Source organism: Microcebus murinus, chromosome 9 (assembly GCF_040939455.1).
Source record: "Microcebus murinus isolate Inina chromosome 9, M.murinus_Inina_mat1.0, whole genome shotgun sequence".
NCBI lineage: Eukaryota > Metazoa > Chordata > Mammalia > Primates > Cheirogaleidae > Microcebus > Microcebus murinus.
The window spans coordinates 19562503-19682672 of record NC_134112.1 but is presented as its reverse complement, the minus strand read 5'-3'; the positions used below and the strand labels follow the sequence as shown (position 1 = coordinate 19682672).

Below are 120170 nucleotides of genomic sequence, written 5' to 3'. Positions count from 1 at the left end.
GTTCTGGTATTGAGGGTGTGAATAATTTAAAAAAGAAAATGCAATCTGGATTTGTGTCTAGTGAGATAGATACAGTTTTTTACTTCTCCCCTAGTAGAGGATCAGAAAGAAACAGAACTGAGAGACGCAAAATAAGACCTCAAGCCGAGAATAACAATGATTTTGTTATGTTGTCCACTCCAGACGCAATGCTGCCCATTCCAAGATCCATCCTGCTATTTTCATAACACTCTAAATGATTTCACATCTGCAAGTAATTAGTTGCAAAATGATCTATCCTGGGACCGTGGGCTAGAGAAGGGTTGGGCAATAGGAGTTGCAACTGTGGTCTAACAATGTGTAAATCATGGATTTCTTCTTTGTCCACCTATACAACTGTTAATACGCCACATGGATAGAGGCTGTCCCTAAACTGTGGACTTAGCCCTTGTTTTGAGAAGCTCATTATTTATGTTATCATCAATAACAGAACCACCAATAATAACTCCCCTTTATATATTACCTTACATTTTACAAAGCTCCCTCCCAACGTGTTCATAATTCTGTTTCACAACAACCCTGAGAGATAGGAAAGGGTGAGATTTCTATGTGATACGTGAGGAACTTGTGGCTGTTAAGCCACTCATCAGTAGGCAACATGATTTGTCTTGCTGGTTTTTTGCAAACTTTTTTATTAACCAGTTCGTTAACTGTAGTAACACACATACAGTGAAGTGCAGAGAATTGTAATGCTCGATGAATTATCATGTAATCAGTATCTAGGTCAAGAAACAACAATATCCGTGTTTCCACACACCTCCTTCCCTCTGATTCCTCAATAGGTGTCAGGATTATTTGGGTTAATCGTGTATGGCATGTGAACCAGGACCTTGCAATGCACGTCTACTTGATACATTTAGGAATACATCCTTACATGGTGAAATGCAACACACATGAGGAAACAATAAGGGAATGAAGATTATCCAACTCAAGGAAAGCTCATCTGAGCTGGGACTTAATAACTGGCTCCGATGTATGAAGGATGAATGTGTGTGTGTGTGTGTGTGTGTGTGGAATATTACAAGAAGTTTTATCCATTTCCATCAAGAACTGAAAAAAAAAAACCCAGTTTATATAGAAAAGAAAAATATGTGCTTTTCATTCTCAGAAGTTTGTGGACAAAGGGAAAGCCGTTTCCTTCTATGGGCATTGTAACATTTAGGCTATAGTGCTAATTCCAAGATGACTTTGGTTTGATCTTAACCAGAGGCAAGGAATGGACAGTGAGATTTTTCAAGAGTTTCTTTTTCTTCCCTATGTTTGGCTGAGAATTTCTATCAGTGAATTGTGTTCTTTTAAGGGAAATGATGTTTTGCTGGAACAGAAAGTCTGGTCTAATTTACTTCCCTCCCTTGAGGGTGAGTGTCCCCTAGATGAAGTCTTTGCTTGTGAATGTGCTGCACCTCCTTGGGCTGGGCAGAGCCAAGGACTGGCAGTCATCGCTCCAGCTGGTGTCCCTCATCAGAGGAATTTTGGAAGCCTGTGTCCTCATTGCTGTTCTCCTCTAATTTTTCTCCTCTTTCTGGAGAAATGGAAGCAGCCACTGACGTATTTGAAATGGCTGGGGCTCGGGTACGTGGAGGAATAGACTAAGACCACTGCCAGGGGCAGGGCTGCCTTCAAATTAAACCCTTCTGGGCTTTTTTTTTTTCTTTCCATTGTCCACTTTATTGTATATAAATTATACCTCAATAATTTTTAAAAAGAACGATGGAAGGTAGGAATTTTTTATTGTCCCTTAGTATGATCCTAATTCTTTTTAAAAAAATTTTTTTAATTTCAGCATATCATGGGGGTACAAATGTTAAGGTCACGTATATTGCCCTTGCCCCCCTCCCCCATCAAGTCAGAGCTCCACCCTGAATGCGCCCGATCTCGTCTAATCTCAGAAGCTAAGCAGGGTAAGGCCTGGTTAGTACTTGGGTGAGCTTTGTTGAATAAGGACAGTGGTCTCCACTAGAAAAGACCTTTCTCTTTGGAGTCTATGTGTGTCCTTCTGCTGCACCCCAGGCCCACTGATCTGGGAACAGAGGGACACTGACATGAAGAGAGACTGCCAAGGTTTTAAATTGCATCCATTAAGAGACAAATTATCCTCTTAGTTGGTTTTTTGTTTCATTCCTTAAATGATTAAAATGGTTTTAATTCAATGAAGTTTTGAAAAATAGGTAAGTTTATAATCTTACAAAAATGTGTTCAGGGAAGTAAGAAGAACACCCAGCGAACTCTCTAGAGAATATTAGGAATGGCCTACTGAGGTCTCTCATTTCTGTACTGCAAGGACACTGCCCAGCTTGGGTTCTCTAATCTGTTTTGGAAGCACTTGGACTATCTCCCCTCCACTCCACCCATTGCCTGTCAAATAGGTTAAGTCAGAGGGTAGGTGGAAATCTCCAAAAAAAAGCTGACATTTCTTCCCTTAAATAAAATTGTTGTCACTCTTCTCTAGACAGATGTACCTACTTAGAAAGACATACTATTTTCATTCACTTTCCCAGCATTATCCTGCAGATACATAAAAACAGGGATCACAAATAAAATCTGCTGTGTGCCATCACGAAGTCAGTTCTAAAATGAACAAATGTAAGAATAAGGACATATTTATTGCTCAGATTTATTATGCTATGTATTCTAAATGCTTTTGCTCAAGTGTGGGAGGGAGCACAGCTGGTCCTGACGCTGCTGCTAACCCAGTTGTGCCTTTGTCCCTAGATCCCTGGGTATGGCATGTCCATACCAATCTGAAAACATGGCGGAGGGCTTGTGGAGAAGCTTAGGCTCACATGCAATAGTCACTTAGGCCAAATATTCTAAACATTTTCTTAACAAACCATTGTTTGTTCACTGCAAAAATATGGTCACTTATCTCTAAAAGGAAATATTTAGAACACAAACCTTTCTTGTCACGAGGTAGACATGGAAATACGGTGAAGTTTGCAATAAAGAAGGGCCCAAATCAAGTGCCTGAATGACAGGAAATAGAAACTGGATAACTTGTTATGCCTTAGATCATTCACACTCTTCTACATCTCTGAAGAGGAAAAGGAAGATTTTAACTTTAAAAAATTTATTTATAACATTTGAATTTCAAAAGTAAATTATTTAACTGACATTTTGAAAAAAAATAGAGAAGGAAAATAATAAAATAATGAAATCTCCTTAACCTCATGACTCTTGCCTTAAACAAACAAAAAAGTACACTTTTAATTGAAGCATGACTTACATACAGAAAAGTTAAATCATATGCTTACAGCTCCCTGAGTTTGAATACCCCTGCGTAACCTGCGTCTAGACCAAGGAAGGAGAACTCACCGGCCCCCAGAAGTCCCCATAGGCCCCTTCCAGTCACGACTGGATAATCATTAGCTTGCTTTCTCTTCTAACATCTTTCAATAATTTTGTCTGTTTTTATTTTTCCATACTTTTTTTCAATTTTGAAAATTTTCAAACTTACAGGAAAACTGAAAGAATAATACACTCACATTTCCTTTACCCAGGCTCACTGTTTGCTAATATTTTGCCATATTTTCTTCTTTCTCTGAACAATTCTAAGTTGTAAACACATGTTTTACCCCAAAACACTTTATCAGGTGATCACCTAAAAACAAAGACATTCTCCTGTATAACCCCGGTACCACCACCGCCCTCATAAAATTCAACGTTGATGAAGTAGTGTAATTATAATCATGTTTAACTTTCTCCAATTGTTTCAATAATTTTATAGCTTTTTTTAACCCACAGTATGATCAATAATCATCTACTATGTTTTTTTTTTTTAACCTTTTTTAGTCTTTTAGTCTCTTTTAATCTGGTGTAGTCTTTCTGCTCTTTTCTAAAAAACATAATGTTGGCGTTTTTCGTGTCCAGGCTGGTTGTGTAAAATGGCCCTCAATTTGAATTTGTCTGACTGTTTCTGAATGATTCAATTCAGATTAAATATTTTTGGCAAAAATATCACATGAGTGATGTGGTGTGTTAAATTTCTGAGTCAGGGCGTTTCCCCCCATATCTCCAAATGCTTGTTATTTAATTACTGTTGGAGTGTTGACATTTTCTTATGCCTCGTTACCGTTTTGGGAGGAAGGCAATTCATCAGCTAAAAGGCTTTTTTATGTTCTGTTTTCTTCTTCTGGTCACTTTGCACGGACATTGTGCTGTTTACCCTTCGCTTTGAGGTGTTTTCTCCTCCTGGACAAGACCAGCAATGACGGTCACACGTAGAGAGCGGTGAGGAGGTGAGGGTTTGGGTGGCGTGTGAGGTTTCTTCATGGCAGGGCCTCCTCTTCTGTTTGTGAAGTACAGTTTCATTAAGAAATTGCCCCCTTATTGAGAGTGGCAATGTGTCTTCTGGTTTTGTAGTTGTCTTGTTTTGGCAGTATTTTCAATTTCTAGTTCTTTCTTATTTTTCATTACCACCAGATCTCTGAAGGCTGGCCTTTTCAAGTTACCCTTCTACAGAACTGGTGGCTCCCTGAGTTTCCCATCCCTACCCCTGCAGACTTTTGAGGTCCTTCCTTGTGACTTTTAGTAACCAGTGTAATCTGCCACGTCTCATACCTATGGTCAGTGTTTTTCCATTCGAGGTGGGACATTTTATTTCTGGAGGTTATTTTCTCTAATAGTTCACATTAACACTGCTTTCTTTTCTTCTTTTCTGCACCAGTTCTTCTGAATGTGGTCATTTGTTTTCCTGATTGGACATAATTTGAAGTTTGGATATCCTCTATCTCTTAGACATGCTAAAGGCTAGGGTTTTGGATGGTTTTACTTGCTTGCCTTGTTGATCTATCTGGTTTTCTGGAATATTTATGAAGAGATTCAGGATAAAGATTATTTCCTTTTGAGTTTTATTTCCTTTCCACTTTCTGTCTGTTATAATTTTATATAGTTGTCATCACGGGTCTGTTCAATTCTTTTCTTTTTAATGTAATATCATTTTAATTTTCCCAATTTCCTTTGTAATCCTATAGATGCTATCATTATTTGTCGATGGGCCCAGAATATTTTGCCAAGTGGATATGCCATGCTGTATTTTCTTCCTTTTCTATTGTTGTATATTTACATTGGAAAAGGATGATTACAAGTGTGTTTAGCATGAAGAGATTTAGCTCGGACCACTTTGAGGGGTGAGCACTTGGCCCAGAATGAGTATATAATAAATCTCTGTGGGATCAATGATTCAAAAGAAAAATAAAACTGGATAAGATTGCCCAAAAGCGAAGAGAGCTGAAGTGTCTTTAAAAATGTCTGGTTAAAACATATAAATCCTGTATTTTAAAGGAATTTCATTAACTGTTTAGGACTTCACTTGGGGCACACCAGAAATAAATGGTCTGGGATTGTCAGATTGAATAAACTTGATAATTAAGTCGAGTGTCTGGTGGTATCAAAATGCAGCCACTGTGTCTTAGAGTGAAGGTCACAGAAAAGAGCTTCAATCTGAGGGTAACTTTTATCCAGGGTGACTCCTGGGGATAAGTAATCATGTGACCTTGTCAGTTGGTTTTTCCCTCCGTTGCTTGGGTGGTGATGATTGAACCAGAGAATGAACGAGGCCTGCAGCTCTGGATGTGGTCAGTCTCCATAAATCATTTCTTCCATTGTCTGAATACATTTGGGCATCCACAGTAGTTTATTTCCAAAGTATATAAAGAAGCAGAGGCCAAGGGTGTAATCTTGGAGCTATTTAAATAGAGTGGTTCCAGTCAAGACATGCAGCTGTTCCCAATTATTAGTCCATATATTCTAGGTGCCAGGGAAAACCCACAAGGGTGTCACTAAATTGAATTTTAAAGTGACCTCCTGTTCAGATGAAAATCTCCTAGCTGTTGTTTTTTTCCCCCAAGGACTGGTCTTCTATTGAACAAGTTAGCAACACTCCTGTTACGAATGAATCACTGCTACTGCCTATAGAGGAAATCTGAATTATTCCATAGGGTTTTCAGGGAACATGGATTTACCTTCCAGGGAATTCTTTGTAAATGCTGTTAGGCTAAAAGCCTGAACACAAGGACAAGTTGGAAATCTGCAAAAAAGAGCAAACTCTAATGGTGGGGAGTGGTTTTAATATTTTAAACTTATGTGAGTTGTGTCAAAGCATGATTCCAAGGAGTGCCCTGATTCCTGGCACACCTTTTGACGGTTCCTGTGGGAACATGGGACTTGCGGCCCATTTGTACTTGGGGAAGCAAATCTGTCACTCTCTGAACCTTATCATAGATTACAAAAGGCACTTCTGCCAGAGCAGTCCCTAAAAAACACACGGGCCCTCAGAGAATGGCAAGGCACTCTTAACACAAACTCTGACCATGGAATGTCCTGGTATCCCTTCTACCTAATTCCATTGACGTTAATGTCACAGAGCACAAGCTCTGGAATCATGTCGCCTGGGATTTCATCTTGGCTTCGTCACTTATTATGTTATATTAACCTGTTTTTCGTCTCTATTTGTTGTATCTATAAAATAGAGATAATAAACTACTAACTTAAGAGGGTTGTTGTGAGAATTTAATGAGGTTATCCATTTGAAGTGCTTGCTAAATGTTCAAGGGCAGCTTCCTTCCGTTCCTGTCCATTATCATTGACCGCTGTCACCCCTCACAAAGGGTATGTGCGTGAAGTTCAAACACTTTTTTTTATTTATCTGACTCCCTTTATTGAAGTTATCCATTTGCTGACCATGGACTATTTAAATTATTCAAGGCAAACTATTTTCCTTTTCCTCCTTGCAGATGTGTAGAGATTACAGAGAGATGTCTGAGCAGCTGTTTCACAATCCACACAGAGAAGGGTATCCTTTGTCAGGCCAGTGGAAACATCTCCCGGGATCACTGGCCAAGCCAGAATGTCACCCCACACAGGTTTTGAAAATGACCTTGGGTCAATGAAAACTGCCTCATTGTACGTACTTTCCCTTGGTGATTTCAAGAATTGAAGCCTGGGACAAATGCATTTGTTGAATGTCAATATAAAACATAAAAGTGGTGTATATAATTCTATATGCCTCAGAGAAATGTATTGGTAGAATATTTATTTCACAACTATGAAAAAGTTCTATTTAATTAGTCGTCAGGGCTAGTGAGTTTATGTCTTCAAGCACATATGAAAGCTCTTTGAACAGCAGCACAGAGAGTTTATTTAGTTGTTCTGTTTTACTGTGGTGAGGTGCCAAGCTGACTCCAGAGAAATCTTGCCATGTGGTGCCTAGGAGTCTAAGTCCTAAATTGAATGCCTAGGCTGCTCTCTGTCCTTCCCTGTCAAGAGTAAGAAAGCAACTTCAAGAGAAGGGAGCCTTTTATTTCACACAAATGAATCCTTAATAGTTGATATTTATGATTGTTTTTACATACAGTTTTTATGACCTATTTTACATCTATACGTTTCCTTGATTATACGTCCCTGAGTTCAATTTTTCCCCTTTATTCCCTCAGAGCTAACTGCGTTTGATATGCTGCATTTGATATGCTATCTTTTATTATGCAGAAGCCCTTTGATCTCTACGGAGGAAAGGCGCCATATAAATGCAGAAATCTATTATAACCGCACAGAAGAGTGGCTTTATGGGTGAAGTCCAGCTTAGCAATGCTGTTGGGTGGAAGAGTGTACTAGGCTGTGGAATGCTAATGCCAAGTGTCTATTTAGATAGGTGGGCTTATTTAAGAAGTTTATTTTCAAATATGGTTTTTTACTGAAGTAAACATACGTACAAAAAATTGCATAAAGCGTATGTGTGCAGCTTGATGAATTTCAACCTACTGAATACACCCGTGTAACCAGCAGCACTCAGATCCAGAAACAGAGCGCTGCAGTATCCCTCAAACTCCTTCCCATTTGCTACACCCCTACGAGGTCACCACTGTTCTGATGTCTATCACCATAGACTGCTTTCACTGGACTTTGAACTTCATATAGGTCAAATCACACAGAATATATTCTTTTGGACCTGGCTTCTTGTTCTCAGCATAGCGCGAATGCAATTCCTCCACACAGCAATTCTTTGGGTCTATTTGCTGCATAGGGTTTTATTGTACAAATATACAATGATTTACTGTTTTATTTTCTTTGTTGCTGTTGTGAAAGGTATTGAGTCTTTGATATGATTCTCAGCTTGGCTGTTGATGTATAGGAATGCTGCTGATGTGTGTACGTTGATTTTGTAACCTAGGACTTTGCTGAATTTATTCATCAGTTCCAGGAGTCTCTTGGCAGAATCTTTGGGGTTTTCTAGATACAAGATCATATCATCACCAAAGAGCAACAGTTTGACCTCTTCTTCCCCCATTTGGATGCCCTTGATTTCCTTTTTTTGTCTGATTGGTCTGGCTAGGACTTCCCGCACTATGTTGAATAGAAGTGGTGACAGTGGGCACCCTTGTCTGGTTCCAGTTCTAAGCGGGAATGCTTTCAATTTTTTCCCCATTCAGTATGATGTTGGCTGTGGGTTTGTCATATATGGCTTTTGTAATTTTAAGGTATGTTCTATTTATGTCTATTATTTTAAAAGCTCTTATAAAAGGGAGCTGAATTTTGTCAAATGCTTTTTCTGCATCTATTGAGAGGATCATGTTGTCTTTGTTTTTGCTTCTATTTATGTGGTGAATCACATTTATAGATTTGCATGTTAAACCATCCTTGTATCTCTGGGATGAACCCCACTTGGTCGCGGTGAATTATTTTTTTTGATGTGCAGCAGAATTCGGTTTGCTAGTATTTTATTGAGAATTTTCGCATCTTTATTTTTAAGGTATATTGGTCTGTAGTTTTATTTTTTTTGTTGTATCCTTTTCTGGCTTTGGTGTCAAGGTGATATTGGCTTTGAAGAATGAGTTGGGGAGGATTCCTTCCTTCTCAATGTTATGAAATAATTTTTGCGGTATAGGTACCAGTGCTTCTTTATAGGTTTGGTAAAATTTGGCCATGAAACCCTCTGGTCTAGGACTTTTTTTGTTGTCAGAATTTTTTTATTGCTGCTTCAATTTTGTTGCTTGATGTTGGTCTGTTCAGGAGATCTATTTCTTCCTGATTGAGCCTAGGGAGGTTGTGTGTTTCCAAGAATTTGTCTATTTCCTCAATGTTTTCAAGTTTATGCGCCTAGAGATTTTTATAGTATTCAAAGATGATATTTTATATTTTTGTGATATCAGTTGTAATATCTTCTTTTTCATTTCTGATTGAGATTATTAGGGTCCTTCCTTTTTTGTTTCTGGTTAATCTAGCAAGAGGCCTGCCAATTTTGTTTATCTTTTCAAAGAACTAACTTTTTGTTTCATTAATCTTCTGTATAATTCTTTTTTTTTTTTTTTTTTTTTTTTTGAGACAGAGTCTCACTGTGTTGCCCAGGCTAGAGTGAGTGCCGTGGCGTCAGCCTAGCTCACAGCAACCTCAAACTCCTGGGCTCAAGCGATCCTGCTGCCTCAGCCTCCCGAGTAGCTGGGACTACAGGCATGCGCCACCCTGCCCGGCTAATTTTTTTTTTGTATATATATTAGTTGGCCAATTAATTTGTTTCTATTTATAGTAGAGACGGGGTCTCGCTCTTGCTCAGGTTGGTTTCGAACTCCTGAACTCAAAGGATCCGCCCGCCTCGGCCTCCCAGAGAGCTAGGATTACAGGTGTGAGCCACCGCGCCCGGCCCTTTTTTTTTTTTTTTTTTTTTTTTGATTTCATTTAGTTCTGCTCTGCCCTTAGTTATTTCTTTTCTTCTGCTAGGTTGGGATTGGTTTGCTCTTCCTTTTCCAATTTCTTGAGATGATTCCTTAGATTCTTGATTTGTGATCTTTCTGTCTTTTGGATGTAGGCATTTAAAGCTATGAATTTTCCTCTTAGAACTGATTTTGTTGAATCTCACAGATTTTGGTAATTTGTGCTACCTCTGTCATTTAGTTAGAAGAATCTTTTGATCCCCATCTTAATTTCTTCCTTGACCCAATAATTGTTCAGCGGTAGGTTGTTTAATTTCCATGACTTTGTGTAAAGTTGAATGTTTCTGTTGGAATCAATTTCTAATTTTATTCCACTGTGGTCTGAGAAGATGCATGGTATAATTTCTATTTTTTAAAAAATTTTCTGAGACATGTTTTGTGGCCTCGGATGTGATCAATCTTAAAGCATGGCCATGAGCTGATGAGAAGAATGTATATTCACTAGTTTTGGCATAGAATATTCTGTAAATGTCTCTTAGGCCCATTTGTTCTAGAGTCCCATTTAAGTCCTTTGTTTCTTTCTTTTTGTGTGTGTGTGTGTGTGTGTTTCTTTGTTTATTTTCTGCTTGGAGGATCTGTCTCTCAAGTTAGTGGGACATTGAAGTCCCCAGCTGTTTATTATTTTGTTTACATCAAGTATGGTTTGCTTTATGAATCTAGGCACACCTGTGTTAGGTGCATAAATATTTATGATTGTTATGTCTTCTTGTTGAATTGTTCCCTTCACCATTATATAATGACCATGTTTGTCTTTCTTTACTTTCATTGATTTGAAGCCTATGTTATCTGATGTGAGAGTGGATACACCAGCTTTCTTTTCGTTTCTATTTGCATGGAATATTGTTTTCCACCTCTTCACCTGGAGTCTGAATGAGTCCTTGTGGTTTAGATGTGTTTCCTGGAGACAGCAGATACTTATTCAGCGAGGCTATGTGTTTTGAGTGGGGAGTTCAAGCCATTCACATTTATTGAAAGAATTGTTAAGTGTGGCGGATTTCTGTTCATTATGTTGAGTAGAACTTTATTGCTTTGTTTTACCTCTTGAACCATCGTAGTATCTGGGCTCTGATCTTTAGATTTTTGGGTAATTTTATGCTGGTGGGTGTCGATTGTGCTGATCCATGTATAATGTAGTTCAGAGTACTTCCTGCAGGGCGTGTGTATACTCAAATTTGTATATATATTTTTTATCCTAAAGGAAAAATCATGCAATTCTTTTATGACTTGTTAAGAAATCTTTTCCTACAACTCATCATAGAGCTATTCTTCTATGTTTTCTTCCAGAAGAGCTATCATTTTATGTTTTATATTTACCAACCATTAGGACTTTTTTGTATGTAGATTGAGGTAGGGGTCAATATACACAATTTTTTTTTCTGTACAGATTTTTGATTGCTGCAACAATATTTATTGAAAAGATCACACTTTCTCCATTGAAATTCACTTTTGAAACAAGTTCAAGATGGAAGTTTATAGTAGGGAGATCAGCTTCTTCTCATGCATAGGTTTTCAGAGTGCTGTGCATAGGAGTCACCATGGAATGTGTTTAGAATATAGATACCTAGGCCACTCCCGGAGACTCTGATTCACTGCAGATGATTCTCCTGTCTGGGGCTGTGGCCCATACTCTGAGGCTGGGCATTTCTCTCAGGGACACCCTCAGCCAATCAGAGTCTGCATCTCCTGCCTCATTTATCTATGTATAGGCACTTTTGCCTCCTGTAGATCACTGGAGCAGCAGCGATCAGTTAACAAGTTAATTTTGGGGTATCCTGTTTATCCTATCAACTGCAATATTTTGTTTGATTAATATTCTCTCCCTCATTAGTTATTCATCAGTACCTATCAGTTATAATCATTGACTTGAATTTCACACGGGCATTCCACCACCTCCCTGTTCTGGTACTGAACAAAGCTCACTGCAAAGCAAATCCTTTGAGAAAAATTGCTTGTCTCCTAGTGGAGCTTAACCCAGTTGTCTTATTGTTCTTCTGTTAGGACCCGTCAGATTCAATTAGCCTTTATTGAATAACTATTAATACCATTTACCAAGGATTGTCCTAGAATTAACTTTTTATCCTCAAGGTTCTGAGAGTCCCTGGTGGGAATATAGGGACTGACCAACCTCCTGACAGATGAGTGCAAGGAACAGTGATATATGCCATAAATGTGAGGGGCATAAGGTTGGTCAGAGGAGGAAGTGATTGCCCTTCCCTGTGGGAAGTGTAAGAAGCCTCAGCATTGGTGGTTGAGTTGGGTCTTGAAGAGTGTGTAGGAGTTTGTCGGGGGATAAGTGAGAGAGAATATTTCAGGCAGAGTTAAAATACATGAGTAGCACTTTGGGAGGCCAAAGCTGGAGGATCTCTGGAGTTTGAGACCAGCCTGAGTAACATAGTAAGACCCTATCTCTACAAAAAAACAGAAAAATTAGCCAGGCATGGTGGCATACGCCTGTAGTCCCAGCTACTCGGGAGGCTGAGGCAGGATGATTGGTTGAGCCCAGGAATTTGAGGTTGCAGTGAGCTATGCTGATGCCGCTGCATTGTAGCTGGGCTAATAGAGCGAGATTCTGTTGCCAAAAAAAAAAAAAAAAAAAGGACATGAAACAGCTCAGCACAGTTGAGGAGTTGGAGATGATTCTGCATGTGTGCAACCCCTCACTAATCGAAAACCCATGTAAATTAGGTGGCAGGAACACTGTACCATTACCTTTCAAACAAAAGCCAACTCAAACTGCCAGGAGAAATTCCAATTTAAATTAGTGAAATTTTGGGTGAGGTGGTATGTGAGCCGCAGATGCCCGTGGTCCTGGAGGACAGAGTCCATTTCCCCTCAAGGGACACACATGTAGACCAACATGGAAGGGGTAGACCCTGGCAATCATTGCATTATTCAATTGCTCAGTGCTTGCTGCAGAATTTCCTTGCCTTACAGATGACACCAGCCAGCACTGAGGTGGGGTGGTGTCTGCCCCTTCCCCTTTGCTGAGGAAGTGCAGGTAGCGGGGAGAGAAGCCCCCTTACTGACCCTTGTTGGGGTGACGGATGGTGAAGGCTTCTGACAACAGCCCCCTTTCCCGATGAGCTCGTGAAGACCTCTGTGCTTCATGGCGGGGAAGGGTATGGCTGCTTTTGTACCAGAAATATAAAAAGGGGGGAAACCCTGCTAATTCAGTGTAAAAAAAAAATTAAAGTCATAAATATCCCCAACCGAAAGCAAATCCCAGAAAGGCTAGTTTTGAAATTGGAGGTAATTAATTCCTCATGCAATGTGCTGAAATTCAACCCAGACATCCCTTTTTTTTGTTTCTTTCAGACAGTTTACAGTCCAGTGGAAAGTAAAACCATGCAATCCCTTGGTGTGGTACAGTTTTACTGTGTGTCTCTTTTTATTATTTTGCTCATTTTGATCATTTTTTTTACGTGAACATGCATATAATGAATTCAGCTCCTCTTGCCCAGGAGATTTGTTTTACCCCAAGGATCTCTCTTCTCTCCGTCACTAGTGTGCCTGTGAATGCATTTCTAAATAAAAGGAAAAGATCTCTGGGCTGAAGCATCAAAGGTAAATGCTGACATTCATTTGAAATTTTGATTTTTTTTTTTTTTTGGTTCAGAAAAAAAGTTGCTGTTTAGCAAAATCAGGCTTAAATTTAAAGTCAGAAAAAGAAGATTTAAACTCCCTATCCAGGGAATTAGCAACTTTCATACTGCCCTGACCTTTGAGGGTCTTGTTCTTAAACTCTCTTCTATAGTCAAGTTGAAAATCTTTTTAATTTCCCAATGTGTTGCTCATATTCTCAATACCACACCTCTGTATTATTTATTCTCCAAGTCTGGGGTATTCACACTGCTATTCTCTTTTTGTCAGTGGGTGTGGCCGCTGCAACTCAGACGCCTGAGAGAAAATGAAGTTTCTTTTTCTATGACTATCTTGTGCTCTGTAGCAGCCTCTACCCTTCTAGGTAGTAGGAGAGAAGAAAATAACTAAATACAAATCCCACCTTAAATCTTAGCCCTAGCAATAATTTAAAGAGTCTCTCTAGATAAAACTGTCTCGGAGGATGACTGCTCAGCCTCTCTAATTTCCATCCCTGTCCCCTGCCTGTCTTTATTTTCTTTATTTATTGCTAGAGACAGGGTCTTTCTCTGTTACCGAGGCTGGAGTACAGTGGTGTGATCATAGCTCACTGCAGCCTGGAACTCCTGGGCTCACGTGCTTTTCCTGCCTCAGCTTCCCCAGAAGCTGGGACTATAGGCATGTGCCACCACGCCCCCACTACTTAAAAATTTTTTTTTGTAGAGACAGGGTTTCACTATGTTGCCTGGGTTGGTCTCGAACTTCTGGCCTCAAGTGGTTCTCCCATCTCAGCCTCTCAAAGTGCTGGGATTATAGGTATGAGACAGCAGGCCCGCCTATGTGCTTGTCTGGGTGTGTGGCATAAAGGCTCTCATGGGCTGGTCCTTGGATGGACATCAAGGTGGAGCCTGGATATATGGATGGACTCTGGTGATTCCCTGGCCTGAGCTGGACCGGGGCTGCTGGCATCTCCAGGCAGCCTTGCCCCCATGTGTTTCATTGACCTCTTTTTAACCAAAGTCTGCAGCTGATAAACACGTCCCCTCATCTTTCGTGGCTGGGTGGTTCCTCTTTGTTGATGCGACCTCCCCTTGGTCTTGCGACTGCCCCTGACTCGGACACTCTGCTTGGGTTTTGCGTGGAGGTCAGCCTGTGTCCTGCAAGATCCCAGGGCAGGCGAGCCGGCTCTCAGCTTGGCACAGAGGGAGTCTCAGGAGCAGGCGCCAGCCCTCCCACCTGACTGTGCCTCTGCCCCGTTCTCTCTGCCGGGTTGTCGCCCGTCTCGGTCTTTTCGGATTCCCCATTACCTGGCCAGGTGTCTGGCCTGTGCCCTGTAAGTTGCTTTTGGAATTGAACTGGATTATGAATTCCTTCTGGTACACTGGTTCATGCTTTATTTGGCAAACAGATGCCGAAGACCACTATTTTCTCAAAAATTTTATGAAGTTCATTACTGATACCGGTATACCCCAAAACAGGGGGGTCTCCTGATCCCTGACTTCTAGCTCTGAGTGTTATTCTAACCCTTTAATATCTCAAGTTTCTCTAGTAAAAACCACCATAGTCTTAAAAGCTAGAATTCATAGCTTCATAGAGTGCTGATACCCAAATTTTGAGGAATGCAAGCAAAAAGCCAAAAATAAAAAGTCCCCCAAAGGTTGATGGAGATTTTAGTTTGGTTTGAACTTATTTGGTGGGAGAGAGAAATGAGTTTGTTTGTGATTTACTTATGCTCTGATTTATTATTCTTAGTTATGGTTGAGTTAATCTGCTCACCTATAGAGAAAGTTCCTGAGAGCACTCCTGTGTGGTGACATACCCAGTTTGAAAGTCAAGCCAAGGAAGTATACAGATGATTTGAGCAGAAAGTTCCAGAGGTTATGGAGAAATGAAATTTCTCCTGTTAAGTTGCGATCCCCTTCCTTACCCATCATAAGGGGCATGGCCGACACGCCTATTACAAAAGACAGGTTAACAAGAAAGAAGCTGAACAAATTTATTCAATCAAAGTTCTGTGTGCTATAGAAGGCTCCAGAAATGAAGACCCAAAGACCCAGGGAAAACTGTATGTTTTCATGCTTAGGTTCGATGAAGAATGGACAGCTGCGTGGACACGTGACTGGACAAATGGGATGATCTAATGGTGACAGACTGAAACCCAGCAAGGCCCGTCTGTTCAGATTCTTCTTGGCCTCTCTGGGTAGCATTCCTTCCTCCCAGATATGGAGCAGGACCCATCTGGACGAGGGCCTGCAAGAAAGAGAGAAGGAAGAGAGTGACCTTTCTAGGTTTTGTGGCTTGCTTTACGGGCGGGGAGTTCTAGTTTCCATGATCTGCCTTGGGGAAGAGGAATTCTGGTTTCTATGACTCAAGTCATTGAGGAAGAAGAGGGGCGGGAGATAGGAGGGCTGGAGAAACCTTGCTTCTGAGGCCTTCCAATGTCGTCCAGTTTAAAGTACTTGGCACGCCAAGGTGCCATCCTTGGGGGTATCATGTTCTCAGCCCCAACAGTTGTAGAGCTGCAGATGTAAGGGTATTGGCTAATTCATTTATAAGTATTTCGTGAGTGTCCTGTCTGTTCCTGGCACTGTTTAGGAGGCAACTGGAAGAGTTATCTGCAGAGAGAATGGTTGTCCGAGATACCAAGGCTGCCTATGATGACAAAGGGAGGTTTTGATGGGGGAAGGATGGAAACAGCTCCCAAATGCTTGCTAGGAGGCCCACACTTGGAACTCAAACGACTCTCAAGGTATAATCTTGCGCCATAGAAGGCGAGAGACACAGTGCATTGGTAACGCCATGCGTGTATTAGCTAAATGCTTATTTTGACAGAGGTTTCCCTTAGAAGTTGTCTTTTCCAGGCTTCTTTGTCAAGAGTATGTGCTCTTTTCCTTTACTGCTTTCTTTGTGACTTCAAGCTGTGGATGGTTTGTTTTAGAGTTTTGAAGTTCGATCCTAGGTAGAAAACCAACATCGAAACTGAAAACTGATCTAGAGGGATTCTTTTGAATCAAATGTGCTCTGTCACTTTTAAATCGGTGTTAGTTTCTAGTAAAGGAGGTGAAGTGTGATTTATCATCATTGGGATTTCAAACCAGGCTTCGACATTCAAAATAATGTGCAAAATTAATGAAGTCCTCTCGTAACAACAACGTCTTCCTGACTCTGTTTATTTTAAGGGTATTTAATTTTTAAGAATGATATTTTTGTCCTGATTTTATAGCGGGTTAAGTGGCTTTAAACATGAACACTTTTATTCTTTTTCAGTGTAGCATTTCAAAGTTTATAGTAAGCTGAGTTTTTAAACTTCCAATTTTTGTATGCTTAAACTTTTATAACCATAGTGAAGCAGAAAAATATAGACATTTGTGTCCAATTTTCTTCCTGTGTATTATCATTTGTACAAATCCGCACATCATTTCCATTCAGAGTGGTAATTTTGATTAGAAGCTCACATATATATGTATATTTGTGTGTGCATGTGTGTGTGTGTGTGTGTGTGTGTGTGTGTGTGTGTGTTAGCACCTTTTGAGGAAGAAAATGAAAATAGGTAGGATGGTGGAAAGATGGGAACAAGATGATAGGATCTTTTTTATGGAGCAGGAATGTAGGTGGTCTAATTTGCTTCACTCTTGGTGCACTGATAAAAAGGAGTTGCTGTTCATGAAATAGTAGATCTTTTGTATCCATTTCATCTTTATTATTTCAATTATCTAAATGCACATGGTAAATGACACTGATTCATGGACTTTGTGTGGGCAGGAGTTCAAAGGCTTCATCAGCAAAAGATCCGGGAACTGAGAGGGAACAGCACCCCCACCCTCAACCCACCACATGCTGACTCTATAATAAATTAGCTTCATCAAGCAACTTCATAACTTTTATGGGGGGAAATTAGGACACTCAATTAACATCATTATCTTCCTCCTTTGGCGCTCACTTTAAAGCATGGCAAGCTCGGGGATGGGCTAGAAGCAATAGAATTTGGTGCTAACAGAGAGCTGCTGCTGAAGGCAAGAAGAGTTTCAAGGACAATCCAAACCCAAAGCATAGATCATAATCCCTTTAAGGGTTAAGGAGTAGAGTGGGTTTGTTTCAAGGTGGAGCGGTATGCCAAGCTGTGTGGAAGACTTAAGCTGCTACCAGAGACCCCTGAATCCCAATTCCAGCTCTTTGGTAGACTGCATGTCTGGTCATTCCCCTCTCTGGGCCTTGGGATGGGGCTTGGTTAGAAGCTGTATCCATTTCCAGCCCAGAAAGGCTGTCTTTCCCAGTAGACACTTTCCATGATGGTGTAGTAGTGTAACCAACTCAGCCTCGGATTTTATTTTCTCCCAATGTTGCCTAACCTCAGGGAACTTCATGGAGATCCTACTGTGAAGTGTTAGTTCCACTGACACTAAGGAGCAAAGTCATGCGCTGATTGCTGGTGGGCAGTCAGCCCTGGCCAGTGCCAGCCACTCCCCTAACTTGGACTCACTGTTCTTCAGGCCTATCACCAGTTCTGGAAAGGGTGCTGGGGTACAGAGTCCACTGGCCAGAGTCTAATCATCTCCCCTCGCTAAGAGCAGCACGAAACGGTTTAACTCTCTGCAGGCAGCATGTGCCTTGTGAGGAATAGCATGGCAGAGTATCAACGTGGAACTGGTACCGACACCATTCAAACAGATTTTAAGTTCTGCTGGAAGAATTTAAATTTGAATTTTAGCAGTTTCCTTCCAGACTCTTTTATTTTTGTGGATTTTTTTTTCTATTATTTTTAATCACAAAGCAATAAACCATCAGTCTGAGATTTTGCTAAAAATGTTTTGGCATCTTGAGCTTGCTTTTTTCAATAAAGTTATGAGACATTCTTTGCCAAAACAGACACTGAGGTTTGTTGTAAAAATCATTAAAATATAATTGAAACCTAGTACTATTTTGAGTCATTTGGAATTGTTTCCATTTTTTCCCTCGATGGTCTGGTTTCAAATTTAATTAACTTGGGAAACTAGGTTGCCATCACCTATATGATCTTGAAAAATACTTTTGAAAGAAGTAACATCCTATATATACTATACAAATAGACTACAAATTTGGGTTAGTAATTTGATGACTTAATAGGAAAATCATTGTATTTTAAGTAACAGTTAATTAACCAGTGTAAATACTCTGGTTGTCCATTGGTAAGTAGGGAGGAAGGAATATAAAGGCCCAAGCGGTAAGATATACCATGAACTTCAGGTATGGCCAAGGGCAGAAATCAAACATAGCATGCTTTCAGTCCTTTGAATGATCGTCTTATACTACCTCCTTTTAAAAGGTTCTTTGCACTAGATTCTTTAAAGAGTGGGAGAAAGCATATATTTATAGATGAGGATAAACATCCAAATAAAAATTTATAAAGGGCAAAAGCAAGAGGATAAAGGAATGTTGTATATTGATTCAGGTCTAACAAATACAAAACCAGTCATTGGTGAGGAAAGGATTTTGGCATGGTCTTTAGAATTCTTTTTAATATATGCGTCTATAAAGTTGGCTGTAGAAAACTTTTTCCTGTGGAATATGGTGTTAGAGGTGTACATTTTCAAAAGAGAAGGAAGGAAATGGTCCGACTATGTCATAAAAATCAGTATTGAGATTGAAGTGAATTTTATAAGTCACACATTTTAGGATATATATTATACTTTTCTGCCTAATAGCTCTAACAGCCAGATATATAGAAACGCAGACACTGCATGGAAAACGAAAATATTTTACAATCGATTACATCCTCTTGAGGCTAATTGCCTAATGTTTGATATGAAAGGGAATTTTGCTAAATTTAGTCTTTAAGATAAATAAATCGTCCCTCGTGGGGATTTCTAGTTTTTAGTTGCCTTTTGGTTCTAAGAGGATTCTTCTTGTACTCTGTGGGTGCTATGAAGGTGTGTCTTCATTAGTTATTAGGATCCACTGTTGCTTTCTTTTTAAGAGTCAACTCATTTCTATAATCTCACAGATTTCTGAACAATGGGTTTCCGTTTTGTAAGCGGGGGTCACTGCACAAAGAAAATGACTACTCATGTTCACTCATTCCCTCCTTCACTTTGAGGAAACAGGGGAAGTGTGGTAGAGTCTTACCTATTCAGCGAATATTTGTTGAGCATCTATAAGTGCCAAGCACTGTGCTAGGTGCTAGCACATGATCCTGGCACTCATAGAGACGTCTCGAAAATGTAGCCTCTCCCAGATGGCCTATAAGGCTAAAAATCTTCCTCCTCAGAAAACCAAAAATATACATCTTATAAGGCCTTATTAGGCCTTAAATGGCCTAATAGTATAACTAATGCCATATTACTAGTTGATCCTTAGCTATTTGTGTGGTGGGATGATACTGAACCAAATGTATTTATTTTGTCCTATTCATAACCTACCTAATATGTCATTCATATTTAAAAAGTAGGGGACAATTTAATGGAGCTGACTGGTTCATTGCTGATTGGATATATGCCCAGTCATGTCAGCTGCTGTGCTAAGAGTGTCTGTGGCCTGGGCTCTGTCCTGATACTAGAGTCACTGGCACACATAGACTCTACAGTTTGGTGGTAAAGGCTAACAGCAATCTCTTCTGTGATGTAGACTTTTGGGCGATTCCAAATTAAGTCTCAGAGTCTTTAATATGTTTCAGAGCAAGGTATATGATCCAACAAATTAGATTAATTATAAAAGGGAGAGTGGCATATCCCACTTATTAGATGGGTGTGAGTGTGACTTGGGAGGACATATACCCAGGGCCTGGAAGGGTAAGGGCTCAGGGGTAGGCCCAGGAGTGGGGAGGCCTGAAACTTATGAAATTTGTATGTGGGGGGGGTCTCATAAGAAAAAAAAATGCAAAATTATGAATTGAAAATATATTAGAGGAAAATCTCAACAAATTCAAAAAAGGTTAAAAGCCAACAATTGCCCCAAACACAACACTCAGAATAATGTAATATTCTTATTAGTTGACAATAAGAATTATTAATAATTATTAATAAGGATACCCAACCTCATTAATACTTTTCCCTATGTTTTTGAGCTACACACTCTGACTACTTCTTTATATAACAATTTGTGTTGTACTGTCTACGGAGAGAATTAAGAAAATAATTTTCTCCTTCCTCTCTCAGGGTTGATCAAACTAACTTTTTCTGTTGTTATTGATGATTTAAAAAAGTGTCTTTCAGCTTCACAGCTTGCTGTTAGCAATGTCTTGTCAGATGTTAGAAATATTGTCAAATTTAACAAAGCCAAATTGGTTTCAAGGTTCTTCAAGTATGCTTGCATATTAATGAATCCTGAATATTCTTTGAATAGACAGCATGCCTTACACAGTTTGTCATTGATGTTCTTGTTCCGGTACAGCATTTTAAGTTTTATGTTATCTTCATCCATAGCAGTAATCTCATGTCAATCAGCAAAAAGGGGGGTAAAAAGTGAAAAATCTTTTCTGTGTTCATATGATTCATTCTTCTCCTTGGATGGAGTATCAAGAAATCTAAAAATCTCCTTTTCAGCTTCGGCATGTGACTTGGTTCAGAGGAGTTAAGATGCTGATGAACTTAAGGTCTGGTGCTTCAAAGAATCTGTGAAGTTTTTCAAGTGGATAAGGAGTATTTGAATATGTGACCATTGATATATATGGAACAGAGATTTTTACTTTTCTTGTCCCTTTCAGGGTGATAGCAAGAGTGAGTTTTGAGATGGTCCCAATTATCTATAGGAATATTTATCTGAGAATTTTGTGCCTGTGTCCTGTAGCTGAGTTGACCCCATAGAGAATTTCTATGGGATTCAATTCCATTATTTAAAGTAGTTTTTCTGTCTACTAGTCCTGGCCTGAAACTTGATAGTATTAACACCAGAGACCAAGTCCTTAATCCTGGTTCACATACTCTACAAATATATTACTAAGTCTAGCTCTGCAAGTAGGTCAGTTTTAGAACACATTAATTCTAACGAGATGATCTTGTTTACAACCAAGACAACTTTATAAACTGTGCTTTAATTTACAAAGGTCATTTTTGAGTCCCATTCTTTTGCCTATTCTGAAGATATGTTTTACAGGGTACTCATAAATATTACTGTTGAGGCATATATATGGCAATGGTGGACTTCATTCTGCCTGAGATTAAAGTATCTCACTTTTAAAAACTTAAGAAAAGAAATCTAAAAGCCTGTTCATGACTTCTATTCAATACACATTTCTCCTTCTTAAGGAAGTACTGGTTTTTGCATGCTCTGAAAAATTTTGGTTACAATTTGCTTCTGTATATCAGAATAGTTTCTACTGGTTCCATACAAAATAAATGAAATGTCCTTATTTGGTGCATTTATAATTCATGTGCTGCATATTAGAACTTTCATTTTGATCAGCGCTGGTGAGAAATAAAACCCCTTCTTATACTTCTGATTGGAAGAACTTTCTGCAGAACGGTTTCTGGCTCCATACATTTTAAACCTTGTTTTTCCTCCACCACCCGCATACTTCGAGTGCCAAGTGCCACGGATTTGTTCATATCACACAAGACCCGTTTGGCTTTGCTCCCTCATGTTACGTGAGTGAATCAGCACAGAGAGCTGGGGAAGTTTTCCTGGAAACCATTCCCACCAACACAGCTGGCTCTGTAAGTGTGCATGGAAGTAACTGCGAACCGTATAACTATATCCCACTAAACCCAAACTAAATGCATCCTCAATGACCCCTCAGGTCACTGGTTTTTAACCACTGGGAATTTTGCCCCATAACCCCCTGAGATATTTTTGGAAGTGTCTGGAGACATTTTTGGTTGTCATGACTTGGTGGTGTTGGTACTACTGGAATGGAGTAGGCAGAGGCCAGGGATTCTGGGAAATATCCCACACTGCTCAGGGGAGCTCCAATACAAAGAAGTATCTAGCCCCAAATGTCAATAGTGCCGAGGCTGAGATACCCTGATTAGATGGGTCCCCCAAATGCCACAGGCACTCTAATGCCCCCCATGAGAGCAGAAGAGTGATGGAGGAAAGGCAAAGTGGAAGTGACTGCAGTCATAACTGGTTATGGTTAAAATCTTTTACTTTTGCAAGTTTGGGGAAATGGTGAGCACATAAACATGAGCACATTTCTAGGGAGCCCGTGTGCTGACTTCGGAAGGGGCTGGTGGAAGTGAGGCGCCCTGAAGCTCCAGCTTCGTTCGTTTTATGGTCAGTTTGCCTCTTTGGTGCTTTATGTCGGATTCTTCCTTCCTTCCCTGTGTCCTCCAAAGATAGAATGTGCGTGTTGCAGATAAGATGGGAAAAGCCCATTAAGCACTGAGCCAGGAGACGTTGCTATTTTTGCAACTGAATAATGATCTGCCGGAGACAGGAGGTACGAGCAGCTTGTCTTCACTTTTCAGTGAAGTCCTGACTGAGTCCTCAGTGATTTCTCACAGCCCCTGCTTCTGTGGCTGGTGTTAGCTCCTTCGCTGGGGTGCAGTGAGCCTTTTGTGCTTCCCCTCACCAGATGTTTGCCCAAATGTGTTGTCTTTATTGTATCTGGACCTGTAGTAGCTCTTTAAAATGATGTTTTTACCCTTATGATGATAAAAGAGTACAGAAAATATAAAGAAAATCAAAAACATTCTGTAAATTGCCACAATTACTATAACGGATCAACATTTTATTGTATGCATTTACTTCTAATCATTTTCTGAGATGTGTGTGTATGTGTGCACGGGCACACATACATTGTCCTTCTCTAGATCTTGTTTTATTTAATATATATCATACTTTCTCTGTCAGTAGTTTTGAAAAAATGTTATATGTGTATATATATATATAACCATATTATATTCTATCTTATGACTGTATCATAATTTACAGAAGCATTTTTTCTCGTTAGACATTATATTCACACCCCCAGTGTCCCTATATCAATAAATATTTCTGTAATGAACATCCCTGTGCATGAATCTTTGACTACATCTTGATTATTTTCTCATAATGGATTCCCAGAATCAAACTAACTGGGCCAAAAGTTGAACATTTAAGGTGATTGATCCAAATTACCAAATTACTTTCCAGGCCACTGCATAATTTAAATTTGACTCCTAATGTCATCATGATGGTTAAGAGGCAGAATCTAAACCCCTGATGTTCTAGTTTAATGAGAAAAATCAGATCTCAACTGAAAATAGCCATATTGTGTACAACGTATTAAAGTGTCCTGCCAGGGACATGTAATGTTTGACCTGAAGGTGACTTTAGACATGGCCTCATTTTATGTAGGCATGAACCGAAGCCTCCAGAGGTAAAGTTGCTCACCTGAAGTTGCATAGTAGATTGGTGCAAAGATGAAATGCGAACAGTGGTGCTAATGTCAGCATAATATTGCTTGCTAAAAATTAAAAATACCGATCACACCATATAATCTTGTGTGGTTTCCAACTCATTTATATAATTTGAACAGAGCAATACTATAAAATAGGCAAGGTAAGAGTTATGATGGTCATTTTCAATCTAGAAGACTAAGGCCCCAAGAAATTGAGAGCCTTGTCCATAGCTAGCTTGAATCCTCTGTTTCATGGTGCTGGTGTTCTCAGTCTTGGCTGTGCATGAAAGTCACTGAAAAAATACTGATGCCCCAACTCTACCCCATACCAGTTGATCACAATTTCTGGAAGTGAAAACTGAGCACAGGTTTGTGTGTGCGTGTGTGTGTGTGTGTGTGTGTGTGTGTGTGTTTGAAGCTCCCCAAATGATTCCAATGTGTAGCCAATGTGTAGCCAGGTACAGCACACTGCACTGCATCTAGGCTAGCACAAGGCTTCGTCTCTCCTGCCACCTCCGATTATTTGGTCATCTTGTCTGGAGCCTTCTTGTCATGTCTGCTGTGAAGTGGACTGAGGAGCCACATCACAAGTGCCCTTGCTATGTTGGCACTACACCATATTGCCACTCCACTCAGAGTTGCTAGACAGTATATTCTCAATAAAGACATATAAAGATAAGGGCACAAACAAAAGTTGGTGTGAGGAGGAAGTGACTGCCAACCAGTCATCGAGTTCTAAAGCAAATTGCTATGGCATGGTATTTCAAGAATATTTTTCTAGCAGTGGGTATCCTTTGGCATGTGAAAAGAAACATGAATCACGCATAGCATTGCGTGTTAAATTTTGAGATATCTCGCCACAGAATTCATGAGTTGACCTTTTATTTCTCTACACTTGGAATTGGTTCTGAAACCTTCCAAGGTATACTCTAAACAAAATGGGAAAGTAAAGGCAGACAGCTCTTGTGGCTCTTTGGGACTGGTATTAGTTTGCTAGGACAGCCTTAACAAAATACCACAGAGTAGGAACCTAAGTAACAGAAATTGATTTTCTCACAGTTCTGGAGGCTTCAAGTCCAAGACCAAGGTGCCAACGGGGTTGGTGCCTTCTGAGGCCCCTCTCCTTGGCTTGCAGATGTCTGTCTTCTCACTGTGTCCTCATATGGTCTTTCCTCTGTGTACTCATGTCCCTGGTGTCTCTTTGTGTGTCCAAATTTCCTCTTCTTATAGGGACACCAGTCAGATTGGATTAGGGCCTACCCTAACAGCCTAATTTTAACTTACCTCTTTAAAGGCTCCAGCTCTAAATACGATCCCATTCTGAGACACTGGGGGTTAGGGCTTCAATATACAAATTTGGGGGAATAATTCAGCCTATAACAGGGCTGATCTTTGCCAAATGTTGACAAATAATGCCCATCCTTGTTTATTAGGGGCTCATGCTTTGGGTCGGGACAGTCTCAACCAGGGGCAATTTTTCCTCCTAGGGGACATTTGGCAATGTCTGGAGACAGTTTTGGTTGTCATCATTAGGATGAGGAGTTGTTATTGGCATCGAGTGGGTAGAGACCAGGGATGCTGCTAAGGATTCTACGATGCCCGGGACAGCACCCGCCACGCAGTAACAAAGAATGGTCTGGTCTCAAATGTCGGTCAACATTGTACAGAGCGTGAGAAACCCTGGGTTAGAGAGACCTCAGTTTGCATCCCGTTGTGATCCCTAATAGATGTATGACCTTGGAACATTCTCAACCTTTGTGAACATCCTTATCTATAAAGTCCCAGCAGTGGGTTAAATGAGATAATCTATTACAGCTTTTAGCACATAGCCTGACTGCTTTGTAGGTTTCTCAGCCACCGACGCCCAAGCTGGAATGAGCACTGGGAGTATCTAGCATGAGGAGAGAGGAAGGGCCGAGCCAGGTGTAGGTAGGTAATTTTGGCCACGAGAAGGTGAAGGCCGTGACTTGCAGAAATATTTTGGATTCCATATTTTCTTTGGATGTTTTCCAGTTTCGAATATGCCTACTTCATTGGGCAAGACATGGCTCGGTTTAGGGACATCCCTTTCTCTGAATGTAAGAAGTTACATCATGCATTTCCAGTATCTGTGCAACTCGCTGCTGCTTCCTTGAAATCATTTAGAAGGAGACTTGTCAGGCGCTCAGACTCCTCGCTCACAGCCTCAGGCCCAGAAGGCCCCCGGGGGAGGAGGGAGAGACAGAGAAGTAGAAGACATCTGTTTGAGGGAGGACTATTTGACATGCACCAACATCCTCAGAGTTTTCTACTAATTAAAAAAGTTATTAGAACGCATTTCTGTATCAGACTCTGCACTGCGTACTTGCAGCAAGAAAGATATAAAGTGGTAACAGTTTTGTGCTCCCTTTCATTAACTACCCCCCACACGCACCAGGTGTGGTCCGTGCACCAGCAGCGTTTGCCTGACGGGCGGAGCTGCTCAGAGAGGCAGGATCTTGGGCTCCGCTCAGGGACCTGGTGAAGCAGAACCCGCATTTTAACAAGCCCCCAGGTGATGCCTACGCAGCATGAGAAACGCTGCTCTACACTGTGTGCTCTTTCTCCCTCCCCTTTTGGCTGGAATCTTACCTCTGTTGCCCTTGTTTAATGGATTTCTTCCTGGCTTCATGGATTTCTTGTACTCGTGTCTTTTATTGGGAGCCACCTCAAATCCTTTTTGGGTCTTGATGGGGTATAAACATTTAGTAAATCTAAAGTGCCAGCTGTCTTCCAAACCAGGGTTTGGAGTACAGGTGCTTTCATATGTTTTAGAGTAGATATTTTTATAATAGCTTTGTGAAGAAGCAAGAGGAGCAGTAAGTAGTTTCAACCCAATTCAGTGGTAATCAGTAGCTACCACGAATTGAGCGTCTACTGTGTGTTAGCACTGGAAATGCAAACGCACTTAATCCTCACACAATTCTATGAGCTAGGTGTTTTTATCTCCATTCTACAGGTCACAACAGGGACTCAGGAAGGTCATACGCCTCAAATGAGGAAGGAGGTGCTAAGCCGTGGCTTCTAGTGCTTCCCTAGCTCCTATCACCACCATCAAACTGCCCACTAAAGTTTAATCTAATAAGTAATAATACAGATGCAATAGTCTTGCATAAAATTGTGCATAACAAATAAAATCGTGCCTGCTGTACAAATGTGCTTCGAGATACTCCCTCCGTTTCCACTGCTTATTCTCCCACTACCCTTCCAAAGAGAACCGTTGGGGCGAAGCTGCCCCCAGTGCCACCTAACTCCACTGCAGTGCCTCCAGGTTTTCGGCTGGAAACTAAGGAAGAGAAAGCTCTAAGTTGCTTGCCAAGTGCTTTAAAATCAGGAAGGTTTGGGAAATTTTCTACAGCATCGTAACGGACCTTCCAAGGAGTCTCTCAACTGGCTGTTCTGTAGTCGCCTCCTCTCTGGTTCCTTCAAACAGAAGGAATGTGATTGACTATCCTGGGTCATGTTGTTCCCCTTCAAGGCTGTCCCACAATGTCACAGACAGAGAAACGAGGCACAATGGGTGGTGGGGGAAGATTTTGCCTTTGCATCGGCAATAGGACTGTAATTTTAAAAGCCAACGTGACAGCGGCCTACAGGCTTATTCTCTTTCCATGATGCTCTGAGCAGGGGGGAGGGGCCAGCACCAGTTTCTGCGACTAAAGAAGGGCTGCAAAGACCTGGGGTGGAATGAAATCAAGAGCGCCAGCTGTGCAGGTGCAGCAAGGGATGGCAAGGAAAGCTGGGGCTGGAGGGTCAATGGAGTTAGAATCCTGGCTTTGCAGCTTCCTGGAAGCTGGGTCTTGGGCAAGTTGTGTGTAGATAATTGAGTATCTCAGGCTTTTAGAAAAAAATTTAAATATTTAATGGATGAATAAAGATAGAACAAATTCAAGGTGTACAATGTGATGATTTGATACATCGTGTAATGATCACCAAGATCAAATTAATTAACGCATCCTTCACTATCTATGCTATACACCAGATCTACGGGGTTGTTCATCTTATAACTGAAGGTTGTACCCATTGACCAACATCTCCCCTTTCCCCACTCCCCAGCCTCTAGCAACCACCATTTCACTCTCTGCTTCTATGAGTTCCACTTTTTTAGATTCCACATTTAAGTGAGATAATGCAGTATTTGTTTTTCTGTGTCTGGCTTACTTCACTAAGCATAATGTCCCCCAGGTTCATCCACGTTGTCACAAATGGCAGGATTTCCTTCTTATTTATGGCTGAATATATATATAATCACCCACAACTTCTTTATCCATCAGCCACTCACAGACACGCAGGTTGTTTCTGTATCTTGGCTGCTGTGAATAATGCTACAATGAACACGGAAGTGGAGATGTCTCTTTGAAATACGGATTTCATTTCCTTTGGATATATATACATACCCAGTAGTGAGATTTGTGGGTCATATGATCATAGTTCTATCTGTGTTTTTTGAGAAGCCTCCGTAACGTTTTGCCTAACGGCTATACTAATTTACATTCCCGCCAACAGTGTGCATGGCTCCCTTCCTCTGCGTCCTTGCCAACACTTGTTATTTCTTGTCTTTTTGCTAATAGCCATACCAACAGGTGCAAAGCGATATCTCGTTGCGGTTTTGATTAGCATTTGCCCGATGAATGGTGATGTTGAGCATTTTTTCATACACCTGTTGGCCATTTGTATGTCTCCTTTGGGAAATATCTATTCAGATCCTTTGTCCGTTTTTTATTGGGTTATTTGGTTCTCAGCTTTTTTGTGTAGATGCGTAATAAAAGATCTGGCACACTGTACAGGCTTAGAAAATGGTGGTTCTGATTACACCGATGAAATGACGAGAACTTTAAAAATATCTGAAGGAGAAAATGATAAAGGCCTATGGTTGTTCATCCTGAAGGAGAGAAGTACCTTAGAAATAGTCTTCAAACAAGAATTTCCATGCAGAGCTGGGGCCCACTTTTTCTGTGTTCTGATACATCGAGTATGGAGACCCTGGCCTGGACCATTCAAATGTAGTGAGTAAGACAATGTGCCTAGAAGTTAGACAGCCTGGCTTCCATCTGGCTCAGCCTCATCCAAGCTCCATGGCTGATCAAATTGGCCAGTCTCTCTGAGTCTCAGTTTATTCATCTGTAAAATGGGGATAATAATATGATGGGATTCCAGTTTTTACAAAGACTGTGCTTAATACAGTGCCAGGCGCACAGTTCGTTTGCTGTGATTTACATTTTCCTTTAAATACAAGGCCAGCACCTCCAGTTCTGATCAGAATGCTGTGGAATGGCCTGTGGAAAGATTTTGCAGAATTCCTTTTGAGAAGACATTTAATGAGCAGGGAAGGTTGTCAGTGCGGAATGGTTCAGAGGGATTCCTTGTTGCACTGGAGATCCTGGGGTCTCAGACATGAGAAAGAGCGTACGTGGGTAGCCTAGTGCACCGTTGGAGACAGAGTGCCTCTCTCATGAGCCTCAACTGCAGGGTGTGTCAGCAGGACTGTCCCTAAGAAAACTGGTCATCTATTTTATAGCCTTCCCTGCTGCCATAGTGCCAGTCGGGTAATTTCTGTGTACAACATTTAAAAGTGGATACTTCCAAATTGGTCTCTACTTTGACAGTAGGTTGTTTTCCTGTGTTTTACCAACCTGTGTGATCATAGCTTCTTATTCAGGAAGCTTTAGGGTGGTTCTCGCAAAACAACCTCTACAAACACATGGGTATCATAGAAACAGTGTGATTCTTGTGCTGTCTGCTTTTCCGTTTGTGTCTAACACAGGAAAAGAAATAAGGCAGTCTTGATGATAGTTTAATATTTTTTCTCTTTGCTCCTGGGGCTTATTACCCACCTGAAGTTGTATTGGGGTGGGGGTTACTGTAATTTCCCCCAGTGCCTACATGATAAGGACTAAGCATTCTGATGCGGAGCTGAATGAGCGGAAATAAGTGAACTCTGAAGCAAGTAACAGCCTATTTTTTTCTGAAAATACTTGAGAAATAAGAAACAAACAAAAAAAGGAGAATGCATGAAATGTGATCTGCTATCTCAGATTGTTTCTAAAACAAATTCTTTCCAAAAGTAGAGATGAATTTTTTTTCCTATTCTGCAATTGTTCTGGCCTACATAAATCCAGTGGGCACTTTCAGCTGGGCTGGAATGTCAGAGAATTCCTGGTTTGTCTGGGTTACAAGATATTGTCCTCATTTCTGTTTTTTTTTTTTTTTTTTGCATAAAGGCCGTGATTCAGAACAGCTTCAGTCATTCATTCAGTAATATCTATTGAGCAGCTAATATGCAGAGATGAATGAATGGCGGGCCCTGCAAGAAGACATTCATGACGACTGGGACAGTTGCCACGTGCATTCACCGTTAGCAATGATGGACTGTGAGCACAGGTTTGTGAACACTGAGCAGGGAGCCCCACCTGGCTCAGGCTCTCAGGGGAACTTTCCAAGAGGTGAGAGTTGAGCTGACCCTTGAGGAATGATAAAGAATGATCAGGTAGGTCTCGGTGTAGTAAGTTAGAAAACAAAGGGATTTCAGGGAGAGGAATGAGCATGTGCAGAGAGACAGGTCAGAAAGTGTGGTGGGTTCATGGAGCAGAAATGGAAGGCAAAGCTATTCCAGAAGGCGGTGGGGTGTCATCCATCGAATGTCATTAATTAAATGCCGTTTAGTGCTACAAAAGAAAGAAAGAAACACAGTCTTATGATTCCTTAGTAGATCCATGTTTCCACTAAATTTCAAGACATGTTTTCATATGTGTTTAATCCCGGGTTGAGAAGGGTCTATTGTTCTCTGTTCTCCAGGAAATGCTCCATAGTCAAAACATCACTTGACATTCCATCCCCTCGCAACACCAGGACAGCTGAAGCTGTACTTTGTCTTGTAGTTATGATCCATGACAATTACATTACCAAGAATAACAGTCTTTAGAGCAAGATCGACAAATTTATCACTGGCGTTTAAATCAACGCCCAGTCGCTTAAATAAATATCCGCTTTGCTAAATTACTCTCTCTGTCAGCGTCAGTGAGGAAAGGAGTGCCTGAGAGCTTTGGTCTGACGTTAGAAATGAAAACCCGAGGGATGGGCCAAATGAAAGAGAAATTTCTTAAATAGTTAAAATAGCAATGCTATGGAGTAAGGTGGAGTATTTCTGAAGAACTGCGTGAAAGTATTTGGCTCCAGGGTGCGAACGTGTGTCCCAGTCACCTGGAGGTACGAACTAGGAAGAGAGAATGCGGAAAAAGCACAACCAAACCCATTTAGGCTCCGTGTGTTTGGAGCAGTTGGGAGTGTCGTGAATGCCTCGCAGGTGGCTCTGTAAGCTCTCCCTAATCTCGGATGCACCGTCTGCTTTCTTCTCTCACGACTGCGGCAGCTGTCAGTCCCCGCAGACTTGGCAGAGGGTCTTGCTGATAAGGGACGAGGCGTGAGGCTGAGAGGTCTCATGACTAGCAATTTTCTCTGTCTAATGGGCTGGTCTGCCCTTTAACAAAAGGAGTAGTTGACGTTATGTGATGGTGAACCAGGCACCCACCCTGTGAGATCGGTAGCCTCATCCCCATCTTTGGATGAAAACATTAGAAATTAGTTTAGAGGAGTTTAACTAACTTGCCAAGGTCTGCCCAAACCACGTTTTTACACCATAGCATACTATTTCCCTGTGCTATCTGGACTTGCTTAGGATGTGTGTCCCAACCTCTTAAATTCCTAGACTAGGTTTCTCAGAGCACACTGAAACAAGAGTTATCCAGAGAGAAAGAGAGGTAGGGAGAAAAATGGAAACCCTGTAAGATTTATGCTTAAGATGTCGTGGCTGCAACAGAAAGCTCCAGGAATCTTCCACTGTAAACAAGGTGGTTTTGAGCAAGTCCTTTGACCGCTCTGGTTCCGCATCTGGGTAATTAAGGAATGGGATCAGATGTTTTCTATGGTTTCCTTTGGTCTTCAGATCTATAAATCTAATTTTTTCAGCAAACCGAAAAAGAGGTGGCAGTGGTGGTGGGGAATGTGTAGAATGGGTGTCACAGGTCATTATCTCTTAAATAATTTAGTTTTGGGGTTCCTATTACTGGAATATGTTCACTGGAGCTCTTCAGGCTATAATTGTAAAAACCCAGACTCACCGAAGGAGCTTATATTCACACTGGAGAAGTTTACTGATTCATGATGGGGGCACATCATGAAGTCCAAAGACCAGGAGGCAGCTAAGCTTCAGAAAAGGATTCTGCTACTGGGACACTGAGAACCCCCAAATCTCCGCTCTCTTGGCCTCTCTTCTCCACCCCTCCTGGACACTTGTATTCTCTTTCTTGAAGAGTATTCTTCCCTGTTTACCTGGCCAGGTGGCAGAAAATGACTCTCTCTTAGATCTGATTGAAATTTTGTAGGGACTGATTCCCCCAGTTTGGGTCCCATTGGACCAATCAACTGCAGCAGGGAGAGTCCCGTTGTAGGGACAGGCAGCTGTCATGCACCTTTGAGGGGACAGTAGAGCCATAAACTGGATATCAAGCCAGGTTGAATCATTCCAGAAGGTGAAAACCATGGTTCCCATTTATCCAAGGTGATGGCTAAGAGGAAGAGATGTTGAAGGACTTACACACACTCCTATAGCTATAACAGAATGGATTCAGAATAGAACACAGATCTTGGCGTTTAGTTCTGTCTGTCTACTTGAATATATTGAATTATATCTCATTAGGGAATCTAATAACTTATTTGAGTAGACTCTGTGATCACTTCGAGAAGTAATTCTACATATTAGAAGAAGGAATGGAAATGAATTATTCCCCTTACTCTCCCCAAAAGCTATATCTTTTCTTATGCACATTTCATTGGTCCAAAGTATAATTAAATTGAAATTGTTGCCCTCCACAGTAAACTTTCATGCACATCCTAACTTTATAAAACTGTCAGAAAAGATTTTATCATACAATTTTAGAGGTGAGCAATAAATCGATCCCACATTTCTTACAAATCTTAAATCTCACACCTCCTAGTCCTCAGATGAGGCCTTCTTGAAGGGCCTCCCGTCCCTTCCAATAGGATGTGATCTTGTTTGAGGGACCCAGGCACTTGGAACTATGGAAGAATTTTCTTTGTGTGAAACTTAGCTTAAACATGCTCTGTCACGCTTGATGGAGTTGTTTATGGGCTACTTCCTTTCAGCCCCAACCAGCAGGCCCATGGCCACATTTCACAAGCTATTAAAAACATGAGTGCTCTCCCTTTTTGTGTGTGTGGCATCTAACCATTTATTTTGAATATTACATATTTGGAAAAGCATTCAAAACAGAAAATGACGGCTTTGGGGGGATTCTGACTGTGCCCTGAGTAAACGAGATCTATAATCTGAAACATATTCACATTATGCAGGAATGATGACCATGGCCTGTTCTGTTGCCACGGTTTTTACCAATATTTGAAAGCTTCATTTTTCTGTTTTTAGGGAATTATGTTTTGATTTCTGTTTTCCATAGACAGTAGCAGACACTCACCTCCCTTAATCATTCATGACCTTCTCTCACTGTTTTTATTTTGGCTCCAAAGAGTTTCTCTTCCTCCACAAATACCCTCCAGAGCATACAACATTTTTCTCAGTATCGCTTAAACCAATGCAATCTTTTGTGCATCAACTACATTCTTACCGTTTATGAAACACTCTCAGGAACAGTTTATCATTTGATCCTCTCCTAAACCCTGTGAAATAGTTATTGTTCTCCCCTCCATCCTACAGATGAGGAAACTGAACTTCAGAGAGTTCCTGAAGGTCACACAAGGTAGAATTAGTGCCCAGGGCCTCATCTATAGAGCCTGTGCTACTTAGTCATTCATTCATTCGGAAAGTAATAATTTAGCACCAATAATACGGCAAATATGTCCCTGCCTCTAGAGGCTCATGGGAATGCAATGGGATGCCTTAGGCCTTCTGGCAGGGTTAGTGCATTGGGTTTGCTCAAGGAGGCGACAGCCAACTGTGATTGTGCCCAAGAGCACATCTGACTAGGCTGTTTACACTGCCTCACACTCTCAGCCGTGCCTTGCACTAGGCATGTTGCTTTTCGAGTGAGGGCTAAAACCGATGTTTTGATGCAGTATTTTAAGAAACCAACATTAACGCAGAATTCCACGATGAACAAAATATCAAGATTTTAAATAAGGACCAGATGCTTACAGTGCCCAGAGAGACACGTGGAAGCATGAGGCCAAGGGAGCATCTCGTGCTCCTTAGCTAAAGTGTTGAATCCTATCTAGGATTTGCTCTTTATTTGGCCTTATCATTTCCCAGAGACCTCAAAACTCTCCTTATGCTTGTCCTCAGCAGGTCTCCCTGGGAAATCTCTTTTCTTACTTTAGGAGCATGCCTTACTGTTCATGACTATCCCCAGATTTGGAAAACCCAACGTTTGATTTCCAAGGAAACTGCAGAGTCTGGAAAATGTCTCTAAGGTTTTCCTACACTAAGTGGCCATTCTGGAGAGCTGGGAAGACAGAAACAGCTGTGGCTTCCTGGGCCTCATAAGCCTGCTAGAAATCTCATTACAGTTCTGGATGTGGCAAGAGGAAGCAGGTGTCTGGAGATCTCTGCTTTTATGAATTTTTGTTTGATCCCAGAGCCAGAATTCAAAAGTGTGCTTCATTCTCACTACTTATGTTTGACCTGTTTTGGATTAATGATAAAAAATGTTTAGTTTATTTATAACATCTTCTTTATAGATTTTGAAATGCATGACAGATATTAACTCTGGAAAAATAAAGTGAGGTGGGATATGAGGCTTCCCTGTTTGATGTTACTTGACTGACTCATAGGTTTGCTGAGGCCCCTTTTCAGTTAGTTGCTAATTAGATAAAAGAAGGGGGAGAATTGCAGGGCATCTGATGTTATGAAGCTTTCATGGGATGTTATGGCTGTCCATTTCTCAGCTGGGGGCCCCAGAGCAGGTGAACAAAAGCCTGCATGATATAACATATACAATTGAAGTGCCAGCTGTTTTCCTATAGATTCACATCTTTCTAGAAATCAACATCTTTCCATGAATAGCTCTTTTCAACCAGGCCCTCTTAACATTTGCCTTCTTGGGCAACCTATTGTCCCACAGCTGCTTCGAGACTGTCAGCTCACATTCCCTACAGAGTGACCATATTTTCTGAACCCCAAATTTGTTGAACCACAGTTTATGAAGTGTGATCTTGCATCGGAAGAGAGTACCTTACATCAGGAGTCTCTAGGAAATTCAGCAGGAATCTATGTATCTCTGATAAGTATGCAGATTCAAAAATTATTTATTGATTTTGTTACTGTATTAGTACTTCTATTGATTTGCTAAGTGACAGTGATAGATGGTTTTCTGGAAGACCAAGAATGATAAGGAAAAATAGATGATGCATACAAACATATGCATAATCCTGTTAATATATGATTCATTTTGGGGAAAAACAGAGTTGTTCTTTTGTCCTGGAATATCATATTCAGTACCTTCTTCTTGTTGAAATGAACTGTCCTGGAGTTATGTTTTCAGAGCTAAATCTGATTGATTTTACAAAAGGGACCAGCACATAAATGTGTACTTTTAATACTTCCAGGGGACTCTTTATTCTCTGAAATGTAACAGTACAGACCAAGCTGAGTGAATAAGATACTCCCCAAGGTTAGGAGGACGTGAAAGACTGGTCCAGGGACTGCCCTGGAGCTCTAGATGGGAGTCCCCGGAGAGTCACTTACCAGGGAGAGCAGCAAGGTCACTGGCAGAGGGAAAGGCTCCCTTGCCACCTTGGCCAGCTAAAAACAACGGAACAACAGCATAATAAGAACTCCCACCATCCAAACAAAAACAAAACCAGAAACCCAAAAAGACAAAAGGTAGCTCACAGTTTCTGCCATTCTTCATTGTACCCCTGTGACTTGAAAATAAAACCGGGGCTATCTTGTGAGATGCCACACCATGCCTGTCCCCTGTTTTTCCCGTCTGCCCTTTTATTCGACTGTATTTGTTAGAATAAATGTCCCCTTCGAGCTGTTCTGTGCTCTTCTTAAGGATGACTCCTACAAATTGCCCAAAGAGTAAACAAACAAACAAACAAAAATGACTTTTTCTTTGAGCCTATTTTTGGGCCCAGAGATATGAATTGATTGGTGTCCCATGACTGCCTGATTCGAAATGGACAGCAAACGAGGAGAAGGAAGCTGGAGGGCAGTTCCTAAGCGCAAGCCCCGGTCCCCTCAGCCCCGACGCACTGACCTTTTACCACTGAGGGTCAGGCATGGGCAAGGGGGGGCTGCCAGAATCAGGCAAAGGAAGAAAATGCACACGCAGGTACCATCTTCTGTCCTGTGGGCAGGAGAGTGATGCGTGGGAGGTGACCGTGTTGGTTTCCCATTTTGCAAGCCCATAGAGGAGAGCTGCAGCCGCCAATCAATAGTCCTGAGATGGATTCCAGTGGCAGTAAGTGGTCCTGGTTCCTGGGTTTCCTCCCACTTAGTGGGGTCATCTCAGAAAAAGACTGATGCATTTGCAAAGATAGCTGCCTTTGTAGAGAGGTAAGTGACCGTTAGTCTTCATTAACTGCTTTTAACCTGAGCTTCCTGTTGAGTTGATACTTTTTCTGAAACCTTAATAAGGTATTTGAGAATCTTTCCCTCCATTGGGAGGCAATACTTTGTGTTGGACAGAATGAGGGCTTTGAATAGACACACCTAGCCTCAAAGTTTGTTCAGACATTTACATCCGTGTGATCTTGAGTGAATTACTTCATTTCCCTGAGCCTCCATTTCCCCCAACCTATCTGTAAAATGGGTAGCATAATGCCCTCTTCACAAGATTGGTGTAAGGATTAAAGGAGATAATGCATATAATGTAAATGGCATTATATTAATGTCATTAATTTATTCTCACACCTCCCCTCCCCACCCTATTTTAAAGTTTTTAAGTGAAGATTTTTAAAAAGATGATCTGACTAACCAAATATTAGGGAATTTCCAAGTGAGGTTTGTGTATGAGCATTATAAACAAACTTAGATAGTTAATTTTTTAACACAGAGAAAAAAGAATGAAAGAAATTAAGTCACAAATCCAATTTACTTTGTTTAAAAATATTTCAGTTTTAATTTATCTATTTATATCTGGCTTTGTCTGTTTTAGTTAAGGGCTTCATCTCTCTGGCAAGCATTTGCTAGCAGACTGTGAATATACTGTGTATTGTATTCATATCCTTTAGATAGCTAAAACATTAGAGAAATGAACTGGTTCAGGTTAAAATACATTGTCTGTTTTTTAAAAAAAAAACCTTCTTTCTGATTTGATAAATCAAGAAGTGGTCCAAGACACTGGAAGCAGCCTAGAGATTTTTGGCAAAGAAGCCCCTATCCCAGTTTTGAACTGCGTACAAAAAAGACGCTTGTCCCAGATACCCCCTCTCTTTGTACCAGCTCTTTGCTGCAAAGAAAGGCATTGCTCAAATCTACTGTGCTTTTTGGGGGTCATATTTGCAGAATAGTCAAATTTTGATCATTCAGGATCAGGAATATGTGACATATATGTGAAATTCATCTGGAATCTCAAAGTCTTATTTTAACCACTGGTTTCCACTTCCCCTCATATCAAACAATTTTAAAATCTGCCAAGGGAGAATGAAATACATAGACATGAGAGTTCCCCTTTTACTTTCACCTGACAAGACCTTTGGAATCAGAGGATCAAGCAGTAAAAAACAAGAGGGTCAGGAGACAAAGCCTGGCTAGGGAGAGTCATGGCAGGGAGAGTCAGCAGGGCTGGAATTATATCCCTGTTCTGCCTCTTATGAGCTAGCTGTGTGATGTTTGGCAGGTTACTTAACCTCTCATCTTGTTTCCTCAATGGTAACATGATGAACATAAAAGCAACAGAAACAGATCATTTACTTGCAAATTAGTTTGTGAAAGTGACTAATTGGTTGAATATTGATATTTTCTGCCTCCAGCTGCTCATATTAATTATTTGCAACTTTTAATGCACCTTAAGAGCATTTTTTAAAAGAATATTCATTAAAAAAATTTTATTTGGGGACTTCTGGGATGATTTAGCAATTTTTCATGTACCTTCATGTTTTTCCTGTTTGCTTTTCAGACATTTTTATATTTCTAACTTATTTTTAGCGATTTATGATAATTAATGATGTTAAAAATAAAAGATAAAATCAAGCCCAAAGAACTGCAAAGATAAATCAGTAAAGGTGATGCTGTAATTCCTTCTTTTACTTCTTTTGCCATTATTTCCACACATTTTTATTGCATCATATTTTATTTTTTGTTTTTGTGCATAATTTTTGCACAAAAATTCCTGAGATAGTCACATTATTTTAACAAATGGAATGTGGGAAAAAATGTTTATAAGTATTTGTCTAGACAATTTTTTAGTATCTGGACATTCCAATGGTAATGTTGTACCTTTTACTTACGTTCATTAATAGGCATTTATTTAGCAGGTCCCTTTATTTCACTATTACTAATAAGGCAAATGGCACAACTGCTGGAAAATGTGTTTAAATTTTTTAAAAAGCAAAATACTTAGAAAATGATAAAATAAAGAAAAATTAAAATAATAAATTATAATTAAATATTGGAAAATCATCCTAGTATACATGGACATCATCAATATGTGAATTACTGAGCAGAAACAAGAAATTTTGGACCATTTTTCTTTCAGTTCACTTAAAGTTGGAGATAAAAATTTAAAACTCATAAAAAATATTGTCAGAATAGGCAGAATTGGCTAAAAGTAAATAAAATATGTAAAAACCAAAGATCTGGAAAATGGACAAAAATGCACATAAAACTTTGGGTTTCTCTCCAAATTAAAAAACCTGCAAAAATACATAAAAACTTGTAAAGAATACCAAAATTGCTGAATGCTATACCAAGACAACTAATACATTAAAAAAAAACCCAAAAAACCTATGTCTGGAAGTATTCATTTTTACCTAATTAATCATTTGACCAATTTGTTATTTCAACCAATTGGTTTTAAATTAATTCATGTATAGTCTTAATTTCATACTTTGAAGAGGGCAAATGAAGATGAAAATAGATGTTTGTAAAGTTACTGGCTCAAAATAGACACTTAATAAAGCGTAGCTCTCCATATTTTTTAGAGACTCAAAAAACTTGATAGCATTCCAAAATAAGTGTAACAAAAAAGTGTAACAAATTGAAATAACCCTTAGGACTGTTGAGGAATAGTTTCTACAAATCATCTTTTATTCAGCATGTCTGATGTTTGCATACTTAATGAAACTGTTGTCTTTGGCAGAAAGGGAAATACATCTATAGCTGATTCAATTCTAAAGCTCATTGATTTACTTGTCAATTTATGCGAAGACTGTTTAGTAAGCCTCGTTGGAGGAAATGTAAACGAAGGCTGTTCCCCATGTCCTCTCCCTGGTCACCCTGCTGTTGGCTTGTGGTGACCGGCACTCATACAGTGTTCTACGGACCCTAATATCATGTGCAATATTATCAGAATCTTGGTTAGATTTATATTCAGTGATACACACATACATTGGCTATACCAAGTAATGTATCATGACTCTTATTCCTGTTTTTTAAGAACTTTTTGCTTTTTTTTTTTTACAGTTAATAATGATTTCATTTCCTGCTCCAGAGAGGACTGTCATTCTCTGGGTCTGCTGCCAGGTGTCACCCTGGGAATTCCCTCTGCCAACTCCTGTCTGTTCTTGTATCATCTATTTTCCAGATTCCATTTCTCCTCTTTTAGGCTTTACTCTCTCATTTTGGTGAAATGTATTCTCTGGGAACATTTTGAGAAAAAAGTCCATGGGTAGAGCATTTTTTTTTTTTTTGAGATTTTGCATCTCAGAAAGGTCCCCAACCTTTTTGGCACCACGGACTGGTTTCGTGGAAGACAATTTTTCCACGGACAGGGGTGGGGGATGATTTCAGGATGATTCAAGCACATCACATGTACTGTGCACTTTATTTCTATTATTATTACATTTCACTTGCCACTTACTGATAGGGTTTTGATATAAGTCTGCAAGCAATTGATTTATTATGGGCTCTGTGCAGTCAAACTTCTCTGCGAATGATAATCTGTATTTGCAGTTGCTCCCCGGGGCTAGTATCACCGCCTCAGCTCTAGCTCCGATCATCAGCCACTAGATTCTCTTAAGGAACCGCAACCTGGGTCCCTCTTGTGCAGTTTACAAAGTACGGCTTGTGCTCCTATGAGACTCTAATGCCAGCACTGATCTGACAGGAGGTGAATGGAGCTCAGGCGGTGATGGGAGAGATGGGGAGCAGCTGTAAATATAGACGAGGCTTTGCTGGCTTGCCCATTTCTCACCTTCTGCTGTGCAGCCCGGTTCCTAACAGGCCACGGACTGGTACTGGTCCACGGCCCAGGGATTGGGGACCGCAATCTTAAACTAACTTAATTTTTTTCTTGCACTTGGTTTATGGTTTGCCAAGATATAAGCTTCTCGAGAGTTTTTTTTTTTCACTCAGCATTTTCTGACCTCTGATATTGATATAAAAAGTCTAATGTCATTCTGGTTTTTTGTATGTAACTTTTTTGTTCTCTGGAAGCTTTTGAGATCTTCTCTTGATTGTTAGGATCCTGGCAAATTCATGATAATATGCCTGAGTAGGGCATATGCCCTTTTTGTTTATAATATGCTTTTTTTGTTTATTGTACTGGGCACTCAGTGGGCCTGTCCAACCTGCAGCCTGGGGAAATTTTCTTATGTTATTTCTTTGATAATTTTCTTTTTGTCGCATTCTCTGTTCTCTCTTTCTGGAATTTCTTTTTCTGGGAATTGGACTTCCTGAATAAATTATCTCACCTTTTCTACATTATATCATTTTGAGATTTTTTATTCTACTCTTGGGGACGCTTTTTTGACTTGACATTTTAACTTTTTGTTGACTAACAATAGTTAGCTATTTTTAATATCCAAGAACTCTTTCTTCTTCTCTGATTATTCTCCTTACATAGCAACCTGCTCTTGCTTCATGGTTTCCTCGATATTTTCTCTGTTAGAGAATCTCTGACTTCCCTTTTGTTTATTTGTTTTGGTCTCTCTTGTTTTCCATGGAAGCCTTCCTAAAATGTCTAGTGACATCTTTTGCTGACTCTGCATGTGTAAAGCGTAGGTTACTAAAAAACTAATCGTCAGCGTACATGGGTGTTGATTCTCTGTCACGGGATCTAGCTGGTAACTCCTTTTCACTAGCGATGCAAATGTCAGTATCTACAGATTTTTTCAATAGGTTGGCAGGGCTGAGAAGAATGCTCCAGTTTGCTGCCTGAGGGTTTCAAGCTGGGCTGCTGGTGTTCAGAAGCGGGTAGGAAAGGGAAACGAAGGACACCACTGTTCAGCATTTAGTCTGATGTCCTCCGGAGCGTCTGTGTCTTTGTTTCAGGAGTCTCCAGAGTTCAGTTTCTCCAGAGACCATACTGCCTGTCTCCAGTGGGGGAAGGGCTGACAGTTAGTAAAGGAGGAACCTGGAGTTAAAAGTGACTCTAATCCAGACTTCAAATAGCACCCTGCTTTCAGCCTCACCTCCTCACCCCTGCCTTCTTGGTGTTCCCAGCGCCTGAGCAGGTTCAGAGCTTTTCCACAGGGTGACTTCACTGCTCTTCATCCACAGCGCCATCTAGAGGCACTTATTTTGACCCTCCTGCGCTCTGTTGGGTCCCTCCTCTTTCTGCATCCATGTTTCACAACATAAGGTTATAGATGTCTCCTAATGCTATTGAAGATAGAATTTGTGTTTCAGTTTCTCATCCTACTTACAGTTTAGGGTGATTTTTGAGAGGGCAAGGAGATAGAAATGTCGTTACCATCTTGAGACATGAAGACTCTGGTGCTAACTTTTACATCAGAATATAACAGGAATGAAAAGTTGCTCTCTGTGGCTACACAGATTCATACATTAAAGAAACCCAGAAAAACCCTCTTTCTTCTTTTTACAATAATTGGGTTTGGTGTTCACGGAATTTTGAACTTGTGCTGACAATTGACTCCTTTTATCTGCCTTAGACTATCAACATCAAACATTAGCCAAAGATACCAAGTGTTTCTGGGAGGAGAATTGGTGACAAGGGCAGCAGAGCCTCCTGGTCAAGGACCTTCCACTGTGTGGGTTTGTCTCGTGGCACTGACCTAGTGCCTCGTGCTGTTTGTGATCATTTACAAGAGTTAACTCTCATCATCTTTGCTTCTGTCTAATCTGGTGCAAAAAGAATTGGTTTTATGATTATTTTAGGCTGTGAACCCTAACTCCGTGTCTTATAAACTTTGTGAACTTGGGCAAGTTAGACAATTTTACAACCTCAGTTTCCTCTCCCATCAGCTGGGCAAAATAGTACCAGAGGTATTGGTGATATGAAATTGAACTAAAAAAATTCACATTTAGTGAACAAACATTTCTTGAACTCCTTTCAAGTGGTGCCAGGCATAATGCTTATTGATGCAAAGATGAGTAAACCAACAATCTCGGATAACAGTTACACAGAGGAGGAAGGACCAGGAGCAGATGATGAGGGGCTTAAGTAGAAAGTGCTGGGACAGGGGGACACATTATAGGATTGCAGGTCATGAGCACCGCATGCAGCCCTGGGGTGTGGAGGAATGTCAGGGTGCTCTCTCGAGGGTGCTGCCTGAGGCTTGAGCATCAGATCTTAAAAGAACAGCAGGAGTTACCCTGGTGAAGAGGAAGTAAGAGACTATTCCATGTCGTGGGGAAAGCATGAGCAAAGACCACATAGGCCAGAATCAGCACTGTTTGTACAGGAAGGTGAACGTGATTCAGTGCCAATGAATTGCCTAACAAAGATTTTGACACTCCAGGAATGGTAGTCACATCCCTCCCTTTAGCCCCTAAATGTGGTCTACTTAAAAGCTCAAGGGGTTCTCAACTCTTGGAGGCAAGATGTAGAGATATCAGTCATATGAGTCAGGTACAGCCACCGTGGGACGTGTGAGTGTGCGTGTGCACATGTGTATACACACACACCGATACATGGGTGTGTGTGTGTATGGATGTGCGTGTAGGTGAGCTCATGTTCTGTCATCTTTGGCTGATTTTACATTGGGTTTCATTAGGAAGCCAGTTTCTTCCTCTTTGCAGTTTCAGTTTGACCTCTGACATTAGTATATTAGATTAGGATATAATCTAATATGCGGGCACATATTATACACACAAAATATATACTAATGTGGTCTATTAGGTTACACTCTGTGGGACTTCTCTATGAACTTTCTGTATAATTCTCTATGAAAATGGCTGTCATGTTCTATGAAACTCCTCGTGCTCAGACTGATACCACAAAGGAGACTTTTTCTTAGCAGTGAGTTATGTTTGCCTGTTCCTGAATCCCTCGAGTAGGTATTCCTGCCAAGGGCTGTGATGGAATTGAGACATAGCCCCTTCATTTGAGGCATACAGGGAATTCTAGTTCAATATTATAATAAAACTCTGCTGCTGAGGTTAACACAGATTTTCTTAATTCTATTGTTCACAAAAGCAGATGAATTAATCACCTATGAGTTCTCAGTCTCCTCTATTAGAATCACAGATGAGTGACGTGGACATCACAAGAGTTGCTCCATTCGTGGTTGTGGCTCTGCTTATATTTTCCATGAAGAGTGCAATGTGGATTGGTCATGCTGGGCTGGGCTTATTTCAGAATAATGGCAAACATTTTCTTGAAGTATATCTACAAAATGATGACAAAAATCATAAAGATTAATATGGCCCACTTCATGGTTATTCCCTTGGGAAGGTGGAATCTGGTGGCAAGGCTGCCTTTAGATCCCGAAGCATGGTCTGTTGGGTATTCTCAATTCATTTTATCCTCTAAAGGTCAAATTCCACTGTGGAAACCTCCCAGTCATGTCTTATGAATGACACATGGAATATCATCTTAACTTACCCATGAGGTGTCACTAAGAGGTAATGAGAAGCATTTTCTTGGATGCCTTGCAAAAATAGCTCTAAAGGTAGTTTAGAAAGTAGTTTCAGAAATATTTTTTAGAATTAAATCACTTTTTAGTTTATTCATTTATTCATCAGATATTTATCAAGGGCCAATTATTATTATTCTGATACCATCTTAGGTGCTGGGAATAAAAAAAAGGTGAGTGAGACATAGCTCTGTTCTTTGATGAACACTCAATTCATTTCAGGTGTGGGGGGGACATGGAGAGACGTAGAAGAAATCCATGAAGCACAGTCTGAGAAGTGCCATGTGTTAGGTATATTATTACGCCATGTGTATTGTATTCTACTCAACAGTGACCAGTTCCTGGGTTGTTAGGGTGGACTGCACAGAGAAAATAAGGATTTCCTCCCAAGCTGACTCTCCTGAAGAACTGGACTCTGTTGGGAATATCTAAATTATGCCTTTTTAAAAAAGACAGTATCATAACTTTACAGATGTATTTACAGTGACATAATTTGTACTGGATATTTTAAGTGGTGTACTGATAGAAAGAAAGATTTCTGGACAAATTAAGAAAGTCATTTGTTCCCTTTCTTTTAGTAATAGTAAATTCTATGATTATTTTCCTAGGATAAAACTGGACATAAAAATCCTTTTTGGATTGTTCAAGTAAGAGTTGTAATTGCTATTATTTTTAACTGTACCCGTTAATGCTTCAAATCTGCTATGAAACACAGGTTATCAAAAGGACTAAGTGGTCCTTGAAGCCATTTTTTTTTCTTGTAGCAGATAATTCACCAGTTCAGACTAAACAAAAGAAATAGCAATAAAAATGACCAAAAAGCATAGTTAATTGCATTTTTTTAGAGAAATGCTATTTTATGACTTTGGGGCAAAATGGAGAAGCAGCTACCCATTTGCCAAGTGAAAATGATTTAAACATAGTTATAAATTTAGTTATTTATAACTAGTTATAAATAGTTATAAATTTTGTTATTTACTTCTGTTGGTCTTGTTTCCATTGTTTCATTTCTTTCTATACAACTTTCTTGTTTGGAGATAAATGTCATTCTAACCTAAGATAAATATAATAAAATGAATAATTTGTTCACCAATCAAAATATTTTGGAGGTGAAATCTTGCCTCCTGGCCAACACCAGAATTGGTTGTAGCCAGTGCCAGGCTCTCCAGGGATTAAAAAAAGATGCACAAAACCTAAATCCTTCCTTAAAGAACTTCCCATCTAGCTAGAGAGGCAAGAATTAATGGCAATCTCAACAATTTAATGATACTGCCAGATTCATGTTAAAAGCTTGTGGTATTCCTGTGGCTGTCTCATGCATAAGCTCCTAGAATATTGAAACCCCGAGAAACCTTTCAAGGCTGACTTAAGTTAGTATAATGTATTCGTTTAACTAAAAAGCACAGCCCTAACCTTCGCCAGACACTGAGTTAAGCCTTTGCCCTCACGGAACTCATGTGCTGGCAGATGCAGGGAATGAGCATATGAGGCCTGGTTTAAGCTTCTTGTCTTAGCATTAAAATTCAGTTTCATAAAAAGTGATTTTTAGGGCAGAGTTGCAGGAGAAGTAAGCATAAAGACCCTGAAGTTCTAAAACTAGACCCAATTCATTATGAATTTTTTTTTTTTTAGAGGACACATATTAAATGAGGCAGTGACAGTGGCATTGTTACAACTGGGCATCCCTCGGGCCAGCCTGGTCCCATGCTAAAGAAGCACCCTTGCATGTACTTTTTTTTTCTTTTTTTTGAGACAGAGTCTCTCTCTGTTGCTCGGGCTAGAGTGCCGTGGAATCAGCCTAGCTCACAGCAACCTCAAACTCCTGGGCTCAAGCGATCCTCCTGCCTTAGCCTCCTGAGTAGCTATGATTACAGGCTTGCACCACCATGCCTGGCTAATTTTTCTATTTTTAGTAGAGACGGAAGTCTCATGCTTGCTCAGGCTGGTCTCGAACTACTGACCTCAAGCGATCCTCCCACTTTGGCCTCCCAGAGTGCTAGGATTTCAGGCGTGAGCCACTGCACCTGGCCTGTACTCTTTTATAAGGTACTGGCTGGGTTCTTCCAACCGTGCTGTGGACTCATAGAAAGATCTTCATGGGATTCTGTTTAAAGACTTTGTCACCCAGAGGGGCAGGTGGGGAAGAGATGTTGGGTAGGTTATAAAAAGGGCCCAACCCTTTGTCTCGCAAATGTCATTGTGCTTTTTCCTATGGACACAGTGATTTATAAGTGGAATACTGTGAGGTTGATTATACAAGAGATTTGGGAATGGCCAATATTCATATGACAGAAATGGTGTGGATGTGGAAATCTCCCAGGATGGGACAGCTGAGTTTACATGCCACAGACGTCTGTGACTATAGCTCTGAAGTACCACCTGACGTATTATGGAGTTTTAGGCCCCCACTGAAAAAAAATGAGTGTTTATAATCACGTTTTCACATATGTTTTCCTGACTGCTGTATTGTTTAGACACATGCTGTATGGGGAAAAAAATATGCTTGACGAAAAAATCTACTAAAAGATTTTTTTGTTAAAAATGACCAACAGACTCAGAGCCTGAAATCTAGTGAGAGATGTGGGTCGTGAGAGGTTAACCAAGCTAGTCTTCAACATTAAGGAAAAAAATTTCCTCGGATGTGTTCTTAGGTCTATATGCTAGATTTTTCGACAAACCCACCCCATGCAGCACAAACCTAACATTCTTGGCAAACCTTGAACAATAGCTACTCTAAGAAGATTACACCTCGTTGCATGTTTTTGCTCAGGAGAAGGCATATTTGTGAATGGCCTGGCCTGCAGCAGTTTTCTGCCAGTTTAGTGCTGTGATTGACATGTACAAATAGTTCCTCTAGTGGCAGCACAATTAGGTATCAGAGCTGCGGTGTGTGGCACGCACGGCCCAGAGCCCGAACGAGGTACTCAGGAGGCCGGCAATGGGCGAGGCTGATTTTGCAAGGGTTTCCTCTTTTTGTTCCCATTAAACCTCTTTCTTACAGTCTGTCGGAAAGACAAGCTTTATATTGAGAAGATTACACTGAATCCCACTCAGTAAGCAATGAGGCAGTAACTTAACACTCTTGCGACGTGCTTTGGGCTTAGCTTGCCGATTCCTCTTTGAGTGATGTTTGGTGCATCTCTAGAGACCAGAAGAAGTCCAGAATACTCCAAAGTCAGCCTGTAACTGAACGCTGCTTGTAGCAAATCTAGACGAAAGATCCCAAGTGGTTAAATTGTTTTTCTCTTGCCAAACACTCCTAAGACATTAAAGGTAGAAAACTAGAAACAGGAGCGTGGGCCCAAAAGCTCCCCGGGGTTCTGGAAGGCTTACTGAGCAGGTACCAGGGCCATGCCAGGGAGGTGCTTAAAAGGATTTTGGTGCAATTCCCCACTATTGTTTTATTTTCCTCTAAGAGAAGACCCAAAAGTTGAATCCCTTCTTAGTCACATAAGTCACCTGCTCTGTCTCATCTGGAATCTTCTCTCATGCTCACAGATTAAAATGGGAGAGGAGGTGGCTTTGCTTTAGAGTTTGTCTTTGCTTTCTGCATGTTTGGCCTCTGACATAATTACCTTTTCTAATGTAATAAACATATGGAATTACTTTTTCTGAGCACGACTGCAGGGTCAGAGTTTATGTTTCCTTTAATAAGATTACAAAACTTCTTAAAGTTGAGAGAGAATTTCCCTCATGTGATAAAAAAAATTCCTGAGAGGCGATTGGCTTTTTTTTTTTTTTTGGATGCAAAGACTTGAGCGCAATGTTTTCATTCTTATTAAAATACCTGTGTATAATTTTAACTGTTGTTTGTTGGACAGTTTACATCCATAGGAAATGTTACAGTGTGTCCTTGTCCCTGTTCCCCATTTTAAAGATGGGAAACTTTATTAGCAAATATTCAAATATTCTGGCAGCTGTTTTCAGATTTTATTTTTACCCCAAACACCCAACTATAATTACATATTTTAAAATATATTTAAAAATGCAATATGAAAGCAGCTCTTCAAATTCATTTTATTAGAATGGCATATACATTCCAAATACATGTATAGAAATCTAAGCTTGTAATAACAGCTGATTTGGAGGTGATTTTCTTTTTGTGGTATAATAGAATTCTTCGCCTTATAAAATAACTTTCCACAGAGTTGATTTTTGTAGCATTCCCACCCAGTGTGTTTAACAGAGGATTATGAATACAAAAAATTCCTCAGCACTTTGATGTGCATTTAACGTCTTAAGAACATTTCTACTGAGTGAAGTAAGGCATTTCTATATTTGTATTTCATTCAATGGATATTTTTAAGGTACTTTCTGTGTACTGAGTCCTGGAGTCAATGCTAAGTGTGCTATTATGACATACCCTTGTCTTCGAGTCCTGTGGGGAGGCTGACATGTAAGCTGGATTTACTGTTTAGCAGGATACGGGTTGTGGTAAATTAGGCCCAGGGTGGTAGAGCACAAAGGGAGGCATCTAAATCAGTCCAGAGGAGAAAAGTGGGCCTCTTAAAAGTGGTGATATTTGAGCTTGGTCTTGAAGGATGAGAAGGAGTTAACCAGTTGAGAAGGGAGAAAGAACATTCTATCATAGGGAACAGCATGTAGGAAGACCCTTTAAAATATGATACATCATGACACTGTCTGAGACCTTCATGTGTGATCAAGAAGGTGAACTTGGGAGAGTGATAGAAGATAATAATAATCTCTCTTTGTTTTATTCCTATTCACTGGTTACTCTTTCTCCTTCTCTTTGGCTGGTTCCTATTTTTCTCCCTAAGTTCTTAACTTCAGAGATTCCAGGGGCTCAATCCTTGGTCCTCTCCTCTAGCTACACTCACATCTTAGTGGTTCCATTTAGTCTCACGGCCCTTCTGCCACGTGAAGGCCTGGCATTCCTCCCCTCCGGAGGATACAGCAACAAGGTGGAAGCAGAGAGTAGCCCTCATCAGAAAACCAAACCTGCAGGCACCTTGATCCTGGACTTCCCAGCCTCCAGAACTGTGAGAAAATAAATTTCTGTTATGAATTACCCAGTCTCAGGTGTTTGGTTGTAGCAGCACAAAAATAGACTAAGACAGAAATTGGACTAAGACAGAGCTATGCCAACAGCTCTCAAATGTGGATATTCTAGCCTAAACACTCTTCCACGCTCAAAACTCGCATACCATGGTATCTTTTCAACACTCTATCTGGGTACCTAATAGAGCCTTCGGGTGTCTAACTATGTCTAATTCCTATTTCTTAGTCTTTTTATGTACCAGGGACTCTCATTTAATCCTCACTCATAGTGCTACAAGATAGATGATCATTTCTCCCACTTCTAGATGAGAAAACAAAACGTAGTTCAAATAACTTGTCCAAGATTTCATAGCTCATAAAAACTCAGAGCTGCTGGGCTCTGAATCTGTGCTCTTAATAGCAACTTTGAACTACTAGAGAAGTAGGCAGGGTTCTTGAAGGGCATTGTGTGTTCTTGAACTTTCTCTGGAAGTACAAGGACAGAGTTGGAAAATTTTTCAGCAGAGGTGTGATGGAATAAACTTATGTTTTCCGTGGAGTATGGGCTCAATAACGTTGCCCACCCCGAAGTGATCACATCCGAACCCCAAGAACCTGTGAAAGTGTCACTTAGCCTGGTCAAAGAGTTTTGCAGATGTGATTAAATCAAGGATTCTAAGCTGAGGAGAGTGTCCTGGATTATCTAGGGGGGCCCAGTGTAACCCTAAGAGGAAGGCAGGAGGATCATAGCCAGAGGGAGAAGACGTGAGAATGGAGGCAGAGGCAGGAGCAACATGCTTTGAAGGTGGAGGAGGGGGCCATAAGCCCAGGAATGTGAGCAGCTGCTAGAAGCTGGAAAAGGCAGGGAAACTCCTGTAGAAGCCTCCAGAAAGAATGCAGCCCTGCTGACACCTTGATTTAGCCCCATTAAACTGATTCTGGACTTCTAATCTCCAAAACTGGAGGATAAATTGAGTTGTTTTAAGCCACTAAATGTGTGGGAATCTGTTGTAGCAGCAATAGGAAACTATTACATGGACCCCTCCCTGTTTCTGGAAATTAATAGACAGTTGATAAAGATCAGGTTTATCTTTAAACCAAGGATTAAAGCACCTATTATTTGCAACCACACACACACACACACACACACACACACACACATATATATATATATATCTTCATTCAGTCGAGTCTCTGTGCATATTTATCAAGTTCACAGATGAGCGGGCAGAGCCTGGCTCCTCACACTGCCCCTCACCTGTGGATTCTCTGGCCCCCACCCGGGAGGTCCAGGAGCCCCAGGAGAACTGATAACACCCCTTACTGACACTCCACAAAATTGAATTAGACCCAGTGCATCTTCGGCTGCTCATACAAGCTTGGAAAGGTTATGAAAGACAGAAAAGCCCACCAGGGAAGAACTTATTTGGGAGAGATTTCAGGCCGGTGTTACCTTATTGGAAGGGGAAGGAGTTAGAGGAGGAAACCTACGAACACACTCAACGCAGCTGGCTTCAGACACGACGTTTCCAGTGAACCGTGAGCGATTGTGAAACAGTCTCGGGGCCCGACATCTAATGCTACAGAAAAGGGAGGAAAGTGTCTTTCGGTATGAGCAAGGTTTAAAAAAGGAATAAAGCATAGAGTTTGAGGAGGTGGCTCTGACAAGACTGTGGCACATAATTTAGCAGGTCTTCAAAGGCAGGGATGGAAAGGGTTAGCTTGAGGGTGATGACCTGCAGAACGGAGGGAAAGCAGGAGTGGGGTGAGGAAGGAGAAAACCTGACAGCCCAAAGCTTACAGGGCTGGGGTGGTGTAGGAGTGAGAAGGCTGAGGGTGTGATGGATGGGACTCCAGGACGCTGAAAAATAGGGTGAGGCTTAAATATCCCAAAGGGCAGGGACAGCCACTGGAAGATTCTGCAGTTTTTATCCATTACGTTGCATTTGGCTTAATGCATCCACAACTTGATCCCACGTGCCGGCTACTCAGAGTCATGAGGGAAATTCTTTTCATCCATCTCTGGATTTCAATGTGTAAGGGAGGATGAGTCATCTTCCTTGTGGCCCAGGGAGGAGGCACGTTCTGCACTGCATTCTCACCACTGTATACTTCCCCCTCCAACAAGAGAACAGCTCATCTCCTCCCTGGACAGACAGCCTGGCTCAGTGAGAGTGACTCGTGGGGCTCACGACAGTGTTACTAAAGGTTAGGCTAGGCCACTAGAGTTTGCTGGGAGGGTGGGGAAGGTTGAGGGTGTGGAGGGGCTCATGTTCCGTTATTTGGTTGTACATCTACTCTTGACACCCTTCTCCATGGCACAAGAGGGGGTTTATCTGTACTGCAATGGACTCATGTGTTAAATAAGGAAATAGCTGCTTTTACTTTGCCAAAGGTGAAAGCCAGAGAGCGTAGCCCCAGAACAAGGCACATATAGAACCAAGTAGATGAGAGGTGAAAGGAATGTTTTTATCTCTTAAGTCCTTGGAGTTTTTCTGATAAAGATGCCATCAAATAAGAAAGTAATTTATCTTTTCTTTTGCAGTCTGAAGAATGTCATTAATCTAGGGCTAACGTGAACTCTTTAGACAGATCACATCATCCTGGGATTCTAGGACACCTCCCTGAACTTCTTCCCATGGAGCGCTTGAATTTGAATGCAGAGGTGGCTCTAGAAGACACTTGAAGACAGCACTTTGGAAGGCCGCTAAATCTGGGCTGCCAAAAGTTTGGCCACATGCTGAGCTAGCTTAGAGATAGGAACCCAACTAATGTCAACTTTTCTCCTCTTGGCATCCTTTATAGTTGATAAGGAGTTAAATTAAGTTTGTTTGTTACCTCCCAGCCCAGTCCCAGCTTGTGAGAGAATTTAGTTTCACAAAAGCAAATTGAGAGAAAACAGAATTGCATTAATAAAATAACAGTCCCTTTAGTCTTGGGTCATCTTGAAGATTCAATTTCAGAATGTTTGAGTGTAAACACATTTCTAAGATTTCCCAATGCCAGCCAATATAGTCCTTTTGGGAGAAACCAAATGTGCCCAAATGAAATAGCAGTAAATGCCACAGAGAAATTCTCATAGAAGATAAACTATTGCAAAAAGATGTATACTATGTATGTTTTTACTATCAGTTTTGTCCGGAGATTCAGCAAAAATAGTTCAAAATAAAGTGAGACAAAATTCAGACCATTGCACTTTTGATTAAAAGAGGCTCAAAATCATATATAATAATTTTTCCATCTTCACGAGGGAGTCAACTCTGGTTTGTGCTTTTCAGTATGTCCCTTGTGCATGTCCCAGCAAAGGACTGGCATAATAGCCAGAACCAGGCACATGGCGAGTGGCATTCTCAGTGTGGCTTGAAATCCCTGCTGCTTGTTCCCTCTGTGGTTTCTTCAGAAAAAAGTGGGGTATGGCTGTTCCCCTCTATTTGATAGGTACAGTCAGGTGTTCGCAAACTCTTGAGTTAAGATCGTCCATTTTTATCCAATCTTAATTCAGCTAACGCTTACTGAACTCTTTCTCTTCAACAAATGTTTACTCTTGTTTCTGTGGTTATAGTGATTCAGTGTGGTCTCTTTCCTCAAGGATTTCACAGTGTCTTGGAGGAAACACATCAGTAACCCAACGATAGCCATGGTAAAGGAACCCGGGTGTTGGGGAGGCCAGCGGAAGGCAGACCATTCATCTTGGTGGCGGGGAGCAGAGGAAGGGTTCCTGGAAAAGCATCCAGAGGAGGCCACACCAGAGCCGAATCAAATATTCTGAGTTGTGAATGAATAAGATAGAATAAGCCTAAACCTTAGTTCCCAGTGGGAAACATTTGTCTGTCTTACTGAGTGAAGGATTGTGACTCAAAAAGAGAAATGTATCTGAACATTGCTTTATTGGTTTCCCATCTCCAATCTTGCTTCTTCCGTCTTTTAGTCCAGGGAGTTAGATGCCCACTAAGAACAAGTTGGTCATCTGAAGTGTCAGGATGTTGTTTTGTAACTCATGACTGCACTGGTTTGAGAGTCTGTTTGCATAGAGGAAATTATTTGCACAGAGATATAGAGACAACATTACCTGCATCTGTATAATACTCTTAGAAACTACGTTAATGGGAATGATATTATTAGGCTAATACTCACCTCATCCTTTCAGTGGCTAGGGCCAACCTTTTCCAGGCAAAACCTCAGAGCTGTAGCCACTGTTAGGGGTTGAGTCCTTACCCTAAAATGTGACTTTGTTTGGAAATACGGTCATTGCAGATGTAATTAGTGGAGGTCATACTGGAGCAGGGTGGGCTCCTGATCCAATATGACCACAATCCTTATAAAAGGGTGAAATTTGGACACAGACACTCATAGAGGAACGGCAATGTGAAGAGACACAGGGAGAGGATGACCACCTACCAGCCAAGGAGAGAGGCTGGAACAGACCCTTCCCTCAGTCTTTAGAAGGAGTCAACCATGCTGACACCTAGATTTGTGACTCCTAGCCCGCAGGACTGTGAGGCAGCACATTTCTGTTGTTTGGCCCCCCAGTCTGTGATACTGTGTTACAGCAGGCCTAACAAACCAAACCCATCCTGGCTTCCAGCAGATGGGATGGGTCTATCGAAGGCCTGCTCCATTCTATCCGGACGGCTGGCTTTCCTCTGTGTGCCAGGAAGGGACTCAAGACTGTTTCCCAGACATGCGACATGGGCTGTGAAGTCAGTATGGCCTGACATGGGGACCTTTTGTCTTTTAAAAAAAAAATAGCACTGGGGGAGGATAAGAACTCGCAGATTAGCTTTCTTTTATTTTGTGGAATGTTGGACAGGGAAGAAAAAGAGAAAGAAACAGCCCTCAGGGCACTTTAATAATACTTACTTTTAACCAACAATGAAAAGAATTCATAAGTTATTGATGAGTTATTTTTAAGGAGAGAAAGTATTTTTGTGTATTTCCTTTTCAAATGACCAAAAAACCCAAACACTTTTACTTTATTTTTTTTAAGATTTAACAGCACACTCTGATTTTCATCTCAACTCCCCCTCTTTATTTTTTAGTTTTTCTCTGAATTTCAACCCTTAATGATCAATATTCTTTAATTCCATGGTTGTTTCTGGTTACCCGAGAGTTATATAACTTACTTTCCCTTATTGGCAAAAGCATGTATATTTGTCTAGGGGACAGATTATACCTATGATTCCGCTTTTTATTCTGTAATGTGATAAACTGTTATTAGTATTAATAAAGACTATGCATTATGTAATTTGAATTTTGACTATGACATAGTGGGAAGCAAGCTGAAAAGAAATATGGTGTCTAGAATGAGTATTGGACTTAAGAAAATCAAGCTCGAGTGCAAGCTCTAATACTTTCTATCTCTGAAACAGTGAATTAATCACATAATAACTTTGAACATTGCTCAAAGCTACAAGATGGTGATCTCCATATGTTTATTCTGAGAATTAAAATTAGATAATATACATTAAATTATCTGGCATGATACCCACACATGGGTATATCCAAAAAAACATCTATTGGGAATTTGTTAAATTGAAAGCTCTGTTAGAGTAATAAATGGATGTTATTTGTGCTCTACTTGTTCTGTTTTTAAACAGCATGTTCTCCTCAAACTTGAACGCTACTTAAAGTTAAGTAAAAAAGACTTAACCCATAATCTATTTTCCAAGGCACTTAGTTTTAGGAAGTCATTTAATATTTATTGAGGGCTTACTGTGTACCAGAGAGTTTATTATCTATTATGTCATTTGGTCCTTATCAAAACCCATAGAGAGAGACACTATCATTAGTCCCAAGATGAAACTTCAGCTTCCAGAATAAATCTAAGTGCACAGTTCCCAGCCAGAAAGGGGAGAACTGGCTAGGAATAGAATTCAAACCAAGGTGGTGTGACACTTAGACCAAGCTTTTAACCTCTGCACTAGGCTGCCTCCCGATAGCAGAAAAATTATCCAAACCACCGCCACCCCCTCACTATCTAGAGGACAGCCTGTGGACGAAGTGTTTTCTTACTGACAGCGATAACCAGCGAAAGGGTTTAGATTTATTATTCCTGTAGCATAAAGAATGAAGAACTCTCAGAGATCACGGCTGTCTTTAATCTCTCCTTGAAAGAAAAATCTTGGAAAAGGATAAATGAAAGTGAACGATGCCCAGCCTTGGGAGAGAAATGGTTTCCCACATCTGAGATGACTCATGTCTTAACCTTTTTGTTCCAATGTCTCTCTTCGTGCATATCCTAGGATCCACTCTCTGGAAGATGGCTCTGTCATAGATACCGGGCCAACACACACAGACATTATCCATTTTAGAATACTAAAATGTACTCTGCTTTTAAGTGGTCACTTTCCCCAAAGCTTCCCATATTTCTTTCCCCCTGGGAATACACTGTCTACCATGAAGTAGGTCAGGAAGCAGAACTGTTTTACACAGTAAAAATGGCAGGTTGGTTCTGTGCAGTTTTGCCACATTGACTAAAGTCAGTTGATCCTAGGCACTGGGGACTCCTATAACGTCCTCCTGGGACTGTGGCAGTCCTCAAGTGATGCTGGCTTTGCCATGTGGCACTCGCAGGGCTGATCACTGCCTGGTCATCGGGGGCTCGCTCCCTTAATTTTGTCTCGTCGATCTGCTTCATTTTGCCTCAGACACATTTTTCTCTCTAAGATCATCTCTGCAAACCCCAGTGCTGAGAAGAATGAGTCCCAATAAAGCCCAATAAATCTGACAGAAAAATGTGGAGCTGGAGATCCACGCAGACCATGAGGACTGTCGCGTTAAAGGCTCCTGGGGATTTTTTTTATGACTTTTTCTCCCCCCCCCCCCAATGCTGGGTCTCTTGCTTCCATAAATTGTGCAGGCTGGCTTTTCATTAACTCGGAGAGCTGAAATAATTCTTTGTGAAGAATTCTTTAGTCACACATGATTCAAAAGTTCACCAAGATCAAAGCCAGCCTGCTTTGTGGCGGGCCTAACACCGTATATTTCATGTAAACGGTGTGGCTTGCTGCATTCGGGGCTGGAGCTGCTCCAATTTCACACCCCTCTGCAGATAATGGGACCCTCTGATACTGTCCCCAGCACAAGGGGCTGTTCTATGCTGTTCCCATCTCCCTTAGGAGCCTGTACAGATGCTCTCTGTACGGGCCAGTGAAGTCATCCTGACATCCCCTCAACATTATCTGGAATTTTATGAAGCATGGGAGACATTCTTGGCCCTCGGGGTTCTGGCGTGGTGGGTCGGGGGCTGGGGAATGGAGCAGAGAAATGCCTCATTGTTCAAGCCTTCTCTGTCTCCCTTATTTTCCCTTCAGGAGGGTGGGATGGATTAAAGAGGCCCAAAGGTGAGATTAACGTAAACCAAGAACAACAAGAACAGACAGTCTTCCTTCTTGGGGATATTGCTCTCTTGTTCTTAGGCTGTCTTATGTCCTTACATTTTTCATTTAAAATATACGGGCACAGGAGGAAATGATGTGTGAGAGACATGGGAGAAAGAGCTTGACAGTCTGGCTGTAACAATAACAGCTCCGGGATAATAGAGGGCCTTTCAAGGGGCTGGCCACTTCCAAGCGTCCCCCCCACCGTGGGCAGAGGCACAGGGCCATTAAGAGAAGCGCCACACACACAGACGGAAGCAGGGATAGAAAAACATGAAGGAGAGTAAATTCTTCATGATGCAGAAGAGGGAAAAGGGTGTCTGGCAGGTGATCCCTGGGGGCCCATGGTGACTGTTTACCATGTGTCTGTTGGTCGCTGCATTGGTTGATTGATGGCTATCTAAGTCAGTTTCAAGGAGAGGCCATGGAATTTGTGAATATTTGGTCTCATAGGTGGTTAGCAGTGGCTGTGATATCTAAGAGAACACTTCCAGGGGTCTGGAGGAGGCCTGTAGGTAAGGACAAAGACAGGAAATGATGGAGAGGGGGCAGTCCAGGAAGAGAAGTGGCGAGTCACCAGTTGTCTGCAGGTGACAAGGGTGTCCCCACCTTGCACGTTGTGGTGTGTTGAATGGGACTGGCAGTTCTGGTTCTGTTTCTCAAGGATTTCAGCAGTCCAGGTAACAAGACCTTTCCATTCCACTACAAAATTCAAACCCTAAACAGAAAAGTTGGGTTCTGGGTCATCCCTACCTCTGTCTTGCATGATGCGAAGTTGACTGCATACAATCTTCTTGCTTTGGTTTTTCATATTTCCACTATGTGGATCATATTAGTTGTCTTAGCTTATTTTATCGGGATAGTAATGAATACAGTAATACAGGGAGTAATTCAAACTTGGAGAAAAATGCACTGTTTGCCAACATGGTGGAAATGCTGACAGTGAATTTCGAAAAACGAAAACTGGTTTTCTATTACTTTCGGCATTAGCTCATATATCACAGAAGTTGCAAGTCAGCCTCCCCTCCCTCGTCCGTAAGGAGCGAAATATATTTTCAAAAATGGAAGCATCTGGTTAAATATTAAATAGGAGAGTCATTCTTCTGAGGTCTCGCATTGCCAGCACTTAGGTAGCAGTTAAGTAAGATGGCGGTTGACTTTGACGGCCGTGCATTTATGGTGCTGTATAAATAACAACTGACAGCAACTCCGTGGCAATCTTTCCACCAGTCTTGCCCCTCTTTGCACTTTCCTCAGCGGTTTATGCACACACACACTTTGCCTGACCATCATAATAGCTATTGTCTTCTCCCCGCCCCATTTCTTTTAACAGATGTGTCCATTTTTAGTTAATGCAAAGGAAATGGCAGCTTTTAAAGGTAGTCTTTCTCGCAGTGGGAAAGAGCTGCATTAACTGTAAAAACCTTTTAGTTGCACAATTTTTATATTCAGACTCCCCTCCCCAGACATTGCTTGCCCGTGTCTGCATTTCCCTTTAAGCTTACTAGCTATTAGAAGGCATCGCTTTGGGGGCTGCAAAGGAACAGTTCACAGCCGCAGCAACAACGGCGGAGAAACTTTACCTCTGGGTTCCTTGGCCAGGGAATAGCGGCATTAAAAGCCTTTGACAAAGTAATATTTGTGTGTTCAAAAAAAAAAAAAAGGTTTTTATGGAAAAGTTTGTTGTGCCAACCTGTGCTCAAAAATGCTAATGGTATTTGCCTAGGCCGCCAGCCAAATAAAAACAGATTCACATATATGAAGTAGAAAGACACTTGAAATAATAACTTATACTTTCAGATTGTCTCAAAACGTGATCAGCATGTGAGCTCGAGAGATGGTGAGATCCACGGGGCCACTGTGAGGAGAAGCTTCTGCCATAAACTGACCTCAGATGAGTCCATCCAAGAGGAAAACTTGCATGTTTGCAGTGTGGGAAAATCTGCGAGAGTTTTCAACTGGTGTCGCTCTGGGAGAATCCACACGGGGCGATGATTCTCAGGTGTTTGGAATGTGGAGTGGAAAAAACTTCCCAGGCAATGGAGAATGCCAGCTCAGGTGCCAACTCATGACTACAACAGAAGACCCAAGGACGTAGTTCATGTGGGAAAGATTCTGCAAGGTGATCGATCACCCTGAACCCACCTGGCATCTAAGGCCTCACACTTTGGCCAGGAAATGCAACCTACAGGACTCATTCAACATAATATCTCACCAGAAAGACAAGCCTCCCTCCCTGACCCCTGCTCTGATGCCCAAGTATTGAGAATGCACAGAAAAATTTGAAGATTCTAAAGCACACTCCAGAAATTTGCAAATGTGGGAAAACCAGCCATTAGCCCAAGTTGTAGAGCCATCAGTTCCCTCTTATCTGAAAGATTGTCACCCACTAGAAAGAAACCCTAGGCCGGGCGCGGTGGCTCACGCCTGTAATCCTAGCACTCTGGGAGGCCGAGGCGGGCGGATTGCTTGAGGTCAGGAGTTCAAAACCAGCCTGAGCAAGAGTGAGACCCCATCTCTACTATAAATAGAAATAAATTAATTGGCCAACTAATATATATAGAAAAAATTAGCCGGGCATAGTGGCGCATGCCTGTAGTCCCAGCTACTCGGGAGGCTGAGGCAGAAGGATCGCTTGAGCCCAGGAGATTGAGGTTGCTGTGAGCTAGGCTGACGCCATGGCACTCACTCTAGCCTGGGCAACAAAGTGAGACTCTGTCCCAAAAAAAAAAAAAAAAAAAAAAATAGAAAGAAACCCTCTACAAGGTTTCACCCTTATGTTGTTCTCCATACTTTGGACTAAGGAAAAGTCTTGTGATAGACTTTCCACTCTACCTAGCTCCCCATCGCTGAGCAAAACCTTCCCTGTGCTCCTAAAGTGCTCCCCGTGTAGGTGAGTGGAAAGCCTGTCCCCATTGTGAAGCTCACACTCTTACATTAGGGAACTCGGCCCTGTTTCCATACCCCTCTAACTGGAAGTGAGAATCACTGAGAAAGACAAGATCATTCATTAAACATTTTGAGCGCCAACTATGTGCCATATATTCTAAGTTGTGGGGGATATGATAGTTTTCAAGATAGATAATGTTTTCATCTTTCTCTGATGAGCAAACCATATCAACAATGAAGATAAACTCCATCAGAACAACCTACCAACACGTGAGTTTTTGTTCTTGAGTATTTTCTATGAGATCTATTGGCAGATGAAATCTTCCTCCAACTAGTCAAAGTTTCCTCTCCCCTCATGTCTAGACCGGTGGTTCCCAAACTTGGTTTTCACTGGAATCACCTGTGGAGGTTTAAGGCACATTGATGCTCACCTTCCTGAAGATCTGTCATAATTGGTCTGAGGTATGACCTATGAATGGTGACTTTCAAAAGCTCCCCAGTGAATACAATGAGCAGCCAACGTTAAGCACCACTGCTAGACTCACGTCATTTTCCCATGGCTTTTTCCAAATACCAGGCTGTGCCCAATCTAGCCCCTGGGAATGCCTTCTCCATTCTTACCTGTCTGGTGTCTCCTCTCTCCCAGCCTATGGCCAGCATTGGGCACTCCACACATTTGCCAAGTATTGAGTGTGCCAACTGGACTGAAACAAGACAGTCTGATACTAAGAATGTTTCTCCAGAAAGCTGAAGAAAAACACTGTGGGTGGTTGTATTAGGTTTCTATTGCCACCATAATGAATTACCCCCAATTTAGCAGCTTGAGATAGCACTCAGTTTATTAGCTCATAGCTCTGCAGGTGAGGTGTCTGTTACAGGGCTCTCCGGGCTAACATCAAGGCGTGGACAGGGCTGCCCAAGGAGGCAGGGAGGCTCTCGGGAGCATTTGCTTCCAGACTCATTCAGGTTATAGGCAGGATTCGGTTCTGTGTGGTTGTAGGACTGAGGTCTCCATTTCATTCCTGGTTGTCCACCAGTCCCCCTGGCTTCCAGAGGCTACCCACAATCTGACTCTTTGCACCTTCCTCTTTCTTGAGAGCCAGCAATATGGGTTTGCGTCCTTCTCATGCTTCAAATCTCTCTGACCTCTCTGTTAGTGCATCTGTCCTCTGTCTTCTCGTCCACCGTCTCTCTCTGACTCACTTGGTTGCCTCCCTCTACTGCTTCTTGGAGCCCAGCTGGTTCCATGAGGGCCCAGACCCTGTGGCCGATAGAGCAAATCTGGGGAGAATAGACTCGTGTTTATCCTGGGCTTTACAGTTTACAAGGAGTTTCTCTAAAATTGGCTTAGATGTTTGACTCCTCGGCTCGGTGCAGAGGGCGGGCAGGGGATCCCAGAGGTGCCTCAGGGACTGCTGAGAGGTGGGGAGGGTTTGAGCACCAGACGGTTAAACAGGCAGGCTTGCCCCTCTTCCTCCGCCCTCAATCGGCTTTGATATGTTTTGGATAATGGATTCGAGTACAATCGACTTCTGAAGACACATGAGAAAATCAACCTTTTTGCACGAATGCAATCTCATTGTGACTCTCAAATACTGTGCTCCAGCTCAAGTATTTTTTAAAAGACATCAGACATGGCACTCACAATCTTGGACAAATCATAGTATGTCACCATGAAGGATAGTCAAAATGATGTGCCTATGCTGAATGCAATTGCAAAAGAATTTCACACATCAATAACTGTGTGTGTGTGTGTATGTGTGTGTGTGTGTGTGTGTGTTTGGGGGAGGGGTGGGAGATGTGGAATAAGTCTATGTCCCATACAGGAGTTTACTTTGAAGAGGACAAGACACATTTGGATGGATATACTTTTCTAGCGTATTTGATATTTGTTAGGAAAAAAAAAGGCACCTAATTTTTACCATCACAACTCATATTTAGGTTTTGATAGATTCAATAAAGGCCTTGGAAATCACTGGAAAGAGGACGAAGAGGAAATGGAAAATACTCCGAGTCCATGGCATGTTATCAACCAAAATATTAAAGCTGTGCATTGCTAAGCTTTCAGACTTTTCTCTTGCTTTTGGAAAGGGATGGGTTTTCCTTCTGACTGCAGAATCCACAGTATTATTATTGAGGCTAGCTGTTATTTCAGAAAGAACTCGGCTGTCTATAAGAAAAGCATTAGCAGTGAGACGTTAGCGAAGTGCTTGATTTGGGGGTATTTCCTAGAGAGAAAATAACACTCCTCTGTCTTTTTTTCCCTTGAAGTGTCCTTGGTGTGGTCTTCCTGGGGGGGAGGGGGGAGGGGGCTGGGGGAGGGGGAGGGGGGCTTGGCTGGGGGGTGGGGCGGTCAGGCCAGGGAAATGTATGGGCAAGAGCGAACTCAGGATGCTGCCCAGCCCCCTCCCCTTGCCGCAGGCAGACACGTGCACATTAGCGGTCAGTTTCGCTGCAATATTCGCGGCACATTTGCTGGGGCTCAATTGATTGCTGCAAGCAAGAGGTAGAGTCAGCAAGGATGCGGTGGGGAGAGGCCTGCTGCTGGGGGGCTGCTGCTCTCACACATCATCAAGCCGCATTTTGAAATGGTTTGAATTAATGACACTTATTCAGACAGACAAAGTAGGTAAATGGAAATATTAGACAAGGCTTTTCACCTACTTTGCTCAACATTTCCCGTTACCTTGAGTGCTGGAAACTCTCCACAGCCTTGCTCAGCCTGCCCCGCGAGCTGCCTGGAATCTGGACGTGCGTCTGCCCATGTAGGGAGATCACGCTAGCCGAGGTCACGCTGTCAGGGGCCCCGGGGCCCTGGCATGCAGACCCTGCTCAGGGACCTGAGTCCCTGTCCTCCAGTATCACAGCTTCTCCCCTCCATTCCTTTCATAGAGTTTTAAAATTATGATGCTAATTGTCTGGCGGTTGGCAATACAGTGTCTTGAGTAAAATTCGCGCCAAGTGGCTTTAGAAGCTGCCAGGCATCACCGAATGACAAAGCAAGGGCTTTGGAGTCAGAGCCCAGCTCAAATCCTTGCTTTGCCATTCACGACCTGTGTGCCTTTGATCAAGCCCCTTACGTGCTCTGAGCTTTAGTTGCATCAGCCGCAATCATAGATGTCATGTGGGGCTTCACCGAGGTGAGCTGGGTAAAGTGCTCGGCACGTGCTCACAAATCCTCAGGCCTTCGTCCTCCTGGCCCACCTTCTGCTTCCTTACAAGGTGAGCTAGAGCCACGGGTCATGGGACCCTACAGGGAAGCTAAGGCGTGAGAGCCACTTCACCTGGCAGAACACACTCATTTGCAGAGCTTGCATTTGACATTGACAGCCTGCAGAGCTACCCTTAGCTGGGCCCAGGAATTTGTTCCCAGGGAAGCAGCCAGCTTCCTGTCCCATAGCACCCTCCTTCAGGTGAGGGGAGGGACCCCACTGTAGGCAGGCCCCAGGGTCTGGCAGTGTGAAACAAGTGGATGCAGCGTCCCTTTATTTCATGGCCTGCTGTGTGAGGGGGAGGCAAAGGCCTGCCGATGAGTAGAAGAATCTTGCCCTGTCTGCCCCTAGGACTTGCTTTGGGAAACTGCCCTGGGTTCCTGTCTGATTCCCGTCTCTTGCCTATTTAGTGTACATTTGGCAGCAGGATAGAGAATGAATCAGACTGTCCAGATTCCAATCCAGGCTTCTTATACTGCCTGGCTGTGTGACATTGGGCAAGTTACTCAACCACGCTGTGCTTCCATTTCCACATCTACTGAAGAGAAGTAGTCCCAAAATTCCTACCTCCCAGGGTGTCTGCAGAGATTACATGAGAAGTATTTAGCTTAGTGAGTATTTAATATGTGTTGACATTTTTTATTTGCCATTTATCTATGATATCATGTCATCTTCTTAGATTCTTATTTATGTGATTTTTTAAATGCATGTAGTGGGTTTTCCATGGAAATGGATGATTTTATGATATCAATAGGTTATGTCATTCAGCATTCCTGCACCCATTGTTGAGACAGTGGACAAACCAGCGTGTTTGTGCAGCCTGGATTCCCCAAGACCCAAACCCGGCTCTGTTCACATGTCCATTGAAACTTTGGCTGACTTTTCTGAGGCTAAGCCATAAAACTCCTTTTACAGATTGAAAGATTTTTATTGTGAAAATATTATTTTCACTTTCCTTTCCAAAGGGGGGTTTACTCTTGTCTAATGGGACAATCAGAGTTTTCTTTCCTAGTCCATGTTTTTAGCGCAAATGTTCTAAGTGGGGGGGAGTCTACGGTTAGATGAAAGAGTACAGTCGGAGCTCTGTGTGTGTGTGTGTGTGTGTGTGTTAGTGGAAGTCTTCAAATGCAAATAATTGATAAAAATATGTGGGTTTGTTTATTTATGTATATCTATATATTAGCAACGTTAACTTGAACTGAACCATTTAACATGCTTAATCCGAGGCAGATGGAGCGGCCAGTGAATTATTTTTGTAAGCCACTTCTGTTGGCATTCAGAGCTTCCTTTTGTATTGATTCCATTCCGGCCGACCACTCGAGGTTTCACCAAAACTAGCTAGTGCCAGACTCCACTTCAATGACATATGTGTTTGTTCCCCCGAAACACAACACAATCGCAAATTTCTCCAGCCCGCAGAGCCACTTTTGCAGCTAATTAGACCAGACAGGGTGCTGTGGAGAAACCACGGACACAGCACTGCATCCTGATGGATATTCATACAGGCCTGTCCTGTAACAAAGTGAACAATTGCCCAAATAATTATTTCCTGCTGTGGACTCCTTTTTCTTTTTTTAAAACGCTTTGTTTGTTAAATCCTATTTTCCTTCCTACTTTCCTGTTGACTGCAGCTAAATTGAATTTGGTTCAACCCATCTCACACTGGGTCAGCAAAAAACCGCTTCACTCTGTGGGGGAAAGGGTTTAACCCTTTGAACGCTGCCCTTCCCATCAGCTCAGGAGCCCACATCTGGTTATCTTTTATTGCAATAGCAGAGCAAGAGGAGAGGAAGGAAGGGCTGCACTGATGTGGGGGGGAAATGAGGAATGAGATAGAAACAGAACATGTTATATTAGGATCATGGCTATTTTTCGGTAAAGAAAGTTTGCCACTTTTCAGGTTACCACTCACAATACAGAAGGATGAGAAGGTAGAGAAGGAAAAATGCACGGGTTAGCCAAGTATCTTCAGGAAGGAGGGTACCTTTGACCAAAGGCCCTTCTCCGGAAATGTGGCATAAATTTGATGTGAAGGGCAGGTTGTCAACAAAATTTAGAAAAACTAGGGTAATCGCCTTTGGGGTAACCAAATTAATAGAGTGGCCCGAATTAAAAAGGGGGAGGAGAGGGAGGCTTTAATTCATATCACATCTTAAAGCAATTAGTGGTGGGAGTACACTTCTCATTTGTGGTTTTTCACTGCTTGAAGACTTGGAGGTGTTGTGTTGCTGAGATCATATGGCTGGGTCTGTTCAGCACAGAATCCCTTGTTGTCAAACCCAGGAAGGAGAAACAGCTGTGAGAAATATCCTGGCCAATATCAGCAAGTGTGATTTTGTTGGGTATGTTGTGGCTCCTGTCCTCCATTGTGTGAAAACTGTCCCCATCCGGGGAAGGTTTATGGGACTTGCTGTAAGTGGAGCTGGTGTCAGAGGCTGCACTTGGCTGTCGGTCCCAGCTGGCCCAGAAATGTGGCTTATGTTTCTGCAGGTGGAATGTCTGGGTCAAAGCATTTGCCTTTTCCATCGATAGTCTCAAATTTCTCTCCTTAGATATTATACAAAATTTTACTTCCACCTGCAATAGATGAGACTACCTGTTTCCCCTAGCCCGCCCCACAAAGAGCACATGACTAAACTTCAACTGTTTTGCCAATATGTGTTTAGAAAACAGTCTCTTGGTTTTGTTTTAATGTGAATTTCTCCTATGAGTGAGTGAGCATCTGTTCATATGTTTCTGAACCATATGTGATTTTTTTTTTCTGAACTATATAATCATATGCTTTCCTAACTCTTCTACTGGATTAGTTTTTCCCTATTGATTTACAAAAACTCTTTTAATATATCTCATACATATGTAAGTATATTAGCCCTTGATTTATTATGTAAGTTGCAAATATTTTCCCAATCAGTTGTCAAACTTTAGCTTTTGCTTACAGCATTTTTGGGTATGCAAAAGTTTTTTTAAAAAATTGTATGTATTTTGTAATTCTTTTTTATGGCTTCTGGATGTTAAATCATAGTTAGAAAAGCTTTCATTTTCAACTTTGAAGTTAAATAAAAGAATTTTTCTATTTTTTTCTACAAAAATGTGAAATGATAAAGGAAGATAAGAGAAATGAGGAAATTTTAAAAATCATAACATCTATTTTGTTCAACTATATGCAAATAAAATTTGATATTTAGATGAAATGAATAGTTTTCCAGGAAAATATAACTTTCCAAAACTGACCCAGAAGAGAAAGAAAATTCAAACCAATATATTTCCATAGAAGGAATAAAGAAAGTTGTCAAACAGTAGTCCCATATAAAAGTATCAGGCCCAGATGGTTTTACAGGGGAATTTTACCACATTTTTAAATAAAAAATAATTCCATAGCATAGAAAAAACATAGAACATACAAAAAGAAGAAAAACTTTCAATTTTTTTTTTTTTTTTATTTTGGCATATTATGGGGGTACAGATTTTAAGGTTTCAATAAATGCCCATTTCCCCCCCTCCCCCCAAAAGTCTGAGTCTCAATCATGACCATCCCCCAGATGGTGCACATCTCACTCGTTATGTTTGTATATACCCGCCCCCCTCCCCCCTCCCACCTCCCCAATACCCTATTACTGTAGCACCTATGTGTCCACTTAGGTGCTACTCAGTTAATACCAGTTTGCTGGAGAATATATCTGGTGCTTGTTTTTCCATTCTTGGGATACTTCACTTAGTAGTATGGGTTCCAGCTCTAACCAGGAAAATATAAGATGTGCTATATCACCATTGTTTCTTAGAGCTGAATAGTACTCCATGCTATACATATACCACATTTTATTAATCCATTCTTGGATTGATGGGCACTTGGGCTGTTTCCACAGCCTTGCAATTATGAATTGTGCTGCTATAAACATTCGAGTGCAGGTGTCTTTTTTGTAGAGTGTCACTGGATCATTTGGGTAGATGCCCAGCAATGGGATTGCTGGATCAAATGGTAGATTCACTTGTATCGCTTTAAGGTATCTCCATATTGCTTTCCACAGAGGTTGAACTAGTTTGCAGTCCCACCAGCAGTGTAGGAGTGTTCCTCTCTCTCCGCAACCACACCAGCATTTATTGCTTGGAGATTTTTTGATAAAGGCCATTCTCACTGGGGTTAAGTGATATCTCATTGTGGTTTTGATTTGCATTTCCCTGATGATTAGAGATGTTGAGCATTTCTTCATATGTTTGTTGGCCATTCTTCTGTCTTCTTTAGAAAAATTTCTGTTCAAGTCCTTTGCCCACTTTTTAATGGGGTTATTTGATTTTTTCTTCCTGATTTTCGTGAGTTCTAAGTATATTCTAGTTATCAGTCCCTTATCGGATGCATAGGATGCAAAAATTTTCTCCCATTCTGTAGGTTGTCTGTTTACTTTCATGACTATTTCTTTGGCTGTGCAGAAGCTTTGTAGTTTGATCATGTCCCATTTATTTATTTTTGTTGCTGCTGTGATTGCCTTTGGGGACTTCTTCATAAACTCTTTGCCCAGGCCGATGTCTAGGAGAGTGTTTCCAACTTTTTCCTCTAGGGTTCTAATAGTTTCATATCTTAGGTTTAAGTCTGTTATCCAGCGTGAGTTGGTTTTTGTGAGAGGTGAAAGGTGTGGGTCCTGTTTTAGCCTTCTACAGGTGGCTATCCAGTTTTCTCAGCACCATTTATTGAAGAGAGATTCTTTTCCCCAGCGTATGTTTTTGTCTGGTTTGTCAAAGATGAGATGGCTATATGAGGATGGTTTTATATCAGGATTCTCACATCTGTTCCACTGGTCAATATTCCTGTTTTTGTGCCAATACCATATTGTTTTAATTACTACAGCTTTGTAGTATAGTTTGATATCTGGCATATTAATGCCTCCCATTTTGTTTTTGTTGCCTAGAATTGCTCTTGATATTCGGGGTCTTCTTTGGTTCCATACGAAGCGTAAAAGTATTTTTTCTATATCTGTGAAGAATGCTGATGGGATTTTAATAGGTATTGCATTGAATCTGTAGATCAGTTTGGGTAGTATAGACATTTTGATGATATTGAGTCTGCCGATCCACGAGCATGGTATGGATTTCCATCTGTTTACATCCTCTGCTATTTCCTTCCTCAGTGTTTCATAGTTCTCCCTGTAGAGGTCTTTTACCTCTTTGGTTAAATATATTCCTAGGTACTTTAATTTCTTTGTTGCTATTGTGAAGGGAATTGAGTCTTTGATTTGGTTCTCAATGAGATTGTTGTTGGTGTATATGAATGCCTCTGATTTCTGTGTATTGATTTTGTATCCTGAGACTTTACTAAATTCATTGATCAGTTCCAGGAGTTTCTTGGTTGAATCCTTGGGGTTTTCTAGATACAATATCATATCATCAGCAAACAGTGAAAGTTTGATCTCTTCTGCCCCTATTTGGATACCTTTGATTCCATTTTCCTGTCTGATTGCTGTAGCCAAGACTTCCAGCACTATGTTGAACAGAAGTGGAGATAGTGGGCAGCCTTGTCTGGTTCCAGTTCTAAGTGGGAATGATTTCAATCTTTCCCCATTCAGTATGATGTTGGCTATGGGTCTGTCATATATGGCTTGTATCATTTTTAGGTATGTCCCTTCTATGCCTATTTTCTTAAGTGTTCATATCATGAAAGGGTGTTGAATTTTGTCAAAAGCTTTTTCTGCATCTATTGAAAGAATCATGTGGTCTTTGTTTTTGCTTCTGTTTATGTGGTGAATTGCATTTATAGATTTACGTATGTTGAACCATCCCTGCATCCCTGGGATGAAGCCCACTTGGTCGTGGTGGATTATTTTTTTGATAAGTGTCTGGATTCGGTTAGCTAAGATTTTGTTGAAAATTTTTGCATCTATATTCATTAGGGATATTGGTCTGTAGTTTTCTTTTTTTTGTTGCATCCTTTCCTGGTTTTGGTATCAGAGTAATATTCGCTTCATAAAAGGTGTCGGGGAGGTTTCCGTTCTTCTCGATGTTGTGGAATAGTTTCTGCAAGATAGGTACTAGTTCTTCTTTGTAAGTATGGTAAAATTCAGGTGTGAAGCCATCTGGACTGGGACTTTTATTTTTAGGGAGATTTTTAATTGCTGTTTCTATTTCAGCTGTTGAGATTGGTCTGTTCAGGGAATCTATTTCTTCCTGGTTGAGCCTAGGGAGGCTGTGTGTTTCTAGAAATTTGTCCATTTCCTCCACATTTTCCAGTTTGTGTGCATAAAGATTTTTGTAGTATTCATAAATTGTATCTTGTATCTCTTTGGGATCAGTTGTGATATCTCCTTTTTTATTCCTGATGGAGCTTATTAGAGATTTCTCTTTTCTGCTTTTCGTTAGCTTAGCCAGTGGTGTGTCAATTTTGTTTATTTTTTCAAAGAACCAACTTTTTGTTTTATTAATCTCCTGAATAGCTTTCCTGTTTTCAATTTCATTTAGTTCTGATTTGATCTTGTTGATTTCACTTCTTCTGCTGGGTTTGGGGTTGGTCTGTTCTTCTTTTTCCAGCTCTTTGAGTCATTTCATTAGATTGTCTATTTGTGATCTTCTTGTCTTTTGGTTATAGGCATTTATGGAGATAAACTTTCCTCTCAGAACTGCTTTAGCTGTGTCCCAGAGGAGTTGATAACTTGTCTCTCCATTGTCATTTTCTTCATAGAAGTTTTTTATTTCCGTCTTGATTTCTTCATTTACGAAGTAATCATTTAGTAGGAGGTTGTTTAATTTCCACGTTTTTGTGTAGAAATGTGAGTTTCTGTTAGGGTTGATTTCTACTTTTATTCCACTGTGATCTGAGAAGGTACATGGTATGATTTCTATTTTTTTAAATTTCTTGAGATTTTCTTTGTGTCCTAGGATATGGTCAATCTTAGAGAATGTCCCGTGAGCTGATGAGAAGAACGTATATTCAGTGGATTTTGGGTAGAATGTTCTGTAAATGTCAGTCAGTCCCAATTGTTCTAGAGTTTTGTTTAAGTCCATTATTTCTTTATTAATTTTCTGTTTGGAGGATCTGTCTCGTGCCGTCAATGGGGTGTTGAAATCTCCGGCGATTATGGAGTTGCTATTAATCCATTTGCTTAGCTCCAGTAAGGTTTGCTTTATGAATCTGGGTGCACCTAAGTTGGGTGCATATATATTTAAAATTGTTATCTCTTCTTGTTGGACTGTGCCCTTCACCATGATATAATGACCCTCTTTGTCTTTCACTACTTTTGTTGGTTTAAAAACTAAATCGTCTGAAATTAGAACTGCCACACCAGCCTTCTTTTGGCTTCTATTTGCTTGGAATATTGATCTCCACCCTTTTATTTTTAGTCTATATGCATCCTTGCAGGTTAGATGTGTTTCCTGAAGACAGCATATACTTGGCCTGTATTTTCTTATCCATTCAGCCAGCCTATGTCTCTTGAGTGGAGAGTTTAAGCCATTCACATTTATTGAGAGAACTGATAGGTAAGGTAGATTACTGATCATTCTGTTGGGTTGGATGTTGTTGCTATGATTTCTGCCTTGAGCCATTGTAATATCTGGCCTTTAATATCTTTGGGTTTTGGTTGTTTTTATATTCGTGGGTTATTATTATGATGTTCCGTGCATAACGCTGTTTTAAGTACTTCTTGTACGGCTGGTCTTGTCTTGGTGACTTCTCTGAGCCTTTGCTTGTCTGAGAATGTTTTTATTTCTCCTTCATATACGAAGCTTAGTTTTGCAGGGAATAATATTCTAGGCTGGGCATTGTTTTGTTTCAAAAGAGTGAGAATGGGGCCCCAGTCCCTCCTTGCTTGTAAAGTCTCATTAGAGAAGTCTGATGTTATTCGAATTGGCTTTCCCTTGTATGTTACTTGCTTCTTTTGTCTTACAGCTCTTAGAAGGGCCTCTTTAGTTGATACTTTGGTCAGTCTGATGACTGCATGTCGTGACGTCTTCCTGTTTGCGTTGAATCTCCCAGGGGTCCTCTGAGCTTCTTGAACTTGTATATCAAGATTTTGAGCAAGGCCTGGGAAATTTTCCTCTACTATATCTTCAAACAGCTTGTCCAACCCTTGAGTGTTGTCTTCTTCCCCTTCTTGTAACCCTATGACCCTCACATTAGGTTTCTTCACATAATCCCACAGCTCTTGTAGGCTTTGCTCTTTTCTCTTGTTTCTCTGCTCTATTTCTGTGACTGATTTATTTAATTGGAGGGTGTTATCTTCAAGCTCTGAGATTCTTTCTTCTGTTTCATCTACCCTGTTCTTGAGACTTTCCACTGTATTTTGTAGTTCCTTGAATTGATTCTTCATTTCCAGGAGTTCGGCTACACTTTTCTTCAATGTGTCTATTTCTTTTCTCATATCCTGGAGATTTTTTGTGGTTTCTTGGTGTTGGTTATTGAGTTGTTGTTGCAGCTGGGTGAGTGTTCTTATGTTCCACATACGAAATTCCTCTTCTGTCATATTGGTTGCCTGATTTTGGTCGGTGTCTGTTTCTAGGGGGCTGGTGCTCCTCTTTGGGGGTGTGTTTTCCGTTTGGTTCTTCATATTTCCTGAGTTCTTTCGCTGATTTCTTCCCATGTCGATCAGTTGTTGTTTCTTTCCTTAGGTTATTGTTTGGGTATTCACACACCTTGTTTAGTTTCTGAGGCGTTATGTGGTGCCTGTGGTGAAGTTGGACCACTCCCTGTATATTGAGTCAGTGGGTGCCGTGGAAAGGCTGTGCAAGATGCCGTCCCTGTCAGTAGGTGGTGTTTGCTTGGAGGAACAGGCTATGATGTTGATTTTGAGTCCTGTTATCAGCTCTCGTTCTGGGCGGAGCTGGGTTGGGTAAGCCTGCCCTCAGGCTGTTAGCAGGGGTCAAAGTTCTGTTCTCTGCTTCCAGGGAGAGCTGTCAGGGCGGGGCTGGAATGATCCTGCTCAGCCAGAAAGTCTGGGTGTGGGGATGGGGCTGTCTGAGACCCGCAGTCTCCAGCAGGCCTCGCTTCTTTCCACCCTCCCCAACTCCGCAGTTACTCCTGGGCCTCTGCCAGCAGGCCAGACCACAAGCCACCAGGCCTCCCCGGACTGTGATGCCGGCGGGGAGATTCCCTGCACAGGAACGCCACCTGGGTTGGGCGCACAGCCTCCTCCTGGGAGGAGGGTTGCCCTCTAGGACGCTGATCCGCCCCTGGAGGCACACAGACCTCAGTAGGCTGTTCACATATAACCCTTCTGTGCCCTGGGCAATGCTAGCCCTTGGTGCAGGGGATCTGGTCTGCAGGTCCGACCTCTGGGTCCCAGAGTTCAAACTGTATTCCCACCAGGGAGAGGATTTCCGGTCCTAATTCACCCACAGGGAGCCCAAGCTGGGTCTATGTCTCTCAGCCTCTGAGTCGGCACCGTTTTCCTGGGAACACGGTGCCAGCAGCACCTGGGAGGGCGGGCGGGGTCCCAAACGGGAAGGTCCCGTTCCCTGGAGGTGCCTACGGCTGGTGACTGTATTGTCTCTCTGGGCAGCCGCGGGTAGGGTCGGCGGAGGGGAGGAGGAGGCAATATGGCGCCTGCCGCGCGGCTCGGGTCTGTGCACACGGAGGTGCCCGGAGGAAGTTGGGAACCTGGTGCCACGTCTGCTACAGGCTCACCGTTGGCAGGCAGCAGCAGTCTCTGGACTGGTGTCCACAGGTCTCCTCACCCGCTTGGGAGCCCACCAGCAGTCCCGAATGCAGGGGAGGGGAAATGGCAAATCCACCTACCCTTGCCGCTGGTCTCCGGGCTGCTCCGGTGGTCTCAGCCTCCAGTTCTCCTCCGCAGCCTCCTCCTGTGGAGTCTCCCGGGGTCTCAGGTACCCCTCCTTCTGGCCCTCGTCCGCTGTATGCTCGTCTTCTTGCTTCTTTCCTCTAGTTTCTGCTAGAATCTGTCTTTTCTTCAGAGACCCTCTGTCTGGCGGTGTTATTCGTCCGCCATCTTGCTCCGCCCCCCAACTTTCAATTTTTTAAAAAACAAATTGCTTTACATTGATATCAAAAGCCCCCAAAGATCACAAAATAGAGTTATTTTTCTTATATCTATTTTCAAATCCAAAATTAAATATTAGAAAATGTGATTCAACAGCACATTGAAACAATACTGTATCATTTGTTAAGTAAGTATTCTAGGAATGCAAGATTTACCATATAAATCTGAGAAAAATTATTTATTTTCATAGTTGCTGAAAGATCATTTGACAAATCCCATGTCTATTTTTGACAAAATACTCAATACATTAATAACAGATACTTCATTGACATCTATTTCAAATCCAGTATGAACCAAACCTGGTGCTAACAGCATTCCCACCAAAGTCAGGAATATTAAATAGATACCACTATTTTTTGTCATTTTACTAGAGATACAAACTGATAGAATCAGACAAGAGAAAAAAATTAGAGCCACAAAAATGGAAAACGAGATATAGCTATCATTGTTTGTAGAAGATACTATTATATCTCTGTAAAACCTAAAAGTATCACCTGAAAAAACAGTTAAAATGAGAAAATCAGTAATATATCAGAGTGCAAATTAATAAAAAGAAAAAATAGCTTTCATATGTAAAACAACAATTAGAAAGTATAATGAGAAAAATCTCATGTTTAATAGTAGCAAAAGAGATACAATTCTTAGGAATAAGCTTCATAAATCAGATACTACATACCAGGTGCCTTATGTGCATTGTCTCATTTAATCCAACCTTTTTTTAAAAAAAAAGATACAAAATATAGAATCAGTCAAAGCCCCATTCGTATTCCTTTCCAATCTCATCTGTCTCCCTCAAACTCAATTTTGAAGTCAACAAGGCTCTTTTATGGTCATTTTTTCATGCCTTTATTACATATCTATGAATAATATGTAGTGGAAAAAATACTGTGTTTCCCCGAAAATAAGACCTACCTATAAAATAAACCCTAGCAGGATTTCTAAGCATTTGGGCAATAGAAAGCCTACCCCAAAAATAAGACCTAGTGATGGGCGTGGCTATGCAGCGTATCTGCACAACCCATGCATTTCGTCACGGAGTGGTAAAGAAGATGAGCAGCCCTTCTCATCTGCCCTGTGAGAGCTCTATTGCTTGTCATGAGAGATTGGGGCCAATGGTTCCAAAGGAAATAGAGTTGCAAGAAATTCAGGATGGCATTCGGGGTTTGGAGAGTTATGATGATGTTCCAGAAGAAGATGACTAAACTATATGTGAATCAGTGTAGATCGTTGTACCATACTTAAAAAAAATAGCACATCCCCTGAAAATAAGCCCTAGGGTGTCTTCTTGAGGAAAAATAAATATAAGACCCTGTCTTATTTTCAGGGAAACACGGTAATACTGTTTTCTGTGTTTTAAAAATGTACACAAATGCTATTATACTGTACATTTTCTTCTCTAACCTACCTTTTGAAATCAACAGTGTATTTTAGATATTTATTCATGTAGATCTAGTTCATTCATTTTAACGATGGTATAATATTCCCATAGATAAAAACACTCCTATTTATCCATTCTTCTATTAATGGACAATTAGCTTGTTTCCAAATTTACACTCTTATAAGCAATTCCTCAATGACTATTCTTGTTTAGTCTCCCTGTTTCCTAATTGTTATTTTTAAAGACAAATCCCTAATTGATGAACTATTTAAGATTTTTGTTATTTACTATTGAATTTAACTCTGTCTCCACCACTTCATTTATGGTCCCACTAGCAGGGTATGAGAATACCCATTTCTCCACATCATCAGTAGCATTATATATTGTGATTTATTTTAATTTTTGCTGATCTGATAGATAAAAACAAAACAGAAACAAAAAGTCAGCATCTCATTGTTTTAATTTTCATGTCATTGCTAAGCAGTGGGACTGAATATCTTTCCATATACTTATTGGCCATTTGTTGTTTTGTGTGTTGCTTATTCACTTCTAGCCTATTGTCTTTGCCTTCCATATATATTTTACAAATATGTTGCCCAAATTGCCATTAATTTTTTGGCTTTGTGGTCATTTTTATTCTACCAAACCATTAAATTTTCATATAGTCAAATGGTCAAATCTGTCAATATTTTCAACTAGAACTTTTTATTTATTTATTGTTTTTAGTCATTGAGTTATGTTCAGTTAAACTCTACAATTATGCGTGCTATGTGAATGACACCAAGGGTTACAAATAAAAGTCAATTACGGCCTCGGTTTGTTGTGGGACAAGATATTCCAATAAAACTATAGTCAATAATACAAGCTGTCTATGATGAGTGTCATAATACTTGGCACAAAATATAGATGATTTCACTTCAGCTGCCAGGAAACTGAGAGTAAAGAACACAAGCGAATGCTGAATCACAGTGACTAGCTTAGTATAGGTGACTCATGGAAATGCAGAATATTAAGGCTAGAATAGTCTTGAGACCCATCTGATCCAATCCCTCCATTTAAAATAAAAAATCTTTATCTGCAGAGTTGACTTCCCCCATACCCAGCAGCAGCACCGGCCCCCACAAAGTGCTCTCCTAAGTGCCCCCCATGGTGCCCAAGTCCATCCCTTCCCTAGCCTCTCTGCTATGGCCCCAGCTCGGGGGTGGCTGCCACTTGAGCCACCATGGCCCCTGAAGATCCACCAACACCTGCACTAGAGCTGCCTGGCCCTGGCAGCTGCCTGGCTCTGGGCCCTACAAACCACAGAGGATATTGTAGAAACCAAAAGGCAAAGGACCTGCCCCACCCCGAGGCATCCCCTGCCCTCGAGCCCCTTTCTCCACTGCATGGGGCTGACAGGTCTTGTGTTGGTGGAGTAAGTTTTCCATGCAGAACTTTCTGTTAGATCTGAAAACCCAGTATTCATGTGGACCACGATTTCTTCCTTCTTTATTTCTTCCAGTTATAAAGCAACTGCTTCCTACTCACATGGTTTCCTTGTTATTGTCAGGTTATTTGCCTACCATGCAGGCCTCCAAAGCCCAGGGCCTCAGAACACCCCTCTGTAAGGGTAACAGCAGGGCTTGGTGAAGCAGTGGGTCAGCTTGGCAGTTCCAAATGTGCCCCCACTGCCTCTTCTTCCTTCTCCTCCTACACCTCCTCTTCCTCTTTCCCCTTTGCCTTCATCTTCTTTCTTTTTCTTTTGAAATAACTATAGATCACAATAAATTGTAACAATAATGCAGAGAGGCCCCATGTACCCATCACCCCACTGTCCCAATGATGATGCCCTCTTATATTATGAACCAAGGACATTGATTGGCTCAAAACCATCAAGTGGATTACACCTCTTACTCATATTTCAGCAGTTCTTACATGGACTCAGTTTTTGTGTTCAATTCTATGATATGTTATCATATGTATAGATTAGTATAACTACCACCATATCAAGTTCCAGAAGTATTCCATCACCATAAGGGAATCACCTTGTATTCCCCAGTGTAGTCACACCGCTCCTTCCCTTTTTTTATCCACTGGCTACCACTTTCCTGTCCTCTGTCTCTACAGTGGTGTCATTTTGAAAATGTTACATCAATGGAATCATACAGTGTGCAACCTTGTGACCTTTTGAGAAGGGCTTTTCTTAGCATAAAGTCCTTGAAATCCCTCTGAGTTGCTGCATGTGTCAACAGTTTGTTGTTCCTTTTCGTGGCTGAGTAGTATTCCACAGTATGGATTCACCACATTTTGTCTTACCATTCATCTGTTGAAATTTGGGTTGGTTCCAGGCTTTAGATATTATAAATAAAGCTGCTCAAGTCAGGTAACTGGTTGAATAAATTTAAATGCATCACAGTCATACAGATATTTTAGCAATAAGCTCTCTTAATCTTTGTCAATAGAAAAATATATGCATTTCTAGAGGAGTTCTTTCCTACCTCCATGCTTCAGAGGCTTCTTAAAGGGGTGTCCAAACAAATGTCCATTCCCAGGCCACTCTTCTGATATTTTCCAATGATTTTCAGACCTATATTTGGGAAGACAAAGACTGGTCCTTTTCTGTTATAAGTCACCTTTCTGAAAATTCTAGCTATAGAGAGGTGGCATCTGCCAAACTCATTTTCACTTTAGGGCCATTGTACATCTTCACCTTGTTTCATTGCCTCCAACCCTTACTACTCTCTGACATCATGATCCTTCTTGATTTGTTCCTTTGTGTGCTGGCTGCCCCTTCAGAGCTCTGTAAAAGCCGGAGTCTGCCTTGTTCTCTGATCTTCCCTAGTTCAAAGCTTGAAGGCCAGGCGTAGAACAGGTGTCTAATAAATATTCACAAATAAATGTGTGAATGAATTACATCTTCAACACATAAAAGGGACTTTAAAAAACTCTCCCTCAAAAGACTGGATTTAAGTAAATATAAATAAAGCTCACCAAATAAGTATAGAGTGAAGGAAGCCATTCCAGGGCTTGTATTTAGAAAACCTGAATCAGAACCTCAGCTCTGTCTTTTACTGTGTCAGAATCTGTAGCCAGCTGATCGAATTTCTTTCTCTGCCAGAGTCAATTCATTTGCAACACCACCTTCTTCACAGGATAACTGTGAGGCTTAAGTAACTCAGTTTGTTTGAATGCACTTGGTAAGACACCAACATGCTGTGTAAACCTGATCTCCGTGGCTGTCACCTCCTCTCCCTTCTCCTCTCCTTCCTTTTTCCCTCCTCTCCCACCATCACCACCATCCCCTCGAAGGGATAAAAAGCATTTGGGCAACTGCAAATACAAAATTATGGCGTTCCAACCAGTAGAGGGCAACAGTTCCTGCCTGCTAAGTCCAATGTCTTTAAACATCAAGTTGAAATACACATGGCAACTTACAATGTTTTATATTTATTTATTTATTAAAGGAAACACACGCATCCACCCTCATCATCCTTCCATTCAGCAATCCCCTTTAGTATTCTCACTTAGTACCTTGTCTTGTAGCCCAAGCCTCTTTTGGAAATGTCTGGCCACTGTGAATTATTTAATTAATTAATTAATTTATTTATTTTTAAAATAGGATTTGCATTCTCGTCCTCCCTTCCTGGTTGGCTGAGATGCAGTGCAAAATTTGGCTTAGGAATGGTGCCACAGGCATGCTTCTCTTTTGAATATTTACATCCTTGGCACTTGCACTAGAAGATAGGGCAATTGCTTGGGCTTGATTAGGTTATCTGAGAATTCTCCCACTCCTTAAGGGGATACCTCTCTTCTCTGCTTGCTAGACTGTCACTGGGTATTCACACTAGGTTTGGTGGACAGAGTTCTTCAGCTGACCTCCAGTGAGCAGGAGGTAAGAGTCTAGCCGGTAAGGTAGCTGGGAACGGTGTTATCCACAGCCAGGTCATTGGTGCAGGGACAGACAGGCTGGGAGGTTGCTGAGGGGCTTTACTCCAGATAGTTAGGGCAGCTGTCTTTCCCCTCAACTCCCCCATCCCACCCCCGTCTGTCTCTGTCTCTAGTGTTTGAATCAGGATGGGTTTTTGATACATGCCTTTAACCTACTGCCAGAAGAGCCACTAGATTAAGGCAGAATGGCCACTTCTGGATAAGCAGAGAGAGAGAAAGATACAAAAGGTGGCCCAGTTCTTTCCATTTAACAAGAACTAGTTGAAGATAACCAAAGCTTAGAAAGTGCTTGCTCACTGTGGAGGGGACCCCGCTTGTTCCATCCTAGGCTGGAGAGGGGTGCCCGGGCAGTCCTAAGACACCTCTTCTCTTGTTTTCATGGAACTCTATTAACCTTAACCTTATGCCAATCTCTTTCATTAAGGAGAGCACCAAGATATTTAAACAAGACTGTTTATACATTTGAGTCATTCTTTCATTCAATTGTCTAATGTCTATAGAAGGCCTACTATACGCCAGGAGTTAGAGATGCAAAAAGAGATAAAACCAAGACCCTTCCTTTGAGTAATTCCAAATCTCAGGGGGAGTCCAGTGTAAATCATGAATGTTTATAGAGGAGTAAGTGCTGTAACCAAGCTAAGGGCACAGGATCATGAGAGCCCAGTGGAAATGGCAATTAGCTCTGTTTGCCAGAGGCTTCTAAGGAGGTGTCATTAGAGATGTGTCTATGTGGTGTGGGGCATGTTTCAGGGGGTGAATTTTCATCTTGTTTTACTCCCTGAGCAAATCTGGTTTCATGTCTTTAGGATCGCTGGATGGGAAGGACACAGTTAATTTTGATTGTTATCACGCCTCCCCCACCCCCCCTTCCAAGTCTCACCAGCCTGTCCTGGTGTAAGTAGCGATTAGATTTGACAGTAGTGAATTGGTGACCACCTTCCTGAGGGTTAAGGACAGGAGGCAAAATGTATAGTGTAGGGTACCTTTGGGGAAACACTACCAGCTTGGTCAAGGAGAGAAATGAATGTAACTTGTTTGGCTTCCTTTGGTAGGGACTACACTCACTTGTCCCCAAGAAGGGGCATGCCTCTCAATATTCTGCCATGATTGTTTTTGGGCCACTTGGGGAAGGACACTACCGAGCTTTAGATGGAAGGGGAGCTAACTCAGGAGGAACAGCCAACTTTTCCACTGAAACCTTACATGTCGTGGGGTGCTTATTCTTACTGCTTTAGAACCATGCCACTCTGTATATTAACTTGGTCATTTTGCAAAGCATTGCCCTATCCATGTTGGATCCCTAAGATATCTTTAAGGTATTCTTGAGGGCAAAGGCCCAGGCCTTCTTGTACCTTGTATACTCTGTAGCTCTGAGCCCAGGCTCTGGAGTAGAGGGTGTTGAGTTGCTGCTTCTTGGTGGAGCAGGCAAACAGAGCTGACGCACCAGCAGGGTGACCCAAGCTGTACACCCTCCAAGATGTGATCCAGCCTGGGGCAGAGCCCAGCCCCAGGGATTGCACGGCCCACACTCCTGGGCTAGGAACATTTCAGACTCATGCTGGCTTGGCGCTGGAGCTGGCTGTAGCCAGCTGGGGCACTGAACCATTTGCTTGTTCTGTCGGCAGCCCTGAAGAACTGGAGCCCTTCCCCTGTGGGTAAAGTCTAAATTTAGCCCCGAAGAAGCTGCCTTCCCATTTTGCTGGAGAAAAGCTCTTTTCACTGGAATGGGCCTCTGCTTTGATTAAGTGGGAGGACCCACATCTGGGAATACATAAACTTTATTGTCCTTGGATGACAAAACGGTTTCCTTGCCTACTGGTTTTCCGCCTTTTTAGCCTGGGGTGTGATCTTCTGTGCTTATGAGTGCGTTGGCCAGAACAAGCCATTTTGCTGTGGCCTGGGCTCCCAAGGTTGAGCCTAAGCTGGAGTCAACACCTGGGGATGTTGTCTTGTCCCCACTTCACCTCCTGAGGACAGCTCTGTGAGTGAAGAATGGCATGGAGAGCAGGAGTCTGTGTCCCTCTGAATGATAATGGGAGGACATGAGGCCCAGGCTTGTACCCCCTTGGACCAGATCCCAGGATGCCTGGACCATCCCAGGGCTTCCCTGTAAGGCTTCAGGGTCCAAGGTCCCAGTGCACGCCCTGAGCCCATGCTGGAGCAAACACAAGACTCCCACCTTGGAAAGACACCAGCCCTAGGAGGTTCACTGAGAAAGCCTTCTAGGACCCCTACTGGCCCAGAGTCGACCCCTTAGGTGATCTCTACCCTAGAGCCCCTCTGTGTGAATAGTTTAGGGCATTGTTGAATGAATATTCCCTTAAGAGACAGCTCCTCTAGTGCATTTTAGGTCCCTTTTGATCAATATTTCCTTTGTTAGCCAATGATACAGCTCTGGTTAACTCTTACATAGGTAAGAACTTCTGCAATGTAGGGCAAAGAACTCTGGATTTAAATTCAGAACAGCTGGGGTGCTGGGTGGTCTATTTTTATTGCTTATTAGCTGTATGACCCTGGGGAAGGCAGCTTCTCCAAGCTTCTGTTTCCTTGTTGGAAAATGGCAGTAATAAGAGCATACTCCAGCAACAAGTAAGAAGATGTTACATATTTTCAAATGTTATTTGTAAAGGTTGATTGCATTCTCTATTAAGTGATCTTGGCTGGTAGCAAATGTTTGCTTGGATTTGATTGGTTTCTTCTGCCTCGTGGAAATCTCTTTTCTCTCAAAGAGCCCCCCAAAGGGTACAGGGAGCTTCATAGATCAAGGGAACTCCTGCTTTATTGGACCTTTCTGTCTCCACCTTCGTTTGATCTCATGCATCTCACTTTTTTCCCTGCAGGGTGACGGTGAGGAGGTCTGAGAGCAAGGCGACATGCCCCCTTTGGATCAATTCAGCAGCTATTAGGTATTAGCTGAATACCCATAAGCGTATTATATCCAGTCTGTCTTTATCTCAGTGTCTTGATCTGTAGAATGGATATGAAGGTACCAATACACAGGCCTTGAGAAATGACTTAGTGGGAACTCAGAGAGACAAACTCTAATAATTTCAATGCTCATTATCCAACTCTGGCATATTTTCTGATCTGAATCTAGAGTTTGGTCATTTTTCCATGCACTTCTGCCTAGCATTTGACATTAGTGCTGGAACAAGACTTCCTTCCCATTTAACAACAATTCATGGAATAGAAAGAAATTAGACTAAGTCCAAAAGAAATTAGGCTCTGGATAAGGAAGAACTGGAAAGACACCCTCTTGCTGTAATTTTCCAGGATGCCCTGGACGGCCCCCAGAAGTTGTCAGTATGGAAAGAGCTCAGGAACATTTTATAAGCTAGTAAAGCCTTGTCTGAGGGGTGATAGATTCTTTGGAATTTATCTGCATGGCTGACGTCACCTTCTCAGCACAGGGAGCCAAACTGTCTCGATGTCTGTGGCCCCTTGCTGAAATTATTTCTTAGTAGTTAATCCCAAGTGACCCTTCAGGCCACTTCCTTGTCAGAAATTGTTGGTTTGAAGGAGAAGTTGGTTTGCAATGGAGCTCCTCCTTCAAGCTAAAATAGAAGGGAAATTGAAGGCTTCTGTGGACAGAAGACCCATGTCTGGACTGTCCAAGTCTCATAGTCTAAATCCCTTTGTCACCACAGGTTGTAGTGACTGCCACCCTCACAAGCTTTATGCCCTCCAAGTGGGGCCAGCAAAAAGGTGCTGTCTGTGAACGAGAAAGCAGGCCCTCACCAGACACAGAATCTGCCAGTGCTTTGCTCTTGGATTTCCCAGGTTCCAGAACTGTGAGAGATACATTTCTCTGGGTTTATGTAAGCCACCCAGTTTATGGCATTTTGATATAGCAGCCTGAATGGACTAAGGCATATGGCTTTTTTGGATTCTCTTGGGGATTGGCTTCTCAATGGAGGTGATGTCATCTTGTGCTGGGAAGATCAGAACAGTGATTCCAATGTCACAGTAACGGGGACCCACTGAGACCCTATTGATAGGTCCAGCCCCATCAAGAGGCCAACGAGAAGCAACCCAATAGCACGATCGGGTTTTCTAGGGAAACCATTCTTCCCCTTAACCCTGTTGCCCCAAACATTGCCATTCTTCACCTCTGTGACAGGGTGACCCTTCACAGATCAGAAGCTCCCAGAAGCCCCTACAGATCCCCAGTGCTGGGTGTCAGCAGTGTTCCAAAATCTTTCTGCTGCCCAGACCAGCCTTGGGAAACAGGCCTGGCTCTCCAGCTGGCCGGGACCCTGGCGGTGACTCATCTGGGCCCTGGAGCCTGGGCACCAGCACGCCTTCCTGCCTGTTGCACCTCTGTGACTGCAGCTGCCAAAAGGGTGGCAGAGGCTGGTTCCTGCCCTGGGCTGCTGCTGGCAGCCCGACCCTGACAGGGAGCATTCTGGAGCATTCAGCGAGCTCAGCTGGCACGTCCCCCCATTCCACAAGCCCCCCTGCCCACCTTGCCTGCAGCTCAATCCCCACGACTAAGGGTGTGGAAGATGATGCCTTTTTCCAGAAGCCCCGTGACTGAGCTACGACAGGAGGGATCTGCAGTCCCCTTCACTCAGAGACAGCAAAGATTTTTATCCCCCAGAGACTGGAGTCCCCCCGGTGTGAGGTGGTAAGCCGGGGAGTGGCTGCCACACGGGCTGTCCTTAGGAGAGGTCTGCCACTCTCTGACCTGGCTTTGACCTTAACTCCGGGGACAGCCACTCCCCTGCCATTTGCTCCTGCAGACAGAGTGGGACAGATGACGCCATGGCACTTTTTTTGGAGTGCTGAAGTGAAGTTTTGACAAATTCCAAGGAACATCAAAGTGCAGAACAACAGCCAATACATCACAGCCTGTCACCAGGGCCCCACCCCCGATTATCACGTTAAATCGGCCGATGGGCACATTTCAGCTGGGACTCAACAGACGCCTACTGGAACTCCCAGTCTCTCCTTCCAGAGTTTGACAAATATGGCAATGGTTACATTTTAAATCTGGGTTCTCTAGTCTACATTCAGCAGCTGAGCCCTTCATTTCTCTCTCTCTCTCTCTCTCTCTCTCTCTCTCTCTCTCTCTCTCTCTCTCTCTCTCTCTCTCTCTCTCTCTCTCTCTCTCTCTCTCTCTCTCCAGCATGCTGCTAAAAAATGCCAGGTAATTAGGATTACCTAGCCCCGGAGAATAGAAGGCAAAGTCAGATTCCAATCCCAGCTCTACCACTTAATAGTTTGTTATCTTCGGGCCTCAATTTTCTCAGAGTAAGATAAGGACAATAACATTTCTATTTCCCAAATTGTGAGCCTTGGTTGGTTGGAGTGGATTGACATTAGTTCTCACCTGGTAACCATGCACAATGTTTGCTAGTCATTTATTTCTCGATGTGTTTATTGTGAGTTCCTGTTCCCGTTTGGATATAAGAAAGATAAAGCATTCCTGTCTCCTCGAGGCTTGCCAAGAAGTGCATGTGGGTGAAGTGAGGCTCGGCTGCTCGGGCTTGACTTGCAGGTCATGGAGGAGATATTTACCGGGTTGGTATTTCCCTGGGTCAGTTCGCACTGGGGGTGGGAGCGGAAAGTCATTTCGGAAAGAGCTTGTGCTGATCTTTAGAACGGTTTCTCCCAAACTCTAGAGCATCCAAAGAAAGCAGAGTTATCTGCCAGAATGTCCCAGAGAGATAGCAGGCATGTGACTTCTATACTACATGACAGGGCATAAGAAATGTCACATTTCTTTTATTACTTTAAATGAAAGCTGATATGTTACTGCAGCCAAACTGCCAGGGTGATGGGAAATTCACTCTCAGACTTTCCTGGAACTCCTCCTTCCCCCCAGTTCCTATGAACATTCATCCGGAACATTCAGGTAGGGCCCTCTGGTGTTTGGTCCACATAGGTGACCACAGATGTGCTCATTTGCTAAGTCCTCATGGTCATTGAGGCTGGTGGCTCCACCATGTCTTGACAAAGCTGTGCCATGGCTGTGATTTCTTCCTGAGGCCCTGCCACCTCCCCAGGGTTGCCAGGGAGGTAGAACCTTCTCACCTGGAATCACAAGTCTCGGTTCCCATCCAGTCCTGGAGGAGGCACTAGAATCCTTAGCAGGCTCCCTTCTCTAACAGGACTGTCCCCTTCTCCATCTTTTGGAAATGATAACCAGTAATCTCCCTTCATAAGAGCCTGTAGAAACACAATGATCCTCTCTCCTTCCTGGGAGTGGGGAAAAGATAAGTTATCTAGGTTAACTAGGATAAACTAATTTTGTTACTGAGATGGGTGATGAGATGGGATTGGAGAATTTGGGAACTGAGTGAAAGACATGCAGGAAAGATTTCGAGAATGATACGTAAAACTGGACACAATTCTGATCATCACTCTGAAATACCTGTCACTTTCCTTCCTCCCTCTTACTTCTACCTTTACAGGTAACTGGAGCAAGGAAAGAGGACCTGGGAGGCAGCAGAGGATGGAACTGCTTTGTTGAGCACTAGAACCAGCAGCAGACACGCCAATCACACAGCATTCCTCTCTCGGTAAATTCAGAAGGTGCTGCTCAGCGATGGTCTGGTTTGACCATCACAGCCACCCTGCCAGGTAGTGGGGCAGTTTTTGTCCCCGCTCTCCAGATAAGGAAGTTGAGGGGCAGAGCAGCAGGATGTAGCGTCCAGATCTCCTGATTTTTTTCTTCAAGACCCTGCAGCTTCACTGGGTGTTGAGATTAGGTTGTGGCTCCATCCATCAGTGCTTTGTGATGTTTGCCTTTTGCCAAAGAGGAGGACGGATTAACCGCCAGTGCCCTGGACATTCTGGAAACTTGCTAATAGAGTTTGTCTGACTCTTGCTCGTATGCTATTCTTTGCTACTTTCAGGAAGAGAAACTAGAATACATTTCTTATGACAGAATATGCTCTGGATTTTGATTAATATCTGGTGAGTCCCCAAAGACCAGGTTACTGCAAGTTTAGGACCACATTGCTAATTCCACATGCATTCAATAGCACTATCTTAGTGAGGGGAGCAATTTTATAGAATTATTAATTCAAATCTCAAAGAATAATTGCAGGAAACGTATTTCTGACTATTTAGAAGTGACTCACTATGGGAGCATTTGAAAACTATATATTATTTTTATCAGTAAATAGAATTGCCCATAGTCAATGTTATCTCCTCACATCCAGGGATTCTAAGACCCGATTATTCATTTCCCTCAAAACAACTGACAGCAAAGCTCGGGAAAGAAAACCCACCAAACTCTCTGCAAGGTTGCCACCTCCCCTAAACCCACTGCAAACTGATAACACCACACCCTCCTCTGCAAAAGAACAGAGGGGAAGATAAGATGGAAACTTTCATTCCAGTTCCCAATAGTTTCCACAGCCAGTGAGACATCAGAATCAGAAGAGGTTCTACAACCAGAAAATCTTGGCTAGCATTCCACTGTCTGGAATAAAACCGGAAAACTGAGAGCCTTAGATAGCTCTTCTCAGGGGTCTTTGCCAGGATAAGGTGCTTTGGAATATTTAAATCAAAACAAAGGGCGGCAAAGAATTCATACTCTTTGGTCATTTCCCAGTGAAATATCAGACTGTATAAAATATTTTTTCCAGAAAGTACATAATGCACTTTTCATTAGCTGGTGTTTGGCCTCACCAAGGTGAAGCAAGAAAATGAAACTCTACCTGCGTCAGCAAGATTCTCCTAGACACAGGTGTTCACTGCCCAAGGCACTGCCGTCCCTACATTTTCGAGCATATTAGACTCTAGTGAGTGCCCTGAGATGGCCACGACAGAGCAGTGGTCTCAGCCTGGCTGCTTTCTGAGGCTTGCTCCATTCAGAAGGAGGTGGCCCAGATCTGTCTTCTCTTCCCAACAATCCCTGGCGTTGACACTTCCCGAGAAAGCAGGGCTTGTTCTCTTGTGTGCCACCACTGTGGAATGCAGCTCTTCCTGTCAGGAAGACGGTGGTTTTACGGGAAGGCTAGGACTTGCTGGAGGTAAGATTTGAACAGGCAAACAGGGTGTTGCCTTGCTGCCCAGGGAAATGGCAGGCAGAGAAAGCCTGGGGTGGGGGTGGGTGCCCGGCAGCACAGGCTGCCTGCGGCAGGCTGGTCACTAATTTTGCCTGGAGCACAGCACAGGTGGGGAGGAGATACAGGAGGGAAGAGAGGTAGCCAATGCAAAGGCAGCCCAGAGTTTTCAACACCAGCTTTGGGAATCTGGGACCGATCTATTGGCCTCTGCCACTCAAAGTGTGGTGCAAGGACCAAGGCATCCGTGTACTGAGAGCTTGTTGGAAATGCAGAAGCCCAGGCCCCCACCTAGGCCTGTTGAATGGAATCACAATGTGCATCTGAACAGGACGCCCAGGAGATTTACTAGGCTAAGAGGAAGCAAGAATGATTTAGGAGCTGGGGATGAGAGGGGTGGTCAGGTGATGGAAAAAGTGTTTGGGATTGAGCTCGCTGAAAGGGCTGGAAAACGCGCATTTAGCACCCCCTCCCCCATTCCTGGCTACAGTCCAGGTGTGAGCAATGGCAGGAGGGAGGGCCAGGTAAAACAGGTCTTTGCCCCCAAGCCAGGACGCCTGAGACACGCCCCTACCCCACCTGCACCTCAGGTGGCAGGAACCTTGCTGGTGATCAGCCCAGACGCTGCGTGCTGGGGAGGTGGACATCCCCCGCTCGCTCTGTGTTTTGGAAGTCAGATTTCCCTGCTGTGGTTTATGCACCCGACCCCCCCAAAGTTCTTGCTCCCGCTGCCACAGGGAGCTGGGGGAGCGAGGCGTGCCGCTGCCGGTGCCCTGCAGCCACGCAAACGCGCCTGCTCCTGGCGGAGCCCGAGCTTCTGGGAAAGACATTTCGGAAGTTTCCTGGGGCTGCAACAAACTGTTTGGGTCTGCACCGCAGCACTTCTGTGACCCGCCTCGCTCCATCTCAGGGCAGCCCGCTCCCCAAACTGGAAGCTGCCCAGCACTGCCCTCTCCCTGGCCCCCCGCAGGCTTTGCTTCCCGGGGTGCCCAGATGCCCGGCCTCTGTCCCCACCGGCAGCCCAGCAGAGCGGCTGGGGCTGGGGCAGACTGAGCTGCTGGGCTGTCCTGCCCCAGGCCGGAGGTGGAGCTTCCTTCCCCGGTGGTGGCGAGAACGTGGGAGGCAGTGATCTGCTCTGGGGTCTGGGGAGATCTGCATCAGCAGTCAGGAAGAAAGGCTGGGGACATGGAGGGAACTCTCACCTGAAGATTCTAGGGTCCTCAATTTTGAAATGTTACATGATATACTAGAAAGGGCATGGAGTTAGTTGACAATGAATTCCTGCCTTTTCCGATCAGTGCTGTGTGACCCTGGTAAGTTAATGCTCAGTCTCTCTCTCTCTCTCTCTCTCTCTCTCTCTCTCTCTCTCTCTCTCTCTCTCTCTCTCTCTCTCTCTCTCTCTCTCTCATGAGATGATAATTGCTTCTTGAAGGTTGTGAGACCCTGAACATAAAGACCTGGACACAGATGGTTTAGCAATATTAATAGTTCCCCTACCCTTCCCTTCTCCGGAGTTGCTACTTCTTTCCCGCTGGGGTGTTGCAAATAAACCTCCAAATTAAATAGTTCCTGTCCGGTAATTCAGATCAACCAGAGGGAAGACAAGTCCTGAATATGACATTTTGTATTTGAAGGCTACATTTAAAAATAAATGTAACCATTTGCCAAAACCAAACCACTTCCTAGAATGGAGTCTTTTGTGGGCCCTGCTTCAATGAACAGAGCAGAGTGTAATTAGCACGTGAGTTATTTGATAGCAAATGGGTTCTCTTACGACATAAATATAATTAAAAGCAGTTTGTTCTAGTGTCTACAGTTTACATGTTGCCCGCTACATTCTTGTTTCTACTCTTAGTTTGCCAAGTAAACCTGTACTTTGTTAGTCCAAACACTAACCTCTGATCAGTCCCATTTATTCTAAATATATTCTCACAAAGTGGGTTCCGTAACTCAAGGTGTTTTCTATTTGCTCCCTGGAGACTGAGACGTCATCAGTGCTGTGGAGAGCCTCCATAAAGTTTTGCTCTAAGACAGACGTCAGGACCACAGAAGCCTCCTTCAATGGTCAGACTTACCTTTTCCCAGGACCGTAAGAAAATATATATTTTTGTTTCCTACCCCAAACACAGTGTAACTCACTTCCCATCTTTCCTAGGAGACTGTGGTGCTATGTAGAAGCCTGGGGGGTCTCCTGGATAAAGCAGCTTGTAAAACAACCGTGGGGGGATTCCAAATCGGACTTAATCAACGTGTCTCAAGACCCATAGGCCAATAAAACTGTTTGCTTTCTTACCACAGTTCCTCCGGCTGATTTATTTCTCTCACTCTGCTGAAGCTGTCGCTGCTCAAAGCAGTTCATTTGTCAGGCCGAGAGAATTACAATTCACAGGACCTCTCACTAGTGCTATCTCAGTTTATAAATTTCACGAATTGCAATTTATTGCGGTGCACCCCACAGAGTCTCATATTAATAAATTGTGGCTCATCTGCAAATGCACGTGTATATCGCTCCCTTGGACATAAGCTTACGGTCCTGGAGCTGCTGCACGGGCTGCATGTGGCCGGCACACAAATGTAGCTCTTCCGGTTTCTGCTGCCTCTGTCTCATTCTCCCTTTACTCGCGAAGACTGTTTGCTTTCCTTGATTTCTTGGTTTTACCTCTATAAGGATGCCATGTAAAAGGAGACCAGACGCCATCTGTGTGTGTTTGTGTTGTGGTGGGAAGGACTGGGCTCGAGGAAGAACTTAATTCCTTCCAAAATGCACAGACTTTTCCCTTATAGATTTAATCGTCCCGTGGGTTCGAAGAGAGTTGCACTAATAATGCAAACCTTTCTTTGCCGACTCTTCTCCTTCCTAGCTACTTAGCACCTCAGCTCAAGGTTTCTGGAAGTCCTTGGGGTTTTGCACGTGCTCCCAGAAGCTCGTCCAGTTGCCCATTTGCTCAGGTCGGCTCTCACCAGGCATCTTCTACTTGCAGCCTTTCATCCTGCTCTGGTGTCTTCTGGTCGTGGCTGCTGGCTCTTGGCCAGCCTGTGCCACCTCTCCCTGGTACCCGTGAGTTCACTGGGCACCTTTGTTTCTTACTGAACACCTGCTGGTCATGTCTGATTCCCACTGGGCATGCTGGGACTTCCACTATCTCTCAGTCTGCCCCTGACACCCCAAGTCTCCATTATGGGCCAAATTGTGTCCTGCCCCCCCAAATTCATGCACGAAGCCCTAACCTCCAGTACCTCAGAATGTGACTGTATTTGGAGTGAGGGTCTTTAAAGTGGTATAATTAAGATAGAAGGAGGTTGTTAGTGTGGGCCCTAATCCGACATGACAGGTGTCCCTATAAGGAGAGGAGATTGGGACACCGAGGGAAAGAGCGTGGGGAGACGCAGGGAGAAGATGCTCATCTGCAAACCGAGGAGAGAGGCCTCGAAAGAAACCAGCACGCTGATGGCAGACATCTAGTCCCCCGAACCGTGAGAACACAAGTTTCTGTTGTTTAAGTTACGCAGTCTCGTACTTTGTTACGGCAGCCCCAGAACGCTAATGCAATCTCCTACCAAGAAATGTCTGGAGCCTTCGTGGTGACCAGCGAAGTACCAGTGAACGTCAAGTAAAGGGTGACAGCTTGTGGCTTCCGTAAATGTTGTGCAGTTAGAGGAACCCCGAGACCCACTGCTTGTGCGTGGTGTTGGCAGTGTTTGTGGAACAGCCCATCTCTGTCTGGTGTCAGGCTTGCACCCCCCCTCCCTCCCATATGCCCTGTGCTCTGGTCACACTGGAGCCATTATTCCCAGAAGCTCTCATGACTTCTAGTTGCAGCAGGGGGCTGGGATCACCCAGGGGACCCTGGAATCACTGTGATCCTATTTGAGGGGAGCCAGAGCCAGGGGGGAGACGGAAACACCCTGGCTTCTCCCTTCCTGCCGCCTCAGTCTCCTGGCGGTGCTCCCATTGGCCGAGCCCAGCTGGAAACCCCAAGGCAGGAAGCACAGCCTGCAGGGCTCAGCCCCTGCCACAGGGAACAGAGTAGGAGAAGGCTGAGGAACTGAGCTGACACAAACAGCCCAGGACTCGCGTTCCTTTCATGGCTCTACATTAGTTTCCTGTGGCTGCCACAGCAAATTACGACAAACTTGGTGGCCTAAAACAATAAAAATTGATTCTCTCACAGCCAGAAGTTCAAAATCAAGGTGTTGGCAGGGCCACACTCCCTTTCCAGGCTCTGGGGAGAGTGCTCCTGTGCCTCTTTCAGGTTCTGGGCGCTCCAGGCGTTCCTTGGCTTGTGGCCACATCCCTCTGACCTCAGCCTCCTTCTTCATGTAGCCTCTCCTCTTCCTGTGGGTCTCTCCTGTGTGTGACACGTGTCTCTTCTCTGTGTGCCATTGGATTCAGGGTCCACCTGGATTGTCCAAGTTGATCTCGTCTTGAGATCCTTAACTCAAAGACATCTGCGAAGACCCTTTTTTCAAGTAAGGCCACGGTCACAGATTCCGGGGGTTAGGAGGTGGGTATATCTTTCTGGCCACCATTTCACCCATGACAGTCTCCTTCATTTTGCTCAAGCTATTCTTTCACCTGGAGTGCCCCCAACTCTTCTCTATCTAGAAAAGTCCTTCGAGTCCCCTCTCAGGTGTCACCTTCAGTGTGAAACCCTGCCTGAACGATGCTGTCAGATGGGCTTACAACCCCTCCTGGGCCACATAGGTCCTTGTTCACACAAAGGGGACTTATCTTCCTGATAGTCTGTTCCCGTTGGACCAGGAGCTCCTCAAGGGCAGAGCAGGGCCTGTGTCCTCTGCTCCGAGGGCCAGCGTCACCTCTAGCCCCTCTCTTCATCAGGACCAAGGCTGTTCAGTCTGGGTTCCTGTCCTCTCCTCCTGTTTTGGGTCGAAAGAGCTTCCTTACACCCTCCTGAGCGTCATGTGGTTCTGCCCCGCACCTGACAGACACTCGCCAAGCACCCCAGAAGTCTGGAATGTGCCTGCCATTTGCCTGAACCCCTCCTGCCTGGACCCGAGTCACACACGGCTTCCCAGGACAGCCCTCGTGTGAGAGACGCTGCCGTCAAAGGAGTGTTGTCACAAACAGACGCAGCCGGGACCTAAAGTGGAGAAAAGAACCATTTGGCTGTCGCAGCATTTCTGGAAGAGGAATTTAATCTGGATTTGGGGATAAGGGATGAATCATTTAAAGCTGATAGGGAGGTGCTTTTCTATAGTGAGTGATTATTTTAGTTTAAGAAGTATTTTTAAAAGCCTCCTAAAGTCCTATAGAGGAAAAACCCTGGTTACCTGGAAGACTTGAAGAATGGGGAGCTCTGGTCTTTTAATTTTGCAGGACCCCAAACTCCTTTTGTTTTTTTAATTCTTGGTGCAATTTCACCTCACTACACAATATCTTCCCTATGTTAGAAGGCGAAGGGCAGCAAATGGGTGCACGGTTTCGGCTCATGTCTTAGAGGACTGGAGACATAGGTTTGTAATGTTGAGTTACAACCTTAACAAGTCCCTTTTATCAACTTGCTTTTTCTTTCTTTCTTTCTTTATTTCTTTTTTTTTTAGATTTTCTTCTTTTCTCCAAAAAGTGGAGAGCAGAACATAGTTAGGAGTGAAAGTTTCTTTTGCCGACCTCTGATTAATTTGGCTCTCCTTCTGACGTGCTAAGGACATTTTCTAAGCAGTAATTGATTGCATCTCTGTAGCGGGTAGAGACTATTATAAATATTGTCACAGAAAAAAGTTTTGACCGCTTTTCTGTTTCTTCCTACAGTTTGCCTGTTTTCTCATCTAAAACGGGAGTAGCTGTTATCTTGACTTATGGGCTTGTTATGGGAATGCAATCAAATGTTTTGAAAATGCTTCATGAATAAAACACTGCACAGACTTCCTATGGCATCACTACGACACCCAGTTCTGGGAAGAAGTGGCCAGGGCTTTTATAAAGCATTACTCATGGTTGTGAGTCTTGCTGACATTTTACGTACCTCCCTGATTCTGCTTTTGTCACACCTGGGCTCACTGTGCACAGGCCAGGTCAGGGCCCGATCTCCAGCCTTGATCCTCCCCCTCTCCTGCCTTTTCTTTCGCCAACCGCTGGTGCCCTGCCGGCCCGCTCCACCCTGGTGCACAGCCATTTGCCATGTTCCCGGGAGGAGCTCCCTTGTGTCAAAAAATAAAAAAAAAAAAAATAAATAAATAAAAGAGGATTAGACGCCAGCGAGACACTATATATAGTTTTTCTTTGACTGCTGGAAAAGATAAGTGCCCGACGAGAGACGGGAATTGTTTGGCTAGAAACTGAGTGCCAGCAGGTTTATCACTGGCCGCCGTAGATCATGTCAGAGGAGTAATCGGGAGGAAGAACGGGAGGCTACAATAACACTGTGATAGCGACTGTTTGGACTCCACAATCAAACCCTCCTTGACTTCTGTGCCCTGGGTGGAAAGTGCTTATGTTACAAAACAACACGAGGTCCCGGCCCCAAGATACTTATGTGTCTCGCAGGCAGCGAGGCGGTCCATTGCCAGTTAGATTGGTATGCTCCTTGGCTGGGTCCCATGTCACCTGAGAGGACTGGGTGGGACGGCGGGGATGGCAGGGCTTCCTCCCACAGGGCACGGTGCCGGCCCAGAGCCGGAATCCAGACGGCTGCTGGGGACAGTAAATGCCCGGTGCAGAATAATATTTGGGCAGCGTGTTCCTCGAACCATGGGAGGCTCGTAGTTGTCTAGGCCTCCCTCCCCCTGCAATCCGGGAAGCTGCAGGTGATTAATAGTCTCTTCAGTCCCAGTGGCGCCCAGTGTCTTCATGGAGCACCCCGGTTGGCCCCTGGATGAGGCCACTACAGGGGCTGCAGGTCACATCGCGACAACTTCTGCGGGCGCCTAAGCCTTTCTGCTTGGTGGGTGCTATTCTCGTGGCGCCGTGGTCTGAAAGGCGAGGGTCCTCTTCCAAGCAGCCCTGTGCGATGGAGGGAAAGCAAGACAGCGGTCAGGAAACGCATGACGCTAATGTTCTGCCTGCAAGCGTAAATCAAGCCAGGGAGATTTCTCCTCCCTTATCTTGGCACAGGGCTTGCTTTCTTAATAAATCACCCTCATGTGCAAATGGATCTGGCCCAGATTAAGTGTCTCTTGATCATGTAATTTACTCACAATGTGTCTCATTGGTGACTCCGGGGGGCTCACAGAAGTGACAGATTGGAGAGTCTGCATTCCCTGGGTGAGCCTGCCCTGTGAGTGCCCTTAGTATCTTAAGACAAGACTTGGGGTCGCAAAGAGGAGCCCATGGTAGGTGCCTCTTCCAAAAGCCTAAGAATCGAATGCGATGCCTGCGAATGTCCTAGGTGCTCCTCACTGTTTTCAAAACGAAGCCCTAACCTCCCCCTCTGGGGAGGCATCAAGGCCTCAGCCTATCTTGCCAGCCTCCTCTCTTGCCACTCCCTGCCTGTGTACCCTGGCCTTTGGCAGCACCAAATCCTTTCAATTCCTCAAACAGCTTGTGTATCCTGCTCCTGGGCATTGCTCATGCTAACTCCCTTGGCTCACATGCCTTTCTCTCTGGTGGGCTTCTATTCATCCTTCAAAACCTAACTCAAGGCTGCCCTTCTTATAACTTGGGGGCCATCCCATCCTCCTTACTGACTCTCCGAAATAGACTGAAATATCTCCCTCTCTGTGCTCTTCAGGGCCGGGGGTTTGAAGGGTAGGGCTTATCATCTGGCATGATAAGCATTTGTCTAAGGTCTTTCTTCCTTACTCAATACTAGATTCCTCAAGGGCTGAGATCTTGCTTATTCATCTTTAAATACCCAGTAACCAGGGCATGTGTTAGATCCTCAGTTTCTTCTGAATTAAAATAATATACCTGTAATGTATGTGGCAAAACCAAGTGCCGAATACGTCTTACTCAGTGAGCCATTATGAGGGTAGAATGAGATAACATGATCATCTTTAATGACTACCTCATGGCACATTATGAAGGAGAGTCAGAAGCAATGACCGTATGGTGGATGGAGATTTCTTCTGCAAAGATCTACATGTGCCCCAAAAGTTATCTATTCCCTCTTTGTGGCAGGCACAGCTATTTGCCGAATTTACATTCCCTCACCTCTTCTTGCTCATTTTCTGTGTTAGTTGTCCATCGCTGCGTAACAGATTACCCCCAGCCTTAAGCAAAGCATCAACAATCAAATTAGGATCTCACTCTGTTTCTGAGGATTAGGACTTGCTATGATTGAAATGTCAGTGTCCCACCAAATTCCTACATTGAAATCCCAATGCCCATGTGATGGTATCAGGAGGTGGGGCCTTTGGGGTTGATTAGGTCATGAGGGTGGAGTGCTAATATTTGGGATTCGTGCCCTTATCAAAGAGGCCCCAGGGTGATCCCTTGCCCCTTCTGCTATGTGAGAACACAGCAAAAAGATAGCTGTCTATGAACCAGGAAGAAGGCCCTCGCCGGACACCGAACCTGCTGGCATCTTGATCTTGGACTTCCCAGCCTCTAGAACTGTGAGAAACAAATCTCTGCTGTTTTTAAGCCCCAGTACTTTTGTCAGGGCAGCCAAAATGGAATAAGGCAGAAATTCAGGAGGGGCATAGCTGGACGGGTTACAGCCGAGGCCACAGTCATCTGAAAGCTTGTCAGACTGGAGGGTCTGCGTCCCCAGTGGCTCATTCACAGGGTGGCGTGTCAGCGCTGGTTGCTGGCTGGATGCCTCAGTGCCTCACACATGGACCTCCACAGAGCAAAGGGAGAGTCCTCACCACATGGTGGCTGGCTTGTCCCAGATCTTTTTTTCTTACTGATCTCAAATTTTGTTCGGCGTAGCATATGCCTATCTTGCAAAGCTGGATTCCCAGGTGGACTTGCACTTAACCTGGCCTGTGACACAGTTGTAGCCAGTGAGATGTAAGTGGACATCTGCTGTGTGGTGCTTCCAGGACAGCTGTTATTTTCCTGGTTAGACGACTCAGTCTCACTTGGCATGTGCCTTTTGACTTTCATAGTGACCTGTTTTGCTTTCCTTTTTTTTTTTTTTTTGAGGTAGGGTCTCACTCTGTTGCCCTTGCCTGGGCTTAGAGTGCATAGCTCACTGCAACCTCAAACTCCTGGGCTCAAGCCAATCCTCCTACCTCAGACTCCCAAGTGGCTGGGACTACAGGTGTGCACCCCCAGGCTTGGCTATATTTTGTATTTTTTGTTGCTCAGGCTGGTCTCAAACTCCTGGCCTCAAGAAATCCTCCCACCTTGGCCTCCCAAAGTGCTGGGATTATAGGCATGAGCCACCGCACCTGGCCTGTTACCTGTTTTTCATGTCCAGAACTCATATTTGGTATCTGCATGTGCAAGCAGTCATCATATAGGCATGACGATGAAAGACACAAATGAGAAGCCATAGAGAGGAATCGATAAAAAGGAGCTTGGTGCCTGATGGCTTCATGGAGCTTCTGTACCTGCCCTACACTGCCTGGTTCCACACTGCTTGTTATTTGAGAAAAACAACCCCTATTTGCTTATGTCACTGTTGTCACTTTCTTGTCACAGGCACCTGGACACAATCCCAACCCCAGTACACTCCTTTGTCATCTTCTGATTTCTGTTACTACACATGTCACACTGAATGTTCATCCCTTACTTACATGGATTTCTCCTCAATTCTCCAGTGAGCTACTTAAGGACAAACGTCAGGTGAGACTCAGCCTTGTGTAGTACATTTTTATTTAACTGATGAGCTTATATTTAAAAGCAACCTTTAATGAATTCCTCGAGCTTTGACTTCAGAGAATAAGCTCAATCATTCCACTGGTGATCAGCGAATCTGCTCTCATCCCGACTTTCTCTTCCACTAGTGCCAGGACCTGGGTCAGAGACGAGAGACATCAAAGGCAGCAGGAGACCTGTTTGATGTGAAAATAGAGGGAGGGGTCCTTCCTGGGTGACTACAAAGAAGCACTTCTTCTGCTAATGTGGCTGCTGGCTCTCCAGGTCATTATTCTTGCCATTCACCGTACATGGGTCAGAGGACTTGCAGATAGATTCCTGTAGCCAGAGAGTCTAAGCTCGTTGCAAACGTGACTCCAACCTTTCACTGCCCGCCGCCCCTCTTTTAAGGCCTCTGCCTCAAAGGACAAGGACAGAAGAGTCAGAGTTGATTCCAGGGTGATGAGGTGACTAGGAGGATGGCTTGTCGTTAAGAGAAATAGGTGGTCAGGGCTGGGGGGCAGAGAACACAGTGAGCTTTCTTCCGACGTTGCGATGGAGGAGGAGCAGGCCAGCGGGGATTTCACTGGGACGGTCGTCAGGGTGGAAGTGGGCATGGGAGTGGCCCCCCAAGGAGGAGAAGCAGGGCAGGGTCAGAACTCTGGGGAAGTTCTAAACTTGGGTGAAAAAGGAGAAACAAAAACAGGATTTTCAGCGCAGTGGAACTATTCTGTATGATTCCGAGTGGTGGATACAAGTCATTATACATTTGTGAAAACCAACAGAATGTATAGCCCAAAGAGTGCTCTCCAGTGTAAACTTTGGGCTTTAGTTAATAACACTGTATCAGCATTAGCTCGCCAGTTGTAACAAATGGACCATGCTAATGCAAAGTATTAATAATGGGGGAAGCTGGGGGAGGGGGAGTTATATGGGAATTCTCTATACTTTCTGCTCAGTTTTTATGCAAGCCTAAAGCTGCTCTAAAAAGTCAAGTCTATTAATTTAAAAAGCCCCACAAAAATAGAGAAAGAAAAATGGGTAAGAGGAAAACAGAAAGATGGTGTCTTGGATATCAACGGAGAAGAAGAGTGGGGGAGGAAAGGGAAGGGATATTCAGGATTAATGAGACTGACACCAGAGCAGGAATCAGAATAACCTGTATCCAACCATTTACTACATGTGCCCTTGAGAAATCCACATAGTACGTCTGTTATGCCTGGTAGTCATTATTCATTGTCCTCATCTGTGTGATGAGTATATAAAATAATAGAGTGTTTTCCCAAAACTTGGTAATCATATTACTGGGTAGTTTTGGAGATACTGGAATGTGATCTTTGATAGTATTGAATCACATAGTAAGAAAGTTATCTGTTTTCCAGTTTAATTTCTGTCCTAATTTGTATCAAACAGAAAGTCTGACTTTGGTGTTAGTATGACTTTAATGTCTTTCTGATAAGTAATTATTGATCTCATTTTTTCATTGTGATAAAATACATATAAGATTTACTGTTTTAACCATTTTAATTATACAGTTCAGTGGCATTAAGTACATTCAATTTGTTGTGTAATTATCACCACTATATCTCCAGAACTTTACAATTAATTCTAATTGAAACTCCATATTCATTAAAATAATGACTCCTCATTCCCTCTGACCCCCACCTCCCTGGACCCCTAGCGATCTACTTTCTGTCTCTATTAATGTGACTTCTCTAGGTAGCTTATGTAAATGGGATAATACAATACTTATCCTCTTGTGTCTGGCTTCTTTCACTTCCCATAATACCTTCAAGATTCCTCTATGCCGTAGCATATGTCAGAATTCCATTCCTTTTTAAGGCTGAATAATATCCCATTGTATGAATTACCATATTTGGCTTATCTACTCATCCGTTGATGGATACTTGGGTTATTTTCACCTTTTGGCTATTGCGAATAATGCTGCTCTGAACATGGGTGTACAAATATCTCTTTGAGACCCTGCCTTCAATTCTTTCTGTATATACCCAGACGTGAAATTAGTGGCTCACATGGTAATTCTATGCTTAGTTTCTTGAGGAGCCTCCATACTATTTTCCATAATAGCTGTACCATTTTACATTCATGCCAACAGTGTACAAGTTTCAATTTCTCCATGTATATGCCAACACTTGTTTTCTGGTGTGTGTGTGTGTGTGTGTGTGTGTGTGTTTTATGATAGTTATCCTAATGGGTGTGATGGTCTTATTTTTAAATAAAGTGGTGTGAATGGACTGTGGGTGCTAAGCCTTGTCAGACAATAGCATCCTAGCTAGAATTCTAGAGGAAATGTTGGAAACATGACCTACACAGTGGCTCCCACTGTGTCCTGCCAATGCCCCAGTTCCTTGCTTTTTTTTATGGGCTGCAGGAGATGCCTGTGGGCACCTGGGTGTGAGTGAGGCCCTGGGCTCTGCTGAGATCCTTATTGTGAGGACTGGTGTGCAGCTTCCTCCCGGTGGGCTGGACGAAGGTTGGACGGCAGAGTCCTGAAGAGTCTGGAAGTGGGAGAACGGTTGACACTGGCCTTTTGTGAGTGAGCCAGACTCTGTGAATCTCTAGCAGTGCGAGGAAGCCCAGAGGCGGGCTGAGCCTTTCTACTGTCTGGGTGGGAGCAGTGGGGAACCCAGAGAGCTGACTTTCTCCAGGGACCCAGGAGTCCACCTTCAACTACACGCCCCCAGGCCAGGGTCTCTGACTTTGAAATGCAACAACGTCGTTTTGTTCTCATTGAATTTCTTTATACTAGTGCCTCTTATTTAAGATCAATGATATTGATTCTCCATTTATGACAATTATAGACATTTTTCTTTCCATAAATTTGTTAAAATATGTGAATCAATTTAAGAAAAACACTAAGCGAATAACTCAGGGGCAAAGGGCTAGGGCAAACATTGGGAAGGTGGTAGACTGAAATTTGGGACTCTGAGATGTTATGTGCTTTGTTCACAGGGTCATGAAGTGCAGATGACAAACTGCGTGCGAAAGTATTTTATGAGCTGTAAAGTAGCCTTTGGATGCGACACAGCATCATTTTCATGACAAATGCTGCCGAGTTGGTCCAGTAAAGTGGTGTGGGCTGGAGTCTGACTGTGAGAACCGAAGAGTAGAAGGGAGGAAGAGAATGAGAGCAGGGTAGGCAGGTGGTTTACCAGTTGGTTTGCAGGTGTAGGAAAGGCACATTTGATTTGTTTTTTTTTTTTTTAAGAATGGGGACATTCTGAGTGTGCTCACACATGGAGGAGCAGGAGAGGAATCTCATTCCATAGCACGTGAGTGAGAGTAGAGGGCATGTGGTGCTGTCTCGGATAAGGCACCAGAGGTGAGATTATGGGCAAGAGTGGGAAGGGGGTGACTCTTCCTCAGAGCAAAGGCTTGCTTGCCAGTTTGTCGGTGGCAGAGAGGAGGGGTGGGTGTGCCAGTGGGTGTCCTCGATGTCCTCAGGGAGCCGATGTGGTCAGGACTGCAGCTCCTCCTTGATGGGAGGGAGGCCGTCGGGAATAGGAACCCCAGGCAGCATTCTCCAGACACTATGTGCACATAGAGCATCTCTTGGGCAGAGGTTTTAAAATGCAGATTCCTGGGCTCTTCTCTCTGCCTCTACTTCCAAACATCTAATCATGGGCCTGGGAATTGCATTTTTAACAAGCACTTGGAGCTCATGATGCTGGTGAGTGACCAGGAAATACAATGAGGAAACCAAAGGTGAACAAAAAGAGACCGTTGACGCCTTGGTTGGAGTCAGAGATTATAGATGCATTATTTCGTACAGTTTTCACTAATTTTGACAGGCATCCATTGTGCCCGGGTGTGGTCAGTACTGTGGGAAACACAGAAAAAGGAGGTAGAGATCCTGCATCCGTCCGGGGAGGCCCGGCAACAGTTCTGGCTCTGCCTCCCCTTGACGGAGGCTGGCTCATGACAGGTGCTGGTCCCGAGGGCAGTTTGATCTCGAAGAGCGTGAATGCCTGGGCTTTGGCATCCAGAGAGACAAAGGCTACAGCTTCAGCCTGGGCATTTAGTCTCCCCTGCCATGTACATAGGTACGTAGACAATGACTCAAGTACTCAAGAAGCAGTCCAGGGTCCTGGGTGCTGGCTGATTTCTATAAGGCCAGCCAGGATTGTCCATCCATTAATGAGCCATGGACGTAAGAGTCATTGGTGAGCCCCATGAGGCCAGGCCTTATTCTGCTTCCTTTCTTGGAGTGGCTTTATTGGCTCCTCTGGTTTGAGCTAACAGAGACCTCTCCTGGTGTTGGTGCTAGCAAGCTTCCAGACGAGCTTAAAACCTAAAATGCACATTTATTTCATCTTAAAAGTATTTTACAAGCTAGCTTGTTTGCGGAGATCTGTGCTCTGCAATCATCTCGAGGAATGGAATCTAGGGTTTTAGGTAGGGGCAGGTGATACAGTTAGATTTGGTGTTGAGACTTGAAGGCTGCAGCATTGCAACACTCAGTTGGACGTGATTCAGAGCAAGTTCAGACAGTCTTCCCCCCAGAAATCGACCCAAGTCTGCACTCTGTGTGCCAGGAGGCTTGCAGGCGGCTGGCTGCTAATGTGTTCATATGGAATTTGGACAACACTTCTGGCCCCTTTGGACTGTCGTTAAGCACAGACTCCAAATGCTCGCCGTGCTGGTTTGGTTTCCACCACTCTGTTGAGACCTTGGTTGTCCTTCCTCAGTCTTACCCTTCATGCCACAGGTGGCATGCCCCTTACCAACCTTCATTTTAGCTGTACCAGATCAACTATTCAACTGCAGTAGCTGTTGGGCAATCAGAGACCATCTTTTCCTTTGCCTTCCTGGAGGGAGGCGTGGAGGTGGAGGGGCCTGTCGCTTTCACTGGGGACAGTGGCATGGCCACAGCCTTGGTGGGTTTGATGCAGTACGATGAGGCCCAATGGAACAGTCAACCCTAGACTGGTCCTCTGATGGGGGAGAAGGAGTCATCAAAAAATCTGCTTTAGGAGGAATCACTCTAGGCTAGGGCAGGGTCCCAGGCATCTATCAGGATTTCCGCATCTAGCGGTACTCAGAGGTACAAATCTCACATCTGAAAGGAGCCAGTTCTTGTTCTGTTCTGATTTGCTCTTCAGTCTTTTTGAGTTGAGACAAATCTGTTCAACAGAGCCCCCTTGTGGAGGGTGATAATGTCCAGCTGTATATTAAAGGCCCTGAGAAGTCCTGCAGCAAGAAAGCCTGTTTCTTTTTTTTTTTTTTTTTTTTTTTTTTTTTTTTTGAGACAGAGTCTCGCTTTGTTGCCCAGGCTAGAGTGAGTGCCGTGGCGTCAGCCTCGCTCACAGCAACCTCAAACTCCTGGGCTCAAGCAATCCTTCTGTCTCAGCCTCCCAAGTAGCTGGGACTACAGGCATGAGCCACCATGCCCGGCTAATTTTTTCTATATATATTAGCTGGCCAATTAGTTTCTTTCTATTTTATAGTAGAGACAGGGTCTCGCTCTTGCTCAGGCTGGTTTCGAACTCCCAACCTCGAGCAATCCGCCCGCCTCGGCCTCCCAGAGAGCTAGGATTACAGGCGTGAGCCACCGCGCCCGGCCAAGAAAGCCTGTTTCTTTTAACCACTTCGGTGCGGCGCTCACTGGCCGTGAAACCTTGCCCACAGCCGGCACTCATAGTCCGCACGACAGTTTGTGCTGTGCATTGACGACGAATCCGTTTTGCCCTTGTGTGATGAAGAAAGCTTTAAAGCACTGAAAGCTTGTTTTACTTTACAGGCAGCTTTAGGAAAATAGCTAAAATAACTCCTACTAAGGACTTGTTAAAAGGTCACAGATTCTTGGTAACTTATTAGCTGAACATACACACTGCAACTGCAGAGGTAAAAGTAAAAGGTTTTGGCTGTCGACTAAAGTTGATGCCGGGCTGTGTGTGTTCATCTGTGGCTGACAACTATAGTCAAAGCTGGTACTGAAGTGGTTAATTCTATTCTCCTCAATATTATTAAGCCATAGAATCCCCTTTTCTACATTTTACTATGTACTTCCTGGGGGAACTAGTGTTCCACAAACTACCCTTTGGGAAGAATTTTATATTTCCCAAACCTCCCATGCTTTTTTTTTTTTTTATCCATATCTTTGTTTCCCTGGTGATTCATCATCACATGCTTAACATGAAAAAGTTAGAAGGGCCTGTTTTTTTCGTTAGAAACATTCATAAAAATGAATACATAATTAGCATATGCTAACTGCTGTGACAAACTCTCTACATTTCAGAGATCTTAAAGTATTACAAAGATTTGTTTCTCCACCATGTGGCTGTCTAGTGCAGTTAGTGGGGAGCTCTGCTCCATGCAGTCCCTCAGGGATTCATACTCCTCCCACTGTGTGGCTTTGCCATATTCAGGACAGGACTTCAAGGTCACCCTGGTGTGATCCAACTGCAGATGGCGGAAGAGAGAAAGGATGAAGGAGACACACACGCTCTGAACTCCCCGGGCCCAGAAGTGACAGCCAGTTCTTCTCACGTTCCATGGGTGACACCCTTTCTTTCCTGTGCCTTTCCGGGAAGGAAGTGTGCCAGGAAAAGCAGCTTGGTGGCGTGCCAGGAAAACTGAAACATGCATGTGAACATCTAATTCCTCTCTGCCACCATGAGAGAGAGACAACATTGAGTTGAGATGTCTGAGTCCTGTTCTGATGCTGGTCTTGGTAGAGACTTGTGGAAAGTAGAGGGAAGAGAACCGATAGCTGGAGAAGGTGGTGGACGCTCCCGAGAAGAGGTGGAGGGAGGCAGGCAGAGTCCGTGGAGCCGGCGGCAAGAAGAAAAGGCTACCCAGGAGCTAGCCTAGGAGATGAAGAGTCAAAGAATCCACGCTGTCCGTGAATAGAAGATGCCGCCTTTAGGCTCTGGGAAGGGATTGGATGCTTTTAAAGAAGTAGGGGAGAAAAGGAAGGAAGAAGGACGCAGGTAAACACAAATCCCAGCAAGCACGTGAGGGCAGTAGCTATCTGCAGGTAACTTCCATACCAGGGAATAGTGCTCATTTTCTTTGTGGCATATCTAAAGAATATACATTTATCTGAGGGAAAACAAAAGCATTTCTTTTGAAGCAGGCATAAGCCAGGGAAGAGTTTTCTTTAATTTTTGCTAGCTTTACTTTTGTAAAGTATTTTTGTTCTGCTAGCCCAGGGCTTCTCAACACGTGTGCCACCAATGGGTTATGGGTGTTCAGAGACAACAGTCTTCCTAGACCTTGGGGGATGACATAGGGTGGGGACAGAGCCCCTCCATAGTCTCCTCTGGCTCTGAGGAATCTCCTCCATTTCCCTGGGTGAATAACACCAGTGTCTTCATTTTCAATGTGTGCCATGATGGGAAAAGCTCTGGGAGGCTCCACATTAGCTCAGTCTCGGGACTGCTAAGGCACTGGGAGGGGGGCACCTGCCACAGTGACCCACCATCAACCCAAATTACCATGATTTATTTGTTTATGCCCCGTGTGGCATAAATGACCCCAAACAAGATGCAATCAAATCAGAAATAGTTAAAGAAAATATGATGAAGGAAAAATAAAGGCTAGAAAGAAAAGAAAGAGCCAAGAGTGGGGGCGGTGGAAGGGGCTTGAGTCTCTTACACATTCCACATCATCAATAAGATAAAAATAAATGGAATATTCAGAAGATGCACTATTCATAGTACTAAAATAGGTTCTAGAGAAAAGACATTATTTTTCATACCGATCCAAACCTTCTACAACATTTTTATAGTGAATACAAACAGTACACTTTGTGGGATTCTTCTTCAGAATGTCCTTCAATGTACATTCAGGGCAAAATGCCAAAGTTCAGGTAGGGAAAGCAGTTCGGGAAGGGGCGAAGGTGGGGCCAGGCATGCATCTGTGCGAGATGTCCAAGGTCACCAGAATCCATAAAATGCAAATGCAAATGCAATGCTACTCTCCAGCTGTCAGATGAGCAACAATTGTAAAGACTAATTCAAAAGAGTAATACGCCTTATGCCTGTGAGGGTGTGTGGAAACCAGACTTCTTATGTTACTAAATTGATACAACCTTCTTTCATGGCAGTTTGGCAATCTAAAAACACATCAAGACACGTACAGCCTTGAGGAAGTCTCTTTCTAGGAAATCACTGAAGGAAATAATCAGGGGTGGGTCCAAAGACGTAGTTAACAAAGATGCTCACTGCTGTGTTGTTTCTTCTATCCAAAAACGAGAAAATAGGGGATTAAACAAATTATAAATTAAATTTATTTGCCCATAAAAGAGGATAGGCAGCAAAACTCACTGAAGAAAAAATAAAAATAAACCATGTTGGATGATGTTTACTGACATGGAAGTGCATTTGTAATTAAGTAGATGAGACAAGCATATTACCATGGAGTACAATTTGATTTTTTTTCAACAAAAAATACACACAAGTATATGCCCGCCTGCCCACCCACCCTAATCAAAATGTAAATAGTGGTTTTCTTCTTAGGGTGATATTTTGAGTAATATACAGCATACAGTTTTTTCATTTCCTCTGTTTCTTTTTCCTTGTCTTTATTTTCTAAATTTCCTACACTAAGAAAGGAAACTCCACTTTTAAAGTGGGGGTTACAGATAATCATTTAAAAATACATTCCGAGTCACTTTTCAAATGATAGCGAGCAGAGGAGCGAATTCTATACATTATGCCACCTTCCCCAGTAAGGGATGTGAACCACCCTCTCTCCAGAAGTGGGTCTCACGTTAGGACTCAAGGCCACCGCCTCTGTGGTCGTGTGTGGTGGAGTTTTCCATTCGGGTGACTATATCCACTTACCAAAGGGATGGCTTTCAAGAAACTAACCCATCCTCTCGGCTCCATGACTACATCTTCTTCTTCTCCTCCCTCCAACTAGAGTGGCTTACTCCCGTGGTCATGTCTGCGTCCTTGCCGATTTCAGGAACTTTTCCATAGAAAACAAACTTCCCACCCTCCAACGTGGCCTCTGGTCCTTCCCAGTCTTTTATTCAGCGTCCCTCCCCACCTTCAGCTACTCTTAGAATTAACTGGGACCTTTGACCAGCTGCCCTCATACACTCGCTCTCTCATCATCCATCACCGGCCTCCTGTCTTTATTTCCTTACTGTTCAATCCAGATTTCCTAAAACTGATTTATGACATATTCAATAAATTCCTATGCATTCTTGTCTTTCCACAACGGAATTAGCAAAACTCCAACCCTACATGAACCCATCATCCACCTTCGCCTGGCATCTGAAAACCACCAGGGGAAATCTGCCCAACGGTGTCACTCTGTAACATCATAAGTTCTAGAACAACAACACTAAATAGAGTGTGGATGGAGGCAGCAAATTGACTTCATCTTGGCCAGTGGTCTCCAACCTGTTTGACACCAGGGACCAGTTCCATGGAAGACAATTTTTCCACCGGTGGGGTGGGGTGGGTGGGGGTGGGGAGGCAGAGTTAGGGGCTGAGGGGTGGGGAGTGGGGGGGGCAGGCGGAGCTCAGGCAGAGATGCGGCCGGATCCCTGGGGAGCCCAGATCTTGTCCTCTCCCCCCTCCTGCGTCCCTCTCAGGATTCGAACACACCCTAGCCTCTCAAGTCTTAAGGAAAAAAAAAAAACCCAAACAGATCAGCAAACACACTCAGCACCAAAATCCACGGAAAATTGAAAATCGGTGTCGCAGGCCCTCCCACCCTGGAACCGGCTGGACTCCAGGAGAGGCATCCGGTTGATGAGAGGGACGCGCAGAAACCCACCCTGTGGCTTCAGGGCGCGGGGCAGTTCGGCCTGGTGGCGCAGCTCGCCCCGGATCTGGCGCCCCGCACTCGTGTGCCTAAGGCGGACCACGGTGGCTCCCTGGCCAGGGTGGGCTCTAGGCGAGCTTCTGGGATAATGCCCGAGAGGGGCATTGAGCAAGGGCGAGGGGCAGCTCCAGGGCTTCTTAGAAGAGCACCGGGCAGGAGCTACGCTTAGGTTGTACCTTGGTGGGACAGAAGCCTTCGTAGGGAGGGTGGCCCCTCAGCGGGACCCTGCAAAGGGGGAGTTCTGAAGGGACAGATTTTGTCTATGAGGGCTTCCGCAATGTTTCTCAAAGCGTAGCCCCTGGACCACCTACCTCCGGGTCTTCTGGGGGCATTTGGCAAAAAATTTAGATTTCTGGATTTCATCCCATTGAATCACAATCTCTGGGGTGTGTCTGCGAAATCTGCATTTTTAACAGTTCCCTAGATTACTTTTATGTGTGCCACATAGGCCTAGACTTGAGAGTTGATAAAATGATCTTTGGAGATTCCGTTCTCCTCAGAATAACATTCTGCTCTCTTTAGGAAGCCAGTTACAAAGTGGAAGCTCAGCCTTACCTACTTCTCCACTCCGAGAACTATGAGGGGAGACCGGGCACATGTCTGGAAATGCATGGGCCCCCCTTGCCCTTTAATATGTGACGTTCTGTCTGTACCTGCACAGATTCTGGCAATGAATGAAACCTCCTATTGGGGGCACAACTGTCCCTTGTAACACACACCCATCCGTGGATTCTAAACATGCACAAATTCCTTATAAGGCCTGGTAGATACGTCAGAAAGGAAAACTCTGGCATAGTGCTTTTGTGTACCACGTCATGGAACTGTAGCCCGGGGAAGGGGTTACTGAATTATTCTCTGCAGGCAAGTTCTCTGTCTGTCTCTTTTTTTTTCTTTTTTGAGACAGAGTCTCTCTCTGTTGCCCAGGCTAGAGTGCCATGGCGTCAGCCTAGCTCACAGCAACCTCAAACTGCTGGGCTCAAGCAATCCTCCTGCCACAGCCTCCCGAATAGCTGGGATTACAGGCATGAGCCACCATGCCCGGCTAAGTTTTTCTATATATTTTTAGTTGGCCAATTAATTTGTTTCTATTTTTAGTAGCGACGGGGTCTCGCTCTTGCTCAGGCTGGTTTTGAACTCCTGACCTCGAGCAATCCAACCACCTTGGCCTCCTAGAGTTCAATCCATTCTTTAAAGGGCTGGGCAAGTCTCTGGTGGAGCTCGTAGGGGTGAGATTGCAGGCAGGGGGAGGGGGTTCAGGTTGCATTTTAGGGGTGACCGCAGGACAGCCAGGGGCAGGGAAGGGTTGGGGGAGGGGATGTGCAGTGTCACCTGAGGGGAAAAAGGACACTGTTCCTCCTGTGGCCGTCTCTGTCTGTGGCGCTGCCTCTCACCATGCTTCCTTCTGTATCAGCGTTTGTCTTCTAGGACGTTAAAGAAACAAACCCAAACAGGGCCAAGGAGAAGAAAAGGAAGACGCAGAAGAGGAGGAAGAGGAAAAGGAAAATGAGAGAAAAAAAAAAGAAGATGAAATTCTTTAAAAATAAAAGGAAGTTAGAAAGTTGCAAAGTGGATAAAACTAAAACATTTCCAGAAAGGCTAGGGGGAAAAAATGTAAAGGAAAAGGAATAAAGTATTAGTCAAAAAGAAAATTTTAAATATTTGTAAGGTAAGACACATGAGATAAAATGGGTGATATTTAAACTAAAAGATAAAAGGGTTGAAGCTAACAAGATAAAAGGTTAAACGCATAAAAATAGAAGAGGTAAAATTATCATGCGATGAAAACCTAAAAAGGTAAAAAGTACAGTCAGGCACTGCATAATGACATTGGCCAATGACAGACCGAGTATGTGACAGTGATCCTATGAGACTATCATACCCTATTTTAACTGTATCTTTTCTATGTTTCAGTGTTTAGATACATAAGTACTTACCATTGTGTTACAACTGCCTACAGCATTCAGTACAGTAATATGCCATGCAGGGTTGTAGCCTGGGAGCCCGCTATGTATTACAGCTTAGGTGTGTAGTAGGCTAGACCATCCAGGTCTGTGTGAGCTCACTCCATGATGTTTGCACAACAAAGTCACCTAATGACACAGAACATATCCTGCTGTTAAGCAGTGCATTACTGTAGATGGCATTCACAGTTAAGTCCAGGAATTCAGAGCTAAAAAGACTAGACTAAAAATATTAAAACTCCAAGACTTCAGGGGCCTTTTAGAATTGAGTGCTTCTGGACAATAACAGGTTTCTTGGGGGCTCCTGCAGATTTCCTGGTGGCTCCTGGGAGGGCAGGATCCTGGAACCTCCCCTGAGCCCAGCGGCCAGCCATGGCTGCAGTAGACGCTTTCCTGCTTGCAGGTTTCTTTCTTCCCTAAGCCTTGTCATTGGCATTTAGTTTGGATTAAGAACCTACAGTGTCTTTGCATGCTCTGCACGGCTCATTCTTACCTTCTTTTGCCTGGCTGGGTTTCGATAAGATGGGTCATCTTATCAAACTTAGCTCAAGATTTATTTTCCCGGGAAGCCTTTTCTGAATCTCACCATCTTGTGCTCTCCCACTCCCAGTTCTGTTTGGTTTATAACCACATTGCAGAATAGTTGTTGATTTGGTGTCTGCCTTCTCCATGAGACCAAAGGTCAGCGCCCACTGACTACTAATGAAAGAACAAAAACAACAAAAAAGCACTATCCATCCACTTTCTCATCGCATCCTCAACCACCCTGCAAGGTAGGCTGTGACAGCTACATCTTACAGACGAAGAAACAGGAGCTGAGTCATTCATTTCTTTGACAAATTTTCATGGACTCCTGCTATGTGCAAGGCATAGCTGGGTTAACTAATTCGTCCGAGGTCATCCATTTAGAAAGTGACAAAGCCATTTGTTGAGCATAGGCCTATCTGACTCTTAGCCTATGCGCATGCCACTATGCTTTTTCTCCTCAGCACATAGTAGGTGCTCAGTAAATGTTTGTCAAACAAGCAAATGGATACAAATGAAAGTCAAGGCCTTGAGAATCCGTCATTGCTTTCTCCGATACACCTCTGACAATTGGCTATTGTAGCACTATTTGGAGGTCCTGTGTTTACTTCTTTTGATCTTCCACACATCCTTCTAAAAAAGGTCCAGTGTGCTAGCAAGATCCCAAAGATAAACACTCAGGTTGCAATAAAGCTTTCCTGGGAATATCCTTTTGAGAAAGCAAACAGGACACAGACTCTAGAGTTTTCAAATCGCTGTGATTTCTAGGATTCATTTTTATGGTTTGAGAGTGGAATGCATGGTTTAAGCAAACACAATTAAATCCAAATTACCCGTGGCCACACAGCTACTGGCTATCTTTCGGTGTGGGAAAAGATAGGGCTTTGTAGGGCTAGAAAATATCTGAAAACTGTATGGAACAGCTCTGTTCTTTTCTTTCCCTTTTTGTAAATGTTCATTTAAAACACACCAAATTCTTGAGGAAGTTGCTGTTTTGCTTACTTTTTTGATTTGTTAGTGCCATAGAGCATGAAATCTTATTTAAAAGGCACTGTTCTGTCTTGAGAAAGATGCCTGTGATTTGCATTCTCAGATTCTAAGTCCAGAAACCCCATGCAGTTCCTACCTCATAAGGGGTATTTCTTTGTTTTTAAAAATATACTGGTGTTTTTCCTGCAAAAGATTCTTTAGAGACAGAATGCAGGCAATTTGTTGTGACTCATAGTGAGTGGATTTATATGGAGATTGCTGAAAGCAACCTCCAAATTTTGGTACTTGGTATATGTGCTAAAGTGTCATTTCCATATGATTGGTGCAGGGCATTTGAATAAAGTACCAGATGGAAATCATCATTCAAATTATTCCTTTCCCACCACCTAAATACAAATAGCAAAATGGGAAGCCATTTTCCATAGCTTCCCAAACAATAATAATAATAATAATAATAGTATGAAAAATCCTGACAGATACCTTCAGATGGTGTGGTATTATAATGACCGTAACTGCTATAATGGGACCCTTTTACAGATGGCAGCCGAGCCTGATCAAACCCTTCATTTGTCCTTCTAAAAACTGTCATATACTTTCTCTTCTTTATGGTTCAAAACACAAAAGGCCCTTTGTGCCTTTAGAAACTTAGCTGCAATTTCAAATAAAAAGAGAAGCACATTAGCTGCTATTATGCATGAGCCATATCATCAGCATAAAAATGAATTTGTAATATTTTGCCACATGTGATGTATTATTGCCGGGCTATGTAAACAATACCGGGTCTGAAATTGAGCCTTGGGGACTCCCTTTACAACTGACAAATTGAGAAACAAGGCCATCAACTCTCACACATTGCATCCGGTGAGTTAAATAACTCAGCCAAGATCCATTTCCAGCCCAGTCTGAGATAATCTCTGTCCTGTAATAATAAATCATAGTCAAGGGCGTCAGATGCCCCAGGCAGATCTATAAACCTGTAAACACGGCTATGCTCCACAGTTTTGATCACTCTTAAAAGCTCCAGCCAAATCATTCATGGTTTAATCTCAGCATTGGTCACAATTACATTCACAGCTCCCGTCTGCCCATCAAAACCAGCAGGGTTGCTGTCTGGAAATAGATCAAGGTAGCCTTCTCTCTTTGTGGATTCTTTGGTTTTCCCCTCTGCACTCGTGGGTGCAGCCAGAGCTGGTATCTACACTGGGGATCAGGTCACGGAGGGCGCAGGCACAAGCTCTATTTATTCTAGAGGAAGGAAGCAGAGAAAGATTGCAGGTAAAGCCGGGGTGCTGAGCAAATGATTCCATTGTCAGAGAACCTGAAATGAAGGTTTGGGGCAGAAATGGCCTGGGAAGTGGTGAATCTGTTCGGCTCTGCCTCCTAATTGCACTTCTTCACTTCTTTGGTGGCCTGCATACATGGTTTCATAGGTTTCACTGTTTGATTGGTGGCTGGGTTGGGCACAATGGGATTGTCAACACTTTTTGGTTGTGTGGGGTCAGAGTTTATACACAAATGAGAATTGACTGCTCAGTCTGAGTGTTTGGCAATTCTCAGTTTGTAGCATTTTGTTCTTTAACTTGCCCTAAATTTCCCAATAGAGGCAATCTGTTCCTCTTCTCAAGCTTTACTTATCTGTGGAATTAAGCACAGTAGTCTCCTCTTATCCACGGTTTTGCTTTCCATGGTTTCTGTTATCCACAGTCAACTATGGTTGAGTACAGATGGTTGAGTACAGAATAGATGAGTACAGCACAATAAGATGTTGAGAGAGAGAGAGAGACCCCACTTTCACTAACTTTTATTACAGTATGCTGTTATAATTGTTATATTTTGTTATTTGTTACTGTTGCTAATCTCTTACTGTGGCTATTTTATAAATTAAACTTTCTCATAGCTAGATATGTACAGAGAAAAACATAGTATGCACAGGACTCAGGACTCAGGACTCAGGACTCAGTACTATGAAGTTTCAGGCAGGCACTGGGGGTCTTGGAACGTAATTCCCATGGATAAGAGGGGACTACTGTACCACACAAGAGTGGCCGAGCCAAAACTGGGGAGATCTGGAGAATCTCGGAGAGTCTCCAAACTCAGAGAATTTTGAGTTCTAGGTAAGATGCATACCTCCTCTTACGACTGATACTGGCCAGAGAGGAATTAGCATTTGTTGAACACGTACTGTGCTGCCTGGCTTGGAAATGTTATCTCAATCCTCACAGTAATCCCGATGGGTGACATAATCCTTATTTAAGAGAGAAGAAAACCAAGACCCAGAGAGGCAAGGTAGCTTGCTCAAGCACACACAGCTAGCTCAGTGACAGAGCAGAGCTCTGAAGCCAAAGTAAGGTGACTGTGGGCCCGTGTCTCGTTGCCTCCTAACAGTGAGATCTCAAATTTATGTGACATCTTTGTCTTAAGGCTGGGTAGGCAAGTGGGGTTTATGCCAAATTCGGTAGATTAATAGTAGGACCTGGAATGCTGTGTTGAGAAAGATGATCACTGGGCAGGATTCTCTAGGTGACGATGAATGCTGGGCCACATGTGCTGCTGGGGAGGCTGGTGGCACCCTGGCCCAGCATTTGCAGCCCCTCCAGTGGTGGCTAGCAGGCATAGTCCACCTTTAAGCAGAATAGTGCCTGTGTTGAGTTGCAACATATACCCACAGGTGACCTGATGGTCATAAATTGGTAGCAATGTATTATTCGCATCCTGTTGGGACCAAACTTCCCCAGAAGAATGTCTTCTAACTGCCACTCTGGAAACTATGAAGTTGTGATCCCTCAGTATTTCAGGGGCTTATATTCTTGGAAGTAAAACACACTTGAAAGGCACCCTGGCAACACCTAGGGCACCCTGCCCTTAAAGCTTCTTATTTAGAGAACAATTACTTTCCATCTTTGCTGGGAAAGCAATTAAGTAAATGAAGCCTGAATAAATGATCGACCCCCAAACTCCTCCAACCATTAGGTGGCGCTATAACCTATTACTCCTTTATAAAAGCTTTGTGGATTGCTTGCTGGCTACTCTTTTTTTTTTTTTCTGTTTTACTTTTTTATTTTTTAATTCACTTTTTAAACTGACCAATAAAAGTTGTATATATTTATTGCATACATGTTCTTTTGAAATATGTATACATTGTGGAAAGGCTACATTGAGCTAATTAACATATGCATTACCTTACACACTTTTTTCCATCTTTTGTGTGGTGAAAATGTAGAAAATCTAATCTTTTAGTAAATTTTCGAGAATATGATATATTGTTATTAACTATAGTCACAATATTGTACAATAGGTCTCTGGAACTCATCCCTGCTTTATGACTGAAATATTGTACTCTATTTTCTTTTCACACTCACATTTTCTTTCTGCCACTTTCCCAACCCTCCTCAAAGCAAACCAGCCACACAATGGTTCAACAAACAAATGCCCTCACCAAGTACCTTCATTATTGTTATTTTTTCCTCATATTTTAAATGCTTCAGTCTAGCAAACAAACTTCAATTAGTAAAAAAATTCACTTTTGAGTTTTCATTAATCAAAGACTGCCTGTCAGACGTCTGCTCAGAATATGTGTTACCAGATGAGGTGTGTGTTTCTCCAGCTAAAAACAGAGAAATTTAGTGTTTGAGATGCTATGCCTGTGTAGTCTTACCAACATAAAGATTCTACTGGGCTTTTTGAAGCAAAGGAACTTGTTCACCAGTACTCATTACTACTGCCTTTAAAGACTTTTTTGGGAGAGTGTTTTTAAACCTATCTTGACAACCGAATCATTAATTCCTGGGTGCCTGGGTAGAAATTTTGGTAAGCATCAGGGTGTGATGCTGCCTCCCTAAAAACAAAAACCTAATGGTTCTCTTTATTGGTCATTTTTTATCATAAACTCAAGCTCCTTGGCCAGGATTAAATTCTGCATTGCAGATGCTTACTTGCATGTGAATAACATCTTTAATTCTAGGCTCTTAGCACTCACCAGGAAAACTAGACCACTTTTAGTTTCAATTAAATCACCAAAGGTCTTGTATGATTAGTTGGTAATATTAAAAGAGACTAGAACTCATGACATTAGGAATCTCTCACAGTTTTAGCAATTAGACCACACTTCCTCCCAGATACAATTTTTAAGACCATCAATTAAAAATAAACAGGTTTTCCGGCTGTAAGAGTTTAGCTTTTGTTTCATTTCCAGTTTGCCTGGAGCCCAGAAGTCCAGATGTGTCTGAGAGAGGGGGAGATAGTAAGACCAAATGTTGCTCGAAACCTTGGAGACATGTTTAGTTCCAGCATGAACTGGAGTTTTACTAGATTAGGGATTAATATAGGCTATGTCCTTCAATTCCCCTACATTATTTCCTACTGCCTAGTGAGCAATAGGAATAACTCAAGGGCCAATGGCACAGAACGCCTTAGAAATTGAAATTCATGAGTTCAATTACAAAGCATGCTATTGTCGGTTTCTTCCATTGACTCAGGGAACAATCTTCCTATTGGACTAAGCTTAGAAGAAGTGAAAGTTTCCCAGCCAGTCTTTGCATTTATAAACCTATCCCAGCAGTCGCTTCATCACATTTTCCCCCCTTGAACTCTGCCTGTGAGTAAACATCTTCCTAATGATGTGCCCCAAACTGTTTTTAGATTTCAGAGAATTCAGGAGGAGAGCAGAGTGCAACTGTATCTGAAGTGCCACCAAGTAGTCCAGAGGTTAATGACTCAGTGAATGCAAACTCCAAATAAATGGACACATTTCAGAGGAATTATATTTATGATCAGAAAATGAAGGGTGTGTGAATCAGTGAAATTTGGTAACCTTCAAAAAAGAAGGGGAGTGTTTAACTCCCCAGAACGGTACTGGGTAGGGCTGGAATGTAGCTAGATAGATGTCCACCAGCTGCCATTCAGGCACAGCCCAAGCTGGAATCACCACCCTGGGACACAAAATGGGAACACATCTCCAGCTCTGTAACCTTCCTTCCCCAGGGCTGTGTCTGGCCTGGAAATAAAGATCTTTGGAGAAGATGATAAATCCATCCCATGCCCCTGGCTTTAGTCCAGTTCCTCTCACCTCCCTAAATCAGGTCTCAAAGCAACTTGGAGCTTAATGCAGAGGAAGATCATTCTTCTGACTGGAAAATATGAGATGGTGAAATACAAGTTGTAAAAGCTACCTAAGAACTGAACCAAATCAGTTCTGTACCTGCCTAAGGTGATATAATTAGCCCTAAGCTTTGGTTTCTTCATATGTAAAACGGGGACTATAGTGATACTTACCTTAAATGGAGGTTGTGTGGATAAAGTGAGTAGCACAGGGGTGACCCACTAAGCTGTGTTGTTGCAAGGGGTCAGCAATTGATAATATGGAGAGAGGGTCTTCCTTCCTATCCTAGAGGTGAGAGATTCTAGCCAATTGCTCTTTCTCTCTCTCTCTCTCTTTCTCTCTTTCTCTCTCACAAACACCCAATTATACACAATACCTTTAGGGCTATTGAGCAAAATGTTCCTTTAATGTTGTACTGTGGTTAATCTTTTAGGGCTTGGTGAAAGTTATAGCCTCTCTGTTTGGAGGGCCCCTCAGTTCATAAGGGCCTTTAAAGGACTGCATGATGGAGAGTGAAATGCTGACCCAGTTTCTCATTGTCCTGAAATATATCATTTTTGTGATCACTGTTAAGAGATGATGCCTTTGGTTTTATCATGCACGTTTGCCTTGAGCCCAGCCAAATATGACATTACAAAGACCATAGGACAGCAATATTATGATAATTTTCGTGCACTGTGCTGAGTGTTATGCAAGCATGATCTCATGTAACTTTTCACTAAGACCCTAAGGGGTAGCTATTATTTATCTCCCATTTTACTGATAGGGAAATTGAGGCTCAGAGACCTTAAGTAATTTGATTGAGCTCACAGAACCAATCTGTGCAGACCTAGGATTTGAACTCAGATCTGTGAGAACCCCAAGCTCTTAATCCACTCCTTTCTTGCCTGTCTCCCATGCTCGAATGAATGGCATAATGATACTGCAATGTTGGCTTGGCTTCAAGCTTCAGAATGGGGACCCAGGCAAATGGGCTGTCATATGACCTGTCAAAAGAGTTGCCTGTTACTTCTCTTTTCTGGAAGGGCAATGCTTTATCATCCCAAGCTCAGCAGGGTGAAGACTCAGCCCTTCTCTGTGACCTCAGCTTGCCTTCCTTTTAATTCATGGCTCTGACTGTCCCTTACCTTGTAGTTTAAGAGAAGCCATCAAAAGTTCATCTCTTCTCTCCCTCTGCCTCATGGCAGCCAAATCAAAAACACAGAAAGATTGGATTTTCACTGTGGATTGCAACTGTACTGAGCATTTTCCAGCCGCTAACTCTTCAGTCTTACCCCATCCCTGTGAAGGAGATGTTATAGTCCCCATTCTGCAGGTATGGAAACCAAAGCTCAGACAAGTTGTAGATGTGCTGGGATCAGATATCTAGCTGATGCAAAAACTGGTATGTGAATCTTAGATCTAACTGAACACGGTGCTCTTGCTTTTTGCTCAAGCTGTATCCCAAGGCTACGCAGTGCTTCTCAACCAGTGGCAATTTGGCCCTACGGGGGACATTTGGCAATGCCTGGAGACATTTTTGGTTGTCACAGGTTGAGAACCCTGCCCTAATGGTACAGCAGGAAAGCTGTGAGGTATAGTGTGGAAAAGAACAGGCTGATACATGCTAGGTCATCCACAGAGAGTGTATCTCATACCCCAACTCTGCAGGGAGGTCTCATTACCCCCATTTCACAGATAGGGAAACTGAGGCTCAGAAAAGATAAGTGACTTCCCCAAGATCTCACAGTTAGCAATCACTGGAGTTGGAATTAACACTAAGGACTCTTGATCCAAACCTAGATGTTTTCTCCTTATCATGAGTATCCTTCCCTGGGTCCTTGCTTTTCTCATCCAATTTAGACTTTTAGTCTACCTCGATGTTGTTCAGCTAGGTCAGCGGCTCTCAAATGGTAACATGCATCAGATTCCCACAGGGGCTTGTGACAACACCCATTGCTAGGCTCCACCAGAGAGTTCCCAGTTCAGTGGGGCTGGGTTGGGTCCCACAGATTTGCATTTCTGACAACTTCCCAGGTGAGGTTAATGCTGCTGGCCCGGGGGCCACACTCCGAGAACCGCTGAGTTAGGTCCTAAGTGTGCTTTCCTTCCTTCTTCCCTTTGGAGTCCTTTCCTGCCTCCTCCCTGCCTCTCCCTCCCCCAACTGTCTGGGGACACAAAGAGTGCTGACTTTGCAGCCTGGCTCCCATGGACAGGCTGGGCCTGACAGGCCAGTGAAATATTAGTGGAACATGTGAAACCTACAGCCTTATGTAGGCTCGCTGCAGAGCTCAGCCAGATTACATGCGTTACTGGTCCAAGTGTTCCTTACAGTCTCCTGGGAGTGAATTAAAATCATTTGCTGGTGACATGGACGGGTGAACTGGTTCTGGGTCTGGTCTAATCTGGGTCAGAGAGCACAGGCTGATCTGTCATCTGAAACACTGAAAGCTCTCCCAGGCGTCTCCTGGGGACCACGGCTACCCTCTGTGTTGGAGGCAAGAGGGAGGAGGTGCAGATGGAGGCCTGTCCTCTGTCCCTTTGTCTGGCAGCTGCTCTCCTCACAGGGTGGCTGCTTCAGGCAGCAGTAGGTGGTCTGCTTAAGGGGCTGGGAAACCAGGCTTCCCACAGCCCTGGGGGGTTCCCTCCAATTTATTACCTCTGAATGCTTGGAACATCTGATGTGCCAGAAGTCCAGGAATTTGTGATGAATGTACAATCAAGGCATATGCTGTGCTCACACTAGCACTAAACAGGCCAAGAGGGGGGCTATAGAGACTCGAATTTACTGAGCCTGATTATGTGCCAGGCATTGTGCTTGATGCTTTACAATCATCTCATTTAATCCTTGTAACACTCTTGCAAGTTAGGTATTCTTACTTGCATGAAGAAATTAGGGCTTCAAGAAGCCAACTGACTTACCTAAGCACATAAACCTTGTAAGTGAAGCAGCCAGGATTTCAGCCTGGGGTAATCTGACCCTGGCAGCTGTTATCTTTCCATTTAATGAGAGCGGAGGTGGGGAGAGAGAGAGAGAAAGAAACTTGAAAGCTTGAGGTTCAGAGGAGGTGGGGATGCCTTATGTCTTGTGCCTTGTGATTTACTGGGCAGTTACTTACTAGGCCAGTTTTGACTTTAGCCAACCTCCATCAAGAAATTTTGAAGAGGCACTTCTGCTTGGTGCAGAGAAATTGAGAACAAGGGCAAATAATGGGCCAGTCTATGCTGTAAGGGGTTTGTCACCATTGCTAAGCAAGTGACATGTGGAGAGACTGTTCCCCTGAGAGCTTATAGGAGGCACAGGAAGTCCCAACAATACTGAGGGAATTTTAGAAGAAGGATAATATAGGATATTAGGAAGTGGAGGCTTGATCAGGGTAGAGATGCAATTTGTTCTCCTCTAAACCAAGGTTTACTATCCCTTCTTATCTTATTAGACATAAACAGAGCTCACTGCCTTCCTTCTTTTTATGAGTAGGAAAAATAAATCAACTTGCTCCCGATAGTTTCCCTGACTTGCAACAATAAAATCAAAATAGATCTTTGTTATTTCATCTCAGCCCAGAAGAAGATGAAAGAAACATGAGCCGGAGGGATTTGCCAACCCACTCTCTCTGTGGTCCCGATGCCCCGGTTTTAATTGCAAGTAGGAAGGGCACTTGTATCGGCAAGACTTTTTTAGTGTTCACTCATCTTGAGCAAATTGTGGCATCCATGGAGTGGGAAGAACCAAATATTTAAACCACTTTTGTGGGTAATTGGCCTTGGCCCTCCTAATCCCATAATATGCTTAGCGGTGTCTGCAATAGGCCTGAATTCCAGCACTTGCCATTTGAAATCAGATCCAATTCACAACGTCAGTAATAATACCTTTCATTACTTAATGCTTGTAAAGCATTTCCAGTGACACTATCTCATATAATTCTCAAAACAATTCTATGAAAGAAATACTTCCTTTTCTTTCTTTTTTAAATTTTTGTATCTCAAGATCACTGAGATTTTTTTTTTTTTAATTATTTTTCAAACCAGACTCTTACTCTGTTGCCTGTGCTAGAGTGCAGTGGCATCATCATAGCTCACTACAACCTCAAACTGCTGGGCTCAAGCAGTTCTTCTGCCTCAGCCTCCTGAGTAGTGGGGCTATAGGTGTGTGCCACCATACCTAGCTAATATTTTTCTTTTCTTTTTTGTACAGACAGGGTCTCCTTATGTTGTGCAGGCTGGTCTTAAACTCCTAGCCTCAAGCAATCCTCCTACCTCAGCCTCCCAAAGTGCTGGGATTGCAGGCGTGAGCTATTGCACCTGTCCTGAAGCAGATATTTTCAGTTTCAATTTATAGACAAGGGCACCAAGCCTTCTAAAGACTTTAAGACTCCAAACACTGTGCTAGGTGCTCCTGGGGAGACAAAAGTGAGAGATATACATGCAATTTTTACTCAGTCAAAATGAAGAGCTGCTGATTCAATAGCTCAATAGCTCATTCAATAGCTTACTGTGCTGATCACATAGTAGGGGGCAAAGTCTCAACTCGAATTCAAACTTTTAAGTCCTATCTGAGTGCTTGTTTACTATATTCCTATCTGCCTCTTTGTTCTGTAAATTTGACTTTGGTATTTCAACTTAGTGATTAGGTTTTATTTAAAATAGCTTTTCCTTGACATAAAATAAACACATATTCTTATTAAAAATAGAAAAATCAGTAAAAAAAAATAGAAAACTCTATCACTGTAATTAAGACAACCATTGTCAATATTCTGCTGTATATTTTTCCTATGCCTATTGAATCAGCAGCTCTTCATTTTGACTGAGTAAAAATTGCATGTATATCTCTCACTTTTGTCTCCCCAGGAGCACCTAGCACAGTGTTTGGAGTCTTAAAGTTGCTCTGAAGATATGGAGGGACAGAAGCATTCATAAGCTTGTATGGGACACAAAAGAATTAGAAGAAATAGGCTAGACGTGGTGGCCCATGCCTGTAATCCTAGCACTGTAGGAGACTGAGGTGGGAGGATCGCTTGAGCTCAGGAGTTTAAGACCGGCCTGAGCAAGAGCAAGACCCCATTTCTACTGAAAGAATAGAAAAATTAGTACATTAGTACATGGAACATACCTGTAGTCCCAGCTACTCAGGAGGCTGAGGCAGAAGGATCACTTGAGCCCAGGAGTTTGAGGTTGCAATGAGCTATGATGACACCACTGCATGCTACCCTGGGGTGACAGAGTGTGACTCTGTCTCAAAAAAAAAAAAAAAAAAATAGAATTAGAAGAAATTGCCTGTGCTCTTGAAATGCTTGCCATCTAAATATGACAAGACATTTATTCCTGCAGCAAGTTTTTGCAACAACTCACAAAAGCATAAGGAAGTACCTGACCCCAAAGTTAATAATGTGGTATGAGTGTCACATGCCAGTGTTGACAATGGGATTGAGCAGCACAAGTCAGGATGAGTCAGAGAGCTCCTGCAGGACACAATCTTTAGTTAAATCTTGGCAGACAGCTGCATGGCTATCTCTGGACTTTTCCAAAATGATAGACTATAGAGGAACAACTAACTGTGTCACTACTACCTAAAAATTACAAATTACCCGTCTTCCAAATTTTTTCCTTCGGCATTTGGGCCCTTTGAGTGAGAGAGCATGATTTATCTAGTGGGCCAAAGAAACCTATTCTTTTAGCTCATTTATCAAAAATATAAAAGTGTTTCTGAAGACTGCTGTTTCTGAAGACTGCTACTTCCTAAGTAAGCACTTGGAGAAATACAAAAGGAAACGAAAATGGCTGCTTTACTATCTGAGCTTTGGGAAAAAGAAATGTTGCTAGCTAAATAATTTACAGATTAAATATCTTAGTGTTAAGGGAGAGGTCAGCTTTGTTGCTTTTAGAAGAATGATTTACGGGTCTACTTAGCTTTTAAAGTCCTGCCGTGACATTTGGGAACATGCTTTTCCATTGATAAGCAATACTGTAGTGTGATAGATGAGGGAACAATAGCATGAGTCTGGCCAAATAGCTATTCTTAGTGTTTGTTTAACAGATAAAGAAGTCAGGTGACATTTTCCGTCAGTGTGTTGTGCAATGCTACGAAACCAACAGCTCCAAGATTTGGCATAGAAAATGAGAAATTCCCAGGGAAATTCGAGGTTGGCAATTTGAAAAGGCCATCCAATGTCAGTTGGATCCTTAAATACTTCTTCCTACGGTCTTTATGATTCAGCAGAAAGAGCATGGACTTTGAAGTTAGATGTGTGTTCAAATCTCAGCTCTACCATTTGCTAGATGTGGGGCTTTGGAGACGTTAGTTAACCTTTTAACCTCCGTATGGCTATTTCCTTATCTTCTAAATGAGATTAATAATAGCCATGTCACAAGATTGTTGAGAGAATGAAAATAATTACATTATTATGTAGAGTGGCTTACACAAAGCTTGGTGCCCAGTGGGCACTCAATACATACATTCATTTGACAAATACCTGGCGTTGTGCCTATAGCTGGGGAATACAAGAATGATTAAGGCAGTCTGTTTCCAGAGACCAGTTGCTCTCCTACAAAAACAGAACATATATGTACAATAACATATACATACATACTTAAACACATGTAGTTTTGATGAGTCAAGAGTTTGGGTTTATTGCAATATAACAGATAGACGTTAAGGAATGAGATAATAGTACAAAACACATGAACTATACTCTGAGGGCAATTTAAAATTTTGCTGAAGACTGGTTGATATCTTACAATGACT

General features: G+C 42.9%; 1 long non-coding RNA gene and 1 pseudogene across 1 annotated transcript; both read left to right on the top strand.

The window, feature by feature from the left end:
* The first annotated feature begins 4180 nt into the window (after positions 1–4180).
* On the top strand, positions 4181–87628 carry LOC105858267 (uncharacterized). Its single transcript, XR_012920990.1, has 6 exons — positions 4181–4266; positions 29853–30118; positions 80188–80253; positions 83764–83871; positions 87345–87429; positions 87521–87628. It is a non-coding gene; the product is annotated as an uncharacterized LOC105858267 (long non-coding RNA).
* LOC142861004 (uncharacterized) lies at positions 85635–86687 on the top strand (annotated as a pseudogene).
* Positions 87629–120170: the final 32542 nt, after the last annotated feature.